This window comes from Anser brachyrhynchus (genome assembly GCF_964034855.1).
Source record: "Anser brachyrhynchus genome assembly, chromosome: 1".
In the NCBI taxonomy this organism is placed as follows: Eukaryota; Metazoa; Chordata; class Aves; order Anseriformes; family Anatidae; genus Anser; species Anser brachyrhynchus.
Genome location: NC_137694.1, coordinates 153,675,522 through 153,819,700, shown reverse-complemented (window position 1 = coordinate 153,819,700; position 144,179 = coordinate 153,675,522). Strand labels below are relative to the sequence as shown.

The following is a 144,179-nucleotide window of genomic DNA, read 5'->3' as shown; positions in this document are numbered from 1 at the left end:
GCGTGGGCCACTCCATCACAGAGGCTTACTGAGGTCACAGTGGCCACCACTGCCCCGCCTTTGCTCTGGGCCCTATAAAACAGGACCCCCTGCAGCTAGCCCACCACTTGCTCAGCTACTAGGTTTTCTGAGAGCCAGCATATGCGGCAGGAAGAAGGCTAGAAGGAGCTAGGCGAGCGGCAGCCCTCCTCGGTGTGAGGACAGCAATGCAGTCTGATGAAGCACCGAGAAGGAGGGCAGCTAACAAGAAGTGTCATGGGCAAAGGGAAAGCACCAGTGGCACAAAAGACACCAGTGCCTGAGTCACCTCTGGCGCACAACCCACAGACACTTACAGGCGGTACTATTGGCACCACAATGACGCGGGGAACAGGCCACGCCCTCAGCCATACAGCGACAGGGGGCCTGGGCCTTCCCAGTGGCACAGTGGTGGTGTGGAGCGAAGGCAGGAGCATCAGGCGGACAGCCGTGGGGAGCAGAGGCATTCCTATCGTCCAGAATACAGTGTGGACCCAGCCATGGCCATAAAACAGATGGCAGCGTTGAACCCATGCATGGAAATCAAGTGGACAGTGGCATGGGACCTAGGCGTGGAACTGGACGACCCCCTGGTTTGGCACCCTGGCCTGAAAACATTCCTGATCGAAGGCATCCCATTTGGGCAGTCCCAGGCAAGGACTGGCTTGTCCTTCCGCCAAACACCGTGGAGCCCATGGAGCTGGGTCCACAAAAAGAGGTGGAGGAACCAATGGAAGTGGATCCACCTCAGCCAGATCAGACCTGGGACTACCGTGGCGTGTCTTTGCTCTGTGCTGTCAGAGCACACCAACAGCATCGCAGCAGGGCCCGGCGAGCTCCCTACTCATTGTCGCTCAGGCTCCATCGCAAGCATTAGCTTGGAGCCACCAAACACCACGGACATCCTGCAGGCTTACCCGCAAGATGTCCCAGCAATAAAGAACTCTGTTGCCGATTCTCAGGGGTTGTGTGAGTGCTTCTTTCCCATCCGCCAGCCCTTGTGCAAGAGGTGTCATCCCTTCTGCACAGAGCCTCGAGAAAGAGTAAAAGCTTCCTTCGGGCTGCTGCACCGGGGTGACAGGAGGAGTCCCCAAGGGCCACCATGCACCTTTAACATTTGTGAAAGTAGACTGAGGGGTGAAAATAGTAGTGTTTAAGCGATTGTGGGTGGCTAATTTCTTATATTAGGAGTGAGTTTCTATATCTGAGTAATTGGTAATGACAGACATGGAGAAGGCTGAGGTACTCAACAACTTTTTTGCTTCCTTCTGCACCGGTAGACGGGCTTCCCAAGTCTTTCATTTCCCTGAACCCGTAGATGGAGGCTGGGGGAGCAAAGTCCCACCCACTGTAAGTGAAGAGCAGGTTCTAGACCACCTGATGAATCTTAACAGGTACAAGTCTATGGGACCTGATGACATGAATCCCAGGGTCCTGAGGGAACTAGCTGATGTAGTTGCCAAGCCTCTCTCCATCATACTTGAAAAGTCCTGGCATTCAGGTGACGTCCCTGGTGAGTGGAAAAATGGAAATGTCATGCCCCTACTCTTCAACAATTAAAACAAAGAATTGAACAAAGAGCACTACTCTTCAACAATTAAAACAATTAGGATACATTTCTTCTCAGAAAGAGCAGTCAGGCATTGGAACAGGTTGCCCAGGGAAGTGGTCAAGTCACCGCCCCTAGGGGTGTTCAAGGAAAGGTTGGACATGGTGCACAGGGACATGGTTTAGTGGGTGACATCGGTAGCAGGGTGTTGGTTGGACCAGATGATCTTGAAGGTCTTTTCCAACCTTAATTTTTCTATGATTCTATAATTCTATGTACTTGGGTATATGGCATTCCCATTTGACACTTATCTCACAATCCTGCACTCCGGAGTTTGGCTTTAAGCATCTTTCTGCTCAACGTGTTAATTATTTGTATCCCATCCAGAGATCTGCCTCAATTACCTTAATCTTTACATCTAAGGTCATTTGAGGATGTGTCCTTAGGATCTTCTTTGCCTTTATTCTCACTGATTTTGTTAAGTCCCTTAAAGCCCAAGGCACTCACATCTCCATGAAGAACTCACTGTTTCTATTATATCCAAGAGGCATCTCAAGGAAAAACTAAAAAGCCTCTTCCTAGATTTACATCATTCAGACCCTAGCATAAAAATAAAGTGAATAGTTTATTTTGCTCTTTTTCCATAGCAGCTCATCAGTTACTCTATCTGTTTCCTGTCAGTCTTTTGGGTAGCTAGAAAAGCAAAGTTCCTTCTTGTATCCATTAGAGGAATGACTTCTCCACAGAGATACCTTCTGTTCCTGCTTCTTTCTCAGGCTATCACAAAGGCTGACCACATGTGTGTGAGACTGGAGGCAGCTCCTTAGATGAATAGTCCTTTCTCTAGTGTCTGCAGAGATTCGGATCAGAGAAACAGCATTACTCACCAGCTCCTCTGTGGACTTACACATCTTCTGAACTCTCTGGAAGCATTTACAGATTAACTATTATTAGTAAATACCATTTTCTTACTGTCGTCTAGCTGAGGTCTACAACATCTTCCACAGCCCAGATGCTTTAAATTTAAGCAGCCATATTTGCAAGGTCTAGTTTATTGTTCCATAAGAAACAAGAGTGTTAAATTCTCATTTCTCATCTAGGACTAGGGCATAACACTGACCAAAGGGATACTCATTTCATTTGGAAAGAAAAACATTGGAAATCATTTCTCACAAACTGGACAGCTCTGGAAACCCAGGTCATATTTCCCGAATGTGGTATTTCAGAGAACATAGGCGGTACTGTGCAGAAAGCTGACCAGTGCCATGTGCAGTATCAGTACTTGTCTCTCGATCTAAACCGCATCAGTGATAGCCGACGAGCCTTTAAAAATCCTTTACTAAAGAGAAAGCTTCCATGTAAGAAATTGCATGCTGTTGCCATAAAGTATATGGCTTCCACCTGAAAGACCACAGCAGTGCTGTTGGCTTAGGAAGGTGTTGAGGTTCTGGTCAGTGTGGTTTGTGCAGACAGACCTTTACCACGTTCAGTGTCTTGCTGACTGTGGTGCAGTTTGTGTGAACTTCATCTGCTTCCCGATTAACACTAGGACCTTCATCAGCCACAATGTTAATTCAGAGTTGTGTAAAGCCATCAGATCAAATGTGAATGATTTTATACTTTCTGCTGGTGTTAGTTGTGCAGGCCAGATGTAACCACACAGACTCTGCTCCGTGTTTGAAGCTACCAGCAGTTCACAAGACAATTCAACAGCAATGTCCAGGGGCATCTACAGAAGTCAATGAAACTGAAACAAAATTTGTTGCTGATGGTGCTTAGCATATCCTCCAGCACTTACATTTGCATTGCTGGCAATCACACCGTGGTTGTAAAGTGACAGATGTGGAATGAAACCATTGAAGAACAATAAAAATTAGAAGCCCATGAAACCAGTTGTACATGATGATCACTTATCAGAACTTGGCTGTATTGTAACATATGGCCCATAAAAAACGTTACTCGGTATGTTTTAAAAGATAAAAGAATGACCTTTTTAATTGCTGATAAAATTGGCTTGGTCCCCAGGCAGTCCAGTTTGGAAGAAGCTATACAGAAATTCACCATTTTGTGACAAAAAATAAATAATAGATGGATTATTTCCATCCAGGAAATAAAACAGAGTAAAAATGAAACTTAGAAATATGGGTTGACTTATAATTATCATTTAAAAAAAGAATAATAATAATTGCAAGAAGAACAAGAAATCAAAGATAACAGAAGTCTCCATTATAAGCATTAATTCAACTAATTAAAAATTATATAAATAATGTATCTCATTTAATATTCATAGAATCATAGAACGGCTTGGGTTGGAAGGGACCTTAAAGATCATCTAGTTCCAATCCCTCTGCCATGGGCAGGGATGCCACCATACTGTTTTCAACACCTCCAGGGAAAGGGCGTCTATAACTCCTCTGGGCAGTCTGTTCCTGTGCCTCAACACCCTCACAGTGAAGAAGAATAGAAAAACAGACTGGGTTTGATGAGCTAATAATACAAAGATTTATCTACAGGCAGAAACACATTATGCACAGGGTACATTATTTTTATATTCATAAAAGATCCATTTCTCTTCTTATGAAAAGATTGTGAGATTTGATCTACAGAAGTATCATAGGATGCCCCAGTGTGGCTGGTGTAAACCTATCACGTTAACTATATCAGACGTTGATTCATATCTCTGTCTTATTTTAACCCTGTTACTTTTCAAATAGTCATTTGTAGAGCATGACACAGGGTCTGGTGCTTCCTTTTTAAAGCACTTTTTTCCTTATATTAAGTGCTATAAAAGCATTTTCTTGTGAAGAAGTCATAGCTCATTTTACATTTCTCTTAACAGCATTTACTTAACGACTTCACCACTTCGGAGTTACAGTTGGGACTGACTCATAAGATATTTATATAAAGGACTATTTTATCTTGTAGTTAAATTCCCATATACAGACATACTCCAACCATAGATAGAGCAAGACAAGATCAGTACCAAGCAATGTGAATTTATATTTAGGACTGCTGAAGTAAGACTCAATTTTACAAAAAGCCTCTAAAGTGATCTCGCTATTTACTCACTTCCTAATAGACTAACCTGAGCTTATTTCTAGGCAGAAAGTGCCTGTGAACTTAGAGGAATGAAGACTGTTGCTTTTACAACCCATTTACTACCCTACTCCATGCAGAACATGCAGTAGTTACACAGTTATATTGATTTGTTCCTATCATAGTTTGCTCAAGGAGGTATCTCATTTATTTCTTAACGAGGCTGATTGAAAAGTGTTGGTTCTTCATCAGGTACATCCTCTGATGAATTTAAATGAATATTTTATTGCCCTTTCCCTGAAAATCAAAATAAGAACATTCAATGCTTTGACAAAATGCATTCTCTTCCCCACGTATACAGCACTACCAGTAAGATAAACAGAAAGAGATAAGAGTAATTATGAATAACTAAAATCCCAAACTACCAGTAAAGATAAAAGGTTGAGAACAAAATTTTATTGTTTTGAAAAGGAAAAGATGGTTTCTACAGAAAAATAGTTTGAAAAACATGAAAATTTTCTTTCCCCTGTCTAATTGGCTGTCTAACTGGGAGAGACACAAACCACAGCCAATATTTGTTAGAACACCTTTTATTGCCAAAGGTGTTATAATTAATGGAGGGAAACTGTTAAAATTAGTTGCAGGTAATTATCCATCAACAGTCATGGTCACACACTTGCTTACAGCCCCTGACTTTTTCCAGTAACTCCTTCTCCATCTGTATCCATGTCTGTAAGTTCCTGTAGAGCCTATTCACACAAATCTACATAGAGGGCCTTTTATGACCAATTGAATTTGTTGTTTGCTTTTGTTGTTGTTGTTGTTTGTTTTGTTTGTTTGACAGGAGGAGAAGGAAAGCAGGAAAGATCCTCTTAGTCTAAAATCTTAAAAGCACAGCTGAATTTTTCTCCCTTGTAAAAATAACACTGTTCTAGGTCTCTGCTTAATCATGTTCATTACGGAGCTACTGTGGAAAATGTTGCTTATAAAAGCCTCAGATCAATATGATAGATATGTGCTAACAATGAAATTGTTGGTAAGACTTGGAGAAAGCTAACTGATAAAGCTGTAGATATCAAATCACTACAAAGTTGAGCTCAGCAGTCCCCTGAGGGTAAGTTAGCTATCTCTGCTGGTAGCTAAATCTCAGGAGTTACGTTAAAACTTTCACGGTATTACATGTATTAAACTCTCCTCCACCCTTGGTGTCATAACCAATTCATATATATTGACAACTTCTTGACATGGCTGACTGGAGAATCACAGCTATTCAGCTATTTCTTGCAACTTAGAAAGGAAGCAGGCTCAATTCAGTCTGAGTTATTTGCAGGGAAAGAGGAAGGAAAGTATATCAAAATGGCAGAATGCACATTAAAAAAAAAAAAAAAAAAGATGACAGTATCAAAGGTAAGAGACCCTACACCTGTCCTTCTTTCTCACCTGGTAGTTAAACCTTTTTGCCTCAGAAGAGAGGGTGGATTTTTTTTTTCTCCCCTACTTTTTACACCAAAATCATTTTGTTAAGAGACTTTCCTGGGACAGACAGAGACAAACTTCCCCAGGTTTATGAGGGTCTGCAACAGAGGCTGTCCCAGTCTGGAGCGAGGATTCTCTTCACTGTGTTAATATCTACACGATGGGAAAGTGGAACACCATGGTTATCATTTTCTTTTATAAAAAGAGTGGTCATGCTTTATTAGGTCCATATCTTCAAAGAGGACTAGGCGGAATGTATTCTGAAGAGATGAAGTCGTCTATTATCTCATAAAGTCTCTATGAAGTTAATGAAGAAAGATAAATGTCTGATTTAGCGAGGCTGCACATCCCTTTCAGTATTTTCAGAGACACCTAACACTCTCCATTAACTTTAAAGGCAGTGTAGGTACTTTCTTTTCCTCACCAGGTCCAAATACCTACAATTTCAGCAGATCTTTGCACATTAGTTAGACACTCTGGGTTTGCTTGCAAAGACTCCACTTCTACAGGATTATTATGAAATCAACATTGTAATTTTAAGTTCCCCGTGTAAAACAATGTAATGTCACATCACGTAGTACATATGTTTGGTACTTTAGGATACAAGGAAATAATCAGCTGACTTTCAAAGCGTAAGGGAACCAGCCTGACTGTCCATTCCTTACACTTCTTTTGGTCTGTACAGCATAAAATGAATGTAAAACATTATCTACCAGCCTTTTAGGCTCAAAGAATTGTAAGTCTCTGTGACATGGCAATATTTCATTCTGTGTTTGTACCCTGTCTGGCTCAAAGGAGTCCTGGGCAGGGAGTGGAGTTTTGAGAGGCTATGACTAATGTGATTGTATATGGATTTTTTTCATCTCAAAATCTGTTTTTTTTCCTCTGCCAACAAGGTCTGTTCCAAGATGATTCTAATAAGAGCTTGGAACCAGATTTTGAAGGTGTGACCAAAAGCAAGAGTTCTTGCTGGGAAAAGGGACGAGAAGCAATGCCCAAGGAGAAGCTGTGTATCATCCAGGTACAGCAGGTACAGGGAGGGGTGAATCCAAGGTGCTGGTCAGCTGTGCTAGGTGTGGGGAGAAGTGGTAGAGCAGACCTCATTACAGATTGCTTCATATTCTTGTACAAATGTGCTAAAGGCTGTGACTTCTGTTCCCTGTGTGAGAAAGACTGTCCCTCAATTTTCTTGCACCTTCTCTATTTGTCTTTGCCTCCTGAATGTACTTCTGCCTTCTGTGAGCTTCTTATGTTGGCACTGTGAGCTCAGACACCATTAGCTCCTCTAGCTTTTGGCCAGTAAGATTTGACACCTTTCTGCTGGTGACAGCTTTGAGCCTTACCCCTTGCCTATGGCTGGAAGCAGCTGCTCCCAATTCCAAAGGATGACCTGGGGTCATGTCCCAAGTGTTGCCTTCCAGATATCACAGAGGTTGCATGTGGTTTGGTGCACCAGTTCCCTGCTCCTGGCCAAGAGACCCACAGACTTCCCTGTGGGGAAGGAGAGAGGAACCAGGGCAGGCAAAGGTGGGCTGTCCATCATCACTGGCAGAGCATGAACATCCTGGCAGAGACTGACTGGAGCTGAGGCAAAGAGGGGCCCAAAAGACTCTCAGTAAGCCAACAGCTTTGGGCTAACAAATGAAATCTGACATCTGGATTTGACACTATATTCATGAGGGAGATCATTATGAGAAGTGGTGATTTCATCTTTTCATGGAGCATGTCATCTTAAGAGGCCAGAGCTGACTGTTAAATTACTTAGACTGACTTCTCATGTATTAAAAGCATGTAAATGTCACCCACACATTCCTGTACTGAACACAATGACTTTAATTAGACTTAAATCCTTAGGCAACTAAACCCTTTTGCATCACAGAGGGAACAGAGAAGATTGAGGAGTCAGTCTACAGTGAAGGAGATCTACTACAACAGAAATTATCTGTTCCTCTTTTACTTAAACTGGAAAAAAAAAAAAGTGTCATGAGTCCTTCCAGTATGGAAATATTTTTCATCCCATAAATATTTCTTTATCATCCTAGATTTTGTGTGCAGTTGAACTTTAAGTAATTGTCAATCTTCAGCCAACTGGCAGGACCCACCTGGTGCACCTCGGAGTACCAGTCCATCTGTTATCCTGCATCCAGTTCCAGTCAGAGTCTAGTATTTTAGATTAAGGTAGAACCATGGAAAAAAATACTTGGCCAGTTGTTCTTCTTATTCAAACGAGCAATTGGTGTGAACCTTGAAGGAGATGGAAGTCTTGGGAATATATTACAGCGATTTACTGCACAGCTGCCAGTTCTGCAAGACCATGTAGGAAAGACTATTGATCCTTCTGTTCCCTAGGGATGGGTGGCTGAAAGTAGGCAGCAGCATTTGGAGTCACAAGATCTGAAGCAAGAAGGAACACAACCACATAGGCTTACTTATACACCTGCCTATGCAGCCTTTGAGCTCTCAGAAGCTGGATCAAATACTATCTTTAGGACAGCAACTGACGTCACCTTCTAATTATAGTGACTGCACCACCCTCCAAAATCAGTGCTAATTTATCATCCTCCCTGCTCAAAAACAGCATCTTATGTCAAGGTGAATATGTTTGACTGCTGCTCATTGGATCTGGCTATCTCATGTTATGTAAGACTGAAAACACTTTCAGTGTTGCTTTCTTTCCTTAAAAACAGAACTACACACTTTCAGATCTTTTTTTTTTTCCCCTCTACATGTATGAGTAGCTACGTAAGATCTTATCTTGGCCTCCTTTTCATAAGCTATTCAGGATCAGCTTCTCATTTTAAGAGTTATATTTAGGTATTTGATTTTATGTCTCTCCCTCTTGAAGTGATAACAGAACAACTATGGTAGCCCAGCATATTACAGCAGCAAAGAATTTTACTGTAGCACAGTAGCACAGCTATTGCAAAGGTAGAGCTGTTACAGCATTGTGTTGCTCTCATGTGCAAAGGTAATGTTGTAGCCCCCCTCCAGTTTGATATTTCCTTTCTTCTTGATCAAGGGTAATGTTGGAGCCTCTACAAACAGCACTTTTCTGACACTGAAAGCTGACAGCAAGGTGGTAAAGATGGCCATTGAGTAAGGAAAAAAAGAAAAATAGCTTCTGAATTCTGGAAAAACATTTCTGAAAAAGAAAGAAAAAGAAGAAGAAAGAAAAAAGGAAAAGGGAAAATAAGCAACATTTTAGTCTTTACGAAAGGAGAGAACTAGAATGTTTCTATATTATATCGTTAAAAGAAACAGGAACATACTACTTGACTGATACATTTCTTGTGGTACTGGACCTGCTACCACTTCACTAAAAAGAAATGACAACACTAATATTCAGGGAAAGGGCAAGGAGAAAATTAAACAGAAAATAAGTATCCTGACCACCTCACTGTTAGAGTGAGGCTCAAATACAAAGGGAACAAAAAATCTGAATATATGTCACATCTGATAGCAAACGTTCTCACTGATAGTTCTATCACATTTTAAAGCTATACAGATGCACCTACATGCAGAAGAAAGTGTATAATTCACTGATTAAATTGGTAATTTGAAATTTTGTATATGAGTCAAAAAACCTCTGATATGCTCCAAATATATTCCGTCAAAATGGTTTGGAGGCCATTAAGAGAAAAATATTTATGTTGCTAGAGATATTTCTCAGAATTTTTGAAAGTATAGTTTTATTAAGGCATAGTTCTGATATAATTAAATTATATCAGAGTAGAAAAGAACAAAATATTTTTGAATGTATGCAGTGACTGAAACGAACCTATTTTGAGCTATCTAATAAAATAGATATCTCTTATCTTCAGGGAAAACACGGGAATTAATTGAACACTGTTAACAGAGAAAAGAATATATATATATATATTGTCAAAGAGAACCATTTATGATATGTATTTTATATCATACCAATTTATCATTACTTAATGGACATGTCCACAAAGTGTAAAGAACACAGCTCTCTTTTTCAATCAGCAGCAACAGCTAAGTGGAGTATTTCCAGATTTAGAAAGTGTATTACATTGGCAGTAAGATAGCCATGTAAATAGTTTACAACCATTTCAGAGTGCAGTACAATATGTTGGCCTAAGTAGATCATGAAAATTGTGCATTTATGCTTGCAAATTGAGTAATTGAATATTCACTGAAGAGGAAAGTTTCATAAGATACAAATGCTAGTTAAATACACCATTTCCACCATCTCCTATGGAAGTTAGGTCCCTAACAGATTTTTACACGTTTAAGAGTCTTTCCTGCAATCACCTGATCTAAAAAGCACAATTAGATTTTTTATTTTTTTTTCCATTTAGAAAAGCCAAATCCTTTTCACCAAAGATTCAGTAGAAGGCATATCTCCCCACGATTTTTTATTTCTGCTAATGTTTTCAGTCTTGAAGGACTGAAATTCCTACCGGAAAGCTCTCAGAATGGGAACAAAAAACATCTTGATTGAATTTGATCTCTAAAACCAAATAAAACCAGGTTGCCTCTACTATCCACCTTTGGAGCTAAGATGTTATACGTGTATTCTGTCTTTATTTGAGGAGGTATAAGCAGTCCAGGGAATAGAGTAATCCAGGTAATAAATAATATGGAGAAGGCATCCCACTGTGGATGCTGAGGATTTAAACACCAGAGTTGGTTGTGCCTAAGCTGGACTTGGATGACACATGGGACTGCACAGGAACACAGCTCCTTTGACTTCAGTGTTCTGAGCTTGTTGAGCTTCATCTTTAAAATAAAGGGTTTCCCTTTGAAAGTTTCCACTCCCTACAGCAATATTTTTCTTTATTCTTTTTGTTTTGCCCTCCACAGAAGCACCTATGTACAGCTTTCTTTGAACCTCCTGTTGCTACAGCCAGTCTCATTGTGGTGGTTTTACTCAGCCAGGCAGCTGAGCTCCACCACAACCACTCTCTCACTCCCCTTCCTTGAACAGAAAGGGGGAGAAAATATGATGAAAAGGGCTCAAGGAGTGAGATAAGGACAAGGGAGCTCACCCTACAATTATCATCACAGGCAAAACAGACTCAACACAGGGAGATTAATTAAATTTATTACCTATTACTAACAAACTAGAGCAGTGAGAAACTTTAAAAAAAAATCCTAAAAACACCTTCCACCATCCACCCTTTTCCATGTCCTCCCCCGAAGCAGTGCACGGGAACAGGCAATGGGGGCTGCAGTCAGTCCCTGATGCTTCGTCTCGGCTGCTCCCTCACGGTCCCTCCCTGCCCCTGCTCCACGCGGGGTCCCCCCCACGGGATGCCGTCCTTCCCGAACTGAGCCTGCGGGGGCTGCCCACAGGCAGCAGCTCTTCAAGATCTGCTCCATGAAGGAAGGATGAAGCTCCTGACAGACCCCCTGCTCCTGAGTGGGCTCCTCTCCACGGGCTGCAGCTCCGGCCCGGGGCCTGCTCCTGCGGGGGCTCTCCATGGGCCGCAGCCTCCTCCAGGCCACATCCACCTGCTCCACCGGGGGCTCCTCCACGGGCTGCAGCGTGGAGATCTGCTCCGTGTGGGACCCATGGGCTGCAGGGGGACAGCCTGCTCCGCCAGGGGCCTCTCCACAGGCCGCAGGGGAACTGCTGCTGCCTGCCTGGAGCACCTCCTGCCATCCTGCTGCACTGACCCTGGGGGCTGCAGGGCTGCTTCTCTCATGTTTTCTCACTCCTGTATCTCCCAGCTGCTGTTGCACAGTAGGGTGTTTTTTTTGTTGTTGTTGTTTTTGTTTTTGTTTTCCCCTTTCTTAAATCTGCTCTCACAGCGGTGAAAACAACATCACTTATTGGCTTGGCTCTGTCCAGTGGTGGGTCCCATTTGGAGCCAGCTGAAACTGGCCCTTATCTAACATGGGGCAGCTTCTGGATTCTCACAGAGGTCACCCCTGCAGCCCCCCACTACCAAATCTTGCTATGTAAACCCAATACACTCATAAATTTAGTTTCTTATTATTTTATAGAAAGCTAAATGTTGATGGAGATTAGGGCCATATAATTAAATAAATTTATTCTTACGACAATTCATACCAGTATTCAGCCCTACAGTTTTCCACTCACATGAGTTTTGTGCCTTTCTGCTTCAGAGAATTTAAATTCATTTTTCTTCATGGTCACTTGGATAAGCAGAGAAAAGATACCACAGCAGTCTTCGTTTTAGCCATGGAGACAATCTGCTGTGATATCAGCAAATCTGACAAGCCTGACCCCAAAGGTTACCCATCTCCCAGTAGATCTCAGAGACAGTCAGTGTGCTATCTTTGGCCTTCAGCTAGTGCCAGGGAGACAATCTACACTTACAGTTTACTAATCTGGTATTTTAAAAAGGAAAAGATATGTCAGGAAATCCACTTTCTCTGCCTGCACTCTCTTCTTGTCTTGCAAGGGAATGCCATTCTCTTCTTCTTTGTCCATTCCTCACTTTTGTGCAGGGGCTTCTCTACCCCCCAGCAGGTTCTAACACAGCAGGGTCCTTTATAAGAGCAACTGAAAATAAATATCTTCACTCTTCTCTGAGCTGCAAAAAATTTCCTCTTGTTCACTTTTCTAGAAATCACAAGATTTTGTAGGATCAACTTTTATGTATTAAAAATCTAAAAGGAATATTTCTGTGCAACAGCACCTTTAAAATACGTTGAACGCAGATGTACATACAAAAAATGAGTAATTGCTTCAGTTTAAAACTACCTTCTCTCTGGTGTCCTACAAGGATTATCTGTCCTCTGAGGAAACGTGTGTGCCAGTGGAGGAATCCACCTGAGTGCCCCTAGCTCCTGACCCTCTGCCTCTACCCAAAAATCTTTTATCTGGAACAGTTTTCTAGATCCCTTCTGAAAACTGAGTTTGTTTCTGATATGTGTTGTTGTGGACACCTTACGGACACCAGGAAATAAGAAGAGTAGCCATGTTTCTAAGAATTTAAGGTGTTCTGGCTTGGCTCATGTTGATAGATCATCTTTTAGGTAGTGTCTAGCATTTACTTGGAGAAAAGTATTACCATCCCTAAAAATGAAATTCATGAGCCATTTGTTCCTTTTCTACTAGTTCAGAACGTATTTTGAGAAACAACAGGCTACAGAAATTTTGGGTCATTTGGGGGAGGTTTTGGATGTCTTCAGCCTTTCCATGTAATAACAATTGATGTTGATAAAATGAGGTGATGATTGCAGAAATCTTCACATGATCATGGGGATTTCTCTTGCAGGATGCTGAGCTTGAGCTGACTAACACTGGTATGTGTAGAGAATTGCCAAGTACGTCTGCATCTGGGCTCTGCTTGAGCCCTTCCATTCTTAACTTCTCTGACAGCCAGATCAACACGCATCAGCATGATGTAAAACAAGTTGCACCAAAGCCATGAATATCTTCATAGTTACATGTCTTTCTGTATTTAAACAGTATTTGAATTGGAAAAAAAAATCCACTTAAGAAAACTGGAGCTTAAACAAAATACAATGAACAAGTTATAAGTGGCTTAAATGAAAACATACTTATGTGAAACTAATAGCATTCATGAACAGTAGGAAATCACATTTTCTAATGAATGAAGTATTTTTGATTGCTTCACAGTTTTTGCCTTTACACTCCATGTGTGCATGTGTATGCATTTGGGAATAAGACCGTCTTCTCTGTTATTGTTCCTTGCAGGAGCACCAAGTCTTTCTTCTCCATGAATTTAATAGAACTGACCACACAAATTGTCACATTCCTGTTTAGGAAGGTAGATGGCTGGGAGGACAAAGCAAACCAGAAAGACACAGTTTATTTTTTTGTTTTATTTTTCTTATACATTCTTTCTACATTTTCTGCTTCATAGAGGCACTTTTTCCAGAGAAGGAGGGTGACAAGTGATTCACAACTTTCAAGTGTGATTATTTTCTATGTCTAGTGGAATTAACTTAGTGAGTTGGGTCTTCTAGCCACTGTGGCTAATAGTAACTCATTTCTAATGCGTTCTTACATTGCGTATTCATTCACTTATCTTTTGTTTATTCTTTGAAAAATAAACTAAGCCTATAAATGTTTGAGCTAGTTAGATATGGATGTTGGGTCAGGCTTCAGGTTTTGATATTTATCATTTTGTTCAGTGAAATGGAACATTTTAAAGACAGTTAATAAATCATTTTGTCAGCTGAAAAGTGAACCACAAGGAAAAGAATGGAAGTCGTAAAAAGACTTTTAAAAATATCTTATACATATTCTGTAACTTTTTGTGAGAACTGCAGAGAGAACATCTTCAGTCAGTCTCCTTCAATCCATTCCTGCTTGTCCTTTGAAACTTTTTATGCAGCTGCAGGGTCTAGCATGAAAAATATGTGCAAACGCCAAGGTGAAAGACAGATGTGGCTCTTTGTTCTCATTGGCCCCTTTGGATATACCCAGTACATTGTAATGGAAGTGCCCACAGGACCTGCTGTTCACCTCTACAGGCGTATATGAAGTGACATATAGATCTGGAACTGCCAGAACCAACGTGACTTTTCTAACAACAGACCAACACCAACAATTAAAGAGTGAAACTGACAGTCAGGTAATTAAATGGCCATTTCACTTGGACATTTGTCTAAATGCCAGAAAGTTCAAGGCATTAAGTTACAGGATTTGAGCAGTATGAGAAGACAAGCAACACTGGTATGGATACATGGAGCTCATATGGGCATATGAGCCCTAAATATAGCATCAGCGAGCAGTCACGGACTCCTAAGCTCTGAGGTGCTCTGGTCTGGGTGCAGGCCATGGTCTTGCAAGGCCAGCTCTGAGGATTTCTGCATTAGCAAAGCCAAACCTGAGCTGAATCTTTGCCTAGCTCTTAAATGCAGACTCCAGTCCCCAGCCTAGCCCAGATGTGATTTTGAATGCTATTGCTTGATTTCTGCTAACAATATAATTACACAGTGATATAACTGTATAGCATGAAAGCATTCAAAACTTAGCCCTAAATTTGCAATTCTTCTTCATGTAAAAGACCCCATCTGTGAGAGGAAGAGATTCAGAATGAATTCAGTATTCTTGGTTACATTTCTTTGTATGACCCCCCAAAATGCAAATTGAACAGATGGAAATATTTCAGAAGGAATCTGAAATGTCTTTTGTGACTGTTGTTAATGTAGGTAACCACTTCCTGCAGTGAAGCCAATTTATTCAACATTTACTGTATTGGACAACAGGCGTCCTTTGTATGTGATAGCAGGTAACAAAGTATAGCACCTTTTGTAACCAATTTTTGTACATCAGTGACTGTTTTGGAGCCTTTGATTGTGTGCAAAATATTTATGCCATAATTTTCAGCAATTTTATCCAAATCCTGGTGACTGTCACTTTGCAAGAGCTGAAAAAGCAAATCCACATTACAGGAATTTGTCATTGGACTGCTTTGACAATTACAGGATGTCCAACACATGCAGGATGAAGACAGACCAAAATTAAAGCTGCAGTTCTTCCTGAGCACAGTGTTCTTCTTTCAGTTGCACTGTCATCAGTATTCAGCACTTCAAGCAGTGGGATGTTATGGTTTACTTGCCTGTTGTATTTCAATGCCTTCATAAAATAAAAACTACACATTTAAAACCTAAAGGAGTGATGAAATGCAGAACCAAGATGAGGAACCTGCATTTTAGCAATGCACTGCTAATCGGTTGTTGTGGCTTAACCTGGCAGGCAACTCAGCACCACACAGATGTTTGTTCACTCCCCCTCAGTGAGATGGGGGAAAGAACTGGAAGAAAAAAAAAAAAAAGAAAAAAAAAAAGGAAAAACTCATGCGTTGTGATAAAGAGAGTTTAATAGAACAGAAAAGGAAGGGAAAATAATAACCACAATAATAACCTGGGCCAGCTGTCCTGGCTGTGTCCCCTCCCAGCTCCTGGTGCACCCCAGCCTCCTCGCTGGCAGGGCAGCATGAGAAGCAGAAGAGTCCTTGGCTCCATGTAAGTACTGCTCTGCAACTAAACCACTGGTGTGTTATCAGCATTATTTTTCTCCTAAATCCAAAACATGGCAATATACCAGACACTATGAAGAAAATTAACTCTATCTCAGCTGAAACCAGGACACTGAAGTAGTAAAGCAGCTTGACTCTGCTTATTTCTGCTACTTCAGGAGGCTATTTCTGTAGACTTCTTGAAGTGCAGGGCCTCAAGACATCCTGGTAGAGGTGTGTGTGCACTTCATCTTTCTGAGGAAAGTACTGGAGAAGAATGTAGACACTCAAAGTCTAATTCTCATTTACAACAAGGCCTTCTCACACTGACCTAGCTGCCGATACAGGGGCTTTAGAGCATGACGAAGGTACAGCCGCACTTATTATTATTTATACTCTGTCATAGCATGAAAATGGAATTTCCACATCCTTGCCTTGATGGGCCGATGCGGCCAAACAGTGTTCACCTCACTTGCATGACTAACCTCATCATCTCTACAGAGCTTCATCTCGTAGGTAAATGGGAAAGGATGGGTTTGAAATTCCACTGAACTCAATTTAAAAGATTCTGTCGAGGATGAAAGACTAAGGCCCCTGATCTCACAAGCATTTTCTTGTTTTACTTCATTTGTCACCCTGTATTCCTCATCCTCCACACACGCTTCTTTTTAAAGTTTTGCCACACGTTGATCTCTCATGTGGAGTACAGTATCTGTGCCAGAAGATTATTTTTGAGGATGCTCAGAGTAAGCATAGCTCTCACATCGTCACGCATAAGGAACCTTGAGGTCTTACATGCAACTACTTTGGTCTCTCTCAGAAGTCCTTTGGAGGCAAAAGTACTAAGCATGCCTGCTCAGTTATATAAGTGGATGCTGCTACTCTCTGTATTTTATCCTCTTTCCATGTTCCCTCCAGTTTGGTACGAATGAGGTTCATTGATTTGATATGTCAAGTTAGGATGTAAGCTAAGCACAGAGGGCCATCTTTTGTGCTTATATATAACATGCTGTGTATACCATCTGACTGCTGGGTGCCCAGTGCAATGGATCCCAAATCCGTACTAGGACTACTCATACGTGCCACTGCATTACAGATAATAACAGTATTAGCAATAGTCATAAGAATATATAACTACTGTTGCGTTTTTGTTTGTATAACTATTTGTGAGCTTCATAACTGCTTTTTTCTATGAAAAAAGACCTGTGATTTCAGCACCAGTGGAGGCTGATTTCATTTGCAGGTAATACAAGAGGAAATTTACCCCAGAGTCCTGATCATCCAGCAAACCTTTTGCTTTTGTTTCCCATGACATTACTTCTTTGTGAGGATATGAATTATCTGAATACTGATTTTCAAGAAATAGTTCATTTTAATGGGGTACAGGTAATGTGAAAATATAATAATACATTATGCGAACACAAAGCTATGTTTTTAAGAGCACTATATAGCCTTGATTTAATTGCTTCGGTTCACTCCATTTTTCTTGGAAGAGTGTATTCTCCAGAACGCTTCCCCCAACCAAAGAAATAAGAATAAAAACACTTCAATTTGGCATTAGTTATTCCAATTACTTCTAGAAAAGAACAGCAATGTTGGTAGTGTTCATGCTCTGCTGTTAAGGGCTTAAAAACCTTTTCCTTAATTACATTTTTTCAGACAATGCCTTCATTTCATATTTCCCAAGGCAGATAATGCCATGTCTCAACACGTCAGTTCCTGGCTTACAAGTCACAATCTTCATTATCCCAGGTCATTGGACAGAATACACCAAGGCAGGTATAAGTGGATGTCAAGAAGCACAATGTAGGATGTCGTGGATGAGTCTTTGACATGCAGTGTTTTTCTGCAATATGTAGCATTATGATAAAAGAACACCTTCTCTCAATTCTCCAGTGTCTAAAGTCAACAATCTCAAAGAATGTGCAAAAGCATAAGGAAATCCAGACCTTGCTAACTTGCTCCTTTAAAAAGTCTTTTAAATAGGGATAATTACCTAGTTAAAATTAGAACCAGGAGTGTTTCATTATAAAAGGATCTTAGATGATATGAATCTCTTCCTGCTCCTCATCCCTCAGGATCCAGGGCATTCAACTTTGAGAGACAGGATCTCTCCCTCGCTCTGGAAACCATCAAAGTCATTATCTTAATTGTCTTTATAGGAAAGTATGGCCCTTGCTTCAGAAGGCTTGCTTTGTTAGGCCCCTGAAATGCACAGACAATTAAAATATTAAATTGGGTAGACTTACATCCAATTATCCCTTTTATCTCTTGTGTTGGAAGTATACTAAGGTTATTTATGAAGGTTCATTTATTTTAAGTATGGAAGTAGTTTACAAATGAGAAAAATAAATATAACCTGTAAAAATGACTTTTACTACGTAAGAATAGAACCCAATGATTTCAGCAAACTAATCAAGGTACCTGCATCAATCATTTACAAAAGCTTTAGCTAGAACTTCCTGTAATCTGAATAAAAGCAGGAATTAATTTTGCATCCATTTTAAGCACTTACACATCCTGTAGCCGTCAGGGGCAGGGTATGCATAGCACGGGGATTGAACTGTAATAAATGAAAATAACTTATTCTTTGGGAAAAAAAGGCAAGCTATCAACTTTCCCAGAAAATAAATAAATATAAAAATAAAAGCAGGGCACCTCCATCTCATGTTCTATTCATCAACCTTTCATCACCTCTGCCATTCTCAGTACATATTTCTATGGTGTTGTCTCCAGACTTGAGATGCATTGTAATATTTTGATGACGTGTGGTGTTCTGAATCCTGTAAGTAGCACTCATTTACTCAAGCTGATGAGGCTTGGGGGCAGATGGGTTTGCTGTTTGTGACAACAAAACTCAGGAAGAAAAGGATCACTTAGAGCAGACCAAGTGTGAGAGCCTTGGAAAATAAACAAATAAATAAAAATCACGTAGTTTCAGCTTGAGGGGACCTATATTTTTTAGGCTATTTCACTGAAGCCTGAGGTACACAAATGGAAGCAAATTTTAAAATGCTTTTACTTTCTTGTATTTTTGTAGCTATTACATGAATTATTTAAATCAGTTAGATAAAATGGAGGAGAGTGCAGAGGGTTCACTTGCTCTTTGGTGCTCTCCATTGAAAAGAACTGAAACTGTCTCCTAAAATGCAAGCGCAGTCTTTCTGCAGAGGTCTAACAGACAAGTGCAAAGCTGAGTTAATGCCACATTTACGTGCTCATTTGCACATTTTTTTGTCCTGAAACCAACATTTTCTCTGCCTGAAGCCTGCTGCCTCTTGCACGGCCAGCAGTGAGTGCAGTGGTGCTCTTGCAAAATACTGTGCTTGCTGTGATACCACCTTCCCCTTGCCTGGCGTGGGAGGAGAGGATTTGCCCTGTGCTCTGCTTCTCCTCAGTGGTGTAAGCTTCTTGCTGGGGTCTAGCCTGTGGCTCAAGGAGCTGTGGAGAGCATCCCTAAGCCTTGTCGCACTCCTGAGCTGAGCCTTCCCTACATACGCAGTGTGGAGTCAGGCACTTTAGGATTACAAAGCATTGTATCAATAGAAGAGGGCTGTGTGCGCACAGTATGAATCTGTTTGTCTTCCCTAAAATTTACTGGTGTGACTCATGACTGGATTTCTCTGTGCCATTAGTGGGATAATTGAAATATTTTTCCTGTGGTCAATTTAACGTGCTTTGTACCCAACAGTAAGATGATGGGAATGGCAATTGGGAATGTCAAATTCTCACATGAATTTTGTGATTTTCAGTCTCCACAAGCAGGGCAGAATTGTCCTGCATGATTTCTTTCTAGATGCATGGCAGTGCACAAGTGTGCACCACCACACGGCAGTGTTCAGGGGGCTGTCAGTTGTGGCTGGAATACAATCAAGTCCGCCTGTGCATTGCTAGAGCCAAGATGGAAGAGGATGTGATGGCTTAACGCCAATGAGCAGGTCATCTCCACCACACTGCTTCCTCACTGCCCCTCCTCAACACAGCAAGAGGAGAAAATACAATGATAAAAGGCTCATGAGTTGAGATAAGGAGAGGGAGATCACTCTCCAGTTACCGTCACAAGCAAAACAGACACAGCATAAGGGAGCCTAATGCAATTTATTGCCTATTGATCATAGAGTAGAGCAGTGAGAAACTGAAAGCAAACTAACACCTTCCCCCCATCCACCCTCTTCTACCTCCTCCCTCTGAGCAGTGCAGGGGAATGAGGCCTGCAGTCAGTCCTTAATGCTTTGTCTCTTCCTTGATGTCTGCAGGGCTGTTTCACATTTTCTCAATCCTCACTCTCTCGCTGCTGTTGCACAGCAGTTTGTTTTGTTTTGTTTTGTTTTTCCTTTCTTAACTCCGCTCTCCCAGCGGCCCAACCAGCATTGCTCACAGGCTCAGCTCTGGCCAGCGTTGGGTCCCTTTTGGAGCCAGCTGGAGCTGGCTCTGATCTGACATGGGGCAGCTGCTGGGCTCTGCTCATGGAGGCCACCCCTGCAGCCCCCTGCTACCAAACCCTTGCCATGTAAAACCAATACATTAAGCTGAGGGAAAAGTGAGGAGGACAGACAGACAAAATGAGAAAGTCAAGGAAACTACTTGGTCTGGTACAGAGAAGAGATGAGGAAGTATTTTGAAGCATGTGCTGTAGAGAAATGAAAGGCTGAAGGTGTCCTGCTTTCTTCTCTTTCATTACTTGTCAGCACTTGCTGGTTGCAGAGGAGCACCCTCACAAAAGATGCAAAGGACAACACTCACTCCAGAACTGGTCAGATCCCCAGTATTTCACACAGCAGAGAAATATTCATTGCCTTTGTGAGAGGTCTCAACAGCCAAATTTGTGGTGATGACACCACACTTTGGGGTCAGTCAGACTTCTCATTTAGGCAGCGCTGATAATCAAGCTGTTGCTCTGTGCCCCTGTCAAGAGAAGCAAATGGGGAAGAGCAAGACTGTGCTATGGGACATGAGGAACAGTGTAGAAGGTCTGGCTTTTGGACATGCAAAACTTTGTCAGCTCCTCAGGAAAACCAAGAGGATAAGAGGAAGGAAGAGAGTAAGGGCAAGCAGCAGCCACAGGTCACATTACTACTTTCAGACAGGAATTGTGTGCTTCTTATCTATATAAAGGACTACCCCAAAAATGGCATGCTTGGAAAATGCCCAACAAGGGACTACAGCATACACAGAAGAAAATCAGTAAGCTATCAATGAAAAAACTCTACAAAATGTGTATTTTTGTACTGGATTAAATATTGCGGGCTACTGATCAAACTGAAACATCACCCAAAAGTCATCTTTTCATGGCCCAAGACACTGGACAGAAAACCTTTTTAGCAAATGCCCTGGGAAACCAACAAAGCAGTCAGAGAATGGCAGCAACCCCTTCTTCACCACATGGGCCTTAACTGGGCAAGGGGAATGTGGCTGGGGATTGAGGGACAAGTTTCACAGCCTGTGTCACTAATCTGAGTGTCTGTTGCAAGCTGAATTGCCTGAAAATAAACTTTTTTTGATGTTTTGAGGGAATAACCTCAGGTTCTGCAGCAAGTGCACATCTGGGATACCACTGAAGGCTGGAGACATTTACAAGAAGCATCTCTCAGGAGTGAGTTCCCTCCCTCAGGCTAACTGTCAGTCAAAATTACAAATACTGCGGTGTATACAGTACTATTCTGGTATAATTCAGTTCGTCCAAGACCCAGCAAAATGGAAAAGAGGAATTGAATTTGACCTGATTCTTTTGGGGTTGCTGGCAGAAAAATCAGATCTGGGCTTCCCATTTTCTAAGCTTTTTCTATGTCACTCACTTCAGTGATACACTCATGTACTTGAGACACCTCTCAACACTGCTACTTGCATGCAGAAAACTGTATTTTACCCTAGTGGAGAGATGTGCTAGTATGGCCATACAGCTCTGCTTTGCCTGCGAGGCCATTCAGACCCAGATCCAGACTCTGTGCAGAACAAATTTTCTTTTACTCCCAAAATTTCCTCCCCAAAAAAAGGTCTGACCTGCATCAGGACAACTCACATGAAACAAAGATGTTAGCAGGAGCTTTATACTGGGGCTTTGCTGGGTAGAGGATTTCACCCTCAATGACATTATGGTGGCTTCCTGGATAAACATTAAAAGGACAGAGGTCGTTTTTTTATTTATTTTATTTTTTATTATTATTTTATAAAGTGAATATTAACATCTTCTGAAATACTTCCTTGGATTTTTTTATTTTTTTTTTTTTTTAGAGTTAGGTGGAGTGATTATAGCACTTTAAAAATCAATCACTGTTCCCTTTTTAAAAGGTTCCTTGCATTTACCAAGCTGATGAATAGCCTAATTAAATTCAAAGGAGTTAAAAAAAAAAAAAAAGTTCAGAAACTGAAGCATGCTGAAGTGCTATTTTGGGGAACACAAAATATGACTATGTCAAAAGCCTGTTTGGTGAAGCAGCATGTGATGAAAACTGTCTTACTCAATTGAGCCTGCTCCCTTTCTTTCTCTCATTAAGATTTTGAATGAAGAGTAGCAGTGCGGTTTTTTTCAGGATTGGAGTTCCTGTTTCATCATCGCCTTTTCCATATTCAGTAGTGATGTAAAACAGGAGGAAATCAGCAGTAGCATAAATTACTGCTGTGTTTTGTTATTGTTATTTTTTGTGGTGTTACAGGTGAAAAATAATTTTATGGCTTATTTTATTGTGCACGCAGAGCAGAATTCTGTTGGGTTAGGCATTGTGCAGAGCATAAAGAGGGCCGAGTTACTTCAGTGTAAATTGACCATGAGAAAAAGGAAAAAAAAGTGTTTTCTCTTGAAGTGGTTACATTGTTATAACTGAAATATTTTCATTTTTGTATCTGTAATTATATAACTACTTTTACCTATATGTTATTTATATCTATTTATTGCTTATACCTATTTTATGTCTTCTTTCTCTCTTACATTTCTGTCCAATGAAAAAATAGAAGGGTGCTACAGACTTTTACATTTACTCATCGTAAACTTGAAGTGAAGTTTTCTTTTAGATTCTCGGGCTTGTTTAGATTTCAAATACAGCAGCAAGGATTAATGTCACCTAAAAGATGGTCCATGGATCTCATGTATGAGAAGTTTCTCCATCTGGCATTCAGATGCTGAAGAAGCAAACTCCCCTTTCTGCAAATGGATCGACTGTTTGCCCATCCTCCATGCAATTGTTGTAGGGATCAGCTGTACTCAAAATATTAACTGTTATTTCAGTTTAAATGAGGTGAGAGATATGGAAGGGAAAAAAACATTAGAGCTATTATTTTTACCCCAACTTTGGAATGTCTGAGTGCAAAAGAAGAGTTTTAGGTGGAGAAAATGATAGAGAAGAAAATATGGTTGTGATTAGAGAAAATGTAACATGCGGGCAAATAGTGATGAGGTACCAATGGGTAGGTGGAAGTGGAGTTGAACTAGGGCTGAGGGAGAAGATGACAGAAACGGGAGGCATCTTTTATTCACAGCATAAAAGCTAGGGGTAGTGAATGAAGGGAGGGAAGTTGAAGGACTGGAAAAAAAAATGGGAACAGCGGTCAGATGAGAAGGGCAGTGCCTAAGGAACAGAGAGATGGAAAAGTTAGCAACAAGCTTGTTAGAGCAGGCCAGTGACAGAGAAAGAGAGGACATTGTAGGGATGGATCTTCCATCCCTATTCTGTCCCTAAGTGTAGAGTACTGCAGTCCAGAGTGCAAAAGCAAAAATAGCATTAGAGAGCAGAAGGGGCAGGTGTCGGCTACTGGGAGGAAAGAGACAAAGCAACAGGGCAGAACACCAAGCTATCATGGTTTCTAAATCCTGTGCTCAGGGAAATGTGGGTTGACATATTTTTTCAGACTGTCAGGTTCTGAGGCATGTTCAAGATTACCCTGTACCTTCCTGTGAGCCTACAGGAATCTGATTTGATATTTAGCACAATCTCCCAGGCTGCTGCAATCATTGGCTATTCTGCAGGTAACGAAAGCAAAATCAAAACCAGTGGAGAGAGAATGAGAGATTACCCCTGATTTTCTAGTTTAGAATGCTTTAGAAAAATAAATAGAAGAATTTCAAGTAAAAACACAACCGCCGTTGCCTCCTTCTGTTGTTTGGATTTCTTTTTGCTACCACATATTGGACTTTGACATTACTTTCTCTTTGCTTCCAGATGCATTAACACACACTTTTCTACAAGAATAGTGTCACTGGCAGGTTTGGGTTGACTTCAACTGACTGACTTGGAATGTGAAACCTTCCAGGGGAGATAAGCTTATAAGTAGCTCCACAAAATTCCTACTTGTCTCTTTTTTTACATTATACAGAGGTTATCAGACAGCCAAAGTTCAGTCACCCTCAAGTGCAATTCACTTCTCAGGAGTACACAGGTGGCAGAAGAATTATTGCAGAGAGGCACAGCGTGATTTCAGTGTGAGAATGGTCCACCCAATGAAAAATTCATAAAAGCTAAAATTTGAAGTTTCTGAAGAATGTCTCACAATGAAAAGACAAAGCCTATAACAAATTTGATAGATGAGTTTCCTTTTTTTTTTTTAATGCATGTTTCTGAAAAAAAAAGTCTTGACCATTTTACTTGGATACTGTAGTTTTCAGTTAAACTCTCTTCTTTTTTTCTTGTTTCTCTTGATTTTATTTTTTACCCTTTGCACCTCTGCAGACAATGATCTTGGGCCAGTACTAACAACACAACCTCCTGCCAGTATGTCCTGGCAAATGGCTGTTGTGGCTACACTGAACAGCAAGTACAGCTGTGCATTATGTCTGCAGAATTCTTGAAACTTTTAGAATATGATTTTGCTCCTGTATGGTGAAACAGGTTTGCAAATCCACATTAGGATAACCACATTAACAAGATGATTATCATTGCCTGATATGTGCCGACCCCACAGGGTGCAACCAAGGTGTAAGTACTACTTCCCCATGTTTGAGTTAAAGAGCTGTGTGCTGGTTCACAAAACTGTTTCTGTGCTCCTATATTTCATTTTTCTTTTGGCTAGCTTTGTTTGTAAAACCTACACGCTGTGTGCATAAGGCATAAGTGACCTCTTACTGTAGATTCCTGGACCTGAAGATACTGCCCAAGGCACTCAATTTCATCACAGCACGTTCATGACTCAGCTCCTGAATATAAACAGCCTCAGATCTCTTTGCTCCCCCAAACAGCACGCTGCTGAGGGCAACAGCACAGAACTGCAAGACCAGCTAGCCGTGATGTATTTTGTTGGATAATTCCTGGATAGCTGGAACATTGAGGTTTCTGAATGTTCATTATTATCTTCCCTTATGTTGAATGTTTTTTGTTTTGGTTTTGGTTTTGGTTTTAAAGGCTATGTTAAAACTCCATTATGGCTCTCCATCAACCACATCAATGTGGGTGGGAGAGTTTGTGCACTAAAGTTATCCATGCTCTTATTTATACCAGAGAAGGATAAGATGCCCAGGAACAGCCAGGGTAGCCAACAGCTGTGGGTGACAGTGGGGCGGGACCTTGACCCCCCTAGTACAGACCCACAGGATCCATGCAAGAGGAGCAGAGCTGGTCCAGGGAGAGTCACCAGGGTCAGCTGAGAGTCCAGATCAGCAGTGCATTTCACAGCAATGATGCAGGGACAACTCAAGTCAGCACATCGAGGTCAGGCTTAACGCAATACAAGACTGAGTACCAGCTTTCCTGTTGTGTAGCTCAGGTGACGACCAGAAGCTGAGCTTAAAGCTCAGCTTTAGCCTGGTTTTCAAAGCAGAGCCCAAGTGAAGGGAGTAGGGGGAGGACCACATTCTCCAACCCAGCTCCTTCCCAAATATTTTCTCCCAGACTACAGAGTTGGGCCGTATCAGAGCTGGCCTTGACCATGGGCAACCAACCTCCAGAAGGGGAGAAGAGAAGGTGGGAGAGGTTATTGAGCCTATGTCCAGTCCAGGCACGGACTGGATAGAGACCTGCATCCAGGAGCTGGAAAGCAATCTGCTCTTTACTGTTTAGAAACAGAATTTAGAGAGAAAAGTGGAATAAGTGCCCACCAATTTTAGTGCCCAGCCTGAGACAACCAGGTTCTGGTATTTCAAAGTCATTACTCTTTTGCAGCCCATGGCATGCAGACATCAGGGTTTATTTTACAAGAGTTATTGTGAGAGGCTATTGGAAAGAGTTTGGAGTGCTACCCAGGGATTACTTTTTGTAAAAGGATCACATTGCTTGTTTTGGCATCTCAATCCAAATGGTTATCATCTCAATCCAAATGGTTATCATGAGTCCAAAAGGTTTTGCCATCTCAATCAATGGTTAATCCACCATGCTCATTTTGGGCGTGCAGACAACTCTGCATTTCCATCTAACTGGTGCTTCATAGAGATAAGATCTTCAGCCACTGTAATGATCAAACTTTATTGCCTCTACTGCCAGCTGAGCATGATTGGTCATTTTCCAGGTTGTTTAAATTTATGCAGATCCTTATGAGAGAGAAAACACACCCTGCCAGTAAACTTCAAGGTTCTTCTTCAAAGTGTGGGAGCATTAGTGCTCTTCGCAAAAACAGTTTTCATAGCAGAAAGGCAAAGAGCTTGTCTCCAATCTCATTTTTACCTAAAATCTTGAAAGAAATTACAAATTCTGAGCCTGGGAAAAATCTAGCCCAGAACTTTGGTTAATCTTTGGCAACATTTTAAGTAACTGAAAACAGAGCCTTTTAATGGAGTGTGTCAGGCAAATTGAGCTGTAGGAGGGATTGTCAGCTATGCCTACGATTTTTATACTCATCTCCTATTGGAGATATCACTGTATAAAAATCTTAAAATGTGATTAGCATGAACACTGCACCCTTCCTAATAGTTTTCCTTATCTGAGCCTGATAATTGTCCGTTACATCACCATTACTGCAGTTAATTGTACCTTCACAGGTTTGCTGTCTTTGCAGATAAGTTTTAACTCAAGTAACAGCTCTTTTTTAGTGTTGGTGTCTGATGGCCTAGGAGCATCTTAGTCCATGTTTCAGGTCTTCTGTGGCATGCAGATAACATAGATGTCTTAAGCTAAATCCATGAGGGAATGTGGTATGAGACCCTTTACCACTACTTGAGTGATCCTTCTGCACATATCTAGCTTTTAGATGTCTGAAGGTAGGTGAAACAAATCCCACCCAATTGGAGCTATTGTCTGTTACCCTCCTCTCTATTAGATGAAGCAAAAAGAAACATGAGCAATTCTCCAAATCTTCTTCACTTTCTTTTGCAGATGTCTTCTTTTTATTGTCATTCCAAGGGCCCTGAGGATGCTGCCTTGAAACCAATTTCAAAATAGACAAATTCAAACGCATGCAATCAAATAAACAGAAGTTTAATAGCCCAGTCACATCTCCCAGCTCTCTGTACTGAGTCTGAAAGTTATGTTTTCATCCCAGGTCATAACAATCCAGAGGAAGAAGGATTTGTAAGCCATCTTTAATCATAATGTTGTCAGTTTTTTAATTTAAAATCCTCTTTAAAATTTAAAAATTGAAGTTATGATTTCCCTCTAATTCAGCTCAAGAATCTTTTATTTTTATATCTTTTTGGAAGACTGATCCAGAATGAAAATCCTCACTGCTCTGAAAGAATATCATATGTCCCCATCTCAACACAGAATCACAGAATCATAGAATGGCCTGGGTTGAAAAGGACCTTAAAGATCATCTAGCTTCAACCCCCCTGCTCTGGGCAGGGTTGCCAACCACTAGAGTTGTCATAACACGTCATACATGGATTCTTTTGAAGCTATTGGCTTTTGTCCTTGCTGGAAAAACCCTTCACTTGTATTCTTCAAGAAGTAACAGTCTGATAAATAACAGAAAGTCTTTCTTTCCTGTCATCTCTTCCAATTTCTTCAAGCCAGATGGAGTGTTCTCTTTCTGCTTCTCCCACCTTTGATTTTGGAAACACTAAGCTATTTATTGTGCAGCTAGAAGTCACAGCCTGTCTTTCTCTTCTCATCCTATTTTGTACCTCCTGCTGCTGTAAATAGTTTCAGGCTATCACCATGACTCTTCTTCAAAGCTTTTCCAAGCTTATGGAGGATGACTTTGACCAAGTTTTGTCAGTTGCTCAGGTGTCCCCAGAGATCCCAGCAATACCATGTCCACAGGAAACCCAGAGTCACCAATTCATCGTATTACAAAATAGACATCTAGGGCAGGCAGGAGGGCCAGGGACCTCATCCAGCCAGTGCCGGGGAATGCTGGAAGCAGCAGCAGAGGCACTGGCAGCTGTGTGCCCGTAACCTCAAGGAAAACAGCATCGTATTCACCATTCTTGCTGTGCGTTCAGAGAGTTTTCATCTAAACCCCACAGGCTAGAGCCTATTTCTTTCCATACTGGTATGTAAATAAAGATAATTCTACAGAATTCGGTAGCACTTATTTGGAAGAATTGAGGTTAGAGAGGAGCTGTATCGTCAAGTCTTACATATTTAGTAACTGACATCTTCTACTATATTTAGCTTGTGTACTGAAGAGCAGATAGCTGATTATGCAACAAATTGAACTCTTTCCGGCCTTTTTGCCATGAGTAGGGCATTCAGAAACCTGATTGCAACTGTAAACAGTTAATAATTATTGTAATAAGGGCTGTTATTATTAATCTAGCATTAAATTTCAGAGATTTTCAAAGCGTTCTAAAAAATAATGGAGGCTTGTAACACTGCTGTGAGTTAATTTAGACCTGCCATCAGTTTTTTTGGGTTTGGTTTGGTTTGGTTTTGGAACTGAAGATTGAGGGACCAATCTGGAGAGGAACGTAGATGATATTGACCCAGGTTTCAGTTTCAGTATTAAGATTATTGATAACATTTAATTAAGTGTTTAAGCTCATAGAACTTCCACGCCTTCATAACTGAAACTGCAAAGTTGTACTAAGGTACTATTAGACAGACTTTTCCAGAAGCTTCCCTTGCTATTTATAATGAAGGTACAATTAACCCAAGTGTTAATGAACTTATAAATCTTGCTAGCATAACATTTGTAAAATGTATGAGGAAAAAGAGGAAGGCTGGAAGAAAATTCATGCAACAGAAAGCTATTGAGTTTTTTTTAATCCCCAGTTACTGGGGGATAAACCAACCATTTAAGTATCAGACATAAGGATTATTTTTTTTAAGAATCGTATTTTTGCCAGTATTTAATTTCACATAGTTGGCACTTTCCAAAGATTTTCAAGGTACTGAAAGGCACTGAGTATTAGAGATCTGAAGAAATTTCCCCAGATACCCATGCCTTTTGTCTCCCAGGACTTACCTCTTAAACTTAAATCCTCACCTTCTGCTGAGAGAATGAAACAGATTTCTGAAGAGTCATAGAAATCATGGAATCACAGAATGGTTTGGGTTGGAAGGAATCTTAAAGACGACCCAGTTCCAACCCCCTGCCATGGGCAGGGACACCTCCCACCAGATCAGGCTGCCCAAAGCCCCATCCAGCCTGGCCTTGAACACCTCCAGGAATGGGGCATCCACAGCATCTCTGGGCAGCCTGTGCCAGGGCCTCACCACCCTCACAATGAAGAATTTCCTCCTAACATCTAATCTAAATCTACCCTCTTCTAGTTTGAAGCCATTCCCCCTTGTCTTATCACTACAGTGCCTGACAAAGTGTCCCTCCCCAGCTTTCATGTAGGCCCCCTTTAGGTACTGGAAGGCCACTGTAAGGTCTCCCCAGAGCCTTCTCTTCCGCAGGCGGAACAAGAAAGCTCTCTTCCTGTCTAGGAGAGGTGCCCCAGTCCTTTGATCATCTTTGTGCCCATCCTCTAGACTTGTTCTAATATTTCCATGTCCTTCTTGTGCTGGGGGCCCCACAGCTGAACTCAGTACTCCAGGTGGGCTCATCTCTGTGCTTTACAACTCCATAAGTAAATCAGGAAATATGCTGTACAAGATGCAGGCATCTTAGACTCTGGTTTCTCCCCGAATGCTAATTATCAGTGCTATGCTTAAACAGTCTGTCTGTTCTTTGTGACCAGTTTCCTAATCATTTAATAGATTACCATGGTAAAAGAATGACTTTGAATGGTTAACCATGCAGTTAATTCGCTGTTATTATTCAGAAATATTGTTTAATACTATGTTTATGTAAATAGCTGTAGGTGAATTGCCAAGTTAATACAATAAGTCAAGACCAAAACCTGCAGTTCTTTCTAGTTTCACCCAGAAAGAAAGAAAGAAAGAAAGAAAGGAAGGAAGGAAGGAAGGAAGGAAGGAAGGAAGGAAGGAAGGAAGGAAGGAAGGAAGGAAGGAAGGAAAGAAAGAAAGAAAGAAAGAAAGAAAGAAAGAAAGAAAGAAAGAAAGAAAGAAAGAAAGAAAGAAAGAAAGAAAGAAAGAAAGAAAGAAAGAAAGAAAGAAAGAAAGAAAGAAAGAAAGAAAGAAAGAAAAGAAAAAAGAAAAGATGTAGCTGATTCCACTGACTTATTTTTGTTTGATTCATTTATGCTTATGCAGCATGAGGTCGTAGCCATGGAAAGCTTTCAAGTGTTTATCCATTTAAAAACCACAAACATTACTGCTAATTAATTAATGTATATTTCATCCTCTGCTGAAGTGTCAGCCCTGGGGAGATGGATGAATTCATATTCTGTATTCCCTAAGGAACCACACATTACCTGTGCATTACCACCCATTGACACAACAAAGCAGATTTGTTTTATCTAAAACAAGTTACATATCCCAAGGTGGGAGCATTTCACATTTGACTTAATGTATGCTTGTGTAAGTATTACTGCACACAAAATTAATTGATTATTTCTGTTTTCTTCTGATAAATATACAAGGTCTTTAACTTCCCTTCTCTGATTTACTGACATTTTAATGTAACTTTTAATGAGTTACCATATAAGTCCTTTTCTCTTTTAGTAAACTAATTGCCATTCTATTTCTGAAATTCTGTTTAACTGTGACAAGCAATAATTTCACATGCAGTGGAACTTCAATTATTTCTCCTTTAAACACCAATAGTCCATTATTTTGTTGCAAGCCACTCTTCCCAAGAAATATCAGTTATATCAGAGCTAAAGTGTGGTAAAAAGAATTGTCCATTTTCCATATGAATCCATCCTACCCTAGCTGAACAACCTAATGTCACCTATCGGACAACAAGGAGGCAAGTGCTTTGCCCATCAAACAAACAATAAAGTACTACATAATCCCTGTCCCTTCAGCTTTCCAGTTTCATTCAGCCTCAGATGAAAGTTTTATTCTCTTTTCTTTCATTCTGTTTCTACAGTTTTGTGGTTTGGGACGTTTTTTGTTAGTTTGTTCTGTTTTGTTTTGCTTTTCTTCCAAATAGCAACGCTTGGGATTTAGAGAGCAATGGATTACTTTAATGATTAGTTTCCTCAACTTTAATACCCATGATTTCTCAGACTAAGCAAGAGAAGGCAACAGATACAACAGCTGAAATCCAGACGGCTTTGTGACATTAATTGGGAAGCTGATGTGGATGTCACCGCAGATCAGCAATGAATGCAGAATTTTCAGTCTCCGGGCTCGGCCTTACCTGATTACATTACCACAGGAACTCTGTGATGGCTGAGCCACAGTGACAGTCTACAGATGTGCCCTGGCTCATGACAAATGCAAGGCAATATGATTTAACTGAGCCTACTGTGAAGAAGGATAGCAGCAAGTTGCTTCAGAAGCTGTGGATGCCAGATACCTGGTGGTGTTCAAGGCCAGGTTGGATGGAGCTTTACACAACCTGGTCTAGAAGAAGGTGACCCTTCCCATGGCAGGGGGGTCGGAACTGGGCAATCTTTAAGTTTCCTTCCATCCCAAGCCATTCTGTGATTCTGTGACTCCATGATTCTATGACTGCTCTGTTACCAGTTAGCAATAACATTAAACATATATGATGCCAGGATATAAATTAACTAGAAAACCATGGATATGAGTCAATTTGGGAAATCCTTGTCTTAGAGGTGAGATTAAAACTCACTTTTGCATAAACATATGATATATAAGCACCAACTGATGCTTTACTCTTTTCTGGATTACTATCATTATTCAATTTTTAGTCTGTTAGGACACTTAACGCATGTTAATCTACACAGATTATCTTGTTTTAGTATATTGTCCTTCATCCTTACATTTTTTCAGGCAGTATGTCTGTTACAAAAAGCACTATGTTACTTTTAATTTTTATTTTATTTTAACCTAGCGCAACCCACTGCCTTTTGTTCACATACGTAGCAGAATGTCACTATGGTTATAACTGTGCTACTTCTTTTAGCTGTTTTAACAGTATGCTGACATTTATTGAAAGCTAGAGATTGTGCTGGGGTACTATTTCTCACATCTGGAGCATATTGCCCACTGTGGTTTGCATTATTAATTCAATTTCTGACATAAATCTAGATGTAAATTTTATTTATTCTCCTTGGTTTTCACCAAATGAACTAAATTTGTGGTTTTGCATTATTTATGTGCAATTTTCCTTAAGACACTCTGTGAAAATCACTATGTAAGCAAAATTTGTGCTGCATGGTGTTATTAAGTATTCTCTTTTAAGCTGTACAGTGAAAGAACAGTATAATTCATTTTGTTATTTTGTTGTAGCTTCCCAAACAAATGTCTATTGCTAAAATATTTTTTATTAAAAATTGATGTGTCATATAGCTACTTCCAACTGATTTTAAAGCAAACACAAATAGAATAGGCAAGAAAATTTTCAAAAGACCTGTTCATCTCATGTATTTTCTCCAGATTGAAACTGTTTCCACTGGTAAAACACAGTTTCAAAGCTACTACATGCAATTTCCTATGCCAGTATTCCTACGGACGTAAAGATTTTAGAGTCAGATCATCAATAACAAAACATATGCTTTATAGCTGAGATAGGTGAATCGATCTCCTTTCTTTCACTTTGAATTTTAATATTTCAGATCACAGTGTGGAACACCATGGTAGGCAGTACTGCCTGAAATATTCTGCTGCTGAGAAGGCAATGTGAGAACTGCCTTTTAAAATAAAAAATCCCATTTTTATATCAGACCAGGAGGTGATTATGCACTGCTACTTTGCAGTTCACCATAACAGTGGTGAAGAGTGAATGACTTCACCTTGAAAACATGTTCAGCTGGGTTTCTAAATAGATTTTAGCCAAACTGCACATTCATGGTAGTCACTTCTGGTGCATTAGACATCTGACAGATTTTTTTTGTTGTTGTAGCACTATATTTTACAGTTGTTTGGAAAACAATTTTACAATTTTTTAGTTGCCTTTAATGCTTTTAGAGGGATAGCTTTGTCTATGGAGCTGCATAAAAATTTTATTCTCAGACCTACGGGATCAGCTTCCATCTATCTTCATAGTATTGATAAATGTATATGCAATCTCACCTAATTTCTCTATGCCATAGCTTAAATTGGCAAAAAAAAAAAAAGCAGCAATTCACATAAATCCTATACATTGCCTTCTTTAATAAGCATTAAGTTTGAAGCCAAACACTACAAAGGCAAAATGTCTCCAGATACCAATATGCATCTGTTTCATCGAATGCAGTAAAGATAGGGAATCAAATCCAAATGCAAATACCCAAAAAGTGGACAAGTGAAATTTATAACCAGATCTGAGTTTATGTGACTTGAAACTGTCTTTAACACTATTGAAATACCAAGTTAAAACTGTTTCTTGTTTTATTGACATAGTTGAGGCATGGCAAAATTTGAGATCCTCTCCTAAACTTTACTGTAGTCCAATTTTGACTTGAAGGAATCATCACCTTTTGGAGTCACTGAAGTACAGTAGCATCTCCTCTGCTCTTGTCACTGCCTCTTTCCTTCAGCTTCTCTCTGGCTCACTACTCTTTTCCATGTCCTGTATCTGCCTGCCCTTCTGTCTTTCCATTCCTCAGTCAACATATTGCCATTGTATATTTGTATTTTTCCTACTTCTCTGGAATCCCACTCCTGAGTGGCCTCTTTTACTCCATATTCTCTATAAACACTCTGTTAGCTTGTGTAAACACAATTTTAGCTTCCTAAACCTATGTCTGCTGCTCTACCTAAATATCTTTTTGGGTCGGATCCAAGCTAACTAGCTTAGAAAACAGACTTGTGCCTCAATTTTCTGTTCCTAGATCACTGGTCTTTGTAAATTGGATGAGTGTCCTGTATAGCTAATGGAGTGAAGACTGTGCTTTTGAAAGCCTTCAGAAAGAGGTATTATCTGCCTAAATTTAAAGTGCAAGTTAAAAGCCTAAATTATGCACACTGTGTGCCCTGTTCCATGACTCCCTGGAAGCAGAGATGGGATCAATATTTAGGTCTGTACTTCCTTGGCTTTAGACTACTAAAATTGAATTTTCTTTCTTCCTATCCTTCTTTTATGTTATTGTCATTGACATTTCAGATGTACTTTCAGTAATTCAAATTTCCAGTTGTGTACTTCTCTCACATTCTTATACATCTCTTGGGCAAATTTACTTTTCTAACATCCTTGTAAAACCATCCCTTTCTTTATATCTACACCAGGAAAACCTACTGTCTTTTTTTTTCTTTTTTTTTACTTTTTCCAGGATTACAGTATCCTTCTCTTCCTCTAGTTGCTCTCACTAAACGCTTCCTTCTTACATTTGTACAGTTTGCAACATTCATTCATTTCTGCTCCAAATTAAAACTGTTGTGATTTCTGAGATCCTCAGTGGGTTCTTTTCTCCTTGCAATACAAAGGATTAAGTCTGGTCTCTCCCGTCAAGAGAATCCATGCTAAGCTGCTGCATAACCGTGGTTCTTCTTGTGTGAGTGCCCTTCTGCTCTCACACTCTGTCTCTGATCTTCTCTGACCATTTCCCTACTTTATTTCCCCTTTGCTCTATTTTTTTCTCTCTTTTGAAGGATTTCATGTAGCTTTAGCTTAAAGTGGCAGAGGCAAGGGCAATGCAGAATACACACTGGGACGTCCCTGCTCTCATCTGGCCTGTCAGGACCCTCTTCCTCTCTCCAATGACTAGAGAAGGATGCAAACAAAAGCCTCCAATTAAGCAAGTCATCCACAGTGTCTTCTCCTGTACTCTCCTCTGTGACTCTTTCCTATCCGAAACACATTCTTCAAGTCTTCAGCCTTCCCAGTCTAACAATGGTGCCCTGGGTTGTTGCCCAGTGGATAGAGGCACCAGTATCTTCAGGTTGGATTGCTAAGGAGAGCAGAGGAATTCATCCTTCTCAGTCTGAAGGATACTGGTAGTTGCAGTACTTGTACAAGATGTTCTCATGTGCAGAGAGTGTTGTTTCAAATTGTATTCCTTACATAAATTTTATTTCTTCAAGTAAGATTTATTTTTAAAATCAAAGCATTCAACTCAGTAGATGTCTTTTTAAACCTCCTTACTTTATGTTTAAACTGTATTGAGAGTAATATTTCAATTAAAATATTTGTCTTAAACTTGAATGACAAAGCAAATATTAATGAGAGCTGATGCACCACAAGAGCTGCAGAGAATGAAACAATCTTTACTATAACAACAAAAAAATTTGTCTTGCTCACTTGAGTAGTGAATGATTATGCCACCTGCCTGTGAACTGCACTTTTTGTCCTAATTGTACTTTGAGTTCCTAGACAAAGGTCACGCAGGACAGAAGAGACCCTAGAAGATTCTAGCATGTGTCAGTTCCAGTGGACTTTCACTCCACGTGAAATAGTGTGAGATCATCAGTAATTTTCCCATGGAAATCCTTTGCACTGCCATATGTCTACTACCATGTCTCACTGACCAAAAATTCTGGCCTCTTGTAACCCAGAATACTATTGACAGGAATTAAATAAATATATAGAAGGCTTTATTTATCTGTGCCTTCCTTTCCATTCACAAAAATCACCACTCTCTTCACTGACAGGTGTTACTGGCTCAATATGGAGTTAGTGGTCAATCTGATGTTTATTTCAAGGTTATAAATGAAAAAAGGACAAGAAGTCTTGCTGTAAGATCTTTGTAGCTTGCTCTGTGTCCACTGCAGAACTTTCTTCCTGCCACACAAAACTTGTAATGTTTGCCTTGTCTGACTTCATATGATGGATTACTTAAAGTGAAAAATTATTCAGAGATAACACCTCACATCACTCTGGTGAAATCTCACATGAAGATAAATGCTTGAAGTGATCTGAGCTCCGACTTGTGGAAAGTAGAGTTTGAGGAATTTCAACAACAACAATCAAACAACAACAAAAAAAGCAGATATGAATGAGCACAGAAAGATAAGAACAGAAGTGTAAAATAAGAGTAACAGCATTCTGATAGAGGACAACACCTCATTTGTGTCTGATCGGCAGTACTTGCAGTCTGGGAATGAAAGGAAAAGAAACATGACTGTAAGACAGTTTTATTCAAGGAGTGATATAAAGTAAAATTAAATACTAGATAGCCAGATCCCTGGCAAAGAGACTAACAGGACTGACATAAAACAGCTTCCCTAAGATCTCCTCAACATCGGAAGTTTCCTTTACATGGATAGCTTTGGATAGAGACTTCCACTGTTTACTCTACTGGGTTTATGGTACCCTCATCCAAAGCTGGTGTCAAAGGTCTTGGCCTGACAGAAAACAAAGGAAGCTTAGGATTTATGTCTCATACTGTTTCTTCTGCTCCTCCTAATTGTGTGGGACATCTCAGGGGTAGAAATGGCACAGCTAGTAAAACTGGCTCAATTTTCTGCAGTGTTTCCATACTGCCTTTGGGTGATGTGATGGCCTAGAGATACCTTTTTGAAACACAGCAAAAAAGGTGAGAAGACGGTATGGTGTAGGAACCAGGAAACTGTGCCCAAAAACACTGTCTGAAAGCTAGCAGTAATAAGTAGTTCCCTCTCCAACCATCTCTTCACACAAAGAAGTTCCCTAGATGCAGGTACACTGCTTGTGCCTAAGAGGAACTGGAATTTGTCACAGGCTCTGAACACTTACAGATAGCTCTGACAAGACTCTACAGCTCCAGGAAAGGTTTCACTTAGCTGTGAGGGAGGAGGTGAGGGAGGGTTCTGAAGACATCCTGGAAGGGGAGCGGGAAGACCTTTGGCAGTCAGTAAGCAGGTGTCCTGCTTTGTAGCGCCATTCTGCCATGGGGTCCCTCTGACTGCATGTGAAGCACCAAAACTCATGGTTCATGGAGTGCTCTCTACTTAAAGAGAGTGCCAGTCTGGTTGCCTTCTAGGGCCTGGACTTCACAGGGGTTGAGGCATATATGGGAATCTGGGCTAGTCCTATGAGGAGCAGCTGAGGGAACTGGGGTTGTTTAGTCTGGAGGAGAGGAGGCTCAGGGGAGACCTTATTGCTCTCTACAACTATTTGTAAGGTCAGTCTCTTCTCACAGGTGACTAGTGATAGGACTAGAGGGAATGGCCTCAAGTTGTGCCAGGGGAGGTTCAGGTTGGAAATGAGGAGACATTTCTTCTCAGAAAGAGCAGTCAGGCATTGGAACGGGTTGCCCAGGGAAGTGGTGGAGTCACCGTCCCTGGGGGTGTTCAAGGAAAGGTTGGACGTGGTGCTTAGGGACATGGTTTAGTGGGTGACATTGGTGGTAGGGTGATGGTTGGACCAGATGATCCTGGAGGTCTTTTCCAACCTTAGTGATTCTATCAATTACAGGGGTCTCTGCCTCTGGCAGAAATCTGGATGTAATGGAGGCTGCCAAAGGCTCAGTACGCAGCAGGAGGAGGGTGACTGAGAATATCGTGTGATGACTGTCCATGGTGGGGTCATTCTGTGTCCTCCAGCCTACTCTGAACAGTGTTTCTGACACATTTGACACCTGTCATTTGCCAGAATTAGTCTCATTGCCATCAGGAACATAATTCAGTTGCCCACACACCTGCATTAACACCATTTCTGATGTCTGGCAGTGACGCGCTTGCTCTCTAGCCACCACCCTGAAAAGGACATGGATCCCTGGCAGTTCCTGTACCACGTCTGCCACCATTGTAGAGAAGTTTCAGATGTCCCAGGGCATCACAAGTGGCATTAAGTGGGAGCAACTGAATCCAGCCCCTGGACCTGTGGTGGCTCAGGCAGATTTGGCTTGCCTGGTAACACCTGTCATTGTATTTAGTCAGCGACTGTGAGGTCTCCCTTGTGGAGGGCAGGGACACGGTGCACTCCCCCGATGCTCTCCAGGCATCATGAGGCAGTCACTGGCTGTCACAGGGATGTGGGCTGTCCAGCATCAAAATTTCTGTGCTGCAGGAAAGGAATCCCTGCCAGCAGTATCCCCTCTGACTAGGACCACTAGCACCCAGAAATGCAAAAGCTGCACCGTGCATATTGGAGCTGCTGAAAGGAGTGCTGTGCATGAGTGTGTGGGCCCTGAGCTACAACACCAGACTCCAAAAGGGCATAGGGACAACTTGTGCATATAGTAAACTCCATGACATCAAGCTTGTATGGTAAGCTACAAGACATCCTAGACATAGTCCAGTCTACACTCAGTGTTTCACCTTTAAATAAAAGTAAGTCTTCCCTGAAGAAAAATATAATAGCTTCTAAGTATTTCAAATTTCGATGCTATGCTAATGTTTCTGAATGCTTTTTCCATGCTTACAGATCAGTTCCTTGGAGAAGGTACTGTCTATTTTCTCTGAGGAACATGTCTTTGTCGAGAGTCAAGCAAGAAAAAGAACAAGAAAGGCACTCAGCAATTCTTATTCCTGCCATGCAAGGTTGTTTCAGAAGTCAACAAGCAATCAGTTACTGCTCTCCAGTTATAGTACTTGTGGTTGAAGAAGCTTCAACCTTATATTTTACAATTAAAGAAATGAAAAGCCAACATTTCTACCCAAATTTTGTTTCAAAACAAGGAAATTTTATAATATCTAAACTGACAGTCAAAATTTGTTACATAGGGAACTGGTGTCAGATCCAGCTGTAGTAAAAACCTAAGACTGACAGAAAAGTTTGTTATACTTGGATTTTATGACAAGGTAGAGTAAACAGGATTTTGACTGACAGCTTCTAAGGGAGACAATCTTGCCATCCCTGTACTGCAAAAAGTATGTTAGCAGTAGAGCACAGTAAGTGGTATGTGTGCCAATGTACAACAAAACCTGTTCAAAATTCTGTTGCTACTTAAAAGCACGTGCTATAAAGATGGCTTCAGTTTTTTCTTTTTATGATGGATTGAAAAGAACATTAGAAAATCAGATAAACTTGTTTGAAGTCTCTAAATTCTTTAAACTATAATAACTTTTTTTCCTGAAGAGTTATGTTTTCATTTTTATTTTTTTTTTTAATTTTCAGGTTAATCACTCTTTGACTTTGCAATGTTTTTGTTGTGCAAGCCTCATCTTCTGTTTTGTTGTTCCTTTCTGGACTGTTTGTACTTCAGTTATATCTAACACTATATCTGAGCTATAACAAGAGGGCCAGAATTCAGCACAGTATTCATATTCAAGACCTACTGCTATTCAGTATAATATATTATTTTTTTAGTACATATTTTCCAGTCTTCTCTTCACACTGGCTCTTATAGCTTTACACAGGCAAGCTAAGTTTCTCCCAGTACTGTACTTTGTCAGATGACAAATGGGCAGACCTCTCTATTCATCACCAAAGCAGCAGCACCATTCTAACATACAGGTCCTGTAGTTGAATGTAATTAAGATGTACATTATTGATGTGCCTCTGCAAGAAAAAAAGTAGCAAAAATGTATCTGTCATCAGGACCAATCAGAGTACAATGGCCTCTATGAAAATCAGTTTTGTAAAGTATCTTATGAGAGGATTTCTGTTTTAATTAACCATCTTAGGAAGGTCCTTCCTCCATTCTTTCATCTGACATTTCTGGTTTCCCTACCAGGATTTCTGCATTCACTTTTCTCATTAATTTCTCTCCACATAATCTGATATTAACTCCATTTTATTTCCACAAATCACCTCAGTCTTTTCTCTGTTCAGTTTAACTTAGCTCTGCTCACTATTTCTTCCTTTCTTTCATCCATTTTTTCCCCTATGAACCCTTACTCACTGCTTCCCTAGAACCATGCTCGTCCTTTCCCATCTGCTACAACTTGGCCATTTCCAGAATTTCTTCATTGGGAAACTTCTGGAAAGTTAGGTCATTCTGTGTTTCCCAGCTGTGAACACTCTGTCCTTTCCCAAGCTCTTCAGAACTACCTAGAAGACCCTGCTAGGCTCAAGGCTCTTTGCAATGAGTGATCCACTCTGTAACATAAATGTCAGGGTCTCGACAAGCATTGCATTTCAATGCAGAATTGAGGTGTAGAGTTGACAGTCTGCCCATGCAAGTTCATGGCAGAAGGTGGAGATAGGTGGCAATTCAATGCCTCTACCACCAAATCACCTGACCCTTGTAGCTGATAATACTGAGTCATGGTATCAGTCACACAGGAGTACAGATGATTCAGAGGTTCATTAATGTACTTCTTTGACGTAGCTGGAGAATATACTAATTAGGCTTTGAGATACAGCCAGAAGATTCAATAATCTTGTTGTTTCCTTTTGTTTGCTTGTAATTGCTGTTCTACATTACAGCAGTTTTCCGTGCTAAGGGATTTATTTCTAGTTGCTATAGAGTGCTACATTACCCTTTAATGTAACTCTCTGGTGACATTTTTAAATGATTCATACACATTTTATATGTATCAGCTTATTTTTAAATGGAAGATGTAGAGGGAAACTTTAAAAGACATACATCTGTACTGGGAGCCTTGTGAAAGACATTGTACTGGGGGAGTCAGTGAGCGGGGACAGGCCTAATCTGCTCTGCCGGGGCTGGTACTTAGGGCTTGAGAAGCCCATGTGTTGTTAATATAATCTGCAGACCCATGTTGTGCTTCCCACACCCCCTGACCACAGGAGAACCTCAGCCAGCTCACTGTTAACTGGGGAGCCTACAGGCAGCTCCCACTCCCTGCTGGCAACAATGTTCTCATGTGAACATCCCCAAGGAGTAGAGTTATTTTCTTGTAAGGACATCGTACAACACCTCAAATTACCAACAAGGGAGAGCTTCTCTCAATGGACAGGATCTGCTTTGCCCAGCACAGCACAACATGGAAAAATGCACCCAGGCTGCACGGACGTGGGATGTCTCTGAAGGGGCATAAGATTTACTTCCTATCAATATTCCTCTTCTTATTCTGTCTCATTAAAGCAGTCATCTTATTAAGTCATAATACATGTATTTGTCATAATATATATCTTATTAAGTCAGAAAGTTAGGCTTTTCCCCTTGAGCTCCAGCAGGAGCCTTGCACCAGCACTGGCTCTCTCCCACCTTGTCACCGGCCGCCTGTGCAGAACAACATCCTTGTCACCCCCCGACTGCTCCCACACTGTGTGCTTATCTTGCTTGCAAAGAAAGCCAGTAAGGTTCTTAAAAGAGCGCTAACCTGATTTTTAAAAGATATCTTTAAAAGTGAAAACTAAAAGGATAAAAAAAGAAGAGAGTGAAGCAGTTTCCAGTAACCGAATTCAGAACCTCATTCTGAATTATGAATTTTTTTCTGTGGTCATTGAATAACACTATCTATAAAAACACAGTGTTTTCATTCACATAGCTTTGTAATGGTAGGCAAAGCAAAAGAGGAGAGGAAATAAAATTCATGGTATAGTTATTGCAAAAATACTATTCCGAGCTTGGAAATCCAGCACCTGAGGACTTCTGATTCCTAGGTAAGAAATTTGGTTGGGCTTCTATACTCTTAGAATAATGCTTATATTTCTTAGGCAGAAAGTCAGATGATGACATGATTAAATCATGGAAGCATAAATCAGGATTCTCATCCAGGTGACTTTCATGAGAAACTTTAATTAAACTTTGATTAGTGTAGATTCAAGAGGAGAGGTATTTTTGTCTTGCCTTGCTTATCCACCTGTGTGTTCATCTCTCCATTTGTTCACTGTGTAATAATTTTTGAACCTGCCATCTAATTTCAATCAAATCTGACAGACTGGTCAAGGTCCTAAATATCACAGACTCCAGGAAAAGCAGTGGCTGGGCAGAAATGGGTCCCAGCTGAATATTGGCTTGAAAGTAAAGGTGGTGATTTCTCAGCCTCCTATCAATCCAGAGGAGCAGCCATCACCTGGAAAATGGCAAGTGCTAGCAGGGCAGCTGGCCAACACAGGGCAGCCCCGAACCTTGCTTTTTTTTCTCTCTTTTTTTCTTTTTTTATTTTAAATCTTTATGCTGCGTAAGATATAGAAATGTACCTGTCCTTTCTGATCAGTCCATAAAATCAGTTAACCCATATCCTATTTGCAGCAGTGACTGGAACAAAGAGAACATTTGTACGAGTACAGAACAGCCCATCTACAATGGGACACTTATTCCCATGCTCTCTCAGTTAATAGCTGTAGCTTGTCCTGAGACATGATGTTTTATATTCCTTCTCTCTTCTAGGTTGGCTTTCTGAGGACAAACGGAATTTATGTGATTGCTCTGCCTACCTGTCCAGGTGCCTGTTATGCTGACCAACCATTGAACCCACTGGCTGTTTTCCACAAGACCTGAAAAAAATAAGAGAAGTCTACTAAAGACTACTACATGATAAACAATGTGAAAATTGGTGGTTCTTGAAAGGGACTTAAATTAATGTTCCCACTGAGAAAAAGGCTGGCAGAACTCAGTTGTAATGCACTCAGTTTGTCAACAGCTGGGAGCCAGTCAGCACATATGCAGCTACAGTAGTGCTGCCTCTTGCAAATAAGCATCACGGGATCATGCATCCTGGGGAAAAATAAAGGAGAACAAAGGAGGGGATGAAGGATACAGCAAATCAGTTGTATTACAACTTACAGACGATGTGTTTCAGAGACTGTTGCTTCCACAGTAATAAAAAAAAAAAAAAAAAAAAAAGACCATACAAAAGACTCATAATTTTCGTGTCAGCCCCTTCATGTTAGTTATTCCAGAGGAAAGGAAGAACACCCTCCCTGGCACCACGAGAAACTTGTACAGAAGATTTGCTTGGAGTACCTCATTGTACTAGCAGAAGCTTTAACAAAAAGGACTGAAGTGTTTATGAATTTTTAAATCTGTGTAAACCACAGTAGTTTAATTACATATAAAAAAGGCTTGCATAACCTTTGGAAGGTGTTGAATATTTCATCTCAGCCTACGGATGCTGGAGTGCTCCATTAGTTGTAAAAGCCCAGGAGGATGTGTGGAAGTGGTGTGTGAGAGTGTCTGTAGGTATATCAGAGCAGGAATGCATTCACACACGTATACATGTATGTATGTGTACATAAAGGAAGAGAGAAAAAAGATATGGGCATTGTAATATTGGGAGAAGTAGGTTGTAATTTTCTATAAAGAAGCAGGTATTTATAAAGATATAATCATCTTTCATTATAAAATCCTATTTTAATGGTACCATAATTTTGACTAGAAGCATTGTTTTGGCCTGAATCTTGCCTGATATTTCCTTTACAGGGAAAAGTGAATGCTTACATAAAGTCTGCATAATACTCATAAACTCTTATCTGAGTATCAGAATGTTAAACAATACTCTGTTTGTTGTAGCTGGCATTTGCCTAAGATGTCTTTGTTTCTATGCAATCAGCTTGCTGCTGTATATTCTAACTCCTTGTGGCTATTTGAAGAAAACAAGATTTAATTTAGCAGGGTTATTTGTTGTTAATTTGTTAGATAATTTGGTCTCTACTGATGTAAAGAGAATTTATTCATTCAGTCATTTATTTTGCTACTGGCTTCCGCAGAAGCACACTGTATAAAGAAAGAATTCTCCTAATTCCAGTTCAGAGGCAGTATATGCCACATTCCCTGTAGTCCAGGATGAATGGTCCACACCTGCTGAAGAGCAGGGATCTGAAATGAGTTCAGCACCCATGTTGGGTTTATTTTGGAAACTGCAAGCTGCATCAAAAGACTGATACTCTTTTTCTCTCATAAGAAGAAAAATAAATAAATAAAAACTCATCCTGCTTAAGTCTTGAGAGAAACACCATTAAAATCTAAAGCATTTGCAGATGTCAGCATTACTTGAAGTCATTTTGTAGATAAAGAAGATCAAGGAAGGCCTCCTGAGCCACTAAATCATGGTGTTACCTACCCTGGCCATTGTGCTCTGTGGTCTATCAGCCCTTTAACCAGCGTATAAGCAGAGGTAAGCTGTCTGTCCAGCCGTGCTGGGTAAGTAAGACCGTTCCTCTCTTAGTAGATACTGAAAACTGCAGCTAATATGTTTGTTTTATTCATCTGTCCTTGCACTAATAACATCTCCTAGATTAACCCTTTAATAGCATGTAAGAGTTTAATCAGTTAAAGCTGTTCCATATTTACCCTTTATTAAGTAAATTTACACATAGAGTGGAGTCTGGAATAAATTTCATTATATGGGCATTCAAATCTTTCTCCAGGAGCCACAATTTAAAAAAAAAAAATGTATAAAAAAGCATGTTTAACTGATGGTCTGTAGATACTCATGGAAGGGGTTAAAGCAATAAAGAGCTGGTCTTTCTGATTCCTTGTAAACTTAAAGAGGTCTGGCAAAGAGTTGCTCTCTACCTGTGCTGGCAAGCCAGGCTGCTGCTTTGCTCTCTTCTCTTTGTTTGGTCCCCATTGTCCACAGTACTCCTAGGCCCACTTCTTATCCCAGTGTCACAGGATGGAGTTTGTCCAGAGCTCCTTATCTGGAAGGCCCTGGGCTGGCCTGTCTGCCTCATGTCAGTGTGTGTTTCCTCCAGGCAGATGAGGTGAAGGGCAGGTTGAGCTGAGCCTGCAGGGCCCGTCCCATTCATGCTGCAGGAAAGGCAAAGACCAGGCCAAGTGGCAGCAGAGGCCCAGGCTTTCTCCTTTCACATGCCCTGAAGCTCCTCAAAACCCTGAGCTTTCAAGCAGCACTGGGCCGGTACAGACACAAGACACACACATCAGAAAGGACATGGAACCACGCTCAAACACAGCATAGACTTAATCTTGTCATCTAGTATGAGCTCAGGGTTATACTTCATTTGACAGTTTTAAACATTTTTTTTAATGAACACTAGCATGAGACTCAACCATATATGGAAGGTTTTGAGGCAACCATAGGAATTTCCACCTGCGTGACAGAAACTCTCCTTCCCCTGTACATTACGGGTCAGGAGCTGTAGTTAGGGCTCCTGATCAGCACCTGCCATATAATCCCACGGGACACCTTCTCAGAAACAACCATACCACATTTGGCTTCTAGGTTCATCTCTTATGTTATGCTGTGGCAGTTGCTCTGAGTTAATGACTTGTCACCACCAGAAAGGAGAAGGATTCACTTCCCTGTCCTGCTCCCTTCCCAACAGAAAATAAATAAATAAATAAATAAATAAATAAATAAATAAATAAATAAATAAAAATTGTTAGCTTTGTGCTGGATTAGGACACTGAATTTATTTCCAAAAGCTCAGCAGGAGGACCATGCATGACAGAGAAGGAAGCAAGGCAGACAGAAGGGAGCAAGGCCTCTTAGTCAGCAGTGGTGGATTTTAAAAACATTTGCCCCATCCTGTGAAAACTAAGTTTTGAATGTAGAGAAATGAGCGTCTTCTAACCTAGCAATTTTAAAATGGATCTCGCCCAACTGCAATCCAGGGCAATTTAACCAAAAATTCAGTGCATTTATTTAAAAAGCTAATTGCAGAGAGATACTAAATTTATTGAGATCGCTAAAGGCGAAGTGCGTCAGTGCATTAGGATTGCTTTGTCAGTGCCTAACCCTATCTGTATGAGGAACACACCCTAAAATCCATTTCTCTGAAAAGGATGCTTTTAACTTTCCCTTTTTGCCTTTGAAATAAAAATCTTTATTGATTCTGGTTATCACCTGGAAGACATAATTTCACTTAATGGACTTGAGCTGTTCCCACAACTCCCCTAAGCAATTTTTATAAAGATACCTCATCTTTGTTTTGCTCACTGTCCTCTTTCTCCTGATCCCTTTCTTCAACGCTGTATAATCAGGCAGAATACTATCAGTTAGGCAAATTGCACTGCAGATGACATTCCATCAGCCAGAAGGAAGAGGACGAATTACAGTCTGGTATAGACGCATACCAATATCTAATTAGTTGACATTTTGAGAAATCCTGAGAGATTTTCGGAAGATGGGGGTAGGAAGTAGAATAAGGGAGGGTGCTAATAGATTTTTATTTATTTATTCATTTATTTATTTATTGGCAAAAATCTCTAAAGAAAGCAACTGATGGCCCCGTCTTTGAGTATTTTGAAAACAGGCATGGGTAGAGCATTTTTCTATCTCTAAGCATTTTCCATCTCTACTCTCTGTGATGCTGCCAGGAAACACTTCAAAGTTAATTAGAGAATATTTGTAAAGCGCTTTGAATATTCAAGTGCTGTGTAAGTACCAAGGTATTATTAACTATGATTCAAATGAATTAGGGAAGAACTTAAGAATCCAGTAGCACTGAGCAGGCAGTGGTGCTAGGCTGGCTTAGAGGAGAGATGTGCTGGGGGGAAGAAAAGAGCTTCAGAGGTGTTCTGCAAACTTACCTGAGACACGTGCAGCAATATGAGGAGCTGGCCATCCTAGACAGGTTCAATCAGTCACTGGGTTAGCTCATAGGTATAATTCTCCATTACTATACATTCTTAAACAGAAACCTCTGCAGCTCTTTAGCAGCTATCAGCTCCTAGCTGGGAAGGAACAGCCATCCCTCTTTGTTGCTCTGTTCCAGTCCCTGTTCCTATAGTGGTTAAAGAAGTTGGGCTTCTTGGTGAATGGCAATTTTCGTGTTGATTCTGATGGTACACACAGAGCACCCCACATACTCCCATCCCAAAGGGAACCTCACTTCTCCTGGTGCTCCTGCGTAGCTGTGCTGAGCTTTCAGCTGGACCTCATCTCTCACCCACCTGAGAACACAAGACTAGAAGTGGCAAGAACTCCATGACATTTTCAGTGTTCATTTATCTTGTTTTGTTTGTAACTTCCCATCACCCTGCTGACTTATAAAACTCAGCAATGGGCTGCTGTTCACTGAGGGAAAAAATCCAGAAGACTTGTAAGTACACGTACGTTTGAAGGAGCAGAACTTGAGGCCCAGCAAAAAGCACTTTCTTACAGCAGTCTGCTTCTCCATGACTGTCTGGGAAGTTCACTCTTTCCAATAGATTTGGTTCCTTTAAAATCCCTCCAGCCTGGTATGGTTTTGAATAGAGGCCTGATGACCTGCAACATTTAATTTTGAAAAACTGTTGGTTTCTGTAGTTTCTTGGAGTCACGGAGGCACAGGTAAGCCATTTTACTTACCTTTCTTCAGAGAGCCATGGAGATCCTCATGAGATGGATTATTCACCTCCTGCCTATGTAAGTGTGCCTTCCTGTGAGCACAAAGGTTTCATGATCCGTGAATAGCTAGCAATATTTAAAATCAGACCTTTTATGCTTAATGAACATAAAGTGCCTAACTTTAGGTACCCAATATGAGTACGTAGAAATGTGTTTTTGTGCATAGCCTGTTGTAATTTTCTGTTCTTTTTTACACTCTGCTGTTGCTGTCAGCAATTTGGGGTAAATTCAAGGGAGAAGGGATAATAGGGTTAATCAAACAAGCAAAGAAACTTCCCTGGAAGCACATTAAAGTTATTAGACACAATTTTATTTTATATAAACAATGAGACAAGGGGAAGGTGATGGGCAAGACTCTGAATACTGAATCAGGACAATTGCCACTTATTTTAACAGTAGGTAAAGTTATCTAGGCTCTTGCGGGTGATGAGCACTGCCAACATTTTCATTCTTAATATTAAAAGACAAGAAATTGAATATACAAGACTGAATGAAAAGGAACTGTACCTAAAGTCTCAGGGTTAAGAAATGTGCACTTATAGCTGCTAATTCCTTTTACGTCTTTTCTCAGAGAGCAGGCAAGCAGTGTGCCCACACAGGTTGCTGGCGGACTACACTTGACGAAGGAGTGTCATGCCTGCATGGTGCGAGCTGGAAGGCTGCCACGTGCCTGTGCGTCAGCTTCGAGCCATGAGGCAGCAGGCGGAGATCTAAGCGCATTTCTACCAGAAGGTGACAGTCCTCATCCTCTGTCACATGGCCGGCTGGTGCCTTGCATTTCTTTCTGAGCCTCTCCAACTGACAGCCCAGGTTTCACTGCTCCAGGTGATGAGCCCTGGATACTTTAAACATCCAGCAGCGCTTAAATAATTCATTCAAGCCTTTTAACACTGTTAACACTGATGGAAAGTTGCCCTGGGTTGTGAATCACTTCAGTTCTAGTAGGGCTTCAAGGGGCCCGGTCTGCAGGACTGACAAATGCTATAGGAAGTGCTGAGATTACATTTATTTTCTTGCTGGCAGAAAAGGCAAAAAGTCTTGACCTGGTGATAGAGCAGACCTCACTGCGCACAAGGTTGGGAGGTCTTCGGTGTGACCCTTGAAAAAGCAGTTGTAAGTGAGCCCATAAAACGGAGAGAGGAATTATTGATGTTATCAATGGGAAAACAACACTGCCTTTTCTTTTTGCCCACATTTCTGAATGGCAGTGGACACTGGAGCCTACATGATGTGGAGAGACTCCTGCCTCTTCTGGGTATGGCTGTTCCAATGTAATGGCTGCCAGGACACTATTAAACCCTATGAAAGTCAAGGTTTTGGTTTTAGGTGCCTTCTAAGAATACCAGCATAACAGTAGCTAAAGCTGTGGCAAGCTTTACCTGAAGAACTATTAACAAGTTGATCTCTCTATATATTTATTTATGACAAAACTACCATAATGACTCATATTTCCAGCATGCTAATAATGGTTTTGCCATCTGATTGCACTCCATTTCAGAATAAATATCAGTGTAATATTTAACAGGCACAAAAAAAAACACTTAGCATTATGCAAAAGCTGGGGACAAACATGGGTATTTCTCCTGAGAAAAACTGGTTCTGAGGTTGACAATTCTTCACTGGTAAAATAACATCGATTTAATATTTGGTTTGCATTCTAGCTAGGCAAACTGAAATACAAGAAGATTATGAGATAAAGAAATGTAATAACACTGTATTTTAAAAATCTGACTAATGTGTATAAAGAAGCGACTCCCTTAGGACAGTAGACAATGTAAATTCTAATATGCAAGAGTGCATACAGAGGTAAATATTGCTAAATACTGCAAAAAATTACGAGCAAATAAACATCGATGTGAACAGGTATTATATTGCCTTGTTTAAAGGACAAATTAAATTCAAAGAAGATATATTAAAAAAAAAATGGCTGCAGTTAAAACACTGGAAGGAAGAAACACTGGAAGGAAGAAGAAGGGAGAATTAGATCAAGCAGTCACTTCCAACTGAAAGAGCAAACAGCTTTTTTGGTGGAGAACCAGGAGAATTACTTATTTTCCTGTAAGGGGCCTTGGAAGGGGTCTCGGAAGCCATGTTCTTGTATGTAGTCTGTGACATCTCTAATACTCCATCACAATCTTCCTTTAACCATATGGCTACACAAATCTTAATTCTAAGGCAGCTAAGTGATCTGCATTTAGTTCTTTGAAAATTATTAAGAATTTTTTTTACTAGATTAGTAGTTACTTGTCCTTATGATGTTAATATTATATCCTACTTTTAAAACAAATTTATATTTTGCAATTTTGTTACTATTTTTTTTCCTCTAATGCCACTTTATGGGGTCTTCAGTATTCAGGTAAGTAAAACACTTCAAAATTTTACTGAAGTAAGATATATCTACAGAACTCCCTCTTCATTAACCTCATATTATCCATATTGGTTAAAATGATGAAATAAGAGTGGCCACATTGTCTCAGACTGGAGATCTCTTCAGCCTGTATCCTGTCCTTGGCATGAACCAGAGGAGGATGGCCAAAGAAGTACGTAAGATCAGGACAAACATGTAGGATGCTTCCTCCATATATTCTCCAACTTTTTGTGACCTGTAGATTTAGTATTTTTAGTACATATTAGTACTATATATTAAATAAACATTTTATAACAGTCACTTGACAGAACTACAAGGTCTCTCTGAACCCATAGATTTTTAGTAGTTACCAAATCCTATTAAAAAAAAAAAAAATCCTGCAGCTTAATTATACTGTGTGCCAGGTTTTGTACTGGAAGATAAAGAGAACTGAATCCTATTCACCTTCAGCATATACGTGTTTATAGACTTCTGCCTTATGCCCTTCTTTTCTCTTTCAGACACTTCCAGAGTCCCATTTTACTAAGAAATCTATGAACTTGCTCAAGCTTGTAGCTCTTCTCTGAACTTGTTCAAGTTCCAGTTTCTTATTTCTTCTGTCTGAACATTTTTTGCATTCTTCCCTTTTTGAGATGAAGCAGATGAAATATGAAGCAGATGAAACATGAAACAGATGAAGCAGAACTGTATGTAGATGAACCATGGAGCTGGGCATAATGATGTTCTATCTTATTCTCTGCTTTTTCTGCTAAAAATTGTTGATATTGTTGATATTTTACCTGTTTTTTGAACCCAACCAAGCATTGATTTGATGTTTTCATCAATGTATCCACAATAATCCAAAATGACATCTTTAGGTATATATATATACATATAGATACATGTATAGATATATAGATATATCTTATATATAAAATATATGTGTTACAAAGCAATGGGTTTTCCACACATGTACATATTTCTCCACAGTCTTCCCTTGCCTTCATTTTCCTGTATCATCTGAAAACCCTTATCTTGCCATTCATCTCAGTGATCCCCATCTCAAGGCACATGCATGTGTCCCAGCACAGATCTGTGCAGGACTCACTTATGACTTCCTCCCACTTAAAGAGCTGAAAAAATATTTCTGTGCTGTGTTTCCTATTTCAACCAATTGCTTGAACATGAGCCACCAGCATCCACTGGCAGCAGAGATGACCAACAGCATGCAGGGGCAGAGCCAGGAGATCAGGGGCAGTGGCTATCCCCTTCCGCTCAGCACTCACTAAAATACATCTAGATACTGTGAGCAATTTGGGGCCCCCAGTACAGGAAGGATGTTGATAAAGCATGGCAAGTTCAGTGTTGGCCAAAGCTGGAGCTGTCGCCCTTGAGGAGAGGCTGGGGCACCTCACGGCCACTTCAGTGCCAACGGGGATGGCATCAAGGAGATGGGAGCTTGACTCTCCAAAGCAGTGTATGGTATGGGAGGGTGAGGGACAATAGGCATAAACTTAATCTTGTCCGGTTTCATCTTTTCTGTCAGCCAAAAACAGTTTAAAACCTGTGGATTGTCTGCACAGACTAAAAAATCAGTATGCTATGCTCATGCGTCAAGGTCTCTTCATGCTCACAGACAATAACTCCTTTGGTTTTGAGGGTTCAAAAGTCTTGGAGTACAATTCTGGACTTTTTTTCACCTCACAATGACTTACACCTTCACTTTGTGGTTCCCCTTTCCTGATCATACCCGTATTCCTCATAAATTCATGGGCAAGGATAAGTAGCAGACTCTGATCCCAGGGGACATTTTGGATTAGTTAACTGGACAGGACAGAAAGGTGTTAGACATCCCACTGATGTGATATTGAAAAAAAAAAAAAAAAACCCACAAAAACTCTATATTTATTGAATTAGACCTATTTATAAATTAAATCTAATGGTTATTTTGAAGGAAGGAAAGAAATTAGTAATCAAAAATACATACTTTCTAATATCCTAATGTTATTTGAAATGTAAAATATTTGAGTGTTAAATCAAAGAATATCTAGTAGAACTTCAGTGCAAAGATCTACTTATTTATTTCTACTATCAATTTAGATTTTCTAGAGAAAAAGTATTCATTCTAATAAAAGGTCTAATTGTTAGACTTCAGAATGATGAAATCAATGCTCTGAAATTTCTAGGATGAAATTTTTAAAATAAATAGTGAACATTCAATTTATAGAATTAAGGACAATGGTATAAGATATAGAGTTATCCCAGATAATGTTTTCAAAGGACCGCAATTCATAGCAATTAATGATGCTTCAGCCGTGTTTACACAGAGCAACAGTCACATCTAGTGGCCACAAAGTTAATTATTTCATTATATTTTGCATGGCTAATCTAAAAGACATTTTGTATATTAGCAGATGTTATTTTCTATTTAAATGGTATGCATCTTAATAAGATTTGAAATATCCATCTAAGAAAGATACACATATCAGAGTACAAATACCTACTTTACAATTCTGAATTATGTTAGAGCAAAAATGTTACAATTGTAAAGGATGGAAGAAGCAATTTAGAAGGCATTTAAAGATGTTCATATATGCAAAGTGAATTTGATTTTGCATGGAAGCAATGGGTGATGCCATTTATGAACCCACTCAAATAGGACAGGTAAAATGGTCAGATATACAGAAATATTAAAAATTTGGGGTTTAAAATCTTTGAAAGCAGAAGCACCACCCTGAGGCTTGCGGTATATGACAGCAAGCAAATATGTACAATGTTTTATTGATCTAATCCTTCTGGGCACATAAGAGCATATGGACAAAAACCTTTCCTCTCTTGGTGAGCCAGGATAAGTTGCTCTTTTGTTGGAGTACAGATCTGCCTGGGAAAAGAAAGGAAACCTTTCCGTAGATCAGACAGGAGTTATGTGTCTACAACTCCAATGGACTTTTTCAAAGCATGACAAAGGCAGGAGGGGTTCCACATGATCCAACAACAGAGCCTTACAGATGGTAAAGAAACAAGTTGAAACACCTACTAGTAAGAGTCACCATTGCAGAAAGTGATGGGACTAAGTCCAGCCATGCAGATGGATGCAGTATTAAATCTCATGCTCTTTCACCAACCTGAATGCAGTTTACCCTGCACACCATAGAAAACGACCTGCATGGTCAGATCTCCTTCATAAGTCTGTACTGGGTTTACATAGCAAGGTTTTGGTAGCAGGGGGCTGCAGGGGCAGCCTCTGTGAGTACAGACCCATGTTGGAGCAGTGCTTGAAGAGCTGCTGCCTGTGGGCAGCCCCCGCAGGCTCAGTTGGGGAAGGACGGCATCCCGTGGGGGGGACCCCACGGGGAGCAGAGGCAGGGAGGGACCGTGAAGGAGCAGCGGAGACGAAACGTTAGGGACTGACCACAGGCCCAGTTCCCTGTTCCCCTGTGCTGCTTTGGGAGAGGACATACAAGAGGGTGGATGGGGGGAAGGTGTTTTTGGTTTCCTTTTAGTTTCTCACTGCTCTAGTCTGTTATTAGTAGGCGATAAATTGCATGAGACTCCCTTGTGCTGAGTTTGTTTTGCCCATGGTGGTAACTGGTGAACAATCTCCCTGTCATTATCTCAACCCTTGAGCCTTTTTCATCGTATTTTCTCCCCCTGTTACCTTGAGGAGGGGGAATGAGAGAGTGGTTGTGGTAGAGTTGAGGTAGCCATCAGTGTGAAACCACCATAGGCCTCGGGACAGCCTTTCCAGGAAAGGCATGCAACATTCACCACTGTTCACATCAGCATGAGTTTCATTCTTTTGGACTACATTGCATTCATTGAGGATGACTTTCCCAAATTTTCTCTGCCTTATGACAAACTGATCAATATCACCAAGAATTCAGTACATGTAAATTACTTGGGGATTTGAGATATAGGATTTGGGTAACACATCTAGACTCTTGTTCTTGTTATATGACTGCAAGTACTCCTGTAGTGTGTAGTTCAGTGTAAAACAGCTACACCACACTGGGAATGATATTCAGCTTTTCTGGGAACTGGAATTAAGCCACAAAAAGAACAAAAGGCAGTCAAACTCTTTCCATTGTTACTGTGAGCTCTGGTTTGAGGGTATTATGATTTCTAGCACATGAAATAAGTTCAAGGGAAGCAGGTCATTCCTGGGTCAGGCTTACTTTCTGGGTCAAAAGCAAAGAAAAAAGTTCTGAATCACAGTGGCTATTAATAAGATCAATGCAACAGTAAAATGAGATATGCCAATGTAAATTTGTAGTATTGGCAGCATGAAACGTTACACTTAGATTTGTCTAATTTACTCCTTTGTCTAGCTTCATTCAGTGATTACACAAAAGTCACAGTTGTCTGAAGCAGTAAATACAGCACTAGTTCAAACATTTCTTGATTATTTTTTCTTTTTTACTTATCACATAAATGAGGAAAGGAAGCTTGTTCCTTTTAAGCTTGCATTGAACTTGGTGTGACATTTAAGAGAGTTTGCCCATCACTGGTGCAGTACATGGCACTAACACAAGAAGTAGCAATGCAGGTGTTGCATTGAGGTGCAGAAATATGACCTGAAACATGTCACAGACCTATTACTCCCTGCAATCATTTGCATTTACTTATTTTGCAGCATGAAACTGTAGAAAAGGATGAAGCCACATGGAAGACCCCCCAAAATACACAGGCAAACCCAGCACATGTCAGTAGTTTTTACTATTTTGTCTGTAGTTCTTTCCTTTTCTCCATTTTAAGGCATTGCACTATGTTCATGATAAAGACATAGTAGACAGAATACAGCCAGAGATTAGTTTGTGAATGTCTGAACATTTGAACATGTTCATAAATCACCAGCGTTGCCAAAGGCTGGCCCCTGAGCTTCTCACACAATGTTTGGTTGAATTCTGTGATTACAAAGCCATATTTTAAAAGCTCATTTTAAACTTTACCACACGTAACTGGCATTAGTTGTAACAATACATAGAAAAAGAAAACTGCTTAATTTTTAGTAGATTTTTTTCTCCCGACCTTACTAACAGTGGGTATGTTTCTTCTTCCCAGTTACTCTGTTCACAGTTGGTTTATAAGGTCAAGCCTTGGTTTCATAAGCTGTATTTTTCACTTAAACTTTCAGGGTTTGTCCTTTAACATAAAAGCAGTAAAGCTGCTGGCAGAGCCTTTGTGCTGTTTTTGTCTGGCATAGAGTTAATTTTCTTCATATAGGCTCATGAGGTGGTGTTTTGTATTTACGATGAAAATAGTATTGATAACACACTGATGTTTTAGTTGTTGCAGAGCAGTACTTACACAGAGCCAAGAACTCTTCAGCTTCTCATGCCGCCCTGCCAGCAAAGGGGCTAAGGGTGCACCAGGAGCTAGGAGGGGACACAGCCAGGACAGCTGGCCCAGGCTGGCCAGAGGGATGTCCCATACCAAATGGATGGCCTCATGCTCAGCAATAAAACTGGGGGGAGTTACCTAGGGGGGCTGCTATTGCTCATGGACTGGCTGGCCATCTGTCGACTAGTGTCAAGCAATTCTGTTCTGTATCACTTGTTTTTTTGTCTTTTCTTGATTTTTTCCCCTTTATTTCCTGTTAACCTGTCTTTATCTCAGTCCACAAGTTGCCACACTTTTACCTTTCTGATTCTCTCCCTCATCCCACTGTGGGGGAGTGAGCGAGCGGCTTTGTGGGGCTGAGCTGCCTGCCGCATTAAATAAACCACAGGAGATGTACACTTAACCGTGGGGGCCAATGGCCAGACTAACCCTAGTGTGTCTCAATACAGGATATTCTTTATCCCACCAGTAAGAAACATGAACAACTTTTAGTTCTGAGTGTTTGCTGCCCTCAAGAGGAGAACTTTAATAAATATATGATTTGTGATACTACTCTGTTAGAACTAATGACTGAGGGGTATTTTTTTATATTTTGCAAAACAAAAGTGCATCCCAGTCACTACATCACTGGCAGAATATGTCTTTTCTGAGTTTTCAGAACCTGAAACAATAGCTTTGGAGTTATTCTTATTTTTAAGCCAGATAAAAAGAAAATCCATATGCCATGTAGCTGAAACCCCACCACCGCCACCATAGACTTTCAAGTGAAGCCTAAACAAGGATGTGGAAGACAGATCCATGCAGGGTTACTTAACAGACAAGCCTCATCATGTTTAGGAAATATCCTGAAAATGGTAAAAGGTTCAGAGAATATTCACAAACATCACTTATGTTTGTCCAGGATACTGGATCAGATGGACATATTAGCCACTCCTAGGTTCTGAAATATATTCTTCAAGCATAGGTGAAGTAACCTAAGAAATGACCCTGAGGAGACGTGTTCTCATTATCTTCTGGAAGGAGCTCTGTGCTGTTCAAAAGAGGTATTTCCTGGAAATAGTCAAAATCTTTCCTGGAGATTCTTGGCATTTTGTTCGCTTAGCAACATTCTACCAGTGAATTTCTAAATTTCTTTTAGATTCCTATCTAGTGACATCTTTGTCTTTCCAAGAAAATAGAAGAGTAATAAAAAATGGAATTAGAGGGTAACTTAAGAAAAACAAGCAAGCAAACAAACAAAAAAGGATTAGTTTGAAGATTTAAGCTTGTCTATTCATTTATTTACTGGAGACAGTGGCAGGTCTTACATTTTTTAATTCATGGGGACCTCAGCAGAAAATGTTGTATCAGACGTGTGCATCTGTATGTAAATCATGGAGATTAAGTGAACAGTACCATAAAAGTCAAGAACAGCATAGATTATGCTGCTCTTTGTCACCCACTGGAAAAGCGTGGGGCCGGGGGGGGGGGGGGGGGGGGGGGGGGGGGAGGAATCCATTACCACCTTGTACAGGATCTTATAGTTTTCTCCTATGCTTCCTTTTCTCTTATGCCATGACTTTCTTTATGTCTTGAAGAGAGCCAGTGAAATCCCTGCTGAGGGCTACTAATTGTGTTCAGGAATTCATTTAAAAAAAAAAATCAAGAGAAATTACTTACAAGATGTTAAAAGTTGCTACCTGCTGTGACTAGTTTGTATGAGGTTTGTAGTTGCCTCCATTTATAAATGGAGGTAAACTCCCACTGAGTATTTCTGCCACTGCATGTGGCAAAACAAAAAAGGAAAGATTTAAATGGGGGAATGGACAGCACTGTCTGTAAGGTAAGAGCTGCTCCTATTTGGAGAGTTTTCTCACAAGACACCCTTGTATGAAAGGAAATTCACTGTAACTTTTCTTACCTTGATGCAGTTCTCTTTTTATTTTCTTTCAAGACCAGCTTTACTTTAAGCAAATTCCTCAGTCCCGACTACTGGAATCCAATAGCTGCTCCTCATTTCCTATTTGTGTAAGCCAAAGAAATACTTGGTGCTCAGATTTGTCCCTTATGGAGATAAAAGCTAGAACTTTAGAGTTCAGAACATCTACTGTTTAGTTAAGGTTCATCTATAATAAAAAACTGTCAATAATGTTGTAAAAGTGGCTACAAGAAATTTTCTGTATACTCTTTGTTGGCTTACTGCACGGTTTCTGTCTAAGAAAATAGTTTCAGATGTCTCATGTATTTACTTCTAAATAAATAAATCATTTATAAATCAGAATCTCCTGAGTTCCGTCATAAAGCGTATGAAAATATTTCATATATGTACGCATACATATGTTATATTTTTCAGCCTTTCCAAGATGGGGCTTTAGAGTTTAAGCAGGTATGGGAAAGCTTTGAAAACAGCTTGTAAGGATGTATGCTTTACTTTCAAGCATAAATAAGCTTGAATTGCTACACTTAATTCTATAAAATTGTAACTTGCACAAGAGTATTTACCTTCATAAATTTGAAAGGAAACAAAGCTGTGGTGTCTTACAAAATCCAAATAATTAAAAGCATAAAAACACCCAAATGACTCTCATTTAAAAGAGTATGTGCTGCTGCAATGCTGGCTGCTTGGGCAATCACTCTGTTAATATAATATTCCTGTGACTGCAGAAATTTAATATAGCAGAAATCAATGTGAAACTACGGGGATGAAGACAACTTATGTCATACAAAACCAATTTGGGTCATTATGTTCATTATCTCAGAGATTTTACTCCCTTACACCCACACATTCACTTGCAGCAAAATGTGTGTGTCCTAGTGGTCTGGCCAATTCCACTTAGACATGACACAGGGGACAAGGGACATCAACTCCTAACTACAGTTCTCGGATTCCTCTTGCTGACAATGGGTGTTGGACATCATTTTATACTCTTTAGGAGTTAGTTACCATGGCATCAAGTTTTGCCTGAGAATCTTGCTTACTTTACCAGAAACCTTAGGGAAGGTTGCTACCCGTGGTCTGGTTTCCTCATTTGGGTACCCTTGTGGCTACAGCCTTGCTGTAAATTTGCTGCCATCCTCCTGTTATGAGTTCCAGTCTTCTGCTGAAAAGTCATCATGCTGTAGCCTCATCGGAGCTCAGGCCATCCAGTCCTGATGTAAACAACCCATTCCTTGGTGTTTAATCCTTTGACTGATATTAGTCGTGTCCTTAGTTATCAACATATAATGTTCTTCAACGTTTGGTTGGTATTGTTGCTTCTGGTGCTTTTACATACATAAATTTCCATCATAATCCACTCTACTAATCTTTATATTTCAGTTACACATCTCTACATAGTATGCAAGACCAAGTATGGGAAAAAGGCTTAATTCTGTTTCAAGGTTCAGAGAAACCTGAAAAATCAATCTGCACGCTCACCTCTAGGAAAAGCAAGTACATATTTATATCCAACAATTTCTTTGCTCAGTTCTACAATGAAGTTAAAGACCCTACAGCTCTTCTTGCATCTGTCCTACACTGATGAAGGCATGGTTCTCTCAGTTTCATTTATGTTCTTAAACAGAACATAATAATTTGGCTTTGAATGCTCTCTGGCTAGAAAACTGATCATGGAGGCCACATTTGCCAGATCCTCATTATTCTGTGCTATACCATTACAAACCTCAGCCATAAGTAATTCTCTCTAATTCCTTGGAAGGTCTGTCTCATTCTTCACATGTGGGGCAAAAAATGCATGTCTAATTTTCTTAGGGAAGATAAATTTCAAGAAAGTCTCTGCAATGGGAATACAACCTCCAATGATTTGGATAATTACTTGGACGGAATGCTCGCTATAAGTGTCAACAGCCAGCTGTGCTTGGCTGAGGCCCCTCAAGCTTCTTATGGCTGGAGGGGTGCCAAAGCCCTGAGAAATTCTTTGAGATATTCCCCATTAGGAGAGCTTCATGTTTAATACCAAATTTCCTTATTTGTAGATAGCTGATGTTACTTTGGATTTGGAATATTTCAGAGTGACACAGCAACATACTGAAATGACGAGCGCAACATAGCAATTGCAATATATTGTTGAAACACAACACAAATGTAATTGCCATTATATGGTCTCTATATGGTCATTATTACAACACTGGGCGTCCCTATCACAGAGGATGAATATGTGGGTTGAAACCAGACCAAGCCAGTTGCTGTCTTCAAAATTCATTTTGTTGGTTGTTCAGCTTTTATACTTTATAGGTTTGTTGACTTGCCTACACCCTTCTCCACCCATGCTTTTCTCTACTCACCCATGTTTTTCTCTACTAATTATCTCAGGGAATGCTGTTTACACAACCCAAAAACCCACTGGTACAGCTGGATATCTAAAACAAAGGTCACTCTCAACACCCTTCGTACTAAGGTAAGTTCAGCTTTCTTTATGATAATTGGTGGTCATTCCTTAAATTTGTCCCTGAGCCCATCACCCTTGCACATCTCTTTTGAGTCTTCTTCCATTGCAGGGGTTTAATGTAACAGGGTGAAATTCTCTCCTTTCCTTCTTTTTATACAAAAAATAAAAAAATAAAAAGTGCAAACTTGAAAAAGGCTCATTAGTTACAACGAAGATAAAAGGATTTCAAGGAAATTTTTAAAAAATCAATCAAACAATCAAAAAATCTGGATAGGCTGGACCGATGGGCTGAGGTCAACTGCATGAAGTTCAACAAGGCCAAGTGCCGGGTCCTGCATCTGGGGCGTAACAACCCCAAGCAGCGCTACAGGCTGGGAGATGAGTAGTTAGAAAGCTGCCTGGCGGAGAAGGACCTGGGAGTACTGGTTGATAGTCGGCTGAATATGAGCCAGCAGTGTGCTCAGGTGGCCAAGAAGGCCAACAGCATCCTGGCCTGTATAAGAAGCAGTGTGGCCAGCAGGTCTAAGGAGGTGATTGTCCCCCTGTACTCGGCTCTGGTGAGGCCACACCTCGAGTACTGTGTTCAGTTTTGGGCCCCTCGCTACAAGAAGGACATGGAGGTGCTCGAGAGAGTCCAGAGAAGGGCAACAAAGCTGGTGAGGGGTCTGGAGAGCAAGTCTTACGAGGAGCGGCTGAGGGAGCTGGGGTTGTTTAGCCTGGAGAAGAGGAGGCTCAGGGGAGACCTCATCGCTCTCTATAGGTACCTTAAAGGAGGCTGTAGAGAGGTGGGGGTTGGTCTATTCTCCCACGTGCCTGGTGACAGGACGAGGGGGAATGGGCTAAAGTTGCGCCTGGGGAGGTTTAGGTTGGATGTTAGGAAGAACTTCTTTACTGAAAGGGTTGTTAGGCATTGGAATGGGCTGCCCAGGGAGGTGGTTGAGTCACCATCCCTGGAGGTCTTTAAAAGACGTTTAGATGTAGCCCTTAGTGATATGGTTTAGTGGAGGACTTGTTAGTGTTAGGTCAGAGGTTGGACTAGATGATCTTGGAGGTCTCTTCCAACCTAGACTATTCTGTGATTCTGTGAAAAACCAACCATACCTATAATTTTGTACCAAATGGCACCTTAGAGGACCATCAGATGTTTGAGGTTGAACTGGTACTGAGTTGCAGATTTTTGCTGAGGCCAGTGTCTTGCCAAATGAACCCTATCTTAGTTTTTCAGCACTAATCAGTTATTTTAAGTCACATTACTGAGAAAATGTTTAAAGCAATATATGAACAGTTCTCCATATGAATATAATTTTAGACAACTTTTAACAACTTTGTGAATGAGAGCATAGCCTAAAACCATAGGCTGGGTCTCAAGAGTCTGTGACAAAGAGCAATAAGAATTCATTAATTTCAGCTTCTGATAACTCCAACAGGTATATCTGAAGTATGATTATGTGGGAGAGTAACAGCCAGCTGTTGTGACTAATGATCTCATCATTTAAGATGTATACAATAATATTCTTATCTTATACTTATCAAGGAACAAACTTGGCAACCTGACCCAATCAGGTAAATAACTTTGTGAAGACAAAGCTGAGGATACATTTTCCAGGAAGGAAAGACTTGTTATCAGAAAGATTTGTTATCAACACTAGAAGATGGGTATGTGTTTCTCTCTACAAAGAAAATATCAAAAGTGCTTACTGCATAGATCTGATGCCTTTGTCCATCCCGAACTGTTCTGTACTAATCAAAGAACAGAGTACTAGGACTGAACCTTTTCTGACAATCTTTATGAAATAGATCCACCAAAAGACTTACACAGGCTTGTAGACATCCACTTTGTGGAAGTCTCAGTATGAGACCTGGTAACCAAAATCTAAATCCCGTAAACCCAGTTCCCTGCCAGAATGTGTGGCAGACCGTGTGCTAACAGCAAGGGCTCTCCATGCAGCATGTCTAACCTAGGAGGGACCATCTCCACTCTGCACCAGTACAACCATGCCAGAAGTGTCACAGGAACCTGTCCCAGCAGCTCCTGACTGCTTTTGTGGGATAGTTTTCAGCCAGGTTAATTCCCTTATATAGTCCACTGCAAAGCCACACCACCACAAGAGACTGGGGAAGCAGAATGAGACCGAATGGCCACAGAAAGGCCAAGAACAGGTGGGAAACCATTCCTTCTGGAGGACCCGTGTTGATTTGCACTTACATGGGACTCATGAGAGCCAGTGTGAAGGGAAGAGAGCCAAAACGAAATGACAGGAGTTAGGTACACCTTGCTCTCCAACTCTTACAAGGACCATCTATCCCTCAGAATTAAATACGAAAACTAACCCTCCAACATGAAGTGGGAATGAGGAGGGACCTTTACTGAACACCTCAGTAATTAATGAACTCACTCGGAATATTGAAGTCCCTCCCTTGCCTAATGTGTTTTGATTAACAGCCTTTGCCCCTGGTCTAACTAGTAGGCTCATTCGTCCTTCCAACATGTTGCAACTGAGGCAAGGTTGAAAGAAGATATGAGTGGGTGAAATCTGTAAACCAGAGATCAAGGTAGTTGCTTGCAAGTGAATTTTAAGAGTTCTTGTGCTCAGCTCCAATTGATACTTTGCATAGAATAATTCAGTGTTAATTAGAGAAAGAATGAAAACCCCAGTACTCCTGCCTCCATGTCAACGCCTGCACTAGCAAGATACTGGGTCATGTTGCCTCTTGCTCACTTTGGGATACTTCTATGTAAAATAGAAAAGGCTGACTCAGAGAAAACCCTGCAGCAGCCAGAGCTTTTAGTCTGCAAGCTCAGACAGAAGAGAGATCTGAACCCAAACATCCAACTTCTGGGTGAAACTTCAGGCAGAAGACGCAGCAAGTATCCTCAACATCCTTGTCTGAAGCATGTTAGGGCTGCTCATGAAATCAGAGGGGATTGTCTCAGTTCTGTGCCCTGGCAGGCCTAGCATGAGCAAGGTAGAGAACTTCTTAGTGCTGTTGAGACTGAAGCAGCTTTGCTGATTCTCAAAAGCAGACACAGAAGCCCACCTGCTCTGAGGGGGGTGCCTTTAATGCTGCTGTCCGAATCAGACTATCCCATCACAGCAGGGAACCTGTAAACAACATCTTTGGCAGTGGTGGCACATTTTTGCCAAAGCACACGATAGACACTGTACCCAGTAGTGTTCAGAGAGCATGCTGTTACACTTGCTTATCATCCGGTGACCTGGAAGCCACTCTCTGGATGGAAAATGTGCATGAAGTTTGCCATCCTCAGAGATGAACCTGGATGGAGTACCACTTGTCTACAGAAATCAAGCTACCTGTAGCTGTTTAGATGTTGTGAGGAGGCCTAAAACTTATTTCACAGTTGAAGAATAATTAGGGAAAATGAGCAGCCATGGCTTTCACTGCTTTCAAAGACATCTGCAAATCATGTGCAACTTTCAAAATCCGGGTCCTGGGATGTGGCAGCTGTTGCTTACTCTTTTGCTTTGGCTCACTCCCCAGATTCACATACAAACAGCCGAAATGGTTCCTAATATGGGGATATGAATCTATTTAATGCAGCGAACCCAGATGAACTGCTGTATAAACTTAGATCCCAAGAGAAGCTAAATCATTATTCTAATGACCAAACCATATTGTCTCAGGAAGCTTTGTGAAAAACTCTTGAGTTTTCAACATGGCAGCTTTACTTTTGCCTTTCCTTTTGCAGAACAGCAACAGTATTACTCGTAGCAAAATAAAGATCTATTTATTACAATTCAGAATATTAGATACGGTAAACTTAATCAATGTTGAGAGAGAGTATTACTCTTATAAAACAAATGTGCTGCAGACTTATTGTAAAAAGCCATAGAACCAAACCAAACATTAGAAACTTGAGAAGCCCAGAATTAAATGTAAAATTCAAAAAAAAATCTCTTTTTTTTTTCAGATCTGCAAAGGCTCAGTAAGATGCACAGGCTTAACCTTAACCCTGTATCACAACACATAGCATTTTTGTTAAAACACGGTTATGAGTTTTAAAGACTGTAAATTAAATCTGTTTTTCTTTTTTCTCTCTTGGTACTGTTTCAATCTGTTAAAAGCTGTTTGGCACACCTTCCTCATATTCTGATTTTTCCTGTAGAACCTGCCCTGCTACTTGGCAGTGCACACCACTGAGTTACAGCTATGTGTACGGTTAATGTGCCTGATAATTAGATGATTTGTTTGTGATATAACTCTGAGACGAAGGCAATAGAACAGTGCAGAAATTTTCAGAGTTAGTAATAAATGTCTCTGAATTGCAACATACAGCTTGTGTATTGCATGTGATAGGAAATATTTTGAGAATTTGATGTACTTGGATGTCTCAAAATGTATTAGTAATTGGAAATATTTGACTTCTGATGATCTGAATGTGCTGCCAGAAATACAAGTATCTCCCATTGATTTGTATTAGCAATGACACATAGAAGGAAAACTAAACCCAAACAGGCAATAAATTAGATGTTACCCAAGTGAATAATGACATTGTCAGAATAATTGTCTCCCGAAGTAAGATCAGTCAGTGTTTTATGTAATCCCAAAAAATTTGAATATGGCTATCAGACACCAGCAGTATTCTAAGAAACAGTCAATCATATGATATCTAGACATCAGAATTTAAAATTTTGACTTTTGATTGAAAGCCAAACAGGGAAGCAGATGGAGCTCCACAGTAAGTACATACAGTACAGCTTTGACTCTTATATATATATAAACATATATAGAGAGAGAACATATATTTTTAAGGCAGTGTTTTTCGGGTTTATCTTGGTACTTTACGTGAATAAAAATTCTGTAGATTTCTAAGGCTGGAAGACCTTGATGAGCTGGAAAATATTGCCAATGGCAGCCCAGAAAATAGGGAAAAAGCATAATGTATACCACTGTTTGCTGGGAAAACCAAAACCAAACCATAACTCAGAAAAGCCCCAGTCCCCTTTGCTTCATGGGGAGCACGACACCCAGATAAATCCTTTTCTCTCCTCAGTGTGACTCCCTGAGCAGGAACCTGCCTGGGGAAGGCAGATACCAAAGGATCGTGCTGTTGTGGCCCATTGAAGCGGGTAAGCAGGCTGGGGCCAGGCTCTGCAAGTGGGATGGATTTTCTTTATAGGTTTGGTTTCTGTCACTCTGCAGTTGATTTTGTTTGTTTGTAGGTTTACAAGTTTATTAACAATGAGGAAGGCCGGAAAGCAGCTTTAAAGACCCTCTTGGAAGTGGACATTTTCCCTTGGCAATCTCACCAAAATTTTTATTTGGCCCTCATCGCACCCTTTGGGTAGTCAAGGGGGGGTATGAAAAGATGGGGAATGAATAAATAAATAAATAAATAAAGGTCACACAAAGCATCTCGACATCCTCTTTATTTATGACTGGCGGGAGCGGGCTCGGCCCCGAACCGCGCTACCCCCGCGTCCCCTCAGCGGGGCGCATGCGCAGGCCCCGGCTCCGCCTCCCCGCCCCAGCGCGGCCCGGCCTGCCCTCGCGTGATGGCGGCCGCCGCCGAGGAGCCGTTCCCCTTCCACGGCCTCCTGCCCAAGAAGGAGACCGGCGCCGCCGCCTTCCTCGCCCGCTTCCCCGATTTCGACGGCCGGGGGGTGCTGCTGGCCGTGCTCGACACCGGCGTGGACCCGGGGGCGCCGGGCATGCAGGTAACGGCCGGCAGAGCGCCCTGAGTCACCGCCGGGGCCTCCGCGGTCGCCGGCCGAAGCGGCTGGGGTGGGCTGCTGGAAGGAGCGGGGGGGGGGTAGGTTATTTTTTTATCATTTGTTTATTAACGCTTCTTCATCGCGGAGCTTGTCCGTGGGTTTTTATGTCACCGCTGCTCGTGGGCTCTTGTCAACGTGTTTCCGAGCAGATGTGGCGAGGGAAGCCTCGGGAAATGGTCCTCACGCGACCCGTCTGGGTGTTGGGGCCTTTGTGTTAGCTGAGCGGCGTTGGTGTCTGCCCTTTGTTTGGCACGGGCACGGGTTTTGTCTCAAGTAACCTGGTGCAGGGACCTGGCCCTGGCGTCTGTTTAGTTCAGCGTTCATAAGTAACTCCTGATGTGCTTCAAGGGAGTAACAGGGTTAGTGAGGAGGGCATTTGGGGTGGATGGTGGGACTGGGCAGCTGCTGTAACTTCAGTTAAGCTGGACTGAAGCTAGCCAAAAACTAGTCAAAAAACAAAAGGAATACTCCCTGGTCTGTCCATGTCATTGATAATAGGCAGTTTTGTAGATGTATATATATGTATGTGCATATATAAATGGGATGTGCATAGTTCTGAAGTTATACATGAAAGCAAAACGCCTCAGGGGTTGTAAATAGGAGTAGTGAACCAAAAAAACATGAGTTCGTGGGCAATAAGGGGATGCTTTACTTTGGCATGGATTAAAGAAAATAGGTATGGTGAAGACTGAGGTCATGAGAGTTCATAATAATCTGTTAAAAGTCTGAGGTTACCTGATTTCTTTATCTGGAAGATAAAATATTAGGGAGTGAAGCAAAAGATTTGCAGAGAATTTTGGAAAGAGAAATACAACTTCCAGTGGATGAAAGTGAGTTTCAGGGGGTGTTAGGGAAGCACATAAAGAAGCTGTCTCTGTGCTCTTCCCACAGTGCCCACCTCATGCAGCTGGCAGCATGCACTTTGCTAAACTACAGAACGTGGCAGCTTATTGCACAGGGTGTGGGGAATTACAAGGGAGATGCAGGCAGTGCATAGTTTGAAACAGAGCTTCATAAATGTTGCTTCAGAAGGAGGATGTCCTCGCTCTTTGGTGAACCAGGCAATTTACATTTTGCCTCCCCAGAATAAGGCGGTATCCTGGGGCGAGCATACTGCACAGTAGGAGCAGTCATGTGGTGACATGCAGTTTCCAGCCTTGGGATGCCTTTTCCCTCCTGCCCTCTTCTCTGCTGCTGCTTTTTCTTGCTGTCAGACATACTGCTGGTTCTCAGTGTGGCGTGGGGTTAGAACGTGGAGAATTGAGTCAGTTGTTTAAAGCAAAAAGAGGGCACTAGGCAGCAAAGTTAATAGGCATTACATCTTTTAGTGGAAGTTATTGTCAATAATAATTAAAGGCCAAAATGAGCTACCCTGTTTTGAGTATAGTGGGGTTCTTAGTCAAAACAAAAACAAAGGTCACGTTTTGATGCTCCACCGTGTCTCATTCTTAGGTAGGTTTCCTTTGCCTTGTTATTTTATAATTTGGTTTGTCAACACCGATAATGTAAATGTGTGGCATGCAGTCAGTTGCTAAGGGACAGAATGATTTAGGGTCAGAGTATGACAGAGGAGTACCTTTGTGTTTATATATTTCCCTGGACATTTGCTGCTATGCAGACGTTAGTTACTGGGCTTTACAAACCTACTTGCATCAGCTGTATTTTCTTGCTTTGCTACATAAAATGTTAATCCAACTTGTACTTATTTTCTTTTCCTTTCTGAATGTCTTGTAGCTGGTGTCCTAAAGTGAACTTTCTCACCTAGACTTCCATTGCTTTGCACTCTACCTGTTGCCACCAACTCACAGTTCAGTTTGTCGGCTTCTTTCACGCTGCTTTCTTCCCCTCTCAGCAGAATCTGTTTCCTAGCGTTATCTGCCAAATCCTGGCTCTTGATTCCTCATTAAGGCACAGTACCTGATGAAATTTTGTGTGGGCGCGGAAGTTTAATGGAGTGTTGTGGTTGTATATGTATTGTCTTTGTTCATCCCCACCCTGTCATTTCCCTGTTGCTGCTGTTGCTTCTTGCTATATTTCACGATAGATAAGTTGTATGGTTGGATAAAAGTATGCTCAAATGCATCTGGCTTTGCCTTTTTAATGCAGCATCATCACAGGGAGTGGTATTCCAGTACTTTTCTTATACTTATCAGCTGCCGGCATTATACACATGCTTTATTTTTCAAGTGTTCAATTTACAACTTCATGTGTTTTACAGAGTCAGAGCTAACATGAAATCACATTTTTGAAACTTCAATAAAAATGTATAAACAACAAAATCATTCTGGTATTAACAAGTAGATTTTTTTTTTTTCAAATGATTGTAGGAAAACCATGATACAATGGAAATGATACAATGGAAATGATACAAAGGAAAACCAAGTACAATTGTGGTTTTTTTTTATGGATGCATTATAAAAATTTTTTCATTGCGTAGAAATTTTCTTTTTTTTGAATTTTATTGCAAGATGTATTGAAACATACCTCCTGTCTGTAATACATTCAGTACTTCAGGATTCTCTGATCAGACAAGGAAATTGATCAAGTTCACATTGATTTTATTTCTTCCCTCGGAATTACAGGACCTGAAAAAAACAGTTGAAATCTGAGTTTCACTGTAGCATTACTATTGGTGGGCACCATGCCAAGCAGCAGCTCATGTCCGCAGAAGAACCCGTATCAGTTGCTTGCAGTGAATGACTGACTGGCTGGCTCGCTGCCACTAAGAATTGAACCTTGGACCTTTGCAACTCAAACGCTTAGTTCTCTGTGGCTGACTGAAAGACTCCGATTTGTTGATTGTAATGGCACAAACACACGTGTGTGTTTGGACCTGCTATTCAGTGGGAAGGCAGAGAGCTGCGTACTGTAGGAATTGCACATAGCATTTCTGGAGTGGCTGGGAAACAACCTTCAAAACTATCCAAGCTCACTATGGCATAAATTGGTGTTCGGGCCACCTGTTGCAGTATAACTTGTCTGCTTCGCACACGTCACCTCAGATGATGTTTTCGTTCTTGTTTTCTTGTGCTTTGATCACTGAACAGCTTATTTTTCAACATGCCTCTAACTAAAGTGTCTGATTCGGGTAATACCTTGCTTTATTAGTGGAGCAGCTCTTGACTTTCCTGTGAGTAGAGGCAGGCATCTGAAGACATTGATTACAAACACAAGAAAATTATACTTTGTGTGAAAGCCTATGCACTGAATTGCCTAAGTACGTTTTCCCTGTTGCGTAACGATTGTTCAGCAGATGTTTTAGCAGGTTAACATGTTTTTAGTGGTTTTCATAACTGAAGTGAATTTCTATGAACAGACTAGCAGTGGTGGTTTCTGCAATGAGAGCTGTTCTGTTTGTTACCTTCTGGGAAATAGGAATCAATGCCCTGTTTGTACTTGTTGCAGTTGTTTTTGACAGCTATTAAACCTGTTTTTTACTGGGGGGGAAGGGACATGGGGGCAGTTGTTTGCTGCTTTGTGTTGTTCTAAACCACGAGAGTTTGAGACTTTGGAGTACTTGTCCTTATTTGTTGAGGTGTGATAGAAGCCTGGTAATTGTCTTTTTTGACAGCAGGAGTGACTTACGAAATTATTTGATCGTGTTGTTTGTTTCTGCTGGCTGGAATCCACAATTCCAGAGCATGATTTGTGCAAAACTACCTGCCATGTGTGTTATGTGTAGGATCAAGATTATTCATAGAGCATGAAAGAAAAAATACCAAATATTTAAACAGTAGAAAACAGCAAATGGTGCCAGAGTTCTGAACAGGAAGCTTTTTTCCCTGCTTTTGGTACAGTTGTTATATAGGAGGTGTTTGATTTCTTTATCAATCTTTAAGGTAGACCTGTAAAACTAGGTGCTTATGGCCAGTTCCTGTTATCCTTCAAGCAGCTACTTCTGCATATGGAACAGTTTATTTGCTGAGTAAACTGATATAATAGGTGAAGCATATTATTACAAGAAGATAGCATTGAATATTTTTGCCAAATATGTAAGGGTCTTAGTCATACTCTTAGTAACTGTACAGTAGGTTCCTCTAGTTCGTTGGGGCTTTAGGTGTGTCAGTAGTTTCTTTATTTTGCTGTATATCTTGTAAAAAACTGTTTGCCCTGCTAACTGTATTAATTCTCAAAATTCATTGGAAGTCAAATGGTGTGTCATTCTTCAACGTTATGTGATATTTTCCTTCACTTCTGAAGCTCCTTGTATTGCTCCTGTTTGATCCATTTGGTTCTTTCCCCTTAAAAACACTATTACTGCATCTCCCTGTGGTTGGGTAGACTTGGACTCTTTCCCAGTAGGAAAACTGGACCTGCCATAATATCCATTAGGGCTAGTTTTCATTTAATTGGAGAAGGCTTTGAAGCTGTGTTCATAAACTCTGTCTAGCAAGTCAGCTCTCCTTTCTCCTCACTCTGGTAAAACTATTTCTTACACAGTATTAGGTATATATAGCTATAGCTCTGAGCACTTCAGGTTTATTAAAATATGACACACAGTCCTTGTAACAGAAAAATAAGATGATGATAGTTTGAGTTCCTGCTAGATTTATGCTCAGTTAAGACTCAAGCCTGTAACTACATGTAGTTCAGCACCTTTCATCTTGCTAGGTTTGTGCTGTCATTACTGTAAACTTGGCTGGAGCAGTAGGATGAAAGCAATGTTGCCAATCACTGGAACATAAATAGTAGTTTTTGCAAATAGCAGTTTTGCAAATCAAGGGAAAATTTATAAGCCAGGAAGATAGACGTGTTGCTCTTAGTTCGAGGCTTAACTGCTTTCAAGCTATTTTTAGGTCCTTCTGTTAAAGATTAGGTGGTTAATAAAGTTACTTGATATTTTTATCAATAAAAAATAAAAAAAAATGATTTGTATGCTAGAGGCTAATTAACTGAACTTTCAATTTTGCTGTGCTTACATTTTCAGATTACAACTGATGGGAAGCCCAAGATAGTTGATATAATTGATACAACGGGCAGTGGTGATGTAACTACATGTACCATTGTAGAACCTAAAGATGGGGAAATTATTGGTCTTTCTGGAAGATCCTTAAAGGTGAGAATCCGTATGGTGGTACAGAGAGGCATCTACCAGCTTTTCTCTGAATTTTATGTGGAATTGATTGTAACAGTGAATCTGTTGGTCTCTTCCTGTTGTTATCAAGGATGATGGTTCTGGTCTGTTGAGGGCCTAAACTACACCAAGATGAGACGTTAAACATTGAGCTTTGTCCCTGTCAAACTCTTAGTAATTCTTGATGACAGGGTGTTTCTCCTTGTTGATAGTACCTGGTGTTGATTGCCCTAGATCTCTACCTAAAATGTTGATACTGGGGCTGTGTTTTGAAAGTACGGTGGGCAGCTGATAAAGATGTTTTGACTGCAGTGCCATATTAATTGATACTGATTTATGATGTACACAAGTCTGTTCTGCTAAGCTCCCTTACACAGTAGTGATTTGGTTGTTGTTTGCTTGTTTGTTTTTGATGCCATTAGTTAACCTATTTCTGAATATACTTTTTTTTGTAGATTCCAGCAAACTGGGTAAATCCTTCAGGCAAATATCACATTGGCATAAAAAATGGTTATGACATCTATCCTAAAGCTCTTAAAGAGAGGATTCAGGTAAGAAAACTCATTTTGCTTTTGGTGTATAGTCATACTTTACCGTTCTGATGTGGAAGTTTTTCTAGAAAACTACAGTGTGTGCTTTGCTAACATACAGGCTGCTACCCAGAGGTTGAGAGGTGTCCTTTAACTGATTTCTGTGAAGTTTCAGTCACATCAGGTGGTCAAGTGGTCCACCTCAAATTAGTCCATTGAGGCAAAAAAGTCTAGACATTCGGGATACTTTTTTTTCCTGTGTAGCAATTGTTTACTTACAGTATTATATCGAACCTTTTAGACATTGTGTCTCAAATCAGAACTCACAAATGGCTTTGTAGTTTTCATACTTTGACATATGTATTGAGTAACACAATTTTATATTACAGAAGGAGCGCAAGGAAAAGCTCTGGGATCCTCTTCACAGACTGGCTCTAGCAGAGGCCTGCAGGAAACAAGAGGAATTTGATGCTGCTCATAGTTCTCCCTCCCAAGTTAGTATACTTCTAAATAAGTTTGTAAACTTGTTTATGATTTGTTCCTGGTTGAGAGAATTCAAATATTTTTATTAGATGAGTGAAAGAAAGAGACTTGGGATAATTTACAAGTGCATCTTCTGACTGATTTTAAAAATAAATGGATGGGTGGTTGTTTGATTTGCCTAAAGTTGTTTACTTTCTAAACTTGTTATCAAATATGAAAAGGGCATTAGTTCAAATACATAGTACCATATTTTATTAAGTTTTATTTTTAATTCTAGATGGTAGCCTGAGGGAAAAAAAAAAAGTTGTGCTCAAAGTTGGAATCTTGTAAACATATCCTTTCTAAAAAGTAGATACTTTTTCGTTGAAGTACCAGACGTTCTTTTGGGCAGTTCCATATCATTTAACAATCTGGTAAAAAAAAAAAAGGGGGGGGGGGGGGGCATTAAATGTGATAGAGAAGTTGGAAATACTTATACATACCACACAAAGAATAAATAGTGCATTTTTGGAGACCATTGAGGTTCTAGATGTTTGTGACTTCTGTCATAGTCTTGCATTTTTGATGAAGTAATGGAACAAATATATAACATTACAGTGATAAGCCATATTCCTTTCTGATTCATACCTACATAGTAATGATTTAAGAAATGATCTTAACTGTATTTTATTGCCTTGTTAGGTAAATAAGCTAATAAAGGAGGAACTTCAAAATCAAGTGGAACTGTTGAATTCTTTTGAGAAAAAATATAGTGATCCTGGCCCAGTATATGATTGTTTAGTATGGAATGATGGTGAGACCTGGAGGTAAATACCCCAACTTGTCTAAAATGTCTTGTTTCACATGTAAAGCAACAGATTGCATTAAAGAGTGTGTTAATTTTTACATCTGGCTCCCTGTAGAGGGCTTAAAATTTGCTTTAAAAAAATCCTTCTGTATCATGATAAACTTGTAATCCTAAATGAAGACGGGGTAGAATTTAAGTCGTACTAAAATCAATACAGTACAGAGTTTAAGCTTGTGGGATTTTCTTCTGAGGCAAAGAGTAAAATTTATTTTAGTATCCACTGGAAATAGGAAATTAATAATTTAAAAATGCATAAATCTATCTGCACAAGCTTCAGAATGTAATATGTCACTTTTCTTGACTGTTAAAGTGTATCATACAAACCAGTAGCTAAGACTTTACACAAATATTTGTGTACCAGTACTGAACATCTAGCTTTACTAAAATTTCCTCAAAGAAAATGTGTGAATTTCCATATGCTTGCTTCACAAATAAATTTATTTGAATTTAGTAGCACCTGAAAATCAGTTTATTTAGAGATCTTTGTTTCTGAATCAGTCTGTAAAAGGCTGGGTTTAAAAATATTGACTTAAAGATGTAAGATACCGTAAACACAGGACCAGGCCTGTTCAAGCCTTTGTGTTGCTCCTGTGTGAAGACAGAATAACTGGAAGTGTATAGCAGATGGAAAATTACCTTTTTGTTGTTGTCAACAGAGCCTGCATAGATACAACTGAGAGTGGTGACTTAACCGGCTGTACGGTGTTGAGAACCTACAAAGAGGCTCAGGAATATGGATCTTTTGGAACATCTGAAATGTTGAATTATTCCGTGAATATATATGATGATGGAAACCTTCTTTCCATTGTGACAAGTGGAGGTAACTGAAAGTAATGTTAAGAAAACTTTGCTGCTGAGGACGTATTGTGAGCAGCAGCAATTTATATTGTCTCCTGGTTCTGATATTTGCAGTGACTTAAGGCAGTTTATTAATACAGCACTCACTACTAAGGAATTAAAAATCAGTATTCAGATTTCCTGTGGTAAACCCATAATGACATCTTGTTACTAAACTTGCTCGCGTTTTTGTTTCTGAAATATAGTCAACTTTTTATCCATATGTTTGTATACATAGTGTATTCATAGTTAGTTACACTAAGATGTTCATGTATCTTACTGGCGTATGCTTACAGTAGTGAACCGTATTTCAAAGAAGTTTGTTTTTTTGTTTTCTTCTTAAATGTAGGATGATTACTGAATTTCATTGCTGTCCTTTGTGCTTTTATAATTTAAGAATCTTAATTAAAACGTCTGTGATGTGGGCCTTAGTTTTTATTTTGATTTATCCGAACTTTTTTGTGATGGCAGATGTCACTGTAGCTGTAGCTCCAACTGCTCTCATCCCATGTTTGTGCATTCTGTGTACAGTCCTATTTTGTTTTGGAAATATCCTGAGTGGTTAAGGTAGTATGGATGTATTTGATTTTAATAACGTTCTAATTTCTTATGAAACTGTCTTATCTCAGTAAACTACAGAAACAGTTCGGGTTTCATAATAATTGATAATGTTGTGAGATTCCTTTTTATAGTTATGTGCAGTTTTAATTCTAATTCTTTTTTTTAATCCCTACTATCTGGGTATTTTAGATATAATTTTTGTAACTTTTGAGTAGGAAACGTTGAGCCTTTCAGGTAACTTCTGTTAGTGGAGTTAATTAGTTAATAGTTCCTTCTCTTATCCTGCCTCCCCTCAAAAGCTGTTTTTGTTTTGCAAAGTGCTGTTCTTTACTGGCCTCTTGTCTCTTAGTATAATGCAACTTTATTTAAATAAAAGTAATTTGTATTATAGTTCAGTAAATGAAGATGAATTGAGCAACAGTGTATTAAATTGGTATAAATACAGTTCAATAAACATAGAGTGCTATGGCTTCTCATTTGCTCAGGAGCACATGGAACACACGTGGCTAGTATCGCAGCTGGGTACTTTCCAGAAGAACCAGAACGAAATGGCGTGGCTCCTGGAGCTCAGATTCTTGCAATCAAGATTGGTGATACAAGACTAAGTACAATGGAAACTGGCACTGGTCTCATAAGAGCTGTGGGTATTTCACTGGATAAATTATTAATCTCAGCAGTTTAACTGAAGTATAGAATACTGTGGAACACTTTCTGCTTCAGTTGTTTATAGGTTGTGTTTTTTATTGTCCTATTTAATTACCAGCTTTAAAAAAAAAAATACTTTTTCAGGCATATCTTGAGACTAGTGTTTTAATATAGAAGGTTGTTCAAGGACTGGAGTTTTTGTTCTTTTTGGTTATAGGGAAAATGGCTTTTTAATGTAATTTACTTTAGTCACTATGTTTTGTAGAGTCAAAAGAAATAATTCCTTTTTCGTAGATCAGTTTGAGGAAATGTTCTTTGCTGTTCCATAACTGACTTATTCTAGACTAAAATGTATTTTCTTCTTTCTTTTTACTTTATCAGATGATAGAAGCAATAAAATACAAATGCGATCTTGTCAACTATAGCTATGGAGAGGCAACACATTGGCCAAATTCTGGGTAAGTGCTACAGTGGTTAGTATAAAGTGTGTTAACAATATGGAAGTGGAATTCCGAGTTTTGGTTTTGTGTAGATGTTTTGTCAGTAGGAATGAATTGTGCAGGCCCAATTGGTTTACTCATTTAAATATCTTCAAAAATTATGTAAACATACTGAAAGTGCTATGAATTTATAGTACAAGGAGTATTGTAGAATAGTAAAGAATTCTTTTAGTGGGAACACCACACAGTCTGTGTTGGTTTTTTGTTTGTTTTGTGTGTTGCTTTTTGTTTGTTTGGGTTTCATTTTTTAAACTTAATGTTGCTACATGATTGTTACTCCCTTGTAAAATAGGAGATGTTTTTTGTGGATAACTTCAGTACTGGAACTTCAGTACTGGAACAAGCTCTGCTTGATTTACATATTATGCAGCAGACTGCATAATATTCCTCTGTGACTGGTCCTGCAGAGATTCTGCTTAGGAATCGTGGGAGTTTTCCTATGTGGTAGGGGGGAACATATTGTTGATTAATTACTTTTTTTTTCTTTTACTTCAGGAGAATTTGTGAAGTAATTAATGAAGCAGTGTGGAAACACAACGTAATCTATGTTTCAAGTGCAGGAAATAATGGCCCTTGCCTTTCTACAGTCGGATGTCCTGGTGGCACTACATCTAGTGTAATAGGTACTTTCCCCCCACCTCCCCCCAAAAACAGAAAATTGATGGGATTCGGCTTCTGTCTGGTTAAGCTGTGTACTTGTGTTACATGTTTGGGATCACAAAATTGATTGCTGTACTGAATCTAAAATATTTTCAAATACTACTGGCCTACAAGATTAATTTTAAGGGAGGCATTTACAGTATGGTTAGGTGTAGAAATTTAGATTATCTTCTTACACTTCAAGAACTTAACCTATGCAGAAAGCGGGTGGTGGAGGTAGATGATGTAGATTTGATATGTCTTCGTATAAAATTTGGAAAAGAAATCTTTATGGTCTGATCTATCTGAAGAGTAAAGGATTATTCTTTTTAAGTGTAACAGTGTAAGCACACCACTCTGACCTTTAGCTATTTGTAAATGTAACTAGTAAAAATATTAGCAAGTTTGATTCTGATTTGTCTCCTGAAAAGTCTTGTAATACATCCTAAACTGTCAGAAATGCAGTTTTAGAGGATGAGGTATAAGATTTACCAAAACATGTAACTCTCAAGGGTAAGTTTCCTGGTTGTAATTTTACATAAATCCTCTGGTGCAGCATTACTGCGGTACAGGAGGTACTTGTTAAATCTCTCATGCAGGCAGTACAGCAGGTAGACTTCATGGTTTGAGAGAGACTGTTTCAGGACATCTACTAGAATTAACACTCATTGCTTCCTAAAAGCTGACTTGCAATTACTCTGCCAGTGAGACTGGACAGTTGGGAACTGCATTGGCTTTGCTCTTACAGTGCATCAACTCTGTCAATTTAGCTTCTTTGTTGTATCACTCCAGAGACTGAACATCTTGATCTGCATGGAGGTAGCTTGCTCCTTGTCCTCCATCTGGAGTGAACAAGATGGGTTGGTTTGAGGAGAAAACCAAAATACGGTTGGCAGGATGGCTTAGTTCATGCAGTGTGGATGTGGACTATGTCAAATGTGGTTCAATTAGCCTGGTGTGGTGGTTTCCTATCGTTGTGATAGTGCTCGAGTCGTAAGAAGGGAGTGTACGATTTAGAACAGTCACCCTGAAAGGATGTAATGTGCTTGCTTGACATTGTGTTTTAAGAATAAAATTTAGTGAGTTTTCAACTTAGCCATTGACATGCTCTAGGTTCTTTGGACTGATAAACAAGAATATAGTGACTGTCTCATTGCCGTGGTGGTTGAGCTGTGGGGATGTGGCCATCTGTTTGAGGTGGAGTGGCTCCGAGCCGTGTGAACATGAATGAATTCATACAGATTCCTTTGAGGCAGCCTTGGTGTAGTTTGTAACAGTATAAACACAGCCAAAATTATTCTCCCCCTCCACCCCAGAAAGGGGGCAGGCAAGTTAGCGACCTGTTGTGAAATAAATGCAGAAGGTGAATATATACTGTTTTAGTTGAGTAAAAATGAAACTTAGAAATTATCCATATTATGTAAGATTTTCTTATTGCACAGTATGACTATCTGCATGGCTTTTACACTTGCTTTGTAAAAAATATTTGGACTTAGATGCAAAGACTGTGTTTGTCCATTTTAAACACCTGAAAAGTGGTAATAAATTTAAAACATTTTATTTTTGTTTTATTACAGCTTCAGCGTACATCTAAAATGTTTTTTTTTTAATAGGTGTTGGTGCCTATGTGTCACCTGATATGATGGTTGCTGAATATTCTTTGAGAGAAAAACTACCAGCAAATCAATATACTTGGTCATCCAGAGGGCCTAGGTAGGTTATGCTAAAAGAAGAAATTCATTACTTTGGGGCTCAGATTAGGTTATTCAAAATCTAAAAATTGGTCATTAATACCAGAATGACAATGTATCTTTCCCACAGGAAGAGCTTAGGTAACCTGCTGTTCTTGAAAAGTCTTGACATGTAGGGGGCTGTGGTCAGTCCCTAATGGCTCATCTGTGCCGCTCCCTCACGGTCCCTCTCTGCCCCTGCTCCACGCGGGGTCCCTCCCACGGGATGCCGTCCTTCCCGAACTGAGCCTGCGGGGGCTGCCCACAGGCAGCAGCTCTTCAAGCACTGCTCCCACACGGCTCCGTACCATGGGGTCCATCCCCCAGGAGCAAACTGCTCCAGCACAGGTCCCCCACGGGCGGCAGCTCCCCCCAGACCCCTGCTCCTGCGTGGGCTCCTTTCCACGGGCTGCAGCTCCGGCCCGGGGCCTGCTCCAGCGGGGGCTGTCCATGGGCCGCAGCCTCCTCCAGGCCACATCCACCTGCTCCACCGGGGGCTCCTCCACGGGCTGCAGCGTGGAGATCTGCTCCGTGTGGGACCCATGGGCTGCAGGGGGACAGCCTGCTCCACCAGGGACCTCTCCACAGGCCGCAGGGGAACTGCTGCTGCCTGCCTGGAGCCCCTCCTGCCCTCCTTTTGCACTGACCATGGTCTCTGCAAGGCTGTTTCTTTCACATTTTCTCACTCTCCCAGCTGCTGTCACACAGTACGTTTTTCCCAGAGGCCCAACCAGTGTCACTCCCTGGATTGGCTCTGGCCAGCAGCAGGTCCCTTTTGGAGCTGGCTGAAGCTGGCTCTGATCTGACATGGGACAGCTGCTGGGCTGTGCTCACAGAGGCTGCCCCTGCTACCAAAACCTTGCCAAAACCAGATAGAATGTCTCAGAAGAATTTGATAGTTACATGATAGCCAAAAGAAGAAAAAGAATAACATTTCTTCATGGGTGTCTAGGCTTTCCTGTTTTTCTTTTAAGTTATACAGTACAAGTACTGTATCCTGTATTTTATGATTTAGCCTATAATTAATATTATTGAGTGAAGGAGAAAACAAACATAACCTGAGGTTGGTCCTTGTTTTTTTTGCTGTTTACATAGGAACTGCTTCCCTATTTGCAGTGGTCTTTAAAGTTAGTCATTGTGGTGTTTTTGTATTTTTACAAGAAAGAATATTGTTCCAAGAACCTTATTTATAGTTGTCATGTTTCATGGAGGGGAGAGGGAAATGTACTCTCTCTCCATCCAGCTGCGAGAGGGAGAAACACTTGTTATTAATATATAAAAAACATATTTTCTATGTGTTGTCACTTTGCATTGTAAAATAGACAGAGCGAGTGTATGTCTACTGAAAGGCCAAAGTCTGACCGTAGAGGCATTCTCCTTGTGTAGGGTGGAACACAGGTGACTGAAGAGTTCCTAAAGTTTTGCCAGAGCAGGTTTGGGGAAGGGGGTCAGTCTGCCTGAGTAAGCACTAAGGGCTTTCAGTCAGATATGCTGTGCACTGCTTGGCTGGAAGAGTCATGATAGACAACCTGTAGTCTGTATAGGACTCAAAATAAATCTAATTACATTATATTACAGAATCATATTGAGAATACTATGGTTCAAGACAAACCTTGCACATGTGAAGCTATTAGTGCAGGATTTAAGTCCACCTAAAAAAAACCTTGCCTCTGCACAGCTCAGGCACAGTGCTGAATTATTCCAATAATCCACTTTTTGTCTATACAGAGTGAGGAAGATTGAGCATGTGTCTCATGCAGTTGAAAATTAGGTGCTGCTTTAACTGTGTTGTGGGTACTCACTGTTTTTAAATATGCTTGGGCAAGAAAGAAGGTGACTCCATCACAGCTAATCCTGATCCACCTCTTGACACTCTGTCTTCTCCCCTTGCTGTCTTTGTCTCAGGTTCCGTATCATAATTCAAAATTTAACCTGCTTGTGAAATGGCTATGTGCACAATGCAGATCTATAGATTTTGGATCTTTTCTAGTCTTCCTCTCCCTTTTACTATTTTTCTTTTAAAATAATAAAGGTTAAATAGGCTCAGTAGAATACTTATTACATATTGAAGTATTTGATAGGTTTGTTTGCATGCATTTTCTAATTTAAATTCCAGAAGATACTCTGCTGACTAAACTGTAGTCCTTTGTAGAGTATTGAAGGAGTGAAAGTTCAGAAAATTTTGACTGAGAAAACGGGCATAGCTGATGATGAATTTGACATTTTAAGTTGCAATTTATGTCATGCTTTGTCTTGTTTTTAATGGGTTAATGTTTTAGTGAATTAAACTACCTGAGAATGTTACCTAATGCTAAAATTATCCTAAGTGCACAGATAACTTCAAGATAAAGTATGCAGAATAAATGTTTGTTTTTCAACGATTCTGTTTTTACACTAGCACTGATGGAGCCCTTGGAGTAAGTATCAGTGCCCCTGGAGGTGCTATTGCTTCTGTTCCAAACTGGACTCTGCGAGGAACACAACTCATGAATGGCACATCCATGTCTTCTCCCAATGCATGTGGAGGCATTGCATTAGTACTGTCAGGTAATAGGCTATAATTTTAAATATAGGTGCATAGTGTAAAAGATATTGTAGCAATTGTTTTAGGAAAAAAAATCTTACTTGCAACTTTTTAACTATTTTCCAGTAATACCCTTATTTTTAATTTCAGGACTCAAAGCTAATGATATTCATTACACTGTTCATTCTGTCAGAAGAGCCTTAGAAAATACTGCAGTGAAAGCTGAAAACATAGAAGTATTTGCACAAGGACATGGTATTATTCAGGTCAGCCAAAAAAAAGGGGGGAGGGAGATGAAGACCAGCATAACGGCCAGTGGAAAAATGACTAAAAAAGTTTTCTAGATGAGCTCAGACAGCTTGCTCCCATGCTGCTTGATTAGCAGATTTGATTCAGGGTGAAGAAGGGAATGTAGTGGGAGGGGAGGAAGAATCAAATGTTTCTCTCACTTCAGCATACAGTTGGTTTCTCTAGAATATGTGTTAACTCGACACATTCCTAGACTGACCAAAAGGGTGTGTGGACATAAAAGTAGGTTGTGGGTTTTTGTCACCCACATACAGATGTGGATGCCTAAATTCTGTCTTAATGTCTGAAAATGTTTTTATGCTGTTGTCAGAGAGCTGGACTTGTTCTTTGTAGACAAAAGCTGGAACTGTAAGTTCTGGGCGATGCAAATAGATACCCACGCTGGTTCACAAAGCAGTACAGCTGCAGTTTTGCAATGACCTTGCTGTGAGTTGGCCTGCAGAAAAGTCTGGGCATTCATTGTGTCCTGTGGTCTTCTAAGTAGCTTGGAAATCTGCAGTGTAAACCTTTTTATGATAAAGGCATTGTGAATGAAACTCTCCCAGTGCATAAGCTGAGGCTCTTAAAGAGCTGCTGCTATGTTTGCCTGCAGTCACTTCCATCCTAGCCAGACAGAGGTACTGAGATTTTTCTGGCATGCTTAATGATGCTAGATATTAAGAGCTTAACCCTAAATCCATGTTCTTCTGATGCTAGAACCCAGTAGCTGATGCCTTCTAAATATATCTCTAATGCTGAGTTTGGTACAGAAGGCAGCATGGTGGTGGCCATACCAAATAAAAACATTGCCAAAGAAAAATGAAATGCAGCAGTTGTCTTACGATTTACTAGTCTGTGGTAAAAGAACATGTTAAAACGTGGTTAAAACTGTGACCTGAGAGACAGAGGCTATACTGCATCTGCTTATTTCAGAGGAGAGTCCCCTACTCTGATGAAGGTAGCTTGCTGAAGTATAAGAGTGTAAGATTTTTTTGAGTCAGTATAATAGAAAGCGAGGTAGAAGGGTCTCTTTTCAAAACAAAAAGATGACCTTGTCATCTGAGTTTAAGAGAATGAACAATCAAATGCTTATTTCACATCATTATATAAAACTTACATGGGCATCCCATCTTGCTTGTATGTTTAAGTGTTTAACTTACAGTACTGTATAGAAGGTTTAAATGCTTGACTAGTTTTGCTCTGTATATGAGAAGGAGCAATAAAGTAGTATTGTAGAACAGGACCTATGTCTTCAGAGTCATCTCTGGAAACCTTTGCTATGCATCTTCTGATGAATTTATTGCAAAGGGAATTTGTCGAATCGTTCCTTTAAATGTTCTCGACTATTTCAGTGTTCCATATGGCAGTTGCATGCTGAAAGTTTTGTCTCATTTTGGTATTGAAGATCATGTAATGTAAAGTCAGTATGAGTCTAATAGGCATTGTATTAGTTACTTCACTGCTTGTTGCTACACTTGATGAATGCTGCATGTGGAAGATAATATGCAATAAGGTTGAAATGTGTTAATTTAGAATGTGTTCTAACAGGTCGATAAAGCCTATGACTACCTCATTCAGAATTCATCATTCACAAGTAACATAGGCTTTACTGTTACTGTTGGAAGCAATCGTGGAATCTACCTCAGAGACCCTGCCCAGATAGCTGCACCTTCTGATCACGGGGTTGGCATAGAACCTGTCTTTCCTGAGAATACAGGTAGGGAAGAGCTTGCTTTGTATGAGGAAAAAATGGATTGTCATTTTTAAACAAAAAAAGCTATGACAGAGAGGAGTGGTAGAAGTCTTGTACTATAGAAGGAATAAATGCAATTCTAAATTTGTTGGTAAATTCGTTGGCAAGCAAGTAAACAACTTTCCGATTTAATCTTAGATATTTAATTGCAGCACTCCTTTGTTTCTGGTGAGTCTGTTGCTTCAAGCTTCCTCTCACTGAAAAAAGGCATCTCTGCTCTAAAGAAGTTTGAAGTGAAATTGTGGGGCACAGGAAAAAACAGCAGAAAAAAAAATACAGAAGAATAATCGTATTGTTAATGTTTCCTGAAATTGTAGAACTTGGGAGATATTGTTGCAGATAACTCTTGGCAAAGAATGAAGAGTATTCTAAATACTTTTTAGAAGTAAGAACTTAAGTAATCTCTGGATATTTAAAGACCACAAATTTTATCTTTGCATTTCATTCACTAGCTATTAGTGGATAAGCATACATATACCTAAAGGTAATACAGGAATTGATACAGGTTTTAGTTATTTATTGATAGGGTGAGGAACTAGTGCCAGTCAAAATAGGTTTGACATCTTTTTTCCATAAACTGGTTTGCCCAGCTCCGTTTTACTAAATAACAGCTGGGACTCGCCTCCCTGAGAAATGGAGTTGTATTGTATTCAAAAAATGAACCATGTGAGAGCTTGTTACTGAGGTTAATTCTTTTCCTAAAACCAGTGATCCAGAAGACGGTTGGCATGTGACAGTATGGTGAATTTATTTAGGAGAAGAGATAATGTGAATAAGACAGGTTACTGACTCAGAGTACCATAGTTGTGTGATCCGTTCCATTGCAATCAGTAATTTTTTAATTGACAATATGACACTGAGAAATAAAATAATTATACACTATAATGTGTAAATATACACATTATGTGCTTCTGTAGGAAGCAAATCTGAAAATGTAGTTAGATATTTGTAATGGGTGACTGGCTTGCAGCATGATATTGTTTCCCTTGTACTTGTCCTTTTGGTCATTTCTGTGCTGTCTGGTGTCTTCAAGAATAAGTTTGAGAGGATTTAGTAGGACATTAAGGAAAACCCATCTGCTCAGTTTGTCTGTTGAAGTTCTCTTTGAGCTCTTACCGCTTCTGAGGTACCTCTGTGGAAAGCACATCTGATAATAGAGAACTCTTTTCTGTACCTCACAAAGATGCAATGAAGTTAAATACCTGAATGTTAAGCTAAGGTTAATTAAATCTAGAAAGCATTTTATTTAAACATCATTAATCTTTAGAGCAGGATAAAGGTGACTTTTATTCAATAAAACATCTAAACTTCAGGGCCAGGTGTTTTTATAGAAGCTATGCTTTTAACCCATAGTTGTTTTGACACAGAAGCTGATTCACAAAATCAGCTAAATTGACTGTTTGCAAAGTCAGTCTAGATTATGATAGTAATTCTTTTAGTAAGCATAAACTCTCACTTAGGTTGCTCTATAATGTAATTTGGTAAATAGTGTAACCTTCAGAATGAGTGTAGTTGGTTTTTATTTTATTTCCGTGCATTAGGTGAGACTTTGCATCTATATAAGAATACTTATACCTGCTTTCAGGCAATGTTATAGGCAACTGAAGCATTGCTTACTAGCTTACTGACTCTTTGAGACTTGACTGTTAAGAGATTATATAGATCACTGTCCTTTTTTGGAGAATCTGACTTCAGGGGACTAGGAAATTGGTTCCTATTATATTTTACTGAGATGGGTACTTTTTATTGGCAAATATCATTACAGTAGAATATGAGTACCTAACTTGTTAATTAATTATTTTTAATTTGTTTCTTGGCAGAAAATACTGAAAGAATATCTCTCCAGCTTCATTTAGCTTTAACTTCAAATGCACCATGGGTCCAGTGCCCTACTCATTTAGAGCTTATGAACCAGTGTCGACACATAAATATTCGTGTGGATCCACGTGGACTGAGAGAAGGAGTACATTATACAGAGGTATTAAAGTACTGGTATTCTATTTGAGACCGTATGCCATTTTCATGTTGCCTCTATCAACTTTTTTTAGAAGTAATTTTAAAGAAATAAAAGCTTTATGCTTTACAGAACAGAAAATGCTGCCACACCTCCATATTATACAGGCTGAATCCAGTGTTCAGCAGCAGTTACTCTATACAACTTTGTACGGCAGATGTAGAGAAGATTTTAAGTATATCTGTTTGAAAAATAAAAGCATATACGTGGAAATAAATAAAAAATATATATATTGTTCTCTAGGTGTATTTTCAGCTTTGAGAATTCAAAACACCCTGCAACTAAGTCATGTAGTTCAATGTTGTCTTCTGTAATTTCATTTTGACCAAAGATTTTAAATGGCCATATTTTATTTTGTCAGGTGTGTGGATATGATATAGCGATGCCTAATGCAGGTCCTCTGTTCAGAGTTCCAATAACAGTTGTCATACCAACAAGGTCAGTAAATCCAAGCTTTACTGTCTTTTTTTAAGTTTAGTTTTGTGTACCCAGTTTACTTTTGTCATTTATTTCACCTTCTTTCTCTGGGAGTTCTTGAACTTATTATGAACACTGATAGGGAAGGGAGCAGGGCTCTGGAAAGTTTCTTGCAACAGGCTTGGACAGCAGTGGCGTTCGCTTTTTGTTTTGGTCTTGGCAACAAGAAGGCAGTATGTTCTTGGTCACAATAGCAACAGTTTCCTGGTCCATCAGAATAAAGATGATTTCTGACTTTTTCAACAATATATCAGTATATTCTTAAGCGTATGTCAGCCGGAATTTGTTTTTTCACTTCTAGCTGGTGGACTAGAGTCTGTAAAGGCAATGGGCATTATTTGTCAGGTAGAAATTGGGATAAACTTCCATCATAACCTTAATACAGAAAATTTAGAGAGTTAGTATTGTGTTATGGTCTTAACTGTTTTAAACATGTGACTTCAGTGATTGTGATAAGAGAGATTATTAAACCTATTCAGTGGACAGTCTGCTCAGAGGAAGAAATATAACGTTTTTCTAACTCATTCACAGAAATATTACTACTTACATGCTTTAGCTCACTTCAGTGGAAAGTCACTCAACCATGAAATTCAGTTTCATTGAAAACCTTTGATTTTTATGCTTAAGTGCAGCTGTGTTTCAGGTTGGGGAGACCGGGGGAGAAGGTGTTTACATAATGTGGTAGAACAGATGTTTTAAATTGTTTAGGTGCATTGTGCTGTCAGATCCTGTACTGGTACAGTTCTTGTACATTTAACAGAAAGAGTAGGGGCAATTACTACATTTTGGACACTCAACAAATAATTAACTAGAAGCTGGAAAAACAAATATCATAAATAATGCCTGAGGAGAAATTTAAAAACACTTTGGGACCTCACTGATTTGCTAACATCTCCTTGTGAAGCTGTGCGTGAGCACAGTATTCCATTTAATAAGTTAATAAAATGAGTAATACTCTCTGCTCTGTAGAGTGTAGTAATACTCTACTCTGTTCTACTCTGTGCTGGTGTGGCCTTGCCCTCAAGTACTGTTTGCAGTTTTGGGTACCACAATATAAGAAAGACATGAAACTATTAGCATCCTAAGGAAGAGCTGCAAAGATGATTGAAAGGTCTACATAGAGGGGAAGAGGTATGAGGAGCAGCTGAAGTTCCTTGGTTTGTTCAGCCCAGGGGAGAGGAGGCTGAGGGGAGGCCTTGTGGCAGCCTGCAGTTCCCTCACAAGGGGAGCGGAGGGGCAGGCGCAGAGCTCTGCTCTCTGGGGACAGCGACAGGACCCGAGGGAACTGCACGGAGCTGGGACAGGGGAGGGTCAGGCTGGGTGTTAGGGAAAGGCTCTTCATCGAGAGGGTGGTTGGGCACTGGGACAGGCTCCCCAGGGATGTAGACACAGCACCGAGCCTGCTGGAGTTCAAAAGCATTTGGACAATGCTCTCGGAGCTAGTTTTTTTTGGGGGGACTCAGGAGTTGGACTTGTTGATCCATGTAGGTCCTTTCCAGCTCAGATATTCTGTGAGTATCAGTGATAGCCTCAAAAGGAGCCTCACCTAATGCTGACCACAGGCTCATTTTTTTCCCCTTTATAAGTCTGTTTTGCTTAAAGTCAACTTTATGTTTTGGCGGGGGCGGGGGGGGGAGTATTTCTGGCATAGCAAATAGTGTGATTAAGTAGAAGCAAATCTGCAAATCAAAATGTATGGAGCTGGGGACCGAATATCCTCAATTATAGTCTGTTTGGAGAGTTTTTATTTAAAAATACGTTTTTAGGAAAAAAAATACTGCTTCACAGCTTGTTTGATTACTACTGTTCTCTTTTTGTTGTACAGAGTAGATGAATCATCAGGCTATGACCTTGCATATACAGATGTTCATTTTAAACCTGGTCAAATCCGAAGGCACTTCATTGATGTTCCCCAGGGAGCTACCTGGGCTGGTAAGGAAAATGAGCATATTGATTAAATAAGAAACCACATCTGTCACACTTGACAAAGTTGTTCTGCAATCATTCCAATATCTGCATGAGTAAGAACTTAAGCATTTTATCCATGAATATGTAAAATCTGTATTTGATTCTAAGCTCTTACAGGAGTGATGTTTTGGGGAGGGTTATCTCATGGTTTCTGTTATGGTGGAATACCGTATTTGTCTTTTAGAAACTAGCAAATATAATCTGTCCGATGTGTGCCTGGTTTTTAGCATTTATGGCCATAGCATTGAAAGATATCTTAACATAAGGTGATGGGCAAGGAGCTCATAATTCTGCAAGGAGAAAAAAGAATCTTTCATTTGGACTGAAGTTTACTGATAAAACTTAATTTGAAATTCAGCAGCAGTCTGTGCTGTACAGTTGTATGACCTGTACTGTCTGATTAGTTTATACTATCTAGTTGAGTCACATTTCTTTTAACTGATTTCTCTGAACTTAGTTTTCCTTAATCTGAAGGGGTCCTAGTAAATAACTGGTAGATAAGCATAATTCACATATGAATACTTTGTATGTTATGCAGTACGTACTTTTGTACTGCATAACTTCTAAAACTGTGAATATCTTGTGAAAATAGTCCTTTAGTCCTTTTCTGTTGAATCTCTATTTCCCATCTAAAATTCCTGGATGTTAAAGCAAAACTTTTTTTTTCTTTACATCTAGAAGTGACAGTATGTTCATGTTCATCTGACGTGACTGCAAAGTTTGTGCTTCATGCTGTTCAGCTAGTGAAACAAAAAGCATATAGAAGTCATGAGTTCTATAAATTTTCATCCTTACCTGAAAAAGGATCAGTGACTGAAGCATTTCCTGTCTTAGTAAGTTATATTGGTGGGGTGGGAGGAACAGAGTGTTGTGTTGTTGTTGTTTGGTTGATGCTGATGATTAAGAAAAAAGCCCAAGTCACACATTTCTTATAGTAGTGAATGCATCTGTTCTTTTTGGTTTTAAAAAGGTCTCTAACAGCTCTGTAGTGTTTTTTAATTATCCCATGTTGCCATTCTCTCTTCAGTTTTAGTGCTTGTTTATACAGACTAGCTTTTCCCTTTCAGGGAGGGAAAAGAGTTACTTCAACAAGTAACAGGGGCTGTAACTTGTTGAAGAGAGAGAGTTCAGCATGTACTGAACTCTAGTGATTAAGGTGATAATCTGAGAAATCTTGTTGAGATCAAGTAACACTGACTGGCTAACATTCTTATTGCTTAGATGTAGTAGACTTATCTTGGATAATGTTAGTTCAAGAGTCTAAAACAAAAACAGGCTGTTCAGGTATGTGGATGATCAAGTCCACTGCTCAAGTTTGGCCCCCTGCACTGCTTAATTGAGAGGTGTAGCTCTAAACCCTAAGAGAGGTTGTAATTTCTGTTCAGTCCTGTACTCTGTGTGAAAAAGTCAAGAGGGGGGCGCTAAACTTCTGACTCTGAATTAATTTATTATGTTTAAAACAACCAAAAAAATACTGCCAGCAAAAAACATCCCAAGCTTCATGTCGTCTTGAGGTAGAGAGCACTATCTCTTTTTCTGATATTTATTGATGTCATCTATAAACGAACTTGTCTGCCTAATTTGAAGGGTAGGAAAGGAAGATGTTACATATAAAAGCTGTATATCTTCCTCTGTAGCATATACCCCTGGTACACTTCATTTTAATGGGAGTAATTGGACATACTCTTTTGTTAGAACTGTCTTGTATTTTCTGGATCAAGTGTAATGTTTGGTTTGCTACCATACAAACCAATATAATTGGTGTAAATTGGGCATGATAGGGTCATCTTTGAGTCATATTCCTTTTTTTTTTTTTGGTTTGGGCAGAGGGAGGCTGGGGTGCATAGAAGGAGAAGAGACTTTGTGTCTAACCTTGCATTTTTGTTACACAGGCTGGAAAAACCATTGAATTTTGTGTTGCTCGGTGGTGGGCAAGCCTTAGCGATGTTAGCATTAATTACACAATTTCTTTTCATGGTGTACTTTGTGCTACTCCGCAGCTAAACATGGTAAGTTTTCCAGAGTGTTTATTTAGAATTATTCTGAAGTCCTCTTGACAGAACTAAAAAAAAAAAAAGCTTTTATTCACTCTTGCCTGTATTTAGGTAGACTAAAAGCATGGTTATATGTGAGATATTCATGTTTTCTCTTAAAATTAGGTAAATAGGAGCTTAGTCCCACACAAATGCCTATTGCCATTAGTTATGAATTTTTTATGCTTTTTCATTATGAATCACTGGGGAGAAAATTAGAAAAAAAAAAAACACCAGTAGAAAGGACATACTAAGATGTTCTCACTGCAACTATTGTAAACGTTTGTGTGAAGAAACTTTGCTGGGATCACAGTTCTTGAATTTGATTGTCTAGACCACCATTGCTAAAGCACAATACTCTGAATAATATTTCAGAATAAAATGTCATTAAAAGTTATTTTCTGTTTTGTTTGGTGTTGTATTGAGATGTGCCAATTGGTTTGAGATTCGTTGTTTAGGGCAATTAAGGGTACAGTGGATGGGCAGTATCATGACTTCAAGGTTCTGCGATACCAAAGGATTGGAAAGTTACTAAAAACATCAGTATCATGTTATTTACAGTACTTTGTCTTGCTGCTGTGTTGTTTGCTGTCTTGTGCAGCATGTCTTGGCTTGACTTTGCCTCCCTTAAGAGAGGGCGCTCTTTGAGAGCCGAGATGTACTACCTGCTGGAAGCAGCACCATACGTATTTCTCTTTGCTCCTTCTCTTTTTTTTTTTTTTTAGATAAGGGTCAGAGAATATTATACCTTTACCACAGATGAGGTTGAATGTATTCATGCTCTAAGAGCTGAGTAACTTGGGGGGGGGAAAAGAAGGTTGCATTGCACTGAGGTACTGGGTCTTGAATTAGTAGAGCAGGAGGAAGAAGAGCTGGTGTTGGTGTCATACATAACAGCCTTTTTACTAAAGCAGGTTCAAGCTCCTCCTATGCCAGCAGTATCAGACCAGCTGAAAAGTGGATAATAGATAGTTTTGGAAAAAAAAATATAACAGACTTTTGGTCCTATTGATGATGTGTTTTTTTATGTCCTAGTGAATCTGTTTTTGTAAAACAGATATAGGGTTGTGACACTTTCAAACTCACACAGTATTACTTCTAATGTAGATAAATAAAACTTGCATTATGTTTTCAAAGGACATATTGAATGGTCCACATCTGATGTTACAGATGCATAAAAGCATAATTATGTATTTTTTCTTTAGCATGCTTCAGAAGGCATTGTACGATTTGATGTTCAGTCCATGTTGAAGTATGAAGATATTGCTCCATGCATAAATCTGAAAAGCTGGGTTCAAACTCTCAGGTACAGTTTCTGGGGAAAGTGGGAATGCTATCAGAATGTGGCTAAAATAGTCACAAATGAACAGTGGCAGCTAGGATACCAAGAATATTCTTACAGTATCTTAAGTGAGTTTGGAAGTATCAGTTGGGAAATTTTATTAAATTTTTCAGCACTTTTTCTGGTTCCTTTTAGCTGTGACAAAATTGGACAATTATGGTGACTTCTTCCATATAAATTATTTTTCTTGAGCTAAATTTAAAAGAAAAATTTACAGAAACTTTCCAGTGCCTCTAAAGGAGAGACAGAGGCAAAAGGCATATTAAGATCTAAAGAAACAAATTCTACTGAGTTATTTGGTGTCATTTTTTGTTGTTATTGGTTTTTTTTAAGCAGGTACTTCAGATCCTGCCTAATATTGACCTGGGAAGATTTTCTCTTTTTGCTTGATTGGAAGTGTTTCTTGTAGGCTCTGGTACAACATTTTGTGTTTCTTCTGTTATCAGCTGTCTGACGCATGTTGATTTCGAGGAAAAGGGTTTTTTGAAAATTACTAACAATTGGAAAATTACTAATAACTAAAGCTGGTAGTTTCAGAAGGAGAAAGAAATGCCATACAGTTTAAGCCATACTTTTGAGTACAGCTTAAAGTAGGGGTTGGGGAGCGCTGAATGGTTTCTTATTAGGTTTCTGAATTTCAAGTGCTTGGAGGCAGATTTGCACTCAAAGAGCTGATAGGATCTTATAGATAAATTTCATTAATGTCATTAAAGGTTGTCAGAATTGTGTATGTGAAATGTAGTCTTATATGATGTATAGGCCACCTTAATTCTCCAGTTCCTTTATTTCCAAACCAGTGGTTTTCTTATTTTATTGTTTTTAGCTGATGTTCTTTGATGCTCATGATCTGAGGTGTTTGTGCTTCTCTGAACAATAGCTTGTCCCAACTGTTTCTGAGTTTCTACATAGGCAATATGCGTTAACGTTTTTCCTTTGTGGTATTACTCTGATTTCTTGTATAAATTCTCTTTTGACATAAATTTCTGTAGCAAACAATTATCAACCACTTACTCTGTCTTCTAATTACTATGACATTGATCTTTCAATCTGTGAATAAATGTGCTGATTGCAACACAGATACTAGGGTTGTATAGCAACCTGTTTTTTTGTCTTAATCCTGAAGTCTCTCTTTTCCTATTTGTTTTTTAAGGCTTTTAATTTTGAACTTAGATGTGCTTGCTGAGTTCTGTTCATTTCTTTTTTTTGGCAGTGTCCATAATGTTTCTAAGTAGTCTTTTTGAACTGACATTCATTTTAACTGGAGAATTTGTAGTGCTTAGGTAGTTAACATTTCTTAAAATACTGTTATCACATATGCTGTGCTATGTACTATTAGATGTACTTCAGAATCTATTTATGCTTAAGCAATACAGATTTTGACAACAGATACACGTTGCTTAATAGTGCCTTCTGGTTTTTTATGTTTATTTTAACTGCAGACCAGTGAGTGCGAAAATAAAACCTTTAGGATCCAGAGATATTTTACCAAATAATCGTCAACTGTATGAGATGATTTTGACCTATAACTTCCATCAGGTAGAGTTTATGCTTGTTGTTTTTTTCAAGTCAATAAACAAACATAGTATGCTTTCTAAAAGCAGTTTTTAACTTTACCTTTCTATCAGAAATGAAGTCTAGATTTAAACTCTAGACTCTCTACATTAGTAACTTTAACTTGGTTGTCTTTAGAAGCTACCGTGTCTTGAAATGACTTCGGGTCAGCTCTCTTCTTGAATATGTGTAATAATTATAGTTGTTTTATTCAATTGTGGATGAAGTATTTTGAACTTTCTTTTCATAGCCGAAGAGTGGAGAAGTAACTCCAAGCTGTCCACTTCTTTGTGAATTGTTGTACGAATCTGAATTTGACAGTCAACTGTGGATTATTTTTGACCAGAACAAAAGACAGATGGGTTCAGGAGATGCCTATCCGCACCAGGTACGGAGTTATATATTTATTTTACCTTTTGTTTTCTGCACAGTGTGAAAGCTTCATTTTTTTCTACCTTTCTAGCTGTTAGCTCCTAACAGTTTCTGATACGTAGTCATAATGTCTTCTCGTGAAGAGATATGAACAAGTAAAGTCATTGTACCTTTCAGTGGTGATATATTTGTATAAAAAAAAAAAAAAACAATTGACATGTTTGTTGCCATGAAATAGGACATTATGATTTTTCTTCGCTATTCCTCAGTTTGTCTTCTAAACAGCCTTCTAAATGCTGAAGCTCAGTTAATTCTGTTGCTGTCTTTCAAAGGCATTTTGAAAGGAAGGATTAGTTATACTGGAAGCGTACAATAGATTGACTTTAAAGCATGACTTCTGAGCATGACTTCTGAATCTTACAAAGTTCAGGAATGGCTTTATTTAAGCATATATCCCTTACCCTGTATTTTTAAAGTGCTGTAAAATCTTAAAAAAAAAAAAAAAAAAAAAAAAAATCATTTGTTACCTGTACCTGGTGGACTACCACACTGTGCCTCTCTGGTGTTCTGCATCACAGAACAATTCTAAAATAATTAAAAATTTACTAATCTGGGAAGTAATATCAACAGGAAGCTTGATTCTAACCTAGAAGGAGATTCTGGGAGAAGGCTAGTCCTGAACAACTCTCCTTCTCAGGGATGCCTTTTGTATTATAGCATCAGCAGCAGAAACATCCTAAAGGAAGCTTAGCGTGCTAGCACTAAAAATATCCACAAAGTGACTTTTTAAATTAGTAGAAATTAAAGAACATTTTCATAACTAAGAATCTGTGGATTTTGTGTTTGTTTTGTAAATAGAGATGATGTTATCTGCCTATTCTTAACTGCATGTATGAAAAGCTTTGTAGAATCAGGTCAAAGAGCCTGCTAGCTCTTTAAACTGCAGCCTTAGACCTTCATAGGAATGTTGGATCCCTCAGTGTGAAACTGGTGTAGAATCATATAGAATGGTTTGGGTTGATAGGGAACTTAAAGATCCGTTAGTTCCAGCCCCCCTGCCATGAGTAGGGACAACTCCAACTATATCAGATTGCTCAAAGCCCCGTAATATTAGAGATGGTAGGAAATATACTGTGATCTCAACCACACAACACCTAAAGTTGCATAGTAACTTGAAAATGTATCAAGGCAAACCTGCAAGAGGTTTTGAGTTGAAAGTTTAGCAAGTTGTCTGATTTCTATTTGAGCAGTTAATACAGTATTATAGTAGGAATGAATGATATAATCCTATTTTGTGGTCTGAAATTTTTTTTTCAGTTAATCCAAAATGCTTCAGCTGCTCTTGTCTTGATAGTGCTCCATTTTCAGGAGGTTCCAAAACTAAGCTATCTAGCATATTTTAAATGGTTCGAGCTATTTGGATCAAGAGAAACATGACAGTTTTATTTCTGGGTTTCTGTGTGCATGGTCAAGTATTTAATCTTGACATTTACAATAACTTCTTTCTTTCAGTATTCTGTGAAACTGGAAAAAGGAGATTATACTATTCGGTTACAAATTCGTCATGAACAGAACAGTGAACTGGATCGCATCAAGGACCTTCCATTTATTGTTTCTCACAGATTGTCTAGTACCTTGAGCTTAGATATTTATGAAAACCATAGCCTTGCTCTCTTAGGGAAGAAGAAATCCAACAGTTTGACATTACCACCAAAACACAGTCAGCCGTTCTTTGTTACGTCTCTGCCTGATGACAAGTAAGTTAACTGAGGTCCTGTTTTCTTGTCTACATCTAAGCAATTGCCTCTACACCTAACTAAAATTGTGCTGTGTCTGCCTATCTAGGCTCGGTATTCCTCTTACCTTGCTCTTTCACTGTTTGGATTCTTTATTGTAGCCCCAAAGGCACGATAATGGACCTAGTTTTTAATACAGACTTTCCTTTCTTTGAACAGAATACCAAAAGGAGCAGGACCAGGATGTTATCTTGCAGGAGCTCTTACATTGTCTAAAACAGAACTTGGAAAGAAAGCTGTGAGTATTTTAAATGGATGATGGCCTCTTTCTGAAACTTCTGAATTGGGTAAATGGCATGCCAAGGAAGCACTGTATTTTATGGTTTTAGTACTTGAAAGAGCAACAGTTTTAGTGACATAACACATTTTAGAAGCAGTTGTTTTGTTATAAAGTCAGAATAACTTCTTAGTTTTGTTTTCATCTTACGATTTCAAATTAATTACAACTTCTAATTTTTGAATTCTGACTCCTTGGCTCTGAATCCCTGTATTTCTAGAAGCAACTGTTTTTTTGTTGGTGTGGCAGTCTTTAAGAGTGGTTTTGTTCAGTTGCCTAATTAGTATCGTTTTTGAATGAAAAATGTACATGTGTTTTCTGCATGTTGGTTCTCTGATGAACAGCTATGCTCTTCCTTGCATGCATACAGTTTTCAGCAAAAACATAAGTGCTTCCTTAACTCCTACATGTTACTTTTACAAAGGAGGAGGCATTTTGCTGACTCACATGCTTAAGCAGATGTTCTTACCTGCTGCACACTGATGTTGTCAACCACTAATATGACTGTATGCTCCAGCATAATGATATAAAAGCTCTGTATGTCACAGTGGAAAAAAGCAATAGGTTTTTTTTGCTCATAATGCAGCAAACCTGTAAAAAAAAAAAAAAGTTTGCTAACTTGAATGAATCCGTAGCACAACAATGCTTATAATAACCAGGTCACTCGTACGTGTATCTGGTGCTAAGGTATCTAGAAGATTCCCTCAGCTCTTCAGATATTTTCAAATAGTTGGCAAAGCTGAGAGTAAGCTTGAATCAATGCTGGTGATTAGCTGGTATTTCGAAGTAATCTATCTATGTCCATATTTCACTATTTGGAGGTGAGCACATGCCGTTAAATCTTGTTCAGTAGACAGGTTTAGCTATTCAGTCTGATTTGGCTGCGGGTAGAACTTTTGGGGAAAATTGCATGTATTGTCTTAGGTATAACTGCAAGTTAGATAATGTCTGCTAAGTATGAATGAATGAGGGGGTTAAAAATATAGTGAAGTACTTTAAAATTAGGTTTAGATTTCTTGTGATTCCTGCAAAGTTGCAAGTATACTTCTAATGGAATCGATGTTAAATCCAATATAGGAGTGCAGTATAGTTTACCTAACTTGAATTCTGTGCTTCCTTGAATTGTTGGTTGTAGTTCTTTTCTATCTTATTTTACAACTAGATAGTGTTTTTAGACACTGATTTCTGGGATGGGAAGTAGGAGGTAGTAGGTATTGCCTATCAAATTTAATTTCTTCATGAAGAATATGAAAGAGCTTACATTGAGAGAAATTCTAGCTGAGGCCTGTCATGCGTCATACTCTAAGGCTTTACTGTTATGGTCATATTTCTTTGGAAAAAGGATGATACCAGTTAACATCAGATTCTTTCCACTGCCTTTAGTAAATCTGTAGTGTGCCAGCAGACAAAAAGAGAGGAATAGGTAGCAATGTTCTCTCTAGTTCAGCAAGTAGGGTGCAATTTGAGGGAAAATACACCTAATTTCTGTGTATTTATTAAGAAATACAGAACAATGCCACTAAACAGTCAAAATCTGAAATCTGTACTTCTGAAGTGAATTTCTGTAACTTCATTAATTTAAGCTAAGTGGTTAACAACACTTGCTTGTCTTACAGGAATAACAGACTATACAAACCAATGCATTGTTGTATTAATTTTAAAAAGAAAGCATGCTTTAAGAGCGTGTTTGGTCATAGATGTGACTTAACAGTTTAAAAATATGTAGGTTGAAAGTATAATTGTACAGAGAAGGTGTCTCCATCCTGTGTGGTGTGTGCATGTTTTCTTACAGTATGTTATTCTAACTCCCAGGGGCAGTCTGCAGCAAAGCGACAAGGAAAATTTAAAAAGGTACTGAATGTTAGTTTTTGAAAAAGATATACTTAAGTCTTTTTGCATATGACTTAAAGAATTTGTCTACCAGTATTGATTTTTAATTTGTCTCCCTCATCTACCTCCTTAGTCCTGGGTCATTTGCTTCAGCACCTTAAAAACATCTACTGGTAGAATGGCAAAACACTACTGTATTACAAGGCTGAGAGGCATGTGAGCTTCTGAATACTTCTGCAATAAGTGCCATAAAAATGCATATGATGACTAGTGGTCTGTAATGATTATTTCTGTAAGATACTCAGGAATCTTCAGTATTTGTAGTCAAGATTTTCAGTGGCAAGATTTTCAGTGTTTACAATGACTTTGGTATAGTTGTAGAAAAAATAGTCCAATAAGGAATTTTTCTTAGGAGGGATGGAGTTGACTGAAAAGTCTCTCAGTTCAATATTTAGATGTATTGGAATGTACCTTGTTTTGAGTTGGTTTGTACACTGATGTAGCAGGTAGTGGAATTCAGGAAGAAAATGTGAGTAAGATGTATCTCAGGGAGGTGGAGGGAGGAGTGATTAACACAAGTGTTGAGTTTTGTGGTTTCTCATACTTTTACATTAGGTAGTACAATGTATTCCTAGCAGACAAAAGACTGCTTGTCTTTTTTTTATATAAAAATCTATTTTAACAATATACCTTTATAGAACTAGTGTTTAGGTGTTTGTTTTTTCTTTTGTTCGTCTGAAGTTCTGAAGCTATTTGCATTCTTTTGTTTTCACGGTACTGTCTTGTGGAGTTCAGGATTCTTGTTAGAAATCAGGTGTGAGAACTATGAATGCCACAATTGATTGCAGTAATCTAATTTTTTGTTGTATTTTTTCTCGTTAATGCTGAGCTGGAAAACTGAGCCTGTTAACTTAATCTGGTATTGGTGTAATAACTGTGAGGGAATGTGATCAGGCTTTACAAGAAGGATTTTAATGTACATTGCTGCAATTGTATTTTAATATGCATCTGAAATTTATGCAGATCACTTCTGGAAAGGTGATTTAAAAACCCGTGTGAATTCATGGTTTCCAGTGGATAGGATATAAAGTCTTCTCTAAGTGGATCTGTAATAAGGTGGTTAATCTCTAATCGTAACTTAATTTCTTTAACAAAATGTACTGAACAGATCCAGGAGGCTACATGTTCTGTTTTATTGTTTGTTTGGTTTTTCTTTGTTTCTAGAGCAGATCTGTGTTCAGGTCCAAGTAGTGTACCCACCCAAGCCAAAATAAAAACTGTTCCTTTTCTGGATACTTCCACCTATTACTTGCAAGAGGCATCAACCTACTGGCAGTGAATACATAAAAGCACACTGTGTTTCGGTGCGTTGATCCATGAGAGCTCCATTAATGAATAGTTTTTTTTTTTTTTTTTTTTTTCCAAGAATACAAGTCTGTGGGCTTCCGAGTTGACAAGTTTTGAGTGTTTACCCTGCCCTGTCACTTCTAAGTGTATGTGCAACACAGATATTTTTCCATGCTCAAAAACTTGTTTCTGTATCTCTTATGTGGCCTGGCCAGTCAAAAAGGTGCATGTAGATTATTTTTCAGAGATAAGTCCAGGCCCTCTTGTAGTATTAGGAGTGTTTATTTCCAAGTCTCATTTTTATTTTATGCTAGTTCTGCTCTGATACTAATGACTACTCTGCAGAAAAAGTTTTGATTTTGGGGTGTGGGGGGTTGTTAGCTTGCCACTATGTGCATGATACTACCAGAAACCCAGGGTGGGCATTTCTTGTAGTAAAGTGCTTCTGTTTTGCATGAAAGCAGTTTGAGGTTATGCCAGAAAATAACACCCTGATTTTCCAAAGAAAACATCTAATTCTTTTGTAACTAGACAAAAACGTCAATGGGTTCTTTTCACATAGTAAACAAGAGTCTTTGCCTTACTGGAAACACAGTGCAGAATGGTACACCTAATCCCTGATATTCTCCTTTGAGGACTTGATTTTGTCTGAAGACAATAATAGAAACACTTAGGTATGGGTTTTTTACAAAGTATCTTTCTGTCTTCTGTAAGTGCAGAACTTTTTTTTATTTAAAAAAAAATACGAAGTTCAGTTGTCAGACAGATAGGATAAGTGTAAAGTTCAGAATTCACGTATGTTTTCCTTTGAACTGGTCCCCACTGAAGTGGAGAGAACCCCACTGTCTTGGCATGGGAAGCTGATTTACCCCTAAAAGTGTGCTTGTTTCTTAATGGAGCAGCACATGCTAAACAGCTGCGTGGGGGAAAAAGCAATGGTTGTGTACCTTACTTCTTTCACAACCTAACTTCTGTCATGCAGTTAGAATCTGACTCTTCCCTTGTCTCCAGCTTTTGTCCTGTATGTGGTCAGAATGGAAACAGAATTTTTCTGGTCTGTAGGAACCAATTTTTTTGTTACCTTACGTAATGCAACTTTTGAACAACAATATCATAGGATCACAAAATAATTTGGGTCAGAAGGGACCTTAAAGCCTGTCCAGTTCCATCCCCCCTGCTGTGGGCAGGGACACCTCCCACCAGACCAGGTTCCTCAAGGCCCCATCCAGCCTGGCCTTGAACACCTCCAGGGATGGGGCATCCACAGCTTCTCTGGGCAACCTGTTCCAGTGCCTCACCATCCTCAGGAGAGAATTTCTTCCTTATATCTAATCTAAACCTACCCTTTTAGTTTAACACTATTCCTCCTTGACCTGTTGCTACACTCCCTGACAAAGAGCCCCTCCCCTGCTTTTTTTTAGGCCTCCTTTAGGTTCTGGAAGGCCACTGTAAGGTCTCCTTAGAGCCTTCTCTTCTCCAGGCTGAACAACCCCAACTCCATCAGCCTGTCTTCATAGGAAAGGTGCTCCAGCCCCTTGAGTATCTTTGTGGCCCTTCTCTGGACTCGTTCTAACACTGCCACGTCCTTCTTGTGCTGGGGGCCCCAGAGCTGAATGCAGTGCTCCAGGTGGGGTCTCAGGAGTGCAGAGCAGAGGGCCAGAATCTCCTCCCTTGCCCTGCTGGCTAAAGGACAGAGCTCATACATCTTTCTCCCTACTTTGCCATCCTTTCCTATGCACTTATAGATAAATGGCAGTGAAAGCCTGATAAATATTCGAAGTCAAATGTAAGAAGAAATATGTTGGATTACTTCTTTCAGCATTAGACGTTATTCCTGTCTAACCAGGAGGCCTTCAAAAATACAATGAAGTGAATGTATTTGATCAAATTTTGTGTCAACCTGGCTGGTGACTCTAAGGAACTAGATCAATTTTCAGTTAAACAAGAATACTGCCTTAAAAATAACCAATGTTATGCACGCTGTTTGCATCTTAAAGTAGATATGAATTCCTTACATGCTTTCAGCTGTGTGTGTGCAGACATCATATGCATGGTATTCATTAAAAGGAAAATGAGACCACGAATGTGTTTCTTCAGGAAGTTTTTTGCTGTGCTTAGTTACTCTGTTGAATGCTTTGAAATGCAAATAGCAGTATTTTTTAGGGCTTTTCCACATGAGGTACCAGATGTCAAAGCATCAGACAGAAGTCTAAATTTAAATCTTTAAATTTAATGGTTAATTATTAGCGTAGCTCTTTTGAGCACCTTGTAGATGTTTTATGCATACAGTTTGTAGTTCTAGTGAAAAGGAAACCCTCTGAGGCTTATCAAATTGTGCACGGAGCACACTGACCAAAGTGTGTATCATGTATACTTCCAAAGTTTTTAATGTTGCTTACTTTTTTTAGAGGATAAACAAAGGGTAGTAGCTTCCTCATTAGTTTGAAAGTTGCCTTCAAGTAATCTTTCCAGCGTATAATATGCTTGCTCACTGCCATTCTGTCTGTAGCTCTTGCGAAGAGTTGCCTTTCTTCTCCTTAAGCTCTGATGAGCCTTTCTTTAAGGGCAAGGACACTGTCTGGGATGTTCAGGTAACTCAGGGGCTGCACAGTTCTCATAGAGGCGAGGCTTGAGAATGGACAGGCCATTTAGATACATAACCCCAAACATGTTGCCAAGTACCCTCAAAGAGAACTTTAAGGAAGGAAATCTTGAAATACTAGAAGAATATTTCTAGGAAGGCAGGTTTCTTTCTTAGGAAAATGTTAGTCTCAGCATAGGATCTATATTAAAAAAGACATTGTAAATTACTGATTCAGATTTTCTGACTGGACTAACTTTGTAGGCATTTTAAAATGTTTGGTTTGTTTTAATGAAGTACATTGTTTCTACCTTTCTAATTACCTTAGCTAGCCCCTTTACCACTGGGTCCTGACTTCTGTACCCTCTACTGCATGCTTTTGCCTTCATGATGCGTTTTGTCACACTCTGGCCTAGGTACTGCTGAGGTCTTGTTTAGGTGTATTGCCTGGTCGTGCACATCATACTTGAAGTGCACGTGTGCAGAGTAGTTCCTGTGAAAACTACACTTTAATGTGTACTAGTGATCTAAACTAGGTTTAAAAAAAATATCTGTAAACGTTACTTTTGTGCTTTACCTGTAATTACATATTAAATAACTGGAAGGATTGTCTTAGGGGGGGGAATACTGCCACTTAGTCTTACCAGTATAGTTTTCAGTAAACCCTAGCAAGCCCCTGATCTGTTTGGATTGTCATTCAGATAAAATTGTTCTGCCTCAGTGTTCTTCCATAGCCTCAGAAGTGTAGTGCTTAAGTCCATTATTCCAAAGTTCTGCATAACAGTTTGTAATAGTCACCTTTATACTCATTAATTGAGTGAAATAAATCGTGCACAAGATTTTATTTCATTATGCAACACTGACTTCATTTATGGGAAATGTATTCACGTAAAATCTATTTTGGAATAATTGGTTTGAATACCTAAATTGCCACAAGAATTGAGCAGGCAACACAGTAGTTTACGTAATATTCAACAGGCTAATCGTATCTGGAGGATTTAAACTTCTCTGTGAAATATTCTCTATATAGGCTGTCTGGACATGTGCCCTCAGAGTTTGTAAATGAAAAACACAAAAAAACCATCCGCCCACCAGCTGTAATGTCTTAGAAGCAATGACTAGATTCTAATGCTGGCTTATTTGGAAATGCATGTATAAGTTATCTCAGGAAGTGGGCTTCAGAGCATTGGCTAAGGTCAATTAGGATTTTCATTTTAATAGCTGTAGCTGATTTTCATGTGATATTTGTCAACTAGTGTAGCATGAACTCAAACTATAGTGATATTTCATTGCTAGCATGTAAAGTTTTCAAAAATAAAATCCAGCTGTTGTCTGCTTAGTATGAGCACAGCTACAGGTGAAACTGGAAAGAAAGTCTGTAGCATCAAACTGGGAAACAGTTGACTGTGGATGCACCTGCTTTTCAGTAGGCACAACAGGGAAGAAATACTCTCTCAGAAGGAATAAATTTGTGTATCCTGTGGTGTAATTCATGTTTATGTTACTGTAGTATTTTTAGAATTCAGTCACCTTCATTTGTTTGTTTAGTACCCCATTTGTAGGATAGAATCTCTGACTCCTTTGCCTTTTAACCAAACTATTTGCTTTCTTTAAAAACAAAAAAATTAAACTTGCAATTCCCTAACTAATATTATGTAAAATTATCTGAATACAAAAATATCAGATATGTTCAGTCTTAAGCTTTTTTTGTCTTATACCAAGTGTGCTGTTCGGATACTTAGATCCTCATATTGTGTTTTTTTTTAAAAAAAAAAAAAAGAGCTAGAGCAGTTTCGGAATTCTTAGTGACATATACGTTTGCTCTTGGAATCCTTACTCACTGTATCTATAGCTCAGAGTAGTTGCTTGCTATGATTTAGCTTTTCTATCACATCAGAAAGTGTACTGTATCCTTCTCAGTATGTGCCTCTTTTCCCACCTCCAGGATGTTCTTACAGTTCATTATCATCTGATACCATCACCATCAAAGAGTAAAAATGGCAGCAAAGAAAAAGAGAGAGAACAGGAAAAAGAAAAAGATGTAAAAGAAGAATTTGCTGAAGCTTTACGAGATCTAAAAATACAATGGATGACCAAGTATGTGTGCTGTCATTACTACACAACCTTGAAGCAGCTATACAAAGAAACTATATGTTTAATGCTAGGATTAAAAACTCCAGAATCTGTACTTTCATGTTCTGTCCTTCTCTCTTCTAGGCTGGATACCCCTGACATGTACAATGAGTTGAAGGAAGCCTTTCCTAATCATCTTCCTCTGTATGTTGCAAGACTTCATCAGCTGGATTCTGAAAAGGTTATTTAACATTACAAAACTTTGTCTCACTGCATCTGTTTTGCCTAAACAACTGAATCTTTCTTCCCACGTGTTTGGTCTTGAAGTGACTGCTTTAGCTGTACTTAGTATAATAAAGCAGAAATTTCTAATTAGACTGGCAATAATATAATAAGCCACCTCCCTAACGTGAATCCCTTAACCCTGCAGTAGAATGAAAGCCTTCTAAAGTATGTTTGCTTATCATTTGTTCCTTATTCAGTTCAACATATGAAAAACATGTAAACATGAGAAAGCTGCTTCTTTACTGCTTCAGGTTACAATGGTATTATTCTGAACAGTGGTACCTGAGACAAGCACACTTTCGATTGTGCTCCTTCACTGAATTGGTAATTTCTCATAGAAGAATTGCCCAGACAACTGGACAATTACTGGGGACAGTAATCCTTTTAAATAACACGGTTAAGTCCATCGTATGTCAGTGTTGCCAAAAATGAGAACCATGAACTATTAAACAAAAGTCTACGTATATTTTTTTGTTCATCTTGAAGATAAACAGCTTCATCTGTATGTCATTGTTTTTAGTCAGAATTTTTTTCTGTGTATTTGATTCTGATTTTGCATTTCTTTGTGAAATGAACAACTGCTACCATTATTTATTAAGAGGATTCATTTGTACTGGAAGAGCTTTTTCTTCCTGTAAAAACTGCATTTTGCTTATACGTACCTTGTATTTTACAATCTATTTTCAGTAAAATGTAGTACATATGTGTGAAATCTTGATAATGCAGACTTCTCATCAGGAGTTTCTGCATAAAAAGTTGGAAAAAACTCAGAAGTTCATATTGAATCACGTCCTGTTATTTCTGTGTGCCTTTGCAATTATCCTAGTGGTAGTAAAATCAACAATCAATTAGTATGATTTCATATTGCTAAATACCTTTTTATTCTTCATTTAGGAACGTATGAAAAGACTTGATGAAATTGTTGAAGCTGCAAATACTGTAATCTCTCATATTGATCAGACAGCGTTAGCAGTTTATTTTGCCATGAAGACTGATCCCAGACCTGATGCAACTACTATAAAAAAGTACCTACCCAGTAAATAATTTTCTTGCATCCTATTTTTCTAATCTATGTACCTTGTCTCTGCTGTTAAGAATTGGAATGACTATAACATTGCTAAATGACTTACGAGTTGTTTTTCTTCAGGCACAAATAGTTTCAAGTTTGCTTTCAAGAAGTTTTCATTCTTTATTATATTTCAAGAATGCAGGAACACTGAAGCGTGCAAATTTTTGCTTTGAAATGTTAAATAAACAAAGGTGCTTTCAGGATGTAAATAAGACCAAAAAATGGGGTATTAAGTTTGTATAAAGCTAAATCTCAAATCAGAGGGAACACTAGGACCTTGCTGTGGAGGTGTGTGTTTGGAATGCTAGCTGCCTTTTCATAATACCTTGCAACCTCTTGGCTATGGATTAGAGGGCAAAATTGACAGCAGTTTTAGAAATAACCAATTGCCAAAGATTTAATTTGTGAAAGGCATAGTGACCACACTTGTGCTTACAAGTATTTTTGAGAATTTATAGTTTAGTTTTAGATATGTTCCTCTGAATTACCAGTATACATCCCTAGGAAGACAGTAATTGGAACGTGACACTGTAGTCTGGAGAGTAACTGGTGGATTTTGTAGTGCGTGTTGAGGTGTTGTTTTAGTCACAAATACAAGAGCAACAGGTTTGAAGATAAGTCCCTTAAAAGAGGAGGTGCACATTTGCTTGTTATTTTAGATAAAATACAGATTTCAGTTGTGAAATGAGTCTATCTGTTCTAACTTTCCTGAATATTTGCATATAATTCTAGAGTTGCTGATATAAAAACGAAGTTATGCCATAATACATTTCATTCTAAACATTTCTTGGGAGGTTGACCCATTAGATCATGTGGTTGAATGTAACTTCTGAAATTGAACACCAAATGCAGCGGTGCTTTAAGTGCATGCAATTCCTTTGAAGTCAGCAGAATTGTATCTGCTTATGTTAGTGTTGGATTTGACTCCGTTTATAATGCCAAGAACTGTAAAGCTGTATTTCTAGATGCTGGCTTATGCAGTTTTCAAATCCTGAGTTATCCTTGCCTTAAAACGCCACAGATGTTTCAGACTTGGAAGAACAATTGAGTTTGTATAATGCAGATTACCTCTAATTTTTTTTCCAATTATTTTTATTTATGGTAAATAGCTTTATTTTTAAAATGGTCTGTGTGCTTATTTTCATTTCGTGTGTGCTAACTGCTGATAACAATTAAAATCAGTACTGATTCTGTTCGTAATGATACATCTGTGAAAAGTCATTAATATTTTTTCTTGCTATTTTTATCTAGTGAAATGGAAAAACAGAAGAGTACTTTACTGGACGCCCTTTGTCGAAAAGGAAGTGCACTGGCTGACCAGCTTCTTCATCTGCAGGCCCAAGATGGGGCCGCTTCCAGTGATACTGAAGGCAAAGATGAAGATCACGAGAGCTGCTCAGAAGCCTTGACAGAGACATTCTGGGAAACAACAAAATGGACTGATCTTTTTGACAGCAAGGTAAGAGAGCAGAGCAGACTTTTTCTTTTGCATGTTGTATATTTAGATGATCTCTCCCGGAATTATGCACCACCTTTGTGAGCACAGCCTCATACGTTCCTCTCTTCTGCTTTTTCACGCTGTCCCCATAAGTTGTGCTTCCTTAATGACCTTTTTCCACAGAGGTTTTGTGAAGTCTATGAGAACCGTGGTAAGGGATGGCTCTCCGCATGTTAATGTAAAGGTTAAGGGAAGGGTGTAGAACAGTACCAGATTTCCAAAAAAGGTGCTTGCTTTATTGAATTGCTTCTTTCTGTACCTTTCAGGCAATAGTTTGGTTTAACCTCTGAGCTGTTCCAGCTGTACACAGGTGTGCAGCATCCCTTCTCTGTTCAGTCCTGCATTCTGTAGGCTCTTCTACACTATGGACAAGAGAAGTTTTGTGTTTTGCTGTTAGTAATGTCTATAGAGGTAAAAGAAGAAACCCTTGGAAATGATTACACTTAAATTGATTAGCACAAAATTCCCTGTTATTTCAAGGTTCCTAATCCTGAGACTTAAGTTTGTCTGCTTCGTTCAAGACAGCTATTCCAGAACAAAAATCCCTTGAGGCATTATAGTGGCATTATAGTTGTAGGATTTTTAATATTCTGAGTTGATTTTGTATGTTCAATGGTTGCGTTATTCTGTATTATTTAATTAGTTGCTGTGTGTAACTCTACATATGGCTGTGTTAGTGGAAGATGATGTGACCAGTGTATTTATTTATATTTCAGTTAAATTGCCAAAGCACTTCAGATAGTTACAAAAGAAAAAAATTAAATTACTTAATTTACTTGACAATAAGGACTCTTCCTGGTTAAGAACTTGTGCTTGAACTGGAGGCCTGAACAAGAAGGTTGATGGTGTCTACCCTCACTTCTTTAGTGTATATATTCTTGTACACATACATCTTTTAAGCATTCATCTTCTAATCTTTAACCAATTATAGTATCCTGTGGTAGCAGATTTTATGCTTTAATCATGTTGTGTGTGACATGATTTTCCTGCTGCCTATCTTTAAATGCAGTATTGTGTTCCAGTGTAGTGAAACCTGTCCTACTTTTATCTTTTGGTTGTAAACATGATGGGAATATTTTCAGTGGAAAAACTGTCAGTATAGTCATCCTGTTGGAAGCTGATCAAGAAAAGCGTTTTGGTCTGGAATGAGTAATTCTGTCTTGAATTGAACAGATTAGGGATTTGAACCTCTCTCTTGGATCCAAGCATGGATCCATGTCTAAGTTCATGTTCAGGTTTCGCTCTGAAAATAGATTCTTCTTTATGGTTAAATTAGAACTAAAAGGCCAACTTTTTTTTAACCTTGTAGTAGCATTTCATATGTAAATGATTTCTTTCATGTTATGCAGTGTGTTTGTTTGCTTTCCCTCTTGGTATTACCAGTCAAAATGAAATCTAAACTGATTGGGGATACTTCTAGTGCAGAAATATTCTAGAGTGCTTGGGATATTTTGAATCTGGTGGCTTCTGAACGTGGAGAAAATGAGTCTATTGTACCCTAATGACACGGGAGGTACGTCGTCCCATGTTTTTCTGCAGCCTGTCCTGTACCCATACGTAGCCTCACTTACTCTACCCATCTGGCCCATGTACAGTTTGTTTTCTGTGGTCTCTCACTGCTGAACAAATTGCCCTGTATCAGCACAGTTGTGATTACTAGCATGCGTAGTATTATATTATGAAGGCCACAAAGGTTAGGGGACTGGAGCATCTGTTGTATGAGGAGAGGCTGAGACTGTTCAGCCTGGAGAAGAGAAGCCTCAAGTAGATCTTTTCAGTGTGAATAGATAGGTGGTGCTGGGGCAGCCAGGCTCTTTGCACTGTTCCCAGCAACAGGATGGGAGGCAGTGGGCAAAAACTAAAACACATGAGTTTCTACTTAAGCATAAGAAAAAGCTTTATTCTGTGAAGGCGATCCAGTGCTAGAATGAGGTTCCCATGTGGGTGTTGAAGTCTCAGTCCTTTGAGGTATTCAAAACCTGATCGGACACAAGCTGGGGCAATCTGTTCTAGGTGGGCCAGCCCTGCAGCCCCCTGCTACCAAGCCCTTGCTATGAAAACCCAATACATTTGCATAGCTTGTTAGTTTCTGCGGTGCTTTTCTTCGTGCTTTGTGTGATCTATAAGCCTGTATGTTGGTCAGTAATTATGCAGTGATAGTTTTGCTATCAATTTTTTGGAACTGAGACTTAATTTTTCACATTTTTACTCTTACATTTTCTCTTTCTGGAAACTCTGAAAGGGATGAGGAGTGAAAATACTTAGGTCTTAGTGGGATTGAGAACCTTGCTTTGAAAGGAGATAATAGTGCGCTGTAATAATTTTCCCTACTAACAGATTTGGAGAAAAGGACTAAGGCTGGAGTCAGGGAAGTTATTTTCAATAAAGAAAAGGTTTTTGTTTCTCTTCATTGTGTTACAGAAATTATATGCTTGCTGATGATCATATTCTTTCATTCCTATTGCTAACAGGTGTCATGTTCCTCTAGCAGTTTTCTTGAGATCTAGCTGTAGTTAGCAGTTACACAGTTCAAATGAGATGTTTCAGCTGTTAGCACTGTGGTTTCCAGCCAGTGAAGGAGTGTTATTTGTGTGGTCATTCAAAAACATAAACGTATGATGAGTATCCAATTAAGCTTTTTTTTAAGGATCACTATTAATGTCCAAGACTACAGAATTGTATTATGGTATGGCCTGACACAAAAAAACATAGGGGGGGAAAAACCACAACTATATTCCTCTTATCTTCTGTTGTAAACGCTGAGAATAGCAATACATGTGTGTCATGGGCTTTTCTTCAAAAAATGAATTCAACACTTCTTAGTTCCTCCATTCTACCCACTTCTGCCAAACTGCATCTGATGTTCAAGCTGTCATGTCAGTGTCTTCTGTCCTATAGACAGGCCAACAGAATGCTTTAAATATCTACAGTAGCATTTGGTCTTCCTCCTTTGTAACTTTTTATTTATGTAGAAGAAGCAGTACTGTAAGTTTTCAGCTTAGTGTTGCATGCAATGTTCTGCTTTACTTCTGGAGTATTTTGCTATTTTAAAAACAAATTAAGCTGCTTAGTGCAAATACGTTTATTTTGAAGACTGGTAGAAGGAAATTTTAAGTTTTGAAAATTAAGAGGAACCTTACTGTTCATGTAGCTTGCATCCTTTGAGGAGGGGAGTTTAAGAATAGTGTCGAGGACTTAATTTTGTAAAGTAATATTTAAGGCTTCAAAACAGATTCTAAGATTGTTAGAATACTTACCAGGTATTGTTGTTTGAGTAAGGTCAATAGCATCCATTCTGTTGGTAAAGATCTTCAGCCCAGCTGACCTGTGCTCAGCAAAACTCACCTTAATAGTAACCAAGAAAATGACTGTAATAGTTTTTCTGTAATGATGCCCTGGGCAGACTTAAGCAGGAGTGATAAAATGAAGTGTGGTGGCTTGGCTATATTGCCTAGCCTTGGATGATTGCCTTGCCTTTTGAAGAACAAAAGTTTGGAAGAAGGTAAAGTTTGAAGTAATGATGTAGGATCAGGAATAGGCCTCGTATAAATGTCCTTCAAATGAAGGAGTCCTCGAAAGGCAGCCAAGTTATTCTAATGTATGAGGTTGGAACTTAAAACGTGGAGCTCTTAAAACATGGAGCTCTTGTCTGTACATGAACATGGCTTTGGGTCATTGATGCTCAGAAGATGGAACAACTGGGTGAGAACAAATGGAAAAGAAGCACTAGAGTTACTGCAGTGATGATTCAAGTGTTTGTATGGCTTTAGATAGAAATATTGCATTGAGAGAAACGTGGTGCTTCTACTTCAAAGCTTCACTTAAGTCAAAGTTCATTCAGATGAAAATAATTAAAAAGCTAAGTGAATTTCTGAAAACCAAAAGAGAACGTTTTCTTTTATGTTGTTTCTAAAGGTGAGTTAAGAATGTTATCACACACAGACATGTTTCTGCTCACCCTCTAGTAAATCAAGTGCTACTACTGGTTTCACCTCTCTTCTGCTGTTGAAGCATGTGTGTTACCACATGGCATTCTTAAGTTCCTTTAATTTCTTCTTTTCCATTGAAGTGTCATGATTGTCATCATTATAGCAAGTATGTAGGGAAGCTGCTGCTGTCTCTTGATAGTGAGTACATTGTTCACACTTTCCGCTATTCTAGTTAAATCATTTGTTTCTGAAGCTTAATTTTAAATGACACAAGAAAGAAAATACTTAAGTATTCTGTGCACAAAAGCATTTCAAATACACCCTACTTGAAGCAGTTCTATTCAGCCAGTATTTGTTTGATCATGCTAACACATTTGTGATAGTGCTTTAGGTGTTTTAGTATTGGAATATAAATTCTGGAATTTTTCTTCTACTCAGAACATAATTTCAAAATTTGTTGGCCCAAATCCCCAGTTTTAAACAAAACTGCTACAGGAGACTAGTAGGATTTGCCTGTTTGTTACTGGGACTGACTCATCTACTGAATTTAATGCTTGTTAACCTTTAAATTAGCTGTTCGGGGATACAGAAAAAGTCATGTTTAAAAATAAGTAAACAAATAAAATACCCAGACCTTTCCATCCTGCCTTTTAAACATCTTTAGCCTGGAGTGTTTTTCATATTACTGTCAGGTGCAGCTGTCTCTTCCAACTGATCGTATTCTGTCACTGTCAAAAGCTTGTTACTGTATACTCGGTTCCATGAACTCCCTTCCCTTTCTAGAAAACGAGTCAATTTTTGTATGAATATTGTTTTTATTTGTAAGGAGGCATTTGATAGAGAAGAGAGTCAGCAAAGGTAGCCAAGAAACCTTAGTTTATTGCCATAGATGTATATGAACGTGAAGAAACTCAATTGCTGGTAATAAGCGTGACAACTTCAATATTCTTACAAGTGGTTGGGGTGTGTGTTATCTATAGGTTATATTGTGTAACCTAGCATTGTAATTATTTGTAAATGTAGGTACGTTTTAATGAACAGTTCAAATAATGAAGTAACTGATTATATAAGTCTGTTTTCCTTTTCCTATGTATTGGTATGAAGGTACAAATGGTTTTATTAGGTAGTTTAGTATTGATGAACTTAAAACATACTGGTTTTTAAAGAGCATTTTCAGGCTTTAAAATACTTCAGCTCTGCAGATGTCTTGAGATCACTTCAGAACTCTGTCATCCAAAATACACATCTCTGTGTAACCATCAGCAACTTAGGCAAGTAATGAGGAGCTCAATATCCAACTACCTCTGCAGGTCACGCATTTAGTATGCTTATCACAGGCCATTAGCTTGGGGAATGTAGTATTTAACAGTGATTCCCCCAAACCCATTATTCTAGAAGTGCACATTGGTTTGGGTTTTTTTATTACCCTTTGTTTATAGTTCTTTGGCCAATCTCGTCCATGTCAAGGCCAGAAAAGCTGGCCTTTATGTTTATTGAAATTATGAAATAATATGAAATATTGAGAATTCATTTCTACTCTTTCATATAGCAACTGCTTTTGTATATAATAAATTTATTTGCTGTTGTTATACATTCTGATAGCAGCTGTATGTTATATCTTAATAGCACTCCAGTTTACATTTTGCTTACACATATCAAGGAAACATTATCTTCATTACTGTGGTACTATAAAGCTTGCAATATTTTAATTATAAGGCTTACCTGAACCAATATATGCACAAGTTATAAAGTATTATTTCTTACCTAATTTTTTGCTTGTAAATCCGTACTGGTTTTAAAGCATCTATTATGTTATTCTTAACATCTGAAGTGCTAACAAACTTTTAGTAGTTTTGGTTAACTTGCTTACAGCTGACTTTTTTTTTTATCAAGCACTAAGACAAATTATCATCTTTTATCAAAAAGTCTTGGAGCATTGTTTTAAACTTTTGGTCCAGCAGATTTTTTTTATTATTTTTTTTGTGTAGAAATACCCAAACTTTTATTTGGCCAGAGCAAGGGTGTTTCGTAAAATGCTTTGTTTTCTTGCCACAAAAACTCTAGGAAGCCCTGTTACGAAAGAAATGCTGTCAAGTGGCTTTCCTCCTGCCTTTATCACTGATGTTCAGTAGCCATTCAAAACTTACAGGGTCAGGTAAGAGTTTTCTTAATAGAGCAGTGACGTTATTTTTGGTTAGCCTCTAATATGTTATATTTGCTGAGAGCTCCAATGCATCTTTCATTTGATTTTGGTTTATTTGTTTGTTTCTGTTTTTGTTTTGTGGTTCTATCATCTTTCCAGAAGGGATTTTTTTTGTTGTTTAGTTTAACCAATTGAGTCTGCTAATGGACCCACTGAGCAGTTATTCAGAAGTGTTTGCTGATGTGTTTTGCTCTAGGAAAATATCCAAAATAATTGGATTGAGAACACAGCATGCAAAATACTTTTCCAATAGCAATATTTGGAAAATCTGTATGTGAATGGTGCTGTAAGCTCATCGTTGCATATATGTCTGTGCTTTAACTAATACGAATTGTATTCAAAAGCTGTTGTAGCTTAAGTGAATGCTTCAACAGAACAAAATAAGTACTTGAAGACAGAAGAACGAGCAACTCTGAGTGCTTGGCATATACTTCAGAGCTTGAAAATTACACCTTTTCTTTCATGATAATTGTGTTATTTCTTCTTCTAGCTCAGTCTTTTAAGCATATATCCTGCAAAGAATAGTGTGTGCAATTAACATTCAGTATAAGCGTATTCAGGTAGCTGAAATTAGGAAGGGTCTTCAGTCCTTACAGGATAGGGATGTCAGATTCCTTAACATTTATATTTCTGGAAAGTATGTACATTTTTGTATTGTAATACAAAGTATTTTTTAACATCCTTGAAGTGTTTCTGTTAGCTTCTCAATTCTATGTTTTAAGTATTCGTTGTTGGGAAAATGTGACTTTTATTGGAGGAGTCAGAGAGGAAAAGGATAACTAATTGTACTAAGCGAGAGCAAATGAATAGTAAACTTTAGTACCAGATTTCATAAAAACTTTGCTAACCACACTAATACCATATTCTCCAATTTTGGTGCTGTCACTATTTGAGGGAAAAAAATAATAAAACCTACTTAGTATGAGTGTTCCAAAGGAAGTATATGAAGCTGTGCTTAATTTGGCACTAATTCTCAGTGTTGTAACTGGTGAAGTAGTATGAACTATCTGGCAACACCCTGAACACCCTGTTTGAGTGTTCAGAACCTAGTTTATTTTACATTAACTCTGAAGTAGACACAAACATTTGTATGTGCTGGTTATACCATTGACAGGTATTGTAAACTCTCTCTTTGGAGTTTGTATCATCAAGGGGAAGCTTTGTTATAATCTGTTCTTAATACAGTATCAATATTGAGGAGTTGGCCAAAATCTGAGGCTTGTCTTCATGCTTACCTGTCTTCATTGCTTGTTTATAACTATGTGCATACCTGTGTGTGTGTATGTATATATATGTGTATTTATATATACACACATATATACTCATACATATATACATATATATATCATTCAGTATATATGTTCATACTTGTTTCTGCAGTAAGTTCATTTCCTGGGAATCGAAACTCTCAATTGGGTCTTTGTTTCTGTGGGTCAAAGATACACCTGACTGGTTCTTGGTTATTATTTTTTTAGTTATTTTATACCGTACAGTTGCCTCTAGCAAATGGAAGTCCAAAGAAGCTAGAAATGTGGTGAATAAAAAATTTGAATAATGAAATCTGTATTACATTAGATATTCTGAAGTTGGACGTGTTCAGGAAGTCAGAAGTAGAAAAGTTTTGTTTATAACTACTACTGTGAATCATCTGTTTCCCTGCAAAGAAAAATGCAAACTATTTTGTGCATATGTTTTACTTTAAGTCACTTCTGCTGCCTGAGCAAAATCTGCTATTTCTTGCTAAGCCTTGTAGGATTCAAATATTAAAATATCTAAATTGTGTTTGTTTTCACATTGTAGGTTTTAACTTTTGCCTATAAGCATGCATTGGTAAACAAAATGTATGGCAGAGGTCTCAAGTTTGCAACAAAACTTGCAGAAGAAAAGCCAACGAAAGACAACTTGAAGAACTGCATTCAGGTAAGGTTTATCTAGTAAACTAATGGGCAGTGTTAATACTGAGAAAGCGTTTAAAAGTAAGAGAGGTATAATCCCTTTTATCTTTTACGTTGTAGAACTTGCCAAACTTTAACACTTTAGCCTTATTCAGGTTTTTGTGGTTTGGCCTATTTTTTTTTATTTCTAGAATATCTCATTTTTAATTATCACTTTTAGCAGATTTACCTTCTGGAACTTAGTGTAGGACAAAAAAAAAAAAAGTTGAGATAATTTAGCAAAAAAAGTATGTATATTTAAATCATATGATGTTGATTTTTAACCACTGCTATTGTTAGCATTATTAATTGCAAATAATGCTAGTAGAATATAAGTGAGGAAGTAATAGGAATTACAATAACTCCTACAAAATTCTGTCCTACAAAATATTTGTGCATTAAGTTGAAAGACTAAATTGTGTGGAATGGTTTTCTTTTTCCCCCCTTCAGGGTTAAGTAATTCAAAGGTCTCCAGTCTCACCTTTCTAATTGTAGACTTCTTAAGTAAGATGTTGATTTGAATGCAGTGTTCGTTGGAAGGGTTTAAATAAATCCATCTCACTTTTTTTTAATGTTTGTTTCTCTTCAGCTAATGAAGTTACTTGGATGGACTCATTGTGCAACTTTCACTGAAAACTGGCTTCCTGTCATGTATCCACCTGATTATTGTGTATTCTAGAAAAGTGACAATTGTAAACCGAAAGCGATTCTATACAGGCAGGATATGAAAAGATAAGTTTGACTTTCTATTGGAACGCATGTTTTCATTGCTGAATGCTGATTATTAAATTGTGTGTATTTATCAGTAAAGGCACCTGGGTACAGCTTAATACCTGTTAACCTAACTCCAGTCATCAGGGAGTTTCCTTATTGTGCATCCCATTGCTGGCAATGGATGTGCCAGAACTGCCAACACGAAGGATTTGGAATTTGGAATTAGGCTGAAAAAGCTTACTGCATGCACGTTAGGTTCTTAACTGTTAATTTTAACTGCAAACCTGTAAAAGCTCTGTATTTTTTACAGTAAAATGAATTTTAATGTTTGATCTTAATTTCATTTCCAATTGTATGAAGGCCTTAAAGCTACTTCAAGAGTAGCTAAAAACTTATTTATTAGACTAAAATAATGGGACATCATTACCTGTATTGTTTGCAAGAGTTTACATTTGTGGGTTTTTTGTTTGTTTGTTTTTTAAGAAAAATTCAACCTCTCAAACTGTTACAACATGTAACTAAGAATTGCTGATTCATAGGTGCTCTTGTAAATTTTCATTTTGGAGTGATTTCAGGCAAACTCAAAAATCCACGTGAAGCTGAGTATCAGGACAGGCTGATACGTGTATAAAAGTGCCAGACAGTTAAATCTTAATCAGGTATTGTAAAGCTATACATATATGTTTAATAATGTTAAAAGTGTAAGACAACAGAATAAATGTGCAAGACTGAAGATCAAAAAACACCATGTGCACTCTGATACTTTAAAAGATTATTTTATAATTAATAAAAACAAATAATGAAGCTAAAAGTTGTATTGGTTTCTCCAAGAGTACATAAATGAAACTTGCTGAAACAGAAATTCACCATACAAACTGCAGAAGTTCAGTGCAGCCGAGAAGATCAATGCTTTCTGCTAATGCCTTTCTACTAACTTATTACTACTAACATTGTTCTTTCAGTGGAGTGAAATTGGTCTGTTTGAACAAAATCGTGCATGTGAACCTAAGACAAATGACTGTATCATTGTCTTGCCCATTTTTTTGTAACTCATAATGCAAAACTCAGATACAACTACAACTTTACAGACATAAATGCACAGAGGGTGCACCATAATACTATATCACATTCCAAACTGCAAGGTGCTGACAGATCAAAATCAGTTAATTGTTTTTTTCAATTCTCTCTTACTGTGGCTTTAAGCAGCTTGACATTTGATTCTGGAAATTCTGCTAGGATGGTTGTATCAAATATACTGCTAAGTTTTTCCAAAAATTCATAGTCTGTACTGAATCTGAATTTATTTGCCCATAGTAATACTGTCCCTGGCTGACAAAAATACACCATTGTTGCTAGCAGGGGATCCAGAGCTGTATGGTGGTATACAACATCACTTGCCAGTAGGAAATCATAATGGTAAGTTGATGAAGGGAAGTCTTCATTGAGGCCTTCTCCCCATACCAGTTTTCTCACTTCAGGTTTGTGGATATTCATATTTTGTGTATTACTTGAAATATTAAATGAGAGATTTTCAAGAACTTCAGGCAAATCAGTTGCTGTGACATAAGCTCCTAAAGAAAATGTTTGTTTTAATTCATAGGTATATAGTTGAACGTATTTATGTATAACTTTTATCTGTATAATCTCCCCCAGCCTTCCCCTCAGCAATAACTAGGGTAGTTACTTTATTAGCAAAACTGTATTTGACAATAACTTTCATTTTTTAAAAAAGCAGTGTCAAACAGTCTTAATTTCAACTGTTGCTTCATTGCTTTAAACTGACAGGAGCAGATCTAGGTTATCTTTTGTAAGAAATCCAAAGGAAATAGGAATTTACTAACCTAAGATGCAGGCGACAATGGAAACTAAGCCTGTTCCAGCGCCAATTTCCAAAACTTGCTTGTCTTTGAGGTTGAATCGTTCTTGATTTGATTCCAGATATTGAGATAAAGCCAGTGCCTAAAATATCAGTATCACGTATCAGTTAAGCTGCACAACATTTAATTTGATTTTTTATGCTGTTTTTTATACAGTGGAAAACACCGAAGGCTGTAACATAAAGATAATATGGAAAGAAACATTGTGTCCTGTTCTTTATATGAATTCAATCAAACAGTTCCTTTTTAGTTTCAGGTTTTGTGAGGTACAAGTTTGCTACACACATCTATACACTTTGTGATTCTTCTCACAGCTCAAGACAGGTAGTGTTCAGGTGTGAACTGTACACAGAACAGCAAATGAGGTTTAACAATATGCACAAAGTCATGTTATGGTTTATAATACTGTTATACTTTATTATCATAAAATAGATTTGGGCTTCAGCAGAGATTTTTGGAACTCTTTTTTTGCAAAGGATTTTTTTTTTAATTATCTACTCAACACCTGTCTTGATGATACTGTAAATTTCAAAGACAGTTTACTGCTGCATAGGAGAACAAGTATTGCTTATCAGGTGTTCATAAAAAAAAAAAAATAAACAGCCAATTTATTTGCTATTCATAATTAATATAAACAGATGCCAAAGAAATTAACTTGCCCTTTTGCTTCTCTTCTTTGGAGTGATGTTACTGTTTGAACTACTGTGCTTTTCATAATACAACACTGACTACCTGCTCTGGGAATGCTGACAACTAATGAATCACCAGGCCACTTTGTGCCACTCTTGGTTTTCTTGGAAAGTTTTACCATCTGCATTCTGACACCTGATTAATTTGAGAACTGATGCTCTGACATAACCAAAATAAGCTACTGTTTCACTTATCCATACGCTTCTTTTTTTATTTTGAAATTCTCAGCCATTTTTTGTGAGCTTTTTCAATAAATGTGGATCTGGAAAATTCTGAAATCCTAATTTTCATGTCTCCATCAGTTGACCATCTGTTCCCATTAAAGACACATTTCTGAGTCTGCATAAAATTCTGTTTTTCAGAGCAGGGAGAGCAAAGACCGGAGCACACCTCTTTGCAAGTATGGTTTTCCATACTGCAAAGGAGTTATTCCAGACTGTTCTGTAAAAGAAACATACTTGTTTTAAACTCCTTTATGTAATCTCTCACAACAAACTCTCACATTTTTCTTCTTTATTTTCCTTCTAGTAATGGTGATTGTTTGCATCCCAGCAGTGACTGGGAACATGGAAGAAGCTTGAACACTTCTATCCATCTGTTTCCAAACACTTTTTTTTAATATCTGCATCCAGTTAACAAATAGAAAGATGTGTGTGTTGGTGGTTTTTTTTCTCCTTTCCACTTAAAGGTGCACGTTTTAAACAGAATTTACCATTTGTTCATTTACATGTCACAGTTGTTTTAGTCCAAACGGTATTAAATTAGCCATAAGGCAAAGCTTTCTGTTGAAGACACAGCTTGGTTCTGCACAAGGAAGCCTCTGCTGTCATCTAAAGAAACTTCATTAAGATTTGTATGCCGTTGTCATGACTGACTTTTCTGTCATGTCAACCTTCTGGATGCTGTGTTGAATACTTACCCCGGGCCATACCACTGCTCCAAAGTGTTCTATGGATTCCTGGATGACGATCTGGTGGCCTGCGTAAGTATAGTGCTCTTTGTCAAAGTAGTGGGAAACTCTGGGAACCCAGTTCTGCAGTATTTTAAGAATTACTGGTGAATCTGTGAGAGAAGATGAAATTTGTATTTTATATGCATGTGTTTACATGCAGCAGATACAAACACCAAATTTTAGCATTTTTTTGTCTTTTTATACTCATAACCTTAATTAACTTGATAGGCCTGCTAGAAGAAGAGGAGGACCAATAGAGATCTAGGATGCTAAGCTTCTTTTTACAAAAAGTAAAACATCTCCACTTTAGGTTTTACATCTTACATTGAAGAAATTGCAGCATTTTTTAGTGGCTATCATTTTTTACCATATGTCCACAAAAGGAGGGTTGCGAGATACACTTTTTAAGTATGTGTTGAAATACATGATATACTGTTCAGTAAATGTCAGTACTACAGTTGTGTTAGCATGTCTCATCAGAGCAGGTAGCCTGTTAGCAGGATATGGTTGGTGATACAAAATTAACTTTGGCGGCAAAAAAGCTTGCTTTGGCTTGCATGGACTTTAATTGATGGCAGCCTGGAATCCATGGTAGGTGTTCAAGCAGTTTAGCCGGAGTTGAAATTTTGTAATACCACAGCTTCAATAGTGCCAGCCCAATTAATGCACGTTATAATCATCTCTCTGATGGTAATTGAGAAATAATCCTCAGATATCTAAATAAAATCCAGAGACCTTTTAAAATATATTTATTAATTATGAGATAGAGTACTTTTTTCTAGATTTAATGTGATAATGGGGGGAAGTAGAAAAATAGACTTCAAAATGAAAAGTGACAGTAACATTTACTATTTCAAGACTAAGGAAAATGAAACTATGCAATGCTAGCATGCCGTAGCAGTATTTAAAGTGGATTAAACCTGAGTTGGATTCTGCTGTTGATGATGCACATGTGGAGCTGCAAGTGCAGTTTTCAGAGTCATACTGCTCTTCACAGGCTTCTTCCTCAGTTTGGCAGTCCATTACTCTTTGTATTTTGTTGGGGAACCGTGGCTGCTGTGTGGAGATCATGGCACAAAAGCTGAAATAGAGAAGGGAGGGAAAAGCTTGAGGGCACTCCATATAATATAGGAGGGAGGAAAAAGTGAGAAGTTTGGGTGGGTTTTTTTGTTTTGTTTTTATGGCACAATGAGGGGGCGGAACACCATGATGAGAGGTGGCATCCCCACTCAGGAGGAAATTGCTATAAGCAGTTTCTGGTAATGCAGTCAGAGTTCTCATTTTATCATACAAACAACAACAATTTATCATAATGTCACTAAATTGATACCGCTAATCAGTCTGAACAGTGAGCTCCTTGCACATTGAGCTCCTTGGTGTTCATACAGGTTGAAGCAACAGCTGAAGAAGGTGAACTGTCTTTCAGTGTCTAAGACTTCTTATCAAAGTCATTTACCATGCCTTAGGACTTGGCGTTCCTGTGATAAAACTGGTTAATTTGCCTTGGTTTTGCTTTTGTTACCTTCACCTCTCTGCCTTCTCCTGCAGAACAGCTAATTGAATTGACCCGAGATGCAGTAAACTGCAGAGTGCGTAGATTGCAGTTAGGAAATAATTGCAGTGAGAAGATTGGAACAGCGAGCTGCTTTGGAGAACAGCACATGTGTCATGTGGCTCTGCATCTCTAGTGCCTGTGGGCAGCACCCAGCATCGTAAGGAGCTGTTTGATACCAGCTAGCGACTGGGAGCAGGGATGGATCTAAATCTGCCTGGGGAGAAACAAAACTGCCGATGAAACTTTTTGCTTAATGTGAGTTTTAATCAGTGTTACATACACACATACATAAATGAAACTGGATCTTGATTTCCTCTGGCCAGAGGCTGTACAAATTCACCCTTCCCATGTATCGTGATGGTTGGAGCGTGCTGAGTTTTATCCATGACTGGCCTCTTCCCATTCTCGAGAAGGCATGATTGCATGATCTCTCCACCACATGTCCTGCCCTGCAGACAGGGTTGTGTAATTTGGGTTGCATCACACCGCAGGGGGCTCCTCTGGATATCTTGTCCAGAAGGGGGAGAGGTTTGGCAGGGTCCCGGAGGCTCAGCAGTGCCTTCAGGTAGTTTTTTAAGGGGCAGAGTGACTGCTGACTTGTGTGGGTGCTTTATTTGCACACATGATACTGACACCATTGCAGTTTTACTGATACCTGATATATTCCTTATTGCTACTCTGTTTATTCACAAGGACAGGATTTATGTTCTGACTCCTGTAGCAATGCATTTGCTCAAAAGTTGTGGCGGTGATTCTCTACTGTTTAAAAAACAGAATGCTTTAAAGCACTTTGATTTTTACACATATAAGTGGTTTTTTTTGTGGTTTTTTTTTTGTTGTTGTTTGTTTGTTTGTTTGTTTGTTTCCCTCAGAGGGCTTCCATCTAGCTAGCAACAAGTTCTGGCTGCATATCTTTTGTATATAATTTAAGATATGTTGGAGGTAGGCAGGTAGGAGACTGAAGATAATGCTGCAGCTACAGCATTCCCTGGCATTTGAGTGCGTGCATCAACGTGTTTGGTTTTTTTTCCTCCCAATTTTGATAATGTGCCTCCTTAGAAAACAGCAATGGTTTCTATGCAGCCTCACTTTTCAAAAGTATACTGCCTGTTTTCAGTAATGCCTTTTTTTTCGTATCTGGAGCTATAATAAAATCTGATCATGTTTTAGTGTTATAGGAAATTTCTGGGAAAATATATTAATGCTTATGTAATTGGCAAGGTATGAAATGAAAATAGAAGAATCTGTGATAACTGATGACTGCTGTGGCCAGGAGAAAAACTAACTTGAAGACAGTCTTCTGAACATATCACACTAACACTGTGGTGAGCCTGGAATGGTCCTTAAGTCCCTAAGGAGCCTGAGCTCCTAGAGGACAGTTCTGGGGGAAAGGGTTTATTTGCTCTGCATTTATACATCACTTATCACAATGGGCTTTGGTTTATGGCTGGACTTCTAGATGTTATAGCATTTATATCTTTTCATAGGTGTAACTTTTGCAAATAGAAAGTTATTCTTTTATACAGCCTGCTGCCATAACTATTAATGATACATTTCATGAAGTAAAAATTTGTTGTTTTCTTTTTAGCTACAAACTATGTGTAGTCTGGACTCAAGTATATTAGCATCATGGGCTCAGTGATGAACAGCTTTGTGTTATTATTTTAAATGACAAACTACCTGAAGACAAGTCAGTGTTGAGTAAGCTCATTGCACGTAGGTGATGTATGCATTATTACACGCCCTGTGTGTAAGATGGTCAAGTTGCTGCTGTGTGACTAGAACTGACACTTCTTACTATTCTGACAATTTTCTGATCAATATTTCATTGAAAATGATACATCTTACAAAAAAAAATGTAATAATAATATGCCAAGCAGAATCTATTCCCTTTAGAAACTGTTGGCGCGCTCTGATTGTTCACAGCTAATTTCCTTGCAAAGTGATTCTGAAGGGAAATCATCTAAGCTTTGTAGTTTCCAAAGTATTTAAACTAGTATTGACTTCATTAATGGACTTTAACTGTCGTGAACAAAATGGCTTACAAAATCACATTTGATTTCTTCAGAACGTGAGGAAGAGAACAATTGACAAAGTTATGTCTATTTATCAATGTTACATGAAATTAGCAAGGTAATAAAATACTAAAGGGTGAATTGAACAATGAGTATAAACCTTACAGTTACAGCTTACCCCCTATAAGAATAAACTTTCTGCCTCTTAACCGTCATTGCTCGGAAAGAGCTTTTTAAATCTGACTACGTGGAGAGAGGAAAAAAAAAAAGGACGAAAAGGTAGGTTAGTGAGCAATACTGTGCCACTTCAGCTGTGAATGCAGCTTGGCTGAAACATTTATTTCTTTCACAAAGTTATACAGCATTGTCTGTTTTAGTCTGAATTATTTGGCAAAAGCCACTTCCATCTGCTCCAATGGGAAATGCAGTTGCACTGCGTTCTTTGTGAGTTAGGACATAGCATGCTGTGCGCAAACATCAGTGTTTCCTTGGGTTCATGCAATATCCTTATGTTCCCATGCACTGAATAATATATATATGTATATATACACACATATATAAATATATATAGTGTCACACATATATATAACATATATGGTGTCTGACATATATATAACATATATGGTGTCTCACACATGTATATAACATATATATATAGTGTGTGTGCATATATATATATATATATATAAATGCTAGGAAATAAATATCAGCGCTAGGAACATCACTATAAACCTATACCATATGTGAGCCCACAAGGTAAATGCATCAAAATACTGAAAAGCAGCAGCGAATGTCAGTCCTGATGAAATTGCAGGAGCAGGGTGTGCCCTAGTGCGTTGGCTGGCCTGGCTCTCTGCAATCGAGGAATACAGCAAGCCCTGTTCCCCGTGTTAGTCAGCAGAAAAAAAACACGCTGCGGACAGGGTTAGCGGGCCACAGTGGCAAAGTTACCTGCTGTGACGGAGGGCGCCGAAGGTTCCTACGGGAGGATGCCTGCTCCAGAGGTTTTTATAGGGGCACGCACCTGGAAGGGATTGCCCTGTGCCGGTGGGGGGGATGGCGGGCTATTTACAGCAACATTACCAGGCACTACTGCCTCACGCTAAACTCTTTTCCAGCTGCAGCATGAAACGCAAACGCTCCTGGACTTTGCTCTCCGAAGCTTTCCAGCCTCGGGAACGAAACCTCAGCCTCCTCCGACCTCTTGCTCTGTTTTTCCAGTCTGCTCCTCGTGTTGGCGTTACGATCCGCAGTCCTGACCCAAGTGAGCTCCTGAACGTGGGCAAAGCAGCGCAGTAGTAGCAGTGGCTGTTTGGCGGTAGCTCAAGCGCGGAGAAAAGTTCACGGGGCCGTGAGGCTGCTCCTGCCAGGGGCTCTGTGTTCCCGTGTAGTCTGCGTAAGCCAAATGTGTATTCCTTTATATGCTTCAAGAATGGGAGGGTTATGTGCATTTACCACTCTGCTGTGCTTCTGCCCTCCCCTCTTCTTGGAGTAGATTTATTAGGAAGAAATTAAATTGGAGTAAAAAAGTTTGAGGGGAGCTGTGGAACTTGCGAGGCTGGAAGACAGCCCCTAGGTGAATGACTGAGGGTGGACAGTAGGAATGAGAGAGGCGGGTGGCAAAGCAGATTAAGCTCAATATGCAAGGATTTGCATCTTTGGGTGAAGAGCTGGTAAATTTGGGTAATGTTCTTCTCGGGAGTGACCCAGAATGAGCCTTTCCCCCTATGGGGCTGTGCATTTCCTGCCTCAGCCACGGGATGTCTCCAGCAGTCACACCAACTGTGTGAAACACTTCAATGCTCACTCCAAGGCTCCCTGGCTCTTTTTCTCCGAAATCTAATATTTTAATTTTTATTTTTTGATCCCTGAGACCGAGCATTAACTCTATTAGACTGTAACTCTGTAAGGTACTGAGTCTATTTAACTTTTGTGTCTCTTCATTGAGCATCTCACGCAGCCCCCTGACTTTACAAGCCGTGGAAACAAGTGGTCCTGAGTTAGGAACTGGAAGGAAATTGGAAGGAAAAAGGCAAGTACGTCACTGTCAGAGTGACCAACACCCCTTCTGTGGTGCTACAAGTACAACATAATGCATAGAGACAGGCTCAAACTCGGTGTCACTGAGAAAAGAGATCTTAGTGGCACTGGAGACTGCTATATAAAAATACCCTTCCGAAGTGTATCAGTAATCAAAAAGATAAAGGGACTGCTGGGTTTTTATAAGGAGGGGAAAAAAAAAAAAAAAAAACATTTTTATGCCCCTGTAGGAATTCAGGGTCTCCCTCACTTTGAGGATTTGCTGGAGGGCCCTGGAGGCCAGCTGAATGACTGAAGAACAAGGGGCCCCCAGATCTAGAGCAGATTCTTCTCACCTTTATTGCTGTAGGCATCTGCTGAGCTTCTCTGGATGTGGACAGCATGTTTGCATTCTCCAAATCGCAGGGGCTTCTTAGCTGCTGTCAGCAGCTAGCTAAATGTCTGAGGCGTGGTGCTGACAGGGCCGGTGCTGTTTGCTGAAGGGCAGCTGATTGGAAGGTGGCATTGGTTCCAGGTTAGCATCTCCGGTGGGCTGCTGCTCCCACCCCTGTGGCTGTGGGATGAAGCCCCAGCGCGAAGTCACCAGCACCCAGAGGTAGTGGTGGCCTTCCTGACCCACAGCAGCCGGCAGAGCAGTGCAGGAGGGTGTCCTCAAATCAAACACGGCATTTCCATTATTTTTAAAGAAAAGACGTCGTCTTTTGGCTTGGCACAGGCCGCATTTTACTCACCAGCTTCCTCCGTGGAGAGGGATGGATGTGGCATCTCCAGAGGCTCTTGATGTTCTGAGCACAGCAGAGGTCTGAAGAATGTGATTTCAGATGATTTCAGATGTTTGCCTGAATGCTTCACCTGGGTATAAACTGTTATAAATCCCACCACCTTTTGCCTCACGTGATGTACAGCACTCAGGAATAAACTGCTTTGGGAACTTGCTCCTCTGTGGATCGGCTAGTTTTTCCCATGGTAGTTGTCATAAATAATCATATGGTCTGCATACTGCATAATAAAAGTGCTGATTTTATTGGGAGGACAGAACTCTTTGCAAATGTAAAGCAGGATCTACAGAAAAAAAAATGTATATAAGGCATCTTTGTGGATTGTTTGTTTGTTTGCTTTATGACATGACCAAACACAGGCTTATGGATCTATGACCCAGGGAAAATACCTGCTCATATTTATAGCTTTAAAAATCTCCCTTATTGTCTGTGTGGATATGAAATATGTAATGCTGTCCAAAACAACAGGACAGGAAGTTGTTGTCTTTTCTTCTTCTTTATCTGATTTAATGCTACACGCTAATTTCATCAGGGTTAATCTTATTTGCACATAAAATGCAATGAGAGGCTTCAAGCAGCAAGCTAGGCCGAGCATTGCCAGACGATTACTTAAAATTGTGCTCCCACTCAGGGGATCATTGTGCTGTGGTACCAGAAGTACCAAAGTTTGATTTTCCTCTAATTTCCTTGTCCTGGAGGTTTTCATCCAGCTTCTGTAAGTGTCTCCTGTCGTGGCACAGGCCCGTTAAGTGACCTACTACAGGTCGTGCAGGTACAGCGCAGTTGCACTCAGGGGTTGGTTAGTGAGGGCTGGTGTAAAATCAGCCACATGCTTCTGCTCCTCTCAGCAGAGTTACTTTTCAGCTTTTCAAAACCCAGAGCTGTTTGCCTTCAGGGGATCATTTTGGTTTGCTTCTCCTCATTGACCTCAGTCATCCCCCTGCCCCTCGATGTCTGGGTGGCTCTGCTCTCACTAGGGCAGGGTCCGCCATGGTGACCCTCTTCCTCGTTGCTTTTTGGCCCCACCTGTCAGAAGATCCCTTCTCCCTGGGAATGGAGTTGTTGAAGCTGAACTGTCAGTTCAGGTCTGAACTCCCTCAAAGCTTGGGAAGAATTTCAACCCTTCACCGAGGAGCTCTTAGCACTGCTGTGGGGTTTTCTCTTACCTCCCTGGCCCCCTCTGCTATTTCTCAGCTGGTTGCTCAGAAGAGGACTCGGTGCCATCTGCTATTTTTTTTCACTATGGCAAGGAATGAGATCCTGAACTAATTCCATGGAGCTTTTTATAGAGCAAGGATTGTGATGGTCTTAATTTACTGAACGGGAAGTTTTACAGCAGGGCTGCCTTTACACGATCTGTTTGGGGCTAGTTACTATATACACAGGGGAGAAACTGACTTAATGTTGTAACATTAAAACTAAATTAATTGGGGGTTACCTTCGGCAAGTCCTTGTTCTTCAGGTAAATCTGCTGAAGTCAGGGAGAGTTTAGTTGTGGTAAGAGGTGATTGAATGGCTGAGTAACAGGACCCAGCTTAAGAGTCTCCTTGCTTCCCTTCCACTTGTGAAAAGTGTGGTGTTTCCCTAGAAGAAAGACAAAAATGGATTTAAAGTAGTTTCAGGAGAACAACTAATGAGTAGCTTAAGCAAAATTGCGATTAAGCAATTAGTTTTGCAGCCGGAGTTAAGTATTTAGAAGTTACATTCTCTGCAGACCATTAGTAGGAGTAACTCGACCTTATTAAAAAGAATCAGAAGAGTCCCTGTTGACTTGGCAGCCACCTGAATGCAATGTTTTTAATAAACCTAGTTAGGATGAGCTCAACTGTACAAATTCAAAGGTCAATAGAAAGTCTGTTTAATTAACTATTGTGCATGCAAATCAAAAATCAAATGCAAGTCAAAGCAGGGTTGTACCCGAGTTAGCCCTCCAACCTAATGATGATACTGAAACTGAAGTGAAAATGTCAGAATGTGACCATAAAGTAAATTTCTGTCAGTGAAGTCAGTGGGATTTTTGCCTTGAACTGTGACAAATCAGAAGACTTCATTTCCTCAGGCATAGCCATAAGATGGCTATTGTGTATTTGGTATTATGTTTTGTTTTTTCATTTATATAATGAATTTTGGTACAAAAGGGGTAGCTTGAAGCCTTCAGATTCACTTGGACTTGATCAACATCTGTGGGCTACAGTATGCAATATGTTTTAAAGCTCAGCAGCATTGTCCAAGAACTGCAGAATGTAATCCTGAGTGACTGCTGATACTTATTTTTTCAAACTCATTAAGCTCCCACATCTGTCGTCGCATGTTTGTAACCGCTGTCCATAACTGTAAATGGGCTCTGCATCCAGCACTGGTTGGCCTGCTGCGTCTTGCTGTGCACCTGCTTCACGGGAATACCCATACTGATTGTCTCCTAAGGAGAAATAAGGTGTTGACTTTGCTCTATAAAAGTCTAAAAGGATGAAAATTTGGATATTTAGCCCTCAGCTTTCTTCCTACGACAATCAGAATTCAAAGTTAAGCCTTCCTGCGTTGCTAAAGGGGGAGCTCCTGGCACCAGAGCTCTTGTGATTTCTTCAGGACTTCTGAAACAGTCTTCAGAAAATAGGTGTCGGTCTACAGAAACAGAAACTGGGCTTTGTTGCCTTTTGTGGACATAAAGCGAAGTCTGGCTGTTTGAAGGGAAGGGAGAGTTTGGCCATTTTTTGTGTGTTGATTTTTTTATTTATTTTTTTAATCAGAGGGACCCTTGAATCTGGGCACGTTTCCTCATATTGCCCCATCACATTGGTGTGTGCAGGGGAGGTGTGAGGCGAGACGTCCCAGCAGCACAGCTTCAGGGCTTGGCAAACCTTTTGTTGTCCCACTGCCCTAGCAGTAATGTTGTATGTGCATAACGTGATAGGAATGGCCTGGAGAAAGCCAAATTACGTTATCTGGAAAGTACCAGTAATACTTAAAGCTATGAAATATTTGCCTGGCAGCTTCTGCAAGGTTATTCAGAAAAGATATTTTGGGATGACTACTGCTGCAAGGCTAAAACTGCTCCCCATCAGCAGCGCCAAAAAGAGGGGGTCGCTTGGTTCACTGCAAGCCAGTGGCCCCCAAGGAGGACACAATCCCAGACGGGGAGACAGTGGCCCAGTTCTGATGGTGGAGGTAGCTATTTTCTGCATCCACCTGTCCTCCTCCTCCTAATAATAATTTATATTTATTAGTATAAAGTACCCAGCGGGTAGGCATTCTAACAAAGGGCAATGGCATTTAATGAACTGTTTACCTATTGTGGATGCCCCACCTGTGGAATTGTTCAAGGCCAGGTTAGGTGGAGCTTTGAGCAACCTGGTCTGGTGGGAGGTGTGGAGGGATGGTCTTTAAGGTGCCTTCTAGCCCAAACCACTCCATGACTATATTCCAGTTAAAAACAAAATATATCAGGGTCTCTCAGTATTTGAGCCTACCTGGGGGGAAAACAGACATTTTTAAAAGCTGTTTGTGGAGCATGATGGCAGCATTTCAGTGCAGAGAGAGGCCTGAGGAGGGGTGGCCATGCTGTGTAAGGAGCCACCAGGTGCCACACACATCGTTAGCAGCAGTTACCTGGCTACAGGGTGTCTGGAAAGCTGTGCAGAGGAAAAGGATCTTGGGGTGTTGGTTGATGCTTGCCTGAGCCAGCAGTGTGCCCAGGTGGCCAGGAAGGCCAACGGCATCCTGGCTTGTGTCAGGAATAGTGCAGCCAGCAGGGCCAGGGAGGTGATCATCCCCCTGTACTCTGCTCTGGTGAGGCCGCACCTCGAGTACTGTGTTCAGCTTTGGGCCCCTCACTACAAGAAGGACATGGAGGCCCTGGAGCGTGTCCAGAGAAGGGCTACGAAGCTGGTGAAGGGCCTGGAACACAAGTCCTATGGGGGGCGGCTGAGGGCACTGGGGTTGTTTAGTCTGGAGAAGAGAAGGCTCAGGGGAGACCTTATTGCTCTCTGCAGGTACCTGAAAGGAAGGTGTGGGGAGCTGGGGGTCGTCCTCTTCTCGCAGGTAACTAGTGACAGGACTAGAGGGAATGGCCTCAAGTTGTGCCAGGGGAGGTTTAGGTTGGAAATGAGGAGACATTTCTTCTCAGAAAGAGCAGTCAGGCATTGGGACGGGTTGCCCAGGGAGGTGGAGGAGTCACCGTCCCTGGGGGTGTTCAAGGAAAGGTTGGACGTGGTGCTTAGGGACATGGTTTAGTGGGTGACATTGGTGGTAGGGGGATGGTTGGACCAGATGTTCTTGAAGTTCTTTTCCAACCTTAATGATTCTATGAATAGAGCATGGGCTTATCCAGTGCTACAGTAACGGCAATGCCAGGAGATGCCACCCGGTGCTGCAAACCAACCTGCTTGTGTGTCCCGTCCTCACGCTGCCTCTACCCCAGAGCTTGCCACTGCAGGTGGGATGCCTGCCTTTGTGCCCTGGCACAGCCAAAAAATTCCTTCCCCTGCAGTAATCCACACACAAGTTATGAAGTTTGATTGGAGAGTGATAGTTTTGTGTCGGTTTTAATTGCCGCCTGTTCAGCAGTGCATCTCTTCTAAAGACTGAGTAGCAGTTACACCATCTCAGCTGAGGTTTTCCCTGCAACACTTGCCACCTACAAGGACTTTAAAAACAAGCAAACAAAAACTGAGGTTTGCATTGCGTGACTCGTCTATGATGATGTGTCTCTTTCATCCCACGTCCAGGATCGAACATTTCAGCCACTCCAGGCAGTTGTTGCACTTCAGCAGCTCCATGTTCAGCAAAGCCTGGCCAAAATGTGATCTGGCCCACAGGGAGAAAACAGGATCAGCGTTGATGAGCTAACAGCTTTCTTTCTGAGTAAAAGAAGCACCCACAGCAGTAATTAATATGGCCCAGCTTTGGGAAGCAGTCCCACCCTAGGCGAGCCACGTGTAAACCCTTCAGTCCCCAGTCTCGCTTCTGTGACTTGAAGCGGGAGGGATCCTTTACAAGAATCCCACTATAGCTGCAAAAATTTTCTGAGACACCGAATTAAGGAATTTTTTTCCAAAGGGGTTGCTACTTATTTATTCCCTGTGCTGGTGATAACTTTTGGTTTGGTTTAACTGAACCAAGTACAAGGGAAGAACAACCTGCTGTAAACAGAAACCCTGCATATGTGCAGGGTGTTTTTGTAGTTGTAGCCTCCTGATTTGCACTAAAACTGCTCCTCTTCTTCTTTTTTTTCTTTTAAAATGATGCTTCTGAATTTTGATGTTACAGAGTCCCTGGCTTAAATATGGTGTGTTGCAATCGAAAGGTGGTGGAATCTATTCCTTTAACTTAAATGATTATTTTCATGATACAAAAGATAGGTTCACTTTTATCTGCAAACAGGAAAATACTTGACATGTCTGCTGCCTGTCACAGTGTGAACTGTTAATTGAAAGCTTCCATTTTTGAAACAGCTGGGATGGGGCTCAGGGGTCTCAAATAACAGCTTTGCCCAAACCAGTCTGACTTTAGCTGTTGTCTTTACAACCCTGTATTGCTCACATGGTTGTGCTTGGAACTGACAATGGAAAGTTTTCATCATCTCAGCGCCGAGATCACCTTTTATCCCTGCTACTCCTTGCCTGACGTGAAATGGCAGCGCGACATTAAGGGTTTGCTGGAAGTGAGTTTGTCATCCTCACACCTGCTCAGTGAGACAAAATAAGAGATCAGAGCTATGTGAGTTACTATCTCACAATGGAAAGACAAACTCACAAGCAAGAGTATATAAGAGCACTTACATGCAAAGATAACTCTGTGTATTCGCCAAGTAAATCTCATCGCAAAGTTGGCAAAGACACCGTAAATAGCAGTTACCTGTGGTGAGACATTCATGCTCTCCCCCCCTCTCCTAGGGGGACCCTATTATGTTGGTTAGTGTAGCCCCAGTGCAGGGCAGGATCCCTCTTGCTGCCTGCTCTCCCTGCCCCATTACTGCTGTGCACAGGAGCCAAAGTTTGCTCTCACCCAAAAAGCCCAGCAGAAAGAGACGAGTTCTTGAATGACAAATTTTATTGGAGTTACTCAGTTATCGGGGCACGTAGTGCTGCTCTGTAAAGTCTATGCTGATATCAAAACAGAATCTCAAAACACTGAATATATCACAAAGTAAAATACACAAATCTCTGCTGTTTGACTGAAAAGGGGACCTGAGATATCTCTCTCCGGCTACATATGAATGTTAAATCCTCGGTTCTTGTTGTTGCAGTTGATAACGTTACTTGATCACAATCACCAGGACAAGGAACTGTACAATGGAAAATGGAAATTTCAGCGTCAATATGCTTTTTAAGGCAGAAAGTGGTGTTTACAGTACAAAATTGTCATGGAGAGACAGGTGTCACTAAATACTTCTGCACAAAAGCAGTACTTCAGTACATCATCAGAGTCCTTCTTCCCATCCCGGAGACATTCGGGCTGCCCTGACATGAAGTGTGCTGACCCACAGCCTCCTGCAGCAGTGGCTGGCACCCAGCAGCCTTACACCAGGTACTGTATTTAGGCCACTCAATTCTTCTAGGGACAAGATTCAATTCCAGCTGAGAACACCTGAATTTGAGGGGTTTAGCTTCGCTCTAGTCCATGAAGATACATTCTGCATAACCAATTCAGCTAGGAACCATTCCTAAAACCATGATTCAGTTGCCTAAAAGCAGATGTCTGATGCTATTTTAGGTGTCGTGGAGTTACCCCGGTTGGCATCCTGTTGCTGCACCAAAAAGAACATGGGCTTCCTTTACCTTGTATCATATCTGCCACCCTGTGTAGATGTCTCGTCTACCCTGGAGTATCAAATAGCACCAAGGAGCCAATGTTAGGAGAACCGATGACCATCCGTGCTGGTAGGGCATCTGAGTCATTCTCCAGGCTCCATTGACTGTGTCAACCAATGCCCACTAATCATAATAACAGCTACAATTTAAGAGAGATTTAAGGTAATTTTTAGGGAAGATAGCTTAACCCCCTGCAGTAGATCTCACAGACAAGATCATGAGAGCTGTGGCGCTGAAAGCTCCTTTTTACGCACACTTAGAAGATTTATGAGTGCAGCTGCCTCTGGACCATCTTTCCGTATCTCCCAAAACAGTGGTCCAGCTTTCATGTTGATTATTTTTATTTTTCGTTTTGTTTATTTTTAAGTCAGCTTTTCACACTCTGTCCTGTAGTAACTGAACCCTGCTTGAGCATCCCCTGTGAGCTGCCTTCAGCCAGGCAGTCAGCATCAATGACATAAAGAGGGGTAGATTTAAACTTAGGTCTTCAACTTTAAACGTGGAATAGAAAAGAAAAAAAAAAAACCATTTTCCTAGGAAAACCGCTGAGTCATGTCTCTGGACAGAAGCATTTGTATTTGACTAATTGTAACTACGACCAGCAACCGATGAGACAGACATATTTACACATGGAAACAGAGTTAGAGGTTGGATTTTGCCAGAGTCAAGCGGTGGTTTGGAGTACAATTTACAGGTTGAATGGTTTGGATTTAGCTACCCAAGTGGGACTTAAAATGGCCATTTGTCATTTAGACATTCTTCTGTCTCACGTGGGAGAAATAACAGGTAAAATTGTATGGAAAGATGTTCTCTCAATCAGTAAGTTACAAAGGACTTTCTTTCTAACACGAAACCATTCTCTTGCCTCCAGTGTTCTCTTTGTGAAGATATCTAGGTAAACTTTGGAAGAGCTACAGAAAAATCTTCATAATAAATGTCATTGTTTTTAATTATGACTACTAGCTAGTAGCTGTATTTATCGTTCATGTAACAGTCTAACCATTATCTGACATGATTTCCTAGAAGCCACAGAAAATTGGGCTGCAATTGCCTGTAGAAGGACGCTCTTCCAGACCAAGGCAGAAGTAACCATACCTAAACCGTTCCTGGCAGAGGTTTGTCTAACCTGCCCTTCAGGACCACCAATGGGATTCACTCTTCATTTTACTGAGGTCTACAATAAAAAGTGGATTACAGGTGCAGGACCTGGGTGCCAGGGTCAGATCAGATTTGCAGGGTGTCGCATAGCCTCCGGATGAAGCTCTACATCAGATCACTCAAGTGTAGCACAGTAATTAAGGGTATTCCAAATCTCATTAAATTCAACAGGATTAAACTGAAAAAATATACGTAAACGCCCTGCTGAATGACAACAACTGCAGATGCGTTTGATCACGAGCTGGGATAACTTGTCACCTTACCACATCACTGGGTGCCTTGCCAGACCCAAAATTATATGGCAAGTAGTTCCAACACTTTATAAGCCAACAAGTTTCACAGTGGATAGTAAGTGTTAAGTGTTCTCTGCACTAAATTGTGATTCTTAGCAATATTAAATTAAAAATATTCATTTAAATGGGACAAATAACATTGGTAAACAGATACACTACCCTTGTCCCATCTCCCTCTGTGTTTCAAAACAGTAATCTATTTCTAAACTAAGAAGTGTTTATGTCACCCACTGTTGCAGACATCCACGCTGACCGAGGACAACATGGAGGGAAACTTTGCTTTGGCATGTAGTGTTTTTTCCAAACTGCAGCACTCTGAAGACCGGAAAAGAATGTGCTCACTCCTCAGCTTGGAATGAGCCCCTGCAAACAGTGCTATATCTAGCAAAGTTTTATAGACTCAGAATTATCTTCAGCATCTGCGCAGGAAACATGAGAAAGGACATTCTCTGTGGTTTAAGAAGTTGCTAATAAGAGTTAGGTTGCCTCTACTCCCTCTCATCAACTCTCCTAGGCACATTCAAGTTTTCCATCATTTCAAGCCCTTCCCTTCAACACTGAACCACAAAGTGCCCTTTTCTAAAGGCTACCATCTAATGGGTTGGATCTGTTGTAGTACACTTGTAAAAGAAAAAACAGCTCCTCTGAGAGCATTCTCTGGCCACTGAGACCCCATCTCCATATCACTGGTTTATGTCATCTGACCAGAAAAATGTTTCCCTGCTGCTCTACTGACAGGAGAATCTGGGACCAGTTAGTCACTCACTCAGTTCTTGGTGATAAAATGCATCTTCAAAAAGCAATGCTGGCACGACTGTTTTGAGCGTTGTAGCACAGCTCTCTTCAGCCATCTGCTATCTGGGACCAGGATGGCAATTGGTGAGGCTACCAGAGTCAACTGGAAGTAGCAAAAGCAGCACGAAGCCCTTTCCAAAATACACCACTTTAATTTTTTTCTTTAATGATTGATGAAATAAAAATAGCCTCTGTTGAAGGGGTCAGTTTCTGCAAACATACTACTTAAGTCACAGAGTTTTAAATGTTTACTTCTGCACTTCTAACTTCTAATTTAACATCTGCCTGTACTGCTCTGAAGAGGAGAAAACTTGCTTCAGTGCTCAGAAGCTCCTTGAACCAGGTTCTTTGATTTGTTGGTCTTAAATTACAGCTAACAAAACATCAAAATTCTCATTTGCTACTAAGCAATAGTTAATAAACAGCAGAGGAAAAACATGCATACAGCTAAGTTGGTCGCTTGTAATATCTTTTTATTTAAAATTACCGATAGTGACACGTTACTTAGGAGGATGCCTTGCCAGTGTTTCCTAATCACTCTTCCTAACAGTAACAGATATCCTGGATGGCCCAACAAATTGTAAGTCAATCTTCAAGTTCAGTGCAAGGCAATATCCTGAAAGAAAAATGACTTGGGCACTTTGTGATCAGCAACTTGAATTACAGCCTTAATACTCTGAGCATCACACTGTTTCATTTAAGAAGCATGACCACATGTTTGCGAAGTGAGGACTGGTTTTTGGTTTCATTTGCAGAAGCCAAGTTAGAAATCATAAAGATAGCATGATAGCAACAGTCTGCCTCATCCAGAAGAGGAAAAATCAGAAACTACCTGGTAAATATAAGAGGGAAATAATAATATTTTTATAATAAAACATAATAGTGATATATAATATTTATTTATATGGTATATTGTACTATGTATATTATAAGGTATTTTATATGTTGTATGTAATACTAATTACAACATTGGGCTGATGTGCTGTTGAAGAAGAGAGTTTCTGTGCTTGTTCCATTTCTCCAGTCTCTGAATACCAATACAGTATTCAATTTTTCCATTACGACTACCAATTCTTACTGATTTATTGGAAGCATTTAAATGTTCAGTGTCACCTGTCTCCAGAAAAGTCCCTTCTTTACAACCTGGGTTCTGCAGAACTGATCAAAGGCAGCACAGAAGTGGGCCAGGAGCTGCCCAGCTTTGTGTTCCCACTGGTGAGAAGAAGGAGAACATGAGGACCCTCGCATGCCCCAGCCTTGTTTCCAGAGCTGAACTTGGCTCAGCACATGGGGTTAAACCAAAGGGTTCCCAGTGTGTGCCAGGACAACCTGCTCTGGTTATCACCCTGAAGAAACAGTGGCAGGAGTCCAGGCCTTTTGGCAAAGCCAAAATCCTTTCTCTGACATCTCTCCGCAGACAAGCGGGGGTCAGGCAGGGAGATACCTGGATGGGTTTTTGAGCTCAAATTTAGCATCCTGTGACCGGTGAGCAGCTGCCAAAGCACAGAATCAGGATAAGTGAGTTTTCCTGACCCTGGTCTCCGGGCCCATCACCCGGAGCTGGACAAGGTATTTCTGGCCTGCAGTCTTCAAGGCCTAATGAGCTCAGGCCTAGTCCTGACTGAACCCTGAGATCCTCCCGAGTCCAACAGTGCAGCTTCAACCACTCGATCCTAGACCTGACCCACTAAATCCTTCATGGAGCGCCACAGAAGGAGAAAGTTTTGCACGTGCATCGGTGGCCAGCAGCACCTGAGTGAGAGCACAAGACAGCAGGACCGTGCGGTGGGGAGCAGAGGGAAGGGGAGCAGAAATAAAGGAGGAAGAAGAGGAGCCACATCTCCCCTACCATTTCCCACAACCATTCACCGCCCTGTGCCGACACGCAGGCTCCAGTCCTGCCGAGAGTCCTGCAGCTGACTTGTTTAAATCAACTCAGTGGGGTACTTGTGCACTGGGACTGAAGCCTGGGTTTTGAGGGCCTCATTTGTCTTCTGCAGGAGTGCTGCAGATTTAGAAGGACCTGGATCCAGGTTATTCACATGAGGGAGCAATAGAGATGTTGGGAAGTGTTCTCCTTCACCCATTTTTCCTCATCCTCCCCTCCCCGGTTGTGTTTCCAGGACACTCTCCTCACTTCTTGGCTGCAAAAGTCTGATGGTGTACTTCTATTCCAGTAAACACTCCGTTCAAAGAAACAGGAGATTTTCTAATCTTCTCCTCTCCCTGCTTTAAAGACCTGCATTTAGACCTCTGATTAAGTGCCTCGTTACTTATCACGGCTATTACTGCATTTTTAGTTCAAAAAAGCAGTAAATAACTCAAGTTGCTCTTCCTGCTGGACTGCTGCACCAAGGCTTCTCATACAACCCATGGAGAGATGCAGTCACAACACCTAACCCAGGCACCTGTGTCGGGCATTTTGAGAGTGCAGCCACCATGATCAGTTGCCTACATTGAACAGGGAGTCAGTCTGAAAAGTCACAACCAAGAATGAGCCAAAATTTAACTTAAATATGTATAAGAGGTGCCCAGGTGCACTACTTGCTGCATGTGCAGTGCAGCATGGCTTCAGCAGATGAGGGACTCTGGGCCTTCCAAGCCTGCTGAATTGGTACATAGCAATTGCTTTATTTATTTTTATCTTTCTACTCAGTTACTTCCTCTTTTTGACTCAAGTCTACTGTTGATTCAGCCATATCCATTTGCCTGTAAAGCACTTAGCATAACAATCTTTCCATGGTTCATAGTATCAGTAACAAGTGGTACTCTGAACACTCCCCAGTTGGCTCTGGTTTTATTTTTTTCCACCTCTGTCCTCACAAGCAGTGTCAGAAGGCATTGTGTACAGCAGTCTGGATGTGAACCAAGGGCTGGAGACCACCAACATATCAGATGCTGAAACCACTCCAACAAAACTTGATAAAACAACTCGCTCTGCATCATCTATGAACAAAAACAGGTAACAGAACAATATGCTATTGTTCTTAGGCACTGGACAGCCAAAAAAAAAAAAATCAATTATGCTATTATACCATGATAGCAATCCCAGCCATAATTCACAGCTGCAGCTGTTACCTTAAGGAAGCTTTACAGGCGCCACCTGCCTCCACCTGCACAGGATCTTGTGCTGGTGCAGCACAGGGAATCTGCCTAACCCCAGCTCTGGGCAGCTGTTTAGGTAAAAATCAGGTACTCCACCTCACCCCCTCAGACAGGGTAAAAGCTCCAGTTTCACTTCTGATACCTGCTAGCCAGAAACGGACATATAGAAACTGTACTGAGCATGTTCATTGAGCTGTTGCTGTGTTTTCCCCCTATTCCAGAAAACATTAGGACAAGTGTCACTGTGATGGGAGGGTCCTTTGTGCTAGGAAGGCCCACAGGGTGTCTTTTCATTCCATGCGGTTGCAGATGTCCCATCAGGATAGGGATTTCATCTCCCCCTTCAGAAAGAGGGAAGGAGAATAGAGAGGTGATAAATCCTTTGAATGCCAGAATTTAATATACAGGCAGCATAATCTTTCTGATTCAAAGCAGGCCAGTGTAAAGGGACCCAATCATGTGGGAATGGAAACACCATCCTGCTAGGAAAAAAAAAAGTTTACTATAAAAACTGGGCCTACTAAGTTAATTGTTTTTATTTCACTAGTGCAGTGCCCCAAATTTTAATTCAGTAAAGTTCATGGTGTCATAGATGTGGCTTATCACTTGAGAATGTGTAGCTGTAAGCATCAAATAACACATGGCATGCTGAAGTGATGGAAGTGCTTAAGAGCTTATGTTTGACCTTGATCCCCAGAAGCAAACTCCTTGAGATCTGATGTGGATGTGATCTAGTTCTAAGAAATCCCTTCTTCAGGTCAGTATCACCCAGAAAGCAGCTGTTTACTAGCTGCAGGTGTTGTTAGGGGGCACTCCACATTTATGATTACTTCTAATTTTAAAAGAACCTGGGAATGTTTATTTCTGTCAGAGGTTGAAGCTCTTTACAAGTTTACATCTACCAATTATTCCTGCCTTCCTGAGCAGCTTTTTCTAAAATCTTTTGACTTTACAGTACAGAAGGATCCCAAAACACTGGGGTTAATCTTCATTGTGCTAATGCATTTAAGGTCTATCATCCTCCTGGAGTAGCTCCAATATCCCAGTCAACCTTTCTGTCTATACATATGCCTAAGAGAAGTTAAGTTTAGGTTGAAATATGTATATGCATATGTGTGTACATGGACTCTACATACATATGTGCATGCAGACACACATTTCTTTAAAACAAACAAAAACACTGAAAAGCAATTGTCATACACCCAAAATGTGCAGTGATTTTCAAATGCAGGTGAATATTCAAGCTTCAGGCAGCCCCAAAGTGATGTGGATCTCTAAGTCTTTAGCAGGATCCCTATGGCACTGGGAAATATGCAAAGGCCACCTGACTCAGCCAGAGACCATCAGGCCAACACTCCTCTGATTCTTCTCTCCACACCTCAGAGGAAAGAGGAAATACTCTGGCATGGTCCTTCCTTGGGAAACTGAAACCTGAAGTTAGGAGCACAAGTTACAGCACTGCCGTAGCCTGCACTGTGGATCAGTTGGGATGGTGCCAGGACATCGTCTGTGATATCTGTCATAGTGTCAGAGGTGCTAACATCCAATTACAGGAAAAAATGAGCTTTGCTACCAAGGGAAAAATGAATGCTGACCTCCTGTTATCCTGACAGACTTTTGTTCCTGGGAGAGGGGTTCTTTTTTTCAACTATGATATAAATGAAATTACGGTGAGATGTGTTTCCATTAAACTGAAAACAAGGGGTTCTTTTAAAATGCAGATATTCTTCCAAAGTACAAGGGGCATTATGCACAGAAAGATTTTGCTAATGGATGAGAATGGGGAAATTAAAGTGCCTAGCACTATCAAAAGCTAAAACTGTCTTGTTCAACATCTGTGACTCACTAAGTTTTGGCAACAAAGTTTACTGCCATGTGAGAGGCCAGGCTGCTCCCACTGCTCCCTCCTGCTCCTGTGACCCCACAGCAAGCTGATGCAGAAAACAGAGGGGGCAGAAAACTTGACCTACAGAGGCAAAAATATATATGTACTTTTTTCTAGCTTTTTGCCCATTCAGTTCCCTGAATTCAGCAAGACTTTGTACAGGAACGTCTTAAAGCAACACATTAGTGATATAGCTTAGTGATATGGTTTAGTGGAGGACTGTTAGTGTTAGGTCAGAGGTTGGACTGGGTGATCTTGGAGGTCTCTTCCAACCTAGATGATTCTGTGATTCTGTGATTTAAGAAATAGAGAAGAAAGTGGGAGGAGGCCCAGGCAGACATTTAGATTGGCAGGCAAGCTGAAGGATTATCACCTCGCATTTTCACCTTCCAGTATGACATGGACATCTCGTCTCAGCTGAAACACATGCTTTGTGCTTCTGGAAGTCAGAGGAAAATAGAAGGAAAATGAACTTCTGAAGGATCATTTCATCAGTGGGAGTCCAGCCCTGCCCTGTCAGATCTCTACAGAAGCACAAAGTTTTGCAGAAACCTTCCTGTGATTAAGAAAAATCTCGATTGCAGGGGCCATCTGGAAGCCCTCTGACCCCATTCAGACACAACAAAGAACTTTGTCCAAACACATTAGAAAGGAAAAAGAAAGAAGGGGCAGGTGCCGGACTGATCATTAGAATTACCTGCCAAGTGACAAAGGCCTCTCTAGGCTCCTGGCCTGCTGGTAACAGCACTTGGGGCTGATGTGAACATGACGGTGCGTGCTCAATTGCCCAGGGAAGGAGAGTGCAGCCAGGGAACCGGGGCTATGGGACATGATTCAGGCGGGCTTCTGCGGATCCCTCTCTGCGGCCTGTGGACAGCTCAGAGCGAGGTCACCTCACGCTCTCGGCCCTCTCCTTCACAGCCACACCCAGCACTGCTTTTCTTCCCCCTTCTGTAATTTCTTGATCATATTCTGGCATTATTTTGAAGTCAACCACTCTACTGGGCCAGGCACCCTCAAATTACAGTTTGGGACATTGGGACGATAGTGTGGGAGGCTCCTCCGCAGATACACATTGCAAGCAGTTAGGGAAAAGTGGGCCTTGAGGGCACAGAAGAGCATTGTGCTACACCTAGGCAGCTCTTACCTCAAATACGGCCTCAGACATGGTCTCAAATCAAGACAGCAAGCTCTTTGCTCTGCCTAGCCCTTGCTCGTCCTACCTCAAGCTGTCGCATGACTGCCTACTGACACTGTATATTAAGCATCGTCTGAGGGGTACCTCTAAAAAAACATGTTCCCTGGGGACATTACTGTGTCTTCTGAATTACTTTGCATCTTCTGAATGCTCAAAGCTAGGACACCACTGCTGACACATGCAGCCCTGACAAGATGCAGGCATTTTCTGAGGTTACTTGGAAACTTTGCAGTGCATGAGAGGATCCTCTGTGGTCACATTTACACACGTTTTACCTAGGTCTCACACTTAGATGCCTTTTGTAAATGCAGTATCCCTTGCACAAAGACTTATGTGTATATATATATATATATATTGCTGATTGATTGATCCCAAAGGACCAGGATGTCAGGTAGATATTAGATATGTGTTTCTGCCCTATAGACACACCTTTAAGCTCATTATGCTAAGCACTGTTCGCTAACTACCCATGGGAGCATGGGTTCAGTTTGGACTTCAAAACCTGTTCCAGAAACAAACAAAGAAACAGCACAAGCTGAGCTTCATGCCCCAATGTTTTAGTGTTTTTATACTACTAGCCTAAAAGTGTTTTTTGATGGGTTTATCTGAAATGAAGGCACTATAGACATACCTTTGTCAGGTTTTGCAGCTCCTCTGCTCTTCCCCTTCTAAATGCTGTTGTGATGGGGTTTTCTGCCATCCAGGGAATATCCAGAGAATAATTTTCTAAAATGGGCAGCTGACCGGTGAGAGATCCAGCAACCCTCAAAGCCGTCATGTGAGATTTTTCACAGCATTCCAGAGAGGGCACCGAAATCAGCAAGATCACAGGCTTTCCAGGCATGGATTCCCAGTCACCCCACCTGTAACTATTAACACAAACATTACTTCACAGTGAACAAACTCTGCCTGACCCCCTTGCACAGACGTGGCATGAGGCTCCTGCAAAATTTAATACTATTTAAGCTCTCAAAATAGGGCTTTAATGAGGCTTAAAGGCTGAGTTTGTGCTAGACTTTCCAAAGGGAAGTTAATTTCATCCCACAGGCTTAACATGGATGAACATGAAAGCAGGTGTTGTACAAGAAAAAAATATACATATTTTTTTATATAAGTGTATGTGCATATATTTGTGTGTATCCCCATGTGCTGGTACTTGAAAATCCACCCCATGAAGTTTTTGGCCAAAGTTTAAGTGGTATAAATGTAAGCATGAGAAGGGCTGTTTGTTTTTGTTTGTTTGTTTGTTTGTTTCCTGCTAGATTTTATTGTCTTCAATAAGCAGGACATTAGCACTGCAAACGAGGAATGGGAAGCTTGGTGACTGCAAACATAGTGCCCATCAATGCATATGTATTGTAAGTCTCCATCTGTATCACACTGCACAGGATAGAAAACATTACCAGTGATTTCTGTAGTGCTGTGATGCTGCTTGGGATGATCTAACCACTCCTTGTGGCTTGGAAAATCCTTTCAGCAGTTCCCTGAAGATTATTGAGAGACCTGCTGTCATATAAAAGGTGTAATAAATGTACATGTTTCTCCCAAATATGTGGTCTTATTTTTACAGCTCCTTTTAAATTGGCAAAAGGAGGGGGGAAAGAGAAGACCTTTTTTAGTTAATATTACTGTGATTTTCTTCCCTTGTTTTTATGAGCAGTTGAACACTGAAACTGTAACATTTATTAGCTTCAGGAGCATGGCTATCACTTCGGTGGCTTCTGTGTTCCTATTGCTGAACCATTACCCTGCGATATGTGCAAGTACTTCCCAAATTGCCTGCAGTTAGTATGAAAGACTGTTAACCTAATTAATACAAGTAAACCTCCCTCGAGATAACAAAAAACACAACTGTCATTGGATGATTTAAGGCTCCCTGAGAAGAACAGGAAGAAAGGAAGAAGGGAAGATTTGGGAAGCGTCCTTGGAAAGGTGAAGAAAGAGATGTAGCTGCTAGAAGAGAAAAAGCAGTATTTGAGATAATGATATATTTGAAGTATTATCAGACTCAAACAATAATGTAGAAAACTTATAAAAGGAACCCAGAACAGCCACCTTTAATAATAATAAATAATAATAAGCACATTAACTTAAAGGAGCAAATCTTCATGAAACTGTGAAATCTCCATCTTCAGGTTTCCCATAGTCTTGGGTTGTTTGGCCAACAGGCTGGTGAGACCTCTTAGCAAGGTCTACAAGTCACTGCTCAGTTCCACACAGTTGTCGGTGTATCCAGGAAAGCAGGCTGTCAGACGAGAGACTTGGTTGCTCATTGTTTGACTGCGATTGGTTTCCTTGGGACATTTTTGAGGGATTTCTGTCCCCTCTGCCTCCCCAAGATGTGGAGATGGGTCTGCAAGAGTCAAAGAATTGTATAGTTGCAGAAAACAAATTATTCTCTACAGTCCTCCAATGAAACAAATCAGAAAGAGGACAGACAGAGGGGCAGAGAGAGGTCAGCCCTGGAAAGAGAAGGCCCCAACATGGCACGTGACATCCTCCAACTTCTTTTTGATCAGTTTACCTGAGAATCCTGCTTGGTGCCCACTCAGCACAGTCTGCTCAGCCCAAGCTACTTGGTGTGCCCATCACCTGGATCAGCCTGCAGAAAGTTTGCTTGCCCTGCCAAAAGTAGAAATGTTCTTGGGAATAGCTGAATAAACACAGTACATAACTGTAAGTTCAGGTCAGCACTGCACATTATGAGACATTGTTTGGTATTATACAGGAAAGCCCTGTTAATGGGACTTGGCACATACAAATACTTTATCATACAAACCTGAAAATAAATACATATTTATTTGCACTGTGTGTGCAACTAGAAACGACCAATCCATTTCAAAAGAAGAAAGAGAGCTGCACATTTCCTCTTGGCACAGGCTGAGAGAACAAACATCATGTTAACGATATTCTTTAATATAGGTATAAGCTTACTGGGTGGGAGAGGGTTGGAAGGACTTAACAGATTACCTACTGTGTTTGTACTGGCACAGCCTTTTCCTTCCCCTATCTGGGGCCGTGCTTCTGCAAACACGATGAGTGCTGTCATCATGTAGTCTTGTTCTCCACAGCTACTAGAGTGAATGCCACACATGAACAGAATAGAAATGATCTCATCAGTAATTATGTCCATTCTCGTAAACAAAAGGCTTGTTTGCACTTGTGCTTTGGTTCAAAAGACAAGTGTCATGGTATGGACAGCAAGCATGGCATTCATCTCTTTTTCTCTGCAAAAAAACAAGGTAACCTCATCCCCAGGGTATGGCTGGGAGAAGGTTACTTGGCATCAGCTAAAACTGAACTAGGGAGCACACCAACAGTTAAATAGTATGGATGATAGTCAGCCTGAGGGTATGCCCTGGTACTGTCTTATTTACTGATAAAGATACAGCCCAGGATATAGGGAGTTATTTTAACAGAGCTATTGCATGGATTTCTGTGATTAAAATTCTCTGTGGTACATTGACACAATGTGCTATGGTCAGAGTCTTAACATTTAATTATTTGTCTGTTTCATTTAAAAGGAGATGCAATTCTGTGCTGACTGTATTTGGGAAATGGTATGTTTATGACTCTACACTACATGTACTTACAGCACATGTTCTCATTGTCCACTGCAAAAATAGCAAGTGGATTTGATCAGTGCAGGAGTGAACAAGCATGCCATGATACAGCATGGTTTGAAGTCAGTGTGGAGCCTCAAACTTTCCTTCAGTTTAAGAAATGTGCTGTGACACCAACTGATCCTGCTAGTAGGAGAGAGGGTTATACTCTGTCCTGGTAAGGAGCTGATCAGCATTTGTGATCTTCTGCCCAAGGAAGAAGGAGACAGCTCCTGTCAGTCTTCATAACACAGGAAATTCACAATGGATGCAGCTAGAATGCATGGAGGGTTGATGCCTGACACTATTCTCTGATATAAAAGGCCATGGTCTCTCTGCTTTTCTCCTGGGGTCCTCGCTGCATTCTTGCTTGCACTGCACAAAGGTGATTCTCTGCACTCACCTCTCCCCAGTGCCACACACATCTGTGCAGCAAATTCTGGCAGGCCTTTGCTGCCCAGGAAAGTCACAAAGAGGGGCATGCAAATACTTTCCAGAGAGAAGTGCAGAGCCCAGTTTGACTATGGGAAAGAGTGAATGGTACAAAGGAAACAGTCGTGGAATGTGCCACATCTGATATGCTGTTATGTTTAGCGCTGGGTGAAAACAAGCATTCGTATTTAGGATTTAGACAATGTGTAGTCTGCAGGTTATTCACAGCTAATAATGTCACAGCTCTCCGACAAGAGCTCTTGCACTGTGGAAAGTGCAATTTTGGTCATCTTTGAAAAACGCAGATGCCAGCAGCACACTGCAGCAAAGGAGAGGCATGGCCAAGGCAGGTCAACCGGATTACCACAAGCAAAATCTGGAAATGTGCTGTAGAAGTGACATTTACAAATAAAATTTACAAACTTAGTGCTGGAAGTACTAGGCTTTGAAATATTCAGACCCGAAACAGGCCAATGCTGCACTTGCAGGGATAGGACTAGATGACCTACCTGGCTTCTGACTCTGTGGTCCTAGGAAAATGCCCTACCACCTACAACATACTTAGCTGCCGTGATGTCAAAGGACCTGCCGAGATACATTTTTTCTGCATCTCCTTCTGTTGGATTCCGCTAAAACAGATTGAAAGAAAAATACTAAAAAATTTAATATATTGGTGCATTGATGCAAAATTGATGCAAAAGCACTAGGTTTTTTCAGCTCTTCTTTGACAACTCAACTGACTGATCTCACCAATTGACTGACCTGACCTCCCTCTGTGCTGACACAAATTCATACCCGTCTTCTGATTCAGACAGGGCACAGACTGTGGGGGTCTGTAATCTTAGCCCACCATCTGGATGGGACCAAGAGCTCAAGGAGAACCTAGTATTCAAGAGAATGACAAGTTTACAAGCATAGTCTGCCACTGGATCCTAAAACTGACTTTGCCACAGTACAACACTGGACTAACTCTGATCCTGATCCAAACTGAGGGCTAATAGATATCCCTTAATCTGGAAGTGATTCAATTCTTCAGAAGCAACATTATAAACTAACTGCTCAGAAACCTTTCAGTTATTCATTTTGGAAAATGAGGAAAAAGAAAAAAAAAAGGAGAAAATACTCCCTTTGGAGTGTATAAAATTGGAATGACTGAAAGCAGCAATTAAACCACAAAACAAATAGCACCATAAATTCCAACCTGCAGATGGTCTTTCCCCAGGTCCCCTTTTCAGCACCCCTTTCATTAGTTCTACTCCTGTCCATCATGCTATCAAGCACAAGGTCAAAACCTTGCTGCGTGCACCGGACCAAGCTGGCTCATGCATGATGCGGTTTGCCAAGCCTGCCTCCTTCTGATTTTATCTCCGGCTTGCCTCTTGACTCCAGGCACAGTGTGCCTGATGTCACTGCTCAGACATCCTCTGATTTGCTGCCATTGGCAAAGACTTACAAATTCCCCATGGCAGTGTGTTCTCTTAACTTCTAAGGGTAATGTTACTATCCTTAGCGTTTTCCCAGAAGGCTAAAGTGCAATGAACTTTTTTTGGGAATTAATTGGGATTAATTGCAGAACAGACATGTGAGGAACCTGTGATCTTGGACACAATCTCCAAAGTAAACGACTGGGCTTTGCTTGCTAACGTAACCAGGTGATCAAGGCAAGGCCGCAAGTCCAAAAGTTCAGAGGTTAAAACTGGGATGACTGGTTCCTCATAAATAAAAGTCGTGTGATGCTACAGGATCTTCGAAGTACTCACTGTGGATGAAGTCCCGTGTTTCATCTTTCTTCTAAACATTCATGTCGTATAATCTATTGATTTACAAGTGCTGAGGAAAACAAGTGCCAGACACGTCTGAGGCTAAAAGCTGTCATGTGGACTCCAGTAATTTTTTGCCCCCGCAGCATCCCGTGGAAGATTTTCCACTTGGCACTACGCGAGTTCTTGTAAAAGGAAGGCAGATTTTGTGACAGGCATCCCATAACTTAAAGTAGATGTCAGAATACCTGACATGATTAACCTCACATAGCAATAAGCTCAGAAAAGAAATAGGTCAGGGCACATTCAATGGTGTATCAGAGAAACTGCTTTGAGGCTCAGCTTTATCTAAAACCTCTGCTAACCTGGGAGGGAGATGTGGACAACAATACATCTGTGGTTTATGTCTGTGGTTTGCTGAGCTGGAGAACATAGGGGAAAAAAAAGAATGCACAGTAGGAAATG

The 144,179-nt window shown here is 39.9% G+C and overlaps 2 protein-coding genes across 7 annotated transcripts; one reads left to right on the top strand and one right to left on the bottom strand.

Annotated features, from left to right (window-relative positions):
* The first annotated feature begins 64,753 nt into the window (after positions 1-64,753).
* On the top strand, positions 64,754-113,580 carry TPP2 (tripeptidyl peptidase 2). Of its 3 annotated transcripts, XM_080605110.1 has the most exons (30): positions 64,757-65,008; positions 69,993-70,121; positions 70,595-70,690; positions 71,059-71,163; positions 71,834-71,958; positions 72,656-72,819; positions 73,883-74,037; positions 74,424-74,500; positions 75,038-75,165; positions 76,795-76,894; positions 79,310-79,458; positions 79,586-79,701; positions 81,272-81,440; positions 83,297-83,454; positions 83,852-83,928; positions 85,793-85,899; positions 86,614-86,768; positions 87,828-87,944; positions 89,174-89,274; positions 90,750-90,846; positions 91,112-91,249; positions 92,746-92,990; positions 93,189-93,267; positions 95,119-95,157; positions 101,010-101,161; positions 101,282-101,378; positions 102,317-102,447; positions 103,743-103,950; positions 111,922-112,041; positions 112,645-113,580. In XM_080605110.1, the coding sequence occupies exons 1-30, from the start codon at positions 64,847-64,849 to the stop codon at positions 112,732-112,734; spliced, it is 3,786 nt and encodes a 1,261-aa protein (XP_080461236.1). In that variant the 5' UTR covers positions 64,757-64,846; the 3' UTR covers positions 112,735-113,580. The 3 variants fall into 3 exon arrangements, 2 of the variants coding, with proteins under 2 accessions (XP_080461236.1, XP_080461237.1); XR_013955190.1 differs by lacking the exon at positions 95,119-95,157 and having other exon boundaries at positions 64,754-65,008; positions 102,317-102,458; XM_080605111.1 differs by lacking the exon at positions 95,119-95,157 and having other exon boundaries at positions 64,760-65,008.
* Positions 113,530-139,200, bottom strand: METTL21C (methyltransferase 21C, AARS1 lysine). Of its 4 annotated transcripts, XM_080605347.1 has the most exons (6): positions 138,552-139,200; positions 124,116-124,261; positions 117,209-117,369; positions 116,256-116,398; positions 114,611-114,728; positions 113,530-114,340 (listed from the first exon to the last, which is right to left on the bottom strand). In XM_080605347.1, the coding sequence occupies exons 3-6, from the start codon at positions 117,357-117,359 to the stop codon at positions 113,946-113,948; spliced, it is 807 nt and encodes a 268-aa protein (XP_080461473.1). In that variant the 5' UTR covers positions 117,360-117,369; positions 124,116-124,261; positions 138,552-139,200; the 3' UTR covers positions 113,530-113,945. The 4 variants fall into 4 exon arrangements, with proteins under 4 accessions (XP_080461473.1, XP_080461471.1, XP_080461472.1 ...); XM_080605345.1 differs by lacking the exon at positions 138,552-139,200 and having other exon boundaries at positions 120,810-127,978; XM_080605346.1 differs by lacking the exon at positions 138,552-139,200 and having other exon boundaries at positions 120,952-127,978.
* Positions 139,201-144,179: the final 4,979 nt, after the last annotated feature.

Coding starts and splice junctions, on each gene's coding strand:
- TPP2 (XM_080605110.1), top strand. CDS start 64,847: ATGGCGGCCGCCGCCGAGGAGCCGTTCCCCTTCCACGGCCTCCTGCCC. Junction 92,991..93,188: donor ACGTCTCTGCCTGATGACAA/GTAAGTTAACTG, acceptor TTCTTTGAACAG/AATACCAAAAGGAGCAGGAC. Junction 93,268..95,118: donor CAGAACTTGGAAAGAAAGCT/GTGAGTATTTTA, acceptor TCTAACTCCCAG/GGGCAGTCTGCAGCAAAGCG.
- METTL21C (XM_080605344.1), bottom strand. CDS start 117,599: ATGATAAATTGTTGTTGTTTGTATGATAAAATGAGAACTCTGACTGCA. Junction 116,399..117,208: donor AACAGCAGAATCCAACTCAG/GTTTAATCCACT, acceptor CTTCTCTCACAG/ATTCACCAGTAATTCTTAAA. Junction 114,341..114,610: donor CATTGTCGCCTGCATCTTAG/GTTAGTAAATTC, acceptor CATTTTCTTTAG/GAGCTTATGTCACAGCAACT.